Here is a 114,739-nt window from a genome sequence, read left to right on the forward strand (position 1 = left end):
CCGAAGTTCCACAAGGAAAGGGCAGTTTATTATTCCTGCTATATCCTCTAAGGTCCTAACCAGGAACTCTCAGCACGGCATTTGGGAGTGTACATCTCTCTCAGTGGCCCAGCCAAATCTTTGCTAACTCATAAAAAGTATTTTTGCTGAATGTAAATTTGGTCGCAGCAATACCAGGGAAGACAAATGAAGCTGATCGGGCAGTCTGGGCTGGAAGAGCTGTGCCATACTGAGAAGCATGAGCTGTCACGTGAGAGCTGAACTACAGACACACTAAGCAACTTGGCCTCCAACCAGGGCCAGAGCAACTCTTCTCTAACAGCAGTCTCTAACCCTGAGGAAAACCCACAGGCAGCCCCTTAACCCAAGTCATGATTGCTGATGCCTGTTGCTTCCAAGCATTTGATTAGTCCACAGTACCTCTATATTCTGAGTATTTGAAGTGTACCTCTGAGGAACAAACAGGCTCTCAGTGCTGTTAGCCTCATCTTCCTAACTAAAAGAATGCACAGTGATATTACATAAAGATTCCACCATGCCTTTTTGTTCCAGGGCTGTGTTCGCAAGGGCGGCGGACCTCTCTCCGGTTGACAACTATGTGTCCATGAAGAACCCGAAGGACTGCATAGCCTACACACACCTATAATCCCAGCACTCAGATAGCTGAGGCAGGAAGGTTTGAGAACAACATGTACTACATGGAAAAACAAAAGTGAGGCTGCAACAGCCATAGCAGCAGCAGTTGTGAAAATTGAGGGTGAAGTATTGGTATTCTCTTACTGTTTTAGAAGCAAGAAGCAAATCTTGTTTTAAATGCATTCAAGAAACAAATAGAACAATTTTCTCCCACTGTTTTTTTTTCATTTAGGATGACATTTACATAAATATTTACCATCACAGAGCTTTCTCAAAGGAAGAATGTACTGATAATTATTTTATTTTCACGAATCCTCCCTCCCCATTAAAAAGGAGTCTATATTCCAGGAAGAATTCTGCCCACCTGCCCCACACAAAGCCCTCCTGCATTCCATTGCTCACAGGGTGGGGGGGTGACAACATAAGCCTAATTACATGTCAGCTTACTCAGCCATTGTTCCTCTAGCTCTTTTCCCCTCTCTCTTTTTTAAAGCATGGTGGTTTGCGTCAGTCACTACACACAAGCCAGTTTCTAATAAAGCCACCGGTTGTTTTTTTCTAACTGTTTCCTTCTCTTTCTTACAGGGTGCTTTATTTTTTCGCCACTTCCTCATAGGCCTAAGCACCGACATGACAGTCCAGTAACAGGCCTCCAGCCATGATCCTTTCTCCTTTCACTTCCCTCGTGATGGAGAAATGTACAGCACTGATGCAGGTACCATTAGATGACAGCGAGAGCATCACCTGTGTTTTAATAACCAAAGCCAGTGAATTGGCAAAATTATCATTATTTCTCTATGGAGATTTCCATGTTTAGCCTTGTTACAGAGCTAGAGTATGCTAACCCTGAATCTGCCTTAGCTCCCACTGGTGTGGAGTCTCTTGCTTGGCTGGCCTACCAATTTTCAGAAAGCAGCTTTGGGGAAGGGAGACTTCTTGTAAATGTGCCACCTCTGGGTAAACAAGTATCTACCACTCTTATTCATCCAAGACGACGTGAAGGGAGGTGGAGGCTTGATGTCATTACAAAACTTTCCTAAGGGTGAACACAATGGTACCATTCTCACTGCAGGCTCCATTGTTTCAAGTCTCCCACAGTGGGTGGGGAGCAGGAAGACTTAGAATGTAGGGAAGGAAAGGGGCTGCCCTTTGCAGTAAGGCAGGTCTACTGGGCTTTGCTGTGAAGCTGTTATCTCTGCTTCTCGCTGCGCTGTGCTGTGCTGTGCTGCGCTGGGACACATTATCACGCCATCTCGAGGAAGTGGACGCTGCCCTCCTGAACTCTGCTGAAGGGCAACAGATGCCGCAGCTCCAGCCTGACAGCCCAGCAAAGCACACACTCCCAAGTTGCATTGCGGGAAACTACTTTTTTAAACCTCCAGGCAAGCCAGGTGTAGATAATCTTAGCATGAGGGAAGGGAAGGCAGAAAGGTCAGGACTTCAAGGTCATCGTCAGCTGCCTCATGAGTTCCAGGCCAGCCTGGGCTACAGGAGACCCTGCCTGAAACCAAAACCAAAAACACTGTTTAGAGAGACTGAGTCTGAGGCTAGCTTAAGGTTAGCCTGGGCTATATAGGAAAGCCCTATAAAATGTCTCTAGTGAGGAGAAAGTGGGAGAGACAAGTCATTTTCCAGAGATCACTTTCGGGGCCCATAGTATGCTTCTCTGTAGATTACTGGTAGGAATAATATTTTAAGTGCTACAATTAAATTATATGTTTAAAAAGAGAGAGAAAAGATTGAAAATCCATGTAACATGGAATAAATTCAGTACTTAGCCTTACAAAGCTGTTAGTTTTAAATTCTCAAACTAGACTGCTCCAAATCACAAACCTAAACATAGAGATTTAATTTCTCCTGGGTTGAAGAAACTTAAATCTACACAGAATGTCTAGGTGAATATTCTGATGTTTACATAATGACCATTTCAAATATGAAGGTTTCGGCTTGGCTATAGTTTTAGCATCAGACGGCTAGGTACAACCACATAGGTAGGAGATATCATTTTAGCATCTCTTTGAGGATGTTGCTAAGAGAACCTCCACCAAAATGAAAATCGCCTACTATTTATCTATTTTCATCTTTCATTTCTTAAAGATCTATTTACTTCTGCATGTGAGTGATCTATTTGCATGTCTACCTGCATGACAGAACAGGGCATCAGATCCCATAATAGACAGCTGTGGGGGCTGGAGAGATGGCTCAGAGGTTAAGAGCACTGACTGCTCTTCCAGAGGTCCTGGGTTCAATTCCCAGCAACCACGAGGTGGCTCACAGCCATCCATAATGAGATCTGGCGCCCTCTGCTGGTGTGCAGACATACATGAGATGTTGTATTCATAATAAATAAATCTTTAAAAAAAAAAAAGCCCAAGACAGCTGTGAGCCATCATACGGTTGTTGGAAATTGAAGTCAGGATCCCTGAAAGACAGCCAGTGCTCTTAACTGATAAGCCACCTATCTCTCCAGCCCCCTACATTAATAATGCATATACTGTGTAACTGTGTACATGTGCATGCAAGTGCCTGTGGTGTCCAGAAGAGGGCATCAGAACCCCTGGGGCAGACATTGCAGGGGGTCACAAGTGGTCCAAAGTGGGAGGTAGGAGCCCAACACTGACCTTCAGCAAGAACCCTTGAAATCACATTTTATTTTATTTTTTGAGATACAGTCTCACCTGGAACTTGCTATACAGACCAGGCTGGCCTTGAACTCTCAGAGATCTACCTACCTCTGCTAGGATTAGAGCTGCGTGCCACCATGCCCCACAATATCTAACGTTCTTAAAACTGCAGAGGAATGCTTTTACTTCACAGTTGGTTGTAACTGCCCATGAGAAAAGTTATGCCAACAGATACTGAGAGCAGAAGGCAGGGAGGTAGACATGAGGTAACCAAGGGCAATGCAGCTGTACCACCTGAGGATGACATGCCCCCTGCGGCTAATCATCCTTGAAGCTGTAGGTGGATTCTTCCCACTGTAGCATCGAAGCCCTGGCAGACTGCCCTATGGCCATGTATGAACACTGATGAAGGTCTGAGTCCTCCAAGCACCGGGCTTCATTGTAATACTAAACACTGTGATTCTGAGCCTCTTTTGTGAACATTTCACAAGGACCAAGAGGGGAGATACCTGAAAGGGAGATTCCATCTACCATGATTTGGGGGTTGGGTCAAAAATGTCACCTTGCATGAATATGCCACCCACCTCAAGAGTATTTATAAAATCTTTAAAATACATAATGCAGAACTGAACAAGCTGCCATCCCTTCCTCAAGTCACTGTCCAGTCCCGTACCGTGTGTGTGTGTGTGTGTGTGTGTGTGTGTGGTGTATGTAGTGCTTTACTTTGCATTGCTAAATAAACTAGCTGAGCCTCTTAGAATTCTTTCCTTCAAAAGAATAGAAGGGAAACTTTCACCTAACAGTAATAATACTTTGTAGGCTGAAATAGGAAAATGAATGTACTTGAAGGAATTATGAATATTTATATTAAAGTGGCTTACAAGCATTGACTTTGCCAATAAACAGGAGATAGGAGTTAGAGCAATCATAGTCTCCCCGTTTTTAAGCTCTGACACTGGCAACTCATAAAGGTGATGGATGGGTGAGGATTCTTTCCATAAATAAAATGGGTAACGATTAAATAAATCTTTATGATATTAAAAAATGACTGCATATAAATTATCTGCAGGGAATTCTTACACAACTTCCAAGCACAGATAAGGACCTAGGGGTCATTTCTAGGCTAAATTTGCTCACTCCTCTCGGTGGCAAAGAAATTTTCCTGAGTGAAAACATAATGGAAACCCTGTGCTCTGGTGGTCAGCTGGGTTTAAGACAAGATCTGCTATGGATGGATTAAACGACTTTCTCCTTTTCTTTTCCTCCACATACCCAAGCCATGCTGGATTCTGCAGGTCAGGAAACCCTGAGGGTAGCGAATGTGAGCCCATTCCCTAATGATAGAGTTCCATGTCTTAGCCAATAAGCCTCAGAAATGGACGAGGCCGCTCAGGCGCATCACCAGATAGAACAAACAGGATCTTTACCAATTTCGGAACCTGTGCGGGAGCACGTAATTCACTGCAGAAACACCGCTAGCACACCCCAATGTCTTGGGGCTTGGGAGAGGGCAGTAGTTCAGAGCACACACACTTTTGAAGAGAAGCTGAGCTTGGCTCCCTACACCCAAACTCACAGCTGCCTGGAACTCCAGCTCCAGGAGAACCAACACCCCCTCTTACCTCCACAGGCAGTGCACGTTCCTTTGGACAAGCTCACACAGATCTACACACACATATACATAACTAAGCAAAAAAATAAAATCTAAAAAGAAAAAGAAGGAAGGGGGAAGAAGTTGGGGTGGGGCATGGGTGGGGGATGAGGGGGGCAACGGGACGGGGACAGGGGACTGGGACAGGGGACTGGGACAGGGATGGGACTCCCTGTTCGTAGACTACAGCTAGAAGTGCACGGGTAGCTGGACAGTTTGTGCCTGCAGAGAAGCAGCGCCACTTGAACCTGGGAGAGGCTCAAGGCCTGAATTTCTAAGATGCCCATAAATTTAATCCACACGTTAGGAATCCAGCAAAACCCATCTACTTCTAAAGGATGGGATGACACTACTAATTTTGAATACAGAGACCTAACAGCTGAATGAACTCTAAGAGAGTTAAATTCCAAAAAACAGACGGCAGTGGTGGGCCACACCTATAATCCCAGCACTCAGGAGGCAGAGGCTGGTGGATTTCTTGGGGAAAACATCAGGATAAAGGTGGACCAGAGCCAAAAATACAACAGACCACAATGGCCTTTATTTTTCCTCTTGAGCTTTTTAAATTTTGTTTGAAGGATGAAGAACACATAGCATTTGTGTTTTGTCATGCCTTAAATGTATGTAAAGGGCATACTTAAAGAGAATTATAAAGAGGGAGGGAAAGGTTCCTACTATCAAATACATATCTAGACACTGAACATCAGATAAAGAAGGTACACTGAAGAGCATTTATTTCTGAAATTTTGCCAAAACTTTGGGTAAAGACAATGGGAGTTGTGACCTGCTTTCCTGGACGTTTTTTACGTCCTCTCCCACTTCCAACACACAAGATTAGCAAAAGCGAAGTTCTGCCGGTACAGGGCTGGCTGTGCAGACAGACCAGCATCTTTCCTTGCAGACAAGTCTGACTCACTTCCAAAGTGGGAGGAGGAAGCTTGACCTGTCAAAGCGGCACTGTCAGGTTTTGAAGGGGGGGGGAGGGAGGGGGAGCCACGACACGACGGCACTCAAAGCGCTGTGGTCCCAGTGGGGTCTAGAGGTGGATCATACAGAGAGTTACTGGGGTCCTCGTTCTCTGCATTGGCAGAAAGTCTTCATACCTCTCTGCTAGAGAGTCAGAAGAACCTAACACAAGTGAGAGCCAGACCTGAGAGCTGAACACAAGTCCTAACACACACAGATTTATAGACAGGGAATGAAACCCTATGGACTCCGGGATTTTTTTTTCCTACCTAAAACACTGGTTGGTGTCTTTGTTTTCCGTTGCTATCACAGAATACATGAGACTGGATTATTTATAAAGAAATGATATTTAATTTTGCTCATGACACTGGAGGCAGAGAAATTCTCCTGTATGGGCCACACAGCTGAGGCTTCATGTGATATCGTTTCTTTTTCACGGAACGGTAGTGCTTTGCCACGTGAGAAAGAAGAGGGGTCAAAGAGGTTCAGGACATTTTAGAATAATAGCTAATATGAAAACGAATCCATCCCTGAGAACAAAGCTACTTTTGTTAAAAAAAAAAAAGAAAAAAGACATTGATCCTTCTTAAGACAGAGCCTCCTAACACCATTCTCTAATTGGCAACCAAATGTCAAACTGAGTTTTTGCATGGACAAGCTACATGCATATATAGCACCCTCCGTTAAAGCACAGTAGACATGGGGCAAATTGTAGGGAGCCAGACCCAAACAGAAGAATAAAAGAATGGCAGAGACACCAACGACTACACACTAAGTCAGAGTTTAATGAGACGAGGGTTTAATCTCAGACAAGTTGCTAGAAAAAAATGATTTGAGTTTTAAAAATCACCTGAAAATCTAAGAAAATCAAGCATCAGTGAACCATGGGTAAGATAAAAACAAAGCGAATCATCATGTAGATAGGTTACATGTTAGGGGAAATGAGGAGGCGTTGGAAGTCATAGTTCCTGACCATTCACAGCAAGCATGTGTGCAAGGACTCACCTCCCCTCCAGGTCTCTGCCTCTCTGCCCCTCTCTCTCTCTGTCTCTGTTTCTCTCTCTGTCTCTCTCTGTCTGTCTGTCTCTGTCTCTGTCTGTCTCTCTGTCTCTCTCTGTCTCTCTCTGTCTCTCTCTGTCTCTCTCTCTCTCTCTCTCTCTCACACACACACACACACACACACACACACACACACACGACAGATTGCTCTGTTGGAAAGGAGCCAAAGGCAAAGGGTACAAGTATCTTGAGCAGGCAGCAAAGTCAACTTCACTTTTCTCCATGGGCAGTGAGAAGTCCCCAGTCTTACACTTGGATCACTAAGCGTCTAACTGCAGGAATAGTATGGTATCAAAGAAGGGTAAACCCTGTAACCTAGCGTATTTAGCAAGAGCTCCCAGAAAAAAAAATTGGAACCCCTGGGGACTGCCTCTCCAAACACAAAAGCAAGAGAAAATACAAGTGCAGTGGATAAACTTGGCTATATTCTCTTACCAGCACATCAGTGTCCACCTGATTGTTTGCATCAATTAAACATGTATGTTATAATCTCTAGAGTAGACGCCAAATATTAATAAACTTTAAAACTATTCAAAGTGGGTGGAGAGATGGATTAGTATTTAAGAGGACTTGCTGCTCAGGCAGAAGACCTCAGTTTACTTCCCAGCACCCACATGAGGTACCTCAACAACTGTCTGTACTTCCAGCTATTCTTGCCCTCGTCTGGCCTCTAAGGGCACCTGCACTCCTGTGCAATACACCTGCAAACATACAGACACATATACACAAAATCAAAAAACAGAAATAACAAGTGTATTTTACATTGAGTTCTCACCACGATATATGCCTCTCACCACAGGGTAACGGTCAACCAACTGTGCACTGATACCTCCAAAACTCTGAGCCAAACTGCCCTTCTATTATTTTAAGTGGGTTTGGTTTTGTTTTTGAACAACAACAACACAAAGCTGACTAACCTAGACTGTGTGGAAAATCTATCAAACCATGCCTTGTCTAAAAGAAACACGTTGTGGGCTAAACTGCACAGATACGTAAATGAGAACCATATAGAGCCATATAAAATAGTTTTATGATTTTACTAACAAGTAAAGAACCGAATGCTAAAATACACTCAGAAAATGTAACAATTATTAACATCCAACATTCAACAAGAGAGGCACAGAATACACAAAGCAAAGATCTACAAAACTGAAAAGAAGGACTTGAAAGATGGCGAAGAGTGCACACTGCTCTTGCGTGTAACACCACTAATATAAACCCAGAGACAGAAATTGGGGCTCAAACTTCAAGCTGAAGATCAGAGAAACAAAGCAGCTGGCCACTAGTCCTTCTGTCCTCAGGGTGGCTGGAGAATAGATCTGAGGCTGACTACTGAATACTCTGCTCTCATCTTTCATACCTCTCTAGAGGGGGGATATTAAAGGTGTGGGATCCCAAGTTCTGAGATCTCCTTTGTATGAGCTCTGTTTCTCTTTTAGACTAGTTCAGTCCAATGTAACACTGGGTGGCCCTGAGCTCACAGGGATCCATCCGCGCTTGTCTCCTAAATCCTGGGATTAAGGGTCTGTGCCACCACTGCCTGGCTTCTATGGCTAACTAGTATGGCTGCTGGGATTAAAGGTAACACCACTGGGGGCTGGAGAGATGGCTCAGAGGTTAAGAGCACTGACTGCTCTTCCAGAGGTCATGAATTCAATTCCCAGCAACCACATGGTGGCTCACAACCATCCACAATGAGATCTGGTGCCATCTTCTGGTGTGTAGACATACATGGAGGCAGGATGTTGTATTCATAAGTAAATAAATCTTTTTTTTAAAAAAAGGTAACACCACTGCTTGGCTCCTTAGCTGTGGCTAGTTCTGCATGTTGATCTCCAGTGACTTTATTAAATCATAAGTAATATATCATCACACTTGAGAGTTTGGTCCCCAGCATTCAGCTCAGGTGGCTTGCCTGTAACTCCAGTTTCAGGGGATCAGATGCCCTCTTCTGGCCTTTTCAAACACACACACACACACACACACACACACACACACACACACACACCATACACACACATAAATAAAAGTAAAATCTAACAACAGAAAACAACAACAAAAACTTAAAAGACAATTAGAAAAAGAATATGAATCACTCACCCAAAAGGACTTTTGCTTAAATAATGTGAACAACAACAACAACAACAACAACAAAATAGTCACTGTGAATTTCAGGGAGAAATCAGAAGAGCATAACAAGAATCACTCAATCAACATTTAAATCTTTAAGATTTATTGATTTTATGTTATGAATGAGTGTTCTGCCTACATATATGACTGTGCACCATATGCTGGCCGGGTGTCTGTGGGCATCAGCAGAGGATGTTGGATCCCTTGGGACTGGAGTTATAAATGATTGTGAGCCAATATGTGGGTTCTGGAAATTGGATTCGGGTCCTCTGAAAGAACGAGTGCTCTCAGTGGCTGGTCCATCTCTCCAGTCTGTGTATAGACCTTCGGTGTAGCTGATCTAGTCTGCACAGTTTTATACTGACACGGATGTAAAAGCCTGCGCCTGCAGATGGTAGGGCTCCTAACGGGACAATGGCAGTGGAAAAAGGCCCCCTGTCATCTCCTTCCTCCCTTCTCCCTTCAGGGAGTCAGCCGCAAAATGGTTGAGAACATGTTCTGTTTTGCTTTGCTTCAAAATTAGTTATGTTGTTATCATTCTTTTTTATAGGCTAAAATTAGGACATAAGACAACACTTTCTCTCCCTTAACACGACTTATTATCAGTTTTGTTATTCCTGAAACAGAAATTTAATTTCAAACCAATGATTCCTGCATTCTCTTTCCGTTGGCAACTTAGGCCCAAGGCTTACGGAAACATAAGACAGCACCCAAAATGTCACATTCTTAGAAAGTGGACCTAAAAGTACTCCATTTTATCTTTTGCTTTGTTTTTACTTAATTTGTATCGTGTTTTAACTGTACAAAGGTTTCACTGTGATGTTTACATATGGGCATATAACATATGTTGATCATATTCGCCCCATCCAACACCCTTTCTTTTCTACCTGCTTGAGCCCTTCTCCAAAGTACTGATTATACATATGAGAAACCACATCTCTGAGTGGTTTCTTTCAGAAATACCAAGTCTCTCCGAAGCTGGCTTATTTTGCTTCCTGTCATGATTCCTAGTAGCGTCTCTTTTCCTGCCAATGGCGTCACTTTACTCTTCTTTAAAGCCTAATATAATTCTGTCATGTACCTGTGCCACATTTTCTTTATTCACTCACCAACAAGCACCTAATCCAATACTACAACTGCGCCACTGTGGGTAGTGCTGCAATAAACATGGGTTTATAGACGTCTCTATTGTATACTGACTTGAATTTCTTCCAGGAAACACACAGGGATGGTATATGGTATATATTATGGGTCATCTGGTAATTCTATTAAAGTACTCTAGAACCTGGGGACTAATCTTTTCTTTAAAAAAAAAAACAAAACTGAAGCTGGTTATCCAGTGCCAAATGATTAACCCTGAAAACATACATGCAAGTAATATTATATGGACTCAACAGGCTATATTTGGGAATAGATATCATATACATATATGTATGTAATAACAATTGAGAAAAAGGCCATGAATTTGAAGTCAAATGGTGAGGAGTATATGGGAAGGCTTGGAGTGATGAACAGAAAGGGAGAAATGTTGCAACTAAAATATAATCTCAAAAATAAATAAACAAAAACCCTGTTTTTGTTGCTGTGTTACAGCTTTGCAAAAGTTGTACATCTTAAAGAGAAAACTAGTCAGGCATGGTGGTGCACACCTTTGTTTCTGGGATCAAACTTAGGAGGCAGAGACAGGCAGATCTCTGTGAGTCTGAGGCTAGGCTGGTCTGCACAGCTCCATCCAGAACAGCCTGCTCTTTCTGTTCCCAGTCAGAGTGGAGCTAAGACCTCCCTACCCTCATCCCACACTCCTGCCCTGGCTACACTAGGAATATATCTCCTGGAATTCCAAGTTACCCGAAAGCTCCTTGAGCTGTGTGGCCTCTCTGTTTGTGTGGTTTTCCCCTAACAGAGTCAACCTGAAATTTACACCAAGCTCTCCACTCCGCAATGGCATTTCATCAGTGCCTACAAGCCAAGTAACACTTCTCCCTGCACATACATTTGGTACACCAAATTTATGTTCTGTAATGGAGATGTGTGAAGGGATTTCACAGCGCCATCACCTCCTTCCTCCAGTATCACTGCGGGGAGGGAGGGCAGGGGACTTTCTACAGTTTCTTCCTGGCCTTCTTAGAGACTGGAGGGATCCTGGACACCACAATCTGCAAACAGATGGAAACTCTCCAACAATGCTAACCACTCCCTAAATGTTTCATTCACATTCTCGAGAAAACCACCTTGAAGTACTCCCACAATTATTTAGATTTCTAGTTTAAATAAATCTTTATAAATAAAGTTTATCTGTATAAACAGTTTAAATAAATCTAAAGTAATCACACAAATTAGTCTTTAATACTTTTTTAAGATTTATGTATACATGGTGTTCTTGAGTGTGTATCTGTATGGCATGTGTGTAGGAGCCTACAGAGGCTAGAAGAGGGGATTGGATCCCCTGGAGCTTGTGTCCTGCCCAAAGTGGGTACTAGAAACTGAACCCAGGTCCTCTGCAATAGCAGCATGTGCTCATAGCCACTGAGTCATCTCTCCAACCCCCAAAGGTTTTAACAATTATTTAAATGTATTTTGCCTTGTAAACATTGTCGAACAATAACCCAGACTGGTGAGTTAATACTATAAAATCAAAATATGAGATTTTCCACTTAAAATTTAGGACCATCCTATTTTTCTAGTAATTCTTGATTGTATATGTTAAAAATAAATATGGTTATATTCTCTAAAACTGTTGAATGACTTTTGTACCCTAAGGTTCATATTTGTTCATATTTAACTAAGGCCTTTAAAAACTCGAGTTTACTCCTATACTTAAGCTTTTTTTTTTTTTTGGTTTTTGGTTTTTCGAGACAGGGTTTCTCTGTATTGCTTTGGAGTCTGTGCTGGAACCTCCTCTTGTAGACCAGGCTGGCCTCAAACTCACAAGATTTTCCTGTCTCTGCCTCCCGAGTGCTGGGATTAAAGGCTTATGTCACCAACGCCTGGCCTAAACTCAGCTATTTAAATAAAGGAAACTAATACACATAGTCATTGTATAATTCCTATATTGTGTCACCATATGTACTTTTCAAAATAAAAAATTCACGACTTTTCCTAAAACCTTATAAAATTAAAGGGACTAAAATGCAGGAGACTGCCCACTGAGGCTCCCAACTGGGCAGGAGTCAACTGACCCAGAGACTGCCAGCATCCTGGTCCCTCTATCCACCCAGGGGACTTGGAGGCCTAGGCCTATCTCCAGCCCTCCAGTGCTCTGCGGGTAACCAGCTGTGACCTGGGTATCCGACTGGAGTCAGCCCATCCAGAGACTGCCAGCATCCAAGTTCCATTCTCCACCGATGGGACAGGTGAGGGTCCAGCCTACCCAAAGATTGCAAAGGCCCTGGAACTAGGACTGCCTCCATCCACCCAAGAGGAGAGCCACCAGAGTATTGGACCTGCTCACACCCACGGGAAGAGAACCATGGTCACATACTCACCAGGAAAGGAAGAGATTCCTTCTGCACCCACTGGAAGAAATGATGGGAAGGAGACAATAAAAAACACACTCAGCAACAGAAAAACCAATATGAAACCTCCAGAGTCTAGAGACTCTACACCAGCAAGACCTGAACACCACAATGCAGATGAAGCAGAAGAGATAAACCTTAAAAACAACCTCATGAAAATAATAGAGGCCCTTAAACAGGATATGAGAAAAATCACTTAAAGAAATGGAAGAAAAAACAAACCAAATAATGCAAGAAATGGAGGAAAAAGCAATCTAAAAAAATCCAACAAATGCAAGAGAGGAAGGAAAAGACAAAGCAAAAATTGCAAAAAACAATTCAGACAGTGCAAGGGTTGAAAGCTAAAATAGAGACAATAAAAAAAAACACAGTCTGAAGGAAAACTGGAAATAGAAAAGCTGGGCAAATGGTCAGGTACTACGAATGCATGCATAATCAACAGAATACAAGAGATGAAAGACAGAATATCAGGTATTGAAGATACACTAAGAGAAATAGACTTATCAACCAAAGAAAATCTTAAGTCCACCAAATACCTAACACAAAATATCCAGGAAATATGGGACACCATGAAAAGAACAAACCTAAGAATAATAGGTATAGAAGAATATTAAGAAAACCACCTCAAAGGTGCAGAAGATGTATTCAACAAAATGATAGAAGAAAACTTTCCCAACCTTAAGAAAGACGTGCCAATGAAGGTACAAGAAGCTTACAGAACACCAAAGAGAGTGGATCACAAAAAAAGGTCCCCTCACCACATAATAATAAAGACCTGAAATATACAGAATAAAGAAAGAATATTAAGAGCAGCTAAGGAAAAAGGCCAAGTAACATATAAAGGCAGACCTATCAGAATTACACCTGACTTCTCCATGGAAACTCTGAAAGCCAGAAGGTCCTGGATAGATATTCTACCAACACTAAGAGACCACAGACGCCAGCCCAGACTACTGTACCCAGCAAAGCTTTCAATCACTATAGACAGAGAAAACAAGATATTCCATGACAAAACCAGATTTAAACAATATGTATCCACTAATCCAACCCTACAGAAAGTGCTGGAAGGAAAACTCCAAACCAAGGAAGTTAACTACAACCAGAAAAATTTTTTTTTGGTTTTTGGTTTTTCGAGACAGGGTTTCTCTGTATTGTTTTGGAGTCTACGCTGGAACTTGCTCTTGCAGACCAGGCTGGCCTCGAACTCATGAGATCTGCCTGTCTCTGCCTCCTGAGTGCTGGGATTAAATAGATAATTCCACCTTACTAACGGTCAAAAGAAAAAAAGGGGCTAAATCCACACACAATTCCAACAAGAACAAAAACTCCAAAGCAAACAAAAACGAGCAATCAATGGTCATTAATATCCCTCAATATTAGTGGTCTTAATTCACCCATAAAAAGACACTAGCTAACAGAATGGATTAGAAGACAGAATCCATCCTTCTGATGCATACAAGAAACACACCTCAACTTCAAAGACATTACCTCAGAGTTAAGGGTTGGGAAAAGATTTTACAATCAAATGGACCCAAGAAATAGCGGGGGTAACAATCTTAATATCTAACAAATTAAACTTTAAACTAAATTCAATCAAAAGATGAAGGAGGTCATTTCATACTCATCACAGGAGAAATCCACCAAGATGAAGTATCAATTCTGAACATCTACTCCCCAAATACAAAGGCATCCACGTTCGTAAAAGAAATATGACTAAAACTCAAATCATACATAAAACCTCACACACTTATAGTGGGAGACTTCAACACTCCACTCTCACCACTAGACAGGATCACTAGACAGAAACTTAACAAAGAAACAAAGGAACTAATAGAAGTTATGAATCAGTTGGGTTTAACAGACATCTATAGAACATTCCATACAAACACAAAAGAATATAACTTATTCTCAGTGCCACATGGAACCTTCTCAAAAATCAACCACAAACTTAGCAATAAATCAAACCTCAACAGTTACAAAAAAATTGGAATGACTCCATGTATCTTATCAGACCACCATGTTTTAAAGTTAGAATTCAACAATAACACAAATGGCAGAAACCCTACAAACGCATGGAAATTAAATAATGCGCAATTGCACCATTCCTGGGTCAAAGAAGAAATAAAAAAAGAAATTAAAGACTTCCTAGAATTCAATGTGAATGAAGACACAACATACCCAAACTTATGGGACACTTTGAAAGCAGTGCTAAGAGGCAAGTTCATAGCACTAAGTGCCCACCTGAAGAAACTGGAGAATAGTCACACTAGAGAATTAACAGCACAACTGAAAGCCCTAGAACACAAAGAAGCAAACTCATCCCAGAGGAGTAGACACCAGGAAATAAATCAAATTGAGGACTGAAATCAATAAAGTAGAAACTAGGAAAACAATACAAAGAATCAATGTAATGAAGAGTTGGTTCTTTGAGAAAATCAACAAGATAGACAAATCTTTATCCAAACTTACCAAACAGCAGAGAGTGAACATGCAAGTTAACAAAATCAGAAATGAAAAGGGGGACATAATGACCAACACTGAGGAAATCCAGAGAATTATCAGGTAATACTTTGAAAACCTATACTCCACAAAATTTGAAAATTTAAAGGAAACGGACAATTTTCTAGATAGATATCACTTGCCAAAATTAAATCAAGAAAAGATAAGCAATTTAAATAGACCTATAACACCTAAGGAAATAGAAGCAGTCATCAAAAGTCTCCCAACCAAAAAAAAAAAAAAGCCCAGGTTCAGATAGCATCAATTCAGGATTCTACCAGAAATTCAAAGAACAGCTTATACCAATTCTCCTCAAAGTTTTCCACACAATAGAAACAGAAGGGTCTTTGGCAAACTCTTTTTACCAGGCTTCAATACCAAAGCCATACGAACACACAAATAACAAAGAGAACTTCAGACCAATACCCCTCATGAACATTGATGCAAAAATACTGAATAAAATACTGGCAAATAGGATTCAAGAACACATGAGAAAACTCATCCATCATGATCAAGTAGGTTTCAACCAAGAGATGCAGGGATGTGAAATCCATCAGTATAATCCACCGTATAAACAAACTGAAAAAGAAAAATCACATGATCATCTCACTAGATGCTGTAATAGCCTTTGACAAAATCCAACACCCTTTCATGATTAAGGTCTTGGAGAGATCCGGGATAACAGGAATTTACCTTAACATAATAAAAACTATCTATGGCAAACCAACAGCCAACATCAAACTAAATGGACAGAAACTCAACACAATTCCGCTAGAATCAGGAACAAGAAAAGGCTGTCTACTTTCTCCATACCTCTTCAATATTGTCCTTGAAGTTCTAGCTAGAGCAATAAGACAACAAAAGGAGATCAAGGGGATACAAATTGGAAAGGAAGAGGTCAAACGTTCACTATGTGCAGATGATATGATAGTTTACCTAAGTGACCCAAAAAACTCTACCAGGGAACTCCTACAGTTGATAAACACCTTCAGCAAAGTGGCAGGATACAAGATCAACTCAAGAAAATCAGTAGCCCTACTATACATAGACGACAAAAGGGCTGAGAAAAAAATCAGAGAAACATCGCCTTTACAATAGCCACAAACAACATAAAATACCTTGGGGTGACGCTAACTAAACAAGTGAAAGACCTGTATCGCAAAAACTTTGAGTCTTTAAAGAAAGAAATTAAAGAAGACACCAGAAGATGGAAAGATCGCCCATACTCTTGGATAGGTAGGATCAACATAGTAAAAATAGCAATCTTGACAAAAGCAATATATAGATTTAACGCGATCCCCATTAAAATCCCAGCACAATTCTTCACAGACCTTGAAAGAACAATTCTCAACTTTATATGGAAAAACAAAAGACCCAGGATAGCCAAAACAACCCTGTTGAACAAGGCAACATCCGGAGGCATCACCATCCCTGACTTCAAGCCCTATTACAGAGCTATAGTCCTGAAAACAGCTTGTTATTGGCACAAAAATAGACAGGTAAACCAATGAAATTGAATTGAAAACCCTGATATTAACCCATACACATATGAACACCTGATCTTTGACAAAGAAGCTAAAATTATACAATGGAAAAAAGAAAGCATCTTCAACAAATGGTGCTGGCATAACTGGAGGCTGACATGTAGAAGACTGCAGATAGATCCATATCTATTGCCTTGCACAAAACTTAAATCCAAATGGATCAAAGATCTCAACATAAATCCAGCCACACTGAACCCCTTAGAAGAGAAAGTGGGAGGTTCCCTTGAACAAATTGGTACAGGAGACCACTTCCTGAACATAACACCAGTAGCACAGACACTGAGATCAACAATTAATAAATGGGACCTCCTGAAACTGAGAAGCTTCTGTAAGGCAAAAGACACAGTCAGCAAGACAAAAAGGCAACCCACAAATTGGGACAACATACCTCATCTGTCAGAGGGCTGATGTCCAAAATTTACAAAGAACTCAAGAAGCAAGCCTCCAAAACACCAAAGGATCCAATTAAAAAGTGGGGTACAGAACTAAATAGAGAATTCTCAATAGAGGAGTCTAAAATGGCTGAGACATAGTTAAGAAAGCTCAACATCCCTATCCATCTGGGAAATGCAAATCAAAACAACTCTGAGATACCATCTTACTCCCATCAGAATGGCTAAAATCAAAGACACCAATGATAGTTTATGCTGGAGAGGATGTGGAGAAATGGGAACACCCCTCCACTGATGGTGGGAGTGCTGACTCGTACAGCCACTTTGGAAATCAGTATGGAGATTCCTCAGGAAAATGGGAATCAACAATTCTACTCTTAGGCATATACCCAAAAGATGAATATTAATACAACAAAGACGTCTGTTTCACTATGTTCATAGCAGCATTATTTGTAATAACCAGAACCATGAAGCTACCTAGAAGCTCCTCAGCTGAAGAGTGGATACAGAAAATGTGGCACATTTACATAATGGAGTACTATTCAGCGCAAAAAAACAATGGAATCCTGAAATTTGCAGGCAAATGGATGGCACTAGATGAAACCATCCTGAGTGAGGTAACCCAGTCACAAAAAGAGAAACATGGCAAGTACTCTCTCATATATGGATTTTAGACATGGATCAGGGGAGTGCCAACATACAGTCCCACTGCCAGAGAGTCTGGGAAACAGAACCTTCATCCAGTGGCTGATGGAAGTAAAGGCAGACACCCACAGCTAAACACTGAACTGAACTCCTGAAATCCATTGACAGAGGGAGGACTGATGAGCAAAGGGGTCAAGACTGGGCTGGTTTAACCCACAGAAACAGCTGACCTGAACAAGGGGAGCTCTTGGACCCCAGACTGATGGCTGGGAGGTCAGCATGGGACTGATCCAGACCCACTGAATGTGGGTATCAGTGAGGAGGCCTAGGAAATCTATAGGGCCTTGGGTAACATTTATTCCTGGCATACAAATGAACTTTAGGTGCCCATCCCACAATAAGGGGTGGTCTCTCAGCCTGGACTCTTATGGGAGGGCCTAGGTCCTGCCCTGAATGAAATGACAAACTCTGGAGATCCTCCATGGAGGTCCTCACCCTCCCTGGGGATCAGAGTCAGGATTGGATGGGGGTTGGGGGACTGGTGGGGAGGCGGGGGAGGAGGGGAGAGAAAGGGAGCTGGGATTGACATGTGAAGAAAACTTGTTTCTAATTTAAATAAAAAATGAAATGAAGAAAAAAAGACTAAAATGTTATAGAAATATCCTCATTGAGCCAGTCGGCAGTGGCACACACCTTTAGTTCCAGCACTTGGGAGGCAGAAGCAGGTGGATCTCTGTGTGTTTGAGGCCAGCGTGGACTACAAACAAGTTCCAAGACAGCCAAGAGACACAGAGACACAGAGAAACCCTGTCTCAAAAACAAAACAAAACAAACAAAAATTATAGCTAGTCCATATTTCTAGATGTGTGTCTTCCAACCTTCACACCATGACCCAGCCAGGTGACCAGGTGAGGTCATCCAAGACTATCATGTCCTGTCAACTCACCAGAGCCCAGAATCCCGGGACCCATAAATCGTAAGAATGGTTTATTGTTTGACTCAACCAACTTCCATGTGATTTATGGTACATCAAGAAATCCAAGTCACCATGTTCATATGAAACCCTATCACTTGATGTACTGGACACCTGGAAACTAGAAGCACAACTTTTTTGTTTCTTTATTTTGTTTCAAGACAGGGTTTCTCTGTGTAGCCTGGCTGTCCTGGAACTCACTCTGTAGACCAGGCTAGCCTCGAACTCATAGAGATCCACCTACCTCTGCCACCCAAGTGCTAGGATTAAAGGCATTTACCACTACTGCCTGGCCTAAAAGTACAACTTCTAACAGAAACTGATCATAGATCCCTCTTTCTTGATTTAAAAACATAGAAAAAAAAACCTCATTCCAATACCTCAAACTGGGAAAGACTGGAGTTTATCTAGCTCTATCTAATGGCAGAGACAATGTGGGCTCTGAAGAGCAGAGACGCTGCTTCAGGTAGAGTTTAATATGTGTGGTCTTATGCTGGGCAGAGTTATTTTAACCGTACTGCAAGAATATACAAAGTGGCTGAGGGTTGGGTCACTGAAAAGCAAGGACTTAAATGCTACATAGAGACACACAGTTGTATTCGCAGAGTGCAGGAGGCCGAAGCAGGAAGACTGAAGTTCAAGGTCACCCTGGGCTATTTAATGAGACTCTGTCTCAAAAGAAAGAGAGGAGAAGGAGGGCAGGTAGGCAGGCTGAATTCTACTAGAACCAACCAACTTTTTAATCTCCATGTAACATATAAACACCATGCATTTGACACTTAGATAAACATTTTATTATTATTATTATCACCATTATTTTGATTTTTGAGACAATGTCCTGGAGCTTGCTATGTAGATCAGGCTGGCCTCAAACTCACGGATATCCTCCTGCCTCTGCCTTCAGAGTGTGGGGATTAAAGGTACCACCACACCCTACAGTGAGCCATTTTCAAATAACTTAATATGATCATTGTAACCATGTCTATTATAAATTAATAACAGTTAAAACTGCACCATGGGGAGGAGCAGGAGGAAGGAGACACATTTGGCTAGGAAACGACAAGAAGAAGGAGAAGGAGCTCTGTGCCTTTTCTGTGGTGGCAGAACATGAGGGCACAAATTCATTAATAACTACCAAAAACAGAGTCATGCCAAGCAGCGGTGGCGCACGCCCTTAATCCCAGCACTTGGGAGGCAGAAACAGACAGATCTCTGTGAGTTAGAGGCCAGCCTGGTCTACAGACCGAGTTCCAGGACAGCCAGGACTGTCACACAGAGAAAACTTTGTCTCAGGAAAAAAAAACAATAAAGTCATGAAGTAAACTGAGGAAATTGATGACAGTTCAGAATACACCACTGCGCTCCTACCCTCACACAGCTCTCCTCAGACAATCTACTGTCCTGGCCCCAGTAACAGAACAGTTTTGTCTGGTTTTGGATTTCCTGTAAATGAAGACGGGGGCTGGGGAGATGGCTCAGGGGTTTAGAGCACTTTCTTCTTGCAGAGGATTTGGGTTCCACTCCCAGCATCCGCATAGTGGCTCACAACCCTCTGTAACTCCAGCTTCAGGGGCTCTAGGGTCCTCTTCTGGCTCCCATGGGCACATGCATACATACAGGTACAGCACTCATACATATTAAATAAATACATCTGAACAGATTTCTAATGAAATCATATAAAATTGTTCACTTTCTTTGCAATATATTGTTCTATCATATGACTATACTATGACACAAACATTTGTTGTTGTGTGATCACTGATGTGATATAAACAGTGCTATGCTATAAATATTCTCATATAAGTCTTTTGGTCATAACAATTTACCCTACCAGTAACATCTTATGCCTATAATCTCAGCACTCAGGAGTCTGACACAGGAGGATCACTGTGATTCAAGGTTAACCTGGACTACAAAACAAGATCCTGTCTCAAAATGGGGGGGGGGTGGCAGAGAAAAGAGGAAAATCTAGTAATTCTACATCCTCACTGAAACTTTGTATTAGCCGTTTTTTCTATCTTCTGCTCTTCTGAGGACTATAGTATTTTATTGTTGTCTTTATTCTGATTTCCTTGATCAGTAATGTTTCTGCTCTTTTTTTTGTTAGTCATTCAGATGTGGTGTTAGACAGCTTGCCAGCGCTGTGATAAAGTGCCTGACACTCTAGCTTTCAAGCAGGAAAGGGTTATAAAGGAGGTTTTAGCTCATGGTCATTTGGTCCCACAGCCTTTGTGCCTGTGTGAGGCAGACTCAAGGGAGGAGCACAGGGCAAGAGGAAGGTACTCACTGCATGGCAGCCAGGAAACTCCTCCTGTCACGCCCCACTTCTAGAAGTTTCTATCACCTTGCAACAGTACCACAGGCTGGTCCTCTGAGACTTCAGATCCAAATTATAGTAGATGCACTCTTTCATAAAGAGCTTTGTAAAGTCCTGACCAATTTTTGTTAATTTCCTATGGATTCTTCATATAGCTTAGGTAAAAATCCTTATTTTACATGCACACACACACACACTATATATGTATATATATATATACATATATATATATATATATATGATTGTTGAGAGCACCTTACCATGGTTTTGGTTTTTTTATTAAAAAATATCTTTTAATTGTGAAGTCAAGAGGTACCAAATTTTAAAGAAAAACTTAAAGGGCAAGACTTAACAGGAAGTACCAAGGAGCACCAGAGGAAGTTAAAGTGGAACCAGGTGCAAGGCAATTACGATTGTATGCACACAGGAAGGATAAAGAGGGAGATCAGTGGGGATGTGCTGAAGACACCGGGGAGAGGAACTGCTTTTACTTCAATCTCTCACAAGTCATAGGTAAGGAATGATGGGACATGATTTCTAAATTCCACCATGTGCTTAAGACTCAGCCTCTCCTTCCTCAGCCTCTTCTTCATCGTCTGTGATCAGTTCCAGCTCTTCACACCCCTGTCTTCATCATCATCATCATCATCATCCAGCAGGCCACCTGCTCAGCAGTCATCTGCATCCGCCTCAGACTCCATCTTGACGACACTTTCATGTTTCCACACAGAGAGGCTGCTCTGCTCTTCTCTAGACCCTTCATTCTTCGTCTCTGCTGGGGTGGAGATGGGAAACTGTGCATCCTGTCGTGATAGATAATTCCGCTGGAAGTCATAGTCTAAGTCAAATAAGGAACCGTACATCTCTGCTGCAGACCATCTCATACCCGCTCTTCCTCAGCTCACCCTTCGCTCTGCAGCCAGATTAACGAGCATCTAAACCCTGGCCAGCGCTCATTCTGCCACCCCGTGCAGCTACGGCACCCCAGGTACTTCTCTCATTAACACACTCGATGAAGGCAAAGCCCCTGTGCACACAGCAACCCACAATCTGCCATACTATGAAAAGATTGCCTCCACACCAGATGTCTTGACTACAGGGTGCTGAGGCTCCCAATAAACGGATCCAGGCTCTGCATTGTTGGTAACATTGCCAGCCATCTCCTTTGATGATAACGTTTCTCCCAAAGCCAAAAACATAACAGAAGATCAAAAAACTTCACAAGAGGTAGGAGATAAGAGACTGCCTCTTCTACTAAGGTTCTACGACACTAAAGTTACAACAGGTGGGAAGCTCACAGCTGTCTGTTCAACGTCTCTTCCTAGAAATGTCCTTTTCTTGTTTTTCAATTTCAAGGTGTGTTCGTGTCTGCACATGAGACTGTGAACCCAGCAGACTTTTCTGTGATGTTTAGATTTACAATAGAGGAGAGAATTCATTCCCAGATGTGACAATTGAACAAAAAATTTGTCTAAATTTTCCTACTTTCTGTTTGTTGGAACCTGCAATATAAAAATCTCAATTCCTTCCGTGTGTTGGTGGTGCACACCTTTAATCCCAACACTCAGGAGGCAGAGGCATGTGGATCTCTGTGAATTTGAGGCCAGCCTGGTCTATGAAGTGAGTTTCAGAGCAACCACAACATTACACAGAGAAACCCTGTCTCGAAAAATAAACAACAAAAAGAAACTCAATACTTTGAGGATCTAGTATTAAAATCTAAAAGATAATTTTGAGATGAATGAAATTTGTTCCCATGTGCCAGGCAGATGCCAGTTTTAGTATAGAGCCAAGTCTCTGGATGGGCTAATATGACATCACCTCAGAAGTAGAGATTTCCAAATTAGATCATATGATTCCAGCAAGCTGTCTGTGTTTGAGAGGAAAAGCATTCAATATGTGGTTGAAAACATAGCAGATTGGATCAAGATGGAAGACTGGGAACAAATTCTAACTCTCCTCTTTCCTCTTTCCCAAATCTCTACAAATTACAGAAAAATTACCTGGGGACAGAGTGAGGGCCTACAGCATGGTAGGCAAGCACTCTGCTCAGAGCTGAACCCAACCCTGAAGAGCTGAAATTTGAAGATAAGAAAAAGCAACTCCCGGATGTTGCTGAACAGCACTTCCTTATCAGTCAACCCTGAGATTACTTCAGTCAGCTGAGTTTGCCAACCATTATCCAAGACTAACTTGAGAGTGGAAATGCAAATTAAATGTTCACATTTGAGCATAGCTAGCATGACTAGGCAAGGGGACATATCAGCAAACAAAAGAAATAAAACATCTTACCTTACAGAAATTATACTCTAGTAAATACATATAATTATAGTAAGATAAATTTGGTCTTTGAAAAGCTGTGGAACATGTGCTGGAGAGATGGTTCAGTGTAGAAGAATGCTTATATCTGCTCTTCCAGGGTACCAGCATCCGGTTCCCATCATCCACACCTGCTCTATACCAGCATCCTGTTCCCATCATCCACACCTGCTCTATACCATCATCCAGTCCCCATCATCCACACCTGCTCTATACCAGCATCCGGTTCCCATCATCCACACAGAAGGCACACAACCTCCTGTAACTCTAGCTCCGAGGGAATCTTAACCTCTCTTTTGTCCTTCACAGGCACCACACATATGAGGCACACACAGACACACTTACACATAAAGAATAAAAAATAAAAACTAAACCTTTAAAAAAAAAGGTACGGAAATTGCTAATACAACCAGTAAGTATATTAAGGCCAAAAACCACACAAATATATTTATTTATTTCCTAGTTCACCACCTAATCACATAAGAATGTTTGAGAATTTTTTGGCTATGAATTTCAAGGCATTATAAAAATTAAAATCTTCTTGGGAAATATGAGCAATTTCAAGTGTTCCAAATCTTATCTGCCCATGAAATTCACTGGAAGAGAGAGGTATCAGAAGTCAGTTTTAAGAAAGTGGACTAGAATTTAGTCAGATAACTTACTTTATTTCTCCAAACAAACAATTAAAGTAATCCAGATGTTGGAATTGTGACTTCAGGGAGACAACATCTAGCAGGTGGGCTTTGATCATATACAATCCAACTGCTCAATTCAATAGCTATTAGTCACCTGATGTTGCTTAACTTTGAATTAATTATAACCTTAAAATTAAATATTTAGCAGCTCTAGCATACTAGGTGCCCATCACATGTACAATAGCCACGCATGCCTGTGTCAACCAGATTAGTGCAAATACAGAATGCCTGTGTTATTAGACAGCAGAAGGGGCATCCCACTCCTAAGAAAAGCAAACACATTCTAGAGAGTGTTACAAAATCTTGTATTTAAAGTGGTAAAAATGGAATAAGTTTTCTCCTCAGCTCCTTGGCTACTTGCATTTCTGTATCTTGCTTTACTTTCTCCTCAGAATGTGTTTGTAAGTTTTGACTTTCTCTAACTCCTCACGTCCTTCCCCGCCATCTTCCGGGACTGGACCTCTCCTCTCCCTACTCTTTGCAGCAGCAAATAAACAGGTCCCTCTACAGATATGATGCACTTACTAAGGTTTTTCTTTTTAATTTCAATAATAAGATCGAATGGTAGAATGGTTGCCAGGTATGTATGACACTAAAGCCTTGAGTTTGACCTCCAGCATGTTGTGGTGGCCTATATGCCTGCAATTCCAGAAACCCAGGAGGATCAGAAATTCAGGGTCATCCTTGGCCATATCTTGAGTATGAGGGTCAGCCTGGGCCATGTGAAACTAAGACTCAAAAAGAAAGAAAAAGAGAGAGAGAGACAGAGAGAGAGAGAGAGAGAGAGAGAGGGAGGGAGGGAGGGAGGGAGGGAGGGAGGGAGGGAGAGGAGAAAATAAACTCACGTAGTTGCATAAACATTGTTTTTATTGTACTTTTAAAAAATACCACAGTATTATAGTGGAGATATTTTAAATGTTTTAGATTTTATGTATTTGACTGTTCTGCCTGCATGTGTCTATGCACTGTGGGTGTCTGATACCTACTGAGATCAGAAGATGGCACAGACGATGGATTCCCTGGAACTGGAGTTACGGTTGGTTGTAAGACACACTCTGGGTGCTGGGAAGCGAACCCCAGTCCTCTGAAAGAACAAATGTTCTTAGCAGCTGAGCCATCTCTCCAGCCCCCTATCATGGGAGCATTATACCTTTGTCTTTGTTTTAAGGAACACAGTCTCACTCTGTAGCCCAGGCTGGCCTAAAACTGGTGATACTGCTCGAATCTCGGGAATAACGAGCATGATCGGTTTCCAGGCATGTTAAAGAGATGTGACTTCTCACGTGTTTTTCTTTTTGAGATCATGACCCCTTCCACAGAAGGGGCCCCTTACCTTGGGAAAACGGATCGAAGGAGCCATGCAATTCCAGTTCCTGCCTCTGGGTCTTCCATTCAAGGGAGACCTCACTCGACTCCTCCAGGTCCCCATAGGGTATCAACATGACGCCAGCCGCCATCTAGCGGCGGGAAGGCGCAAAGGCGCCTCCGCCGGGGTGGCTCCCAGCAGTTGCCAGGTGACGGGAGCCACGCGCCGCTAAGGAGGAGGGCACAGCGCGAAGGATACGTAGGGTCGCAACAACACGGCCTTCCATTGGCTGAAGATTAGTCAACAACCGCCTGAGCCAATGCGCAGATGGGAGCGGATGACGTCGATGCGACTCCTCCTCTGTGCTCCCAGGACGCTTCTGGAGATCCAGGGTCCTGCGGCACCCACCCCTCTGCAGCCCGGCTGCCCTATGTGCACTCCACAGCTGCACCTGCTGACGGTGCTAGTCCTGATGCTTCCTGACGCCGCCAGACCTCAGACCTCCCCAACCCAGGCTCTGCCAGCCTCCTCGGCTCTGGGGCCAGTGACTCCCGAAGAGGCAACTGCAACTCCGCCGGACTGGTCTGAGGACCCTACTCCCGGGACCCCGTCGATGCCGGAAAATGTGACCACAGACCCCTTCCCAGGTGATGCGGCGGGATACGGGATGGAAATGTTGACTTCTCAGTCCTAAACTTATGTGGACAAAATTGGCGTGCCACAAAGCCGGTAGGGGCTGCTCGCGCGGGAAAACTTTGGGGAGTTTCATCTCGGTTTTTTCTTTCTTTCTTGCACTTACAGCCTTACCGATCTGCGTCTGTGACTTGACTCCTGGTACCTGCGATTTAAACTGCTGCTGTGACAAGGACTGCGATCTTCCCCATCCCAGGACAGTCTTTTCCTTCTGCCTTCCTGGCAGTGTGAGGTGAGCTGCCTGCCATGCGCTTCGGTTCCTGAAGAGTGAGCCTCCTACCCCCACTTCCTCCCCTTGGATGTTCCCTTGGGTTTTCCCGGGAGTGATCTTTCTTCCCGCTTCTGTAGAGCTGAACCATCCAGTCAAACAGAACCCGTGTGTTGTGCCGCATCTGCCCACAGAGCCTCTTAGTGGCATCAGACATCGGTAGGACCCCTTCCCTCACCCACCCTTTGCCGTTCCTCAATAGCTTCATGTTTCCTCACAGATCTTCCAGCTGGGTATGTGTGGACAACTCTCTTATCTTCAGGAGCAACTCCCCATTTCCTTCGAGAGTTTTCACGGATTCCGGGGGAATTACCCAGTTTTGTGTCCGTGTGAACAACTGTGAGTAGAAACTTTGGCTGTTCCCACTTAACGTTTATTAAGGCGTGCCTCTGTCTTTGGACTTCCCCTGGCTGTCTAATTGTTTTGAGTCCCCGCCTCTCCTCCTCTCCTCCCTTTCCCATCACCCTCTTCCTTTCAGTTAGCAGAGGGCATTAGTAATTTCAGAAACCTCCAGTGGCTGTCCATTCCCTTGAAAATACGGCCGGAGGATGGCAGTCACTGTGCTCTCATACCTGAGTTTGTTGAGTGTGATAATGTGTGTTGTACTTCAAAGGTTGTTTCTTATGTCAGATACTTAAAAGGAAATGCTTTTACCTAAGTCTCTCTTCTTTTTAAAACACGTTTTTAGCAAAATTAAACTATTTCCAGAAGCTCCAAACAGTCAATGCAACCAACTTCCAGACCCTGGCTGCAGAGTTTGGAGGCCAGTCCTTTACTTCGGGGACATCTGAAACCCAACCGCCATTACCGTTTTACAGGGTGAGTGAGCCTGGGGGAAGGGGAGGGACAGTCTGGTTTTCCTGACGGAGTACAGTCGGCTGTGTAACTTTGTAGTACCCTTCCACAGTGAGGTTAACCATCATCAACTCTGTTAGAGGACAGCAAACAAGCCAACAAGTTGACTTGTTTCTGCTTCCTTTTTTCTGGGCTGAGTCTCACCTTGCCGTGAATAAAGTTGCCCTGTGTTTTATTCAGGCCGGGCACCCCATCCTGACTTACTACCCCAGCTGGTCTGTAGTGAGTTCCCTGAAGCAGCCCGCAGCAGTGGGAGCCGGGGGACTTTGTGTGGAGAGCAATCCTGCAGGTGGGTCAGGGCAGGAGGCCTCCGGCCTTTGCTCTTTTGGAAATGGGCTCTCTCGCTTACTTCTATCTTTACTCTGTGTTGCAAGGCTTCCTAGAGAGCAAAAGCACGACCTGCACCCGTTTCTTCAGGGACCTTGCCAGTAGCTGCACCTCGGAGCCCGCCCTGGACGCTGCCACTTACTATAACTTCACAGTCTTGAAGGTAGATGTTGCCTTGTCCCCACTCCACAGATTCCCCTCACTCAAGTTCACTGTCAAGTTCACATGTCCCCCACTGTTAGGGTTAGAGAAATATCTACGCTGCAAGCCATAATTCCTAAGATCTGCATAAAAGGTAGAGGGTAGGGAAACTATTGTCGGAAGAAAGATGGAAGCATTAGAGGCAATAAATCCATGGTAAGACCCTGTCACCATCCTGGCTAATGGGTTTACTTGAGAGAGTAATGAGCGGGTGGCAGGTCCCTGTTTCACCAGAGTTCTTGTTTTTGGATCTCTGTCTGCATAGGTAGGCATCGCAGTCCAGCCTGGCATCCGGCTCTGCTCCCTGGCATTTAGTGAAAGGAGAGTCAGATAGAATATGAGAGGCTACTCCAGTATTTCCTCCTCTCCCCCACCAAAGTCTGTCTGGGGTCCCATGGAGTGGAAACTCCTGGTGATTTTATGAAAGGCATAAGTATCTTCATGTCTCCATTCTTTCACTTCCCTAGGTTCCCAGAGGTATGACTGATCTTCAGAATACGAAGGTATGATGCCATTTAACAGGAGGAAGGGGTACCTGGCCTCCATGGAACTGAGGCCAGTTCATTCTAGATTGTAATAATGAAAGAGAATGTAGTCATTTTGTACCACAGTCAAGCAGGGCTCTAGACATAGCTTCACATGAAATAAAGATTGATGAGATGTTGTTAAGTCTAAAGAACACTAAGTTAAATCCAGCTAAAATGCCACATTTGGAGTAGGCATCTCTGAGTATTATTATGTACTAATGGACATTGTCAATGTCTGGAGGTAGAGTATAGAATTCTTGGTATCTGATTGGCTGTGGGGCCCTTGTTTCATGTGTAATAGGACTGTGTCCCAGAAGCTTGTGTTGAGATGTGCTGTTCAGAATGACTTGGATTTAAGCTGTCTGGCACTGAAAGGAGAGACAATTGTCTAGTCTAGGGGAAAGAAAGTATTCATTGTAGCACAATATATGGCTTTGTTTCTTCCTCTTATCAGCTCCGGGTTCCTGTAACACTCGCCTCACAAACCAGTCCTCCTCTGTTGGCTGGAAACACATGTCAGAATGCAGTTTCCCAGGTATGGAGTCTAAATGGCTCTCGTTGGCCAATATCACCAGAGGGACCTCACCTTCCCGTGAGGACTGGACTGACTCAATGAACTGCTGGAGTTGAGCCCATTCCTGTCTTCCCCAACCATGTTTCTATCCTGGCCATCACCACTGTCTGTCACTACTGTCCGTCACTACTGTCTGTCACTGCTCTCTGTCACTGCTCTCTGTCACTACTGTCTGTCACTACTGTCCGTCACTACTGTCTGTCACTACTGTCTATCACTACTGTCCGTCACTTCTGTCCGTCACTACTGTCTGTCACTGCTCTCTGTCACTGTCTGTCACTTCTGTCCGTCACTACTGTCTGTCACTACTGTCTGTCACTACTGTCTGTCACTGCTGTCTGTCACTACTGTCTGTCACTGCTGTCTGTCACCACTGTCTGTCACCGCTCTCTGTCACTACTGTCTGTCACTACTGTCTGTCACTACTGTCTGTCACTACTGTATGTCACCGCTCTCTGTCACTACTGTCTGTCACCACTGTCTGTCACTGCTGTCCGTCACTACTGTCTGTCACTACTGTCTGTCACCTCTGTCCGTCACTACTGTCTGTCACTACTGTCTGTCACTGCTCTCTGTCATTACTGTCGGTCACTACTGTCTGTCACTACTGTCCGTCACTACTGTCCGTCACTACTGTCTGTCACTACTGTCTGTCACTACTGTCTGTCACTGCTCTCTGTCACTACTGTCCGTCACTACTGTCCGTCACTACTGTCTGTCACCACTGTCCGTCACTACTGTCTGTCACTACTCTGTCACTGCTCTCTGTCACCACTGTCTGTCACCACTGTCCGTCACTACTGTCTGTCACTACTGTCTGTCACTACTGTCTGTCACTTCTGTCTGTCACTGCTCTCTGTCATTACTGTCTGTCACCACTGTCCGTCACCACTGTCCGTCACTACTGTCTGTCACTACTGTCTGTCACTACTGTCCGTCACTACTGTCCGTCACTACTGTCCGTCACTTCTGTCCATCACCACTGTCTGTCACTACTGTCCGTCACCACTGTCCGTCACCACTGTCCGTCACTACTGTCCGTCACTTCTGTCCGTCACCACTGTCTGTCACTACTGTCCGTCACTACTGTCTGTCACTACTGTCTGTCACCACTGTCTGTCACCTCTGTCTGTCACTACTGTCTGTCACCACTGTCCGTCACTACTGTCCGTCACTACTGTCCGTCACTACTGTCCGTCACTACTGTCTGTCACTACTGTCTGTCACTGCTGTCCGTCACTGCTGTCCGTCACTGCTCTCTGTCACTACTGTCTGTCACTACTGTCCGTCACTACTGTCTATCACTACTGTCCGTCACTTCTGTCCGTCACTACTGTCTGTCACCACTGTCTGTCACCGCTCTCTGTCACTACTGTCTGTCACCACTGTCTGTCACTGCTGTCCATCACTACTGTCTGTCACTACTGTCTGTCACCGCTCTCTGTCACTGTCTGTCACTTCTGTCTGTCACTACTGTCCGTCACTACTGTCTGTCACTACTGTCTGTCACTACTGTCCGTCACTTCTGTCCGTCACTACTGTCTGTCACTGCTCTCTGTCACTGTCTGTCACTTCTGTCCGTCACTACTGTCTGTCACTACTGTCTGTCACTACTGTCTGTCACTGCTGTCTGTCACTACTGTCTGTCATTACTGTCTGTCACCACTGTCCGTCACCACTGTCCGTCACTACTGTCTGTCACTACTGTCTGTCACTACTGTCCGTCACTACTGTCCGTCACTACTGTCCGTCACTTCTGTCCATCACCACTGTCTGTCACTACTGTCCGTCACCACTGTCCGTCACCACTGTCCGTCACTACTGTCCGTCACTTCTGTCCGTCACCACTGTCTGTCACTACTGTCCGTCACTACTGTCTGTCACTACTGTCTGTCACCACTGTCTGTCACCTCTGTCTGTCACTACTGTCTGTCACCACTGTCCATCACTACTGTCCGTCACTACTGTCCGTCACTACTGTCCGTCACTACTGTCTGTCACTACTGTCTGTCACTGCTGTCCGTCACTGCTGTCCGTCACTGCTCTCTGTCACTACTGTCTGTCACTACTGTCCGTCACTACTGTCTATCACTACTGTCCGTCACTTCTGTCCGTCACTACTGTCTGTCACCACTGTCTGTCACCGCTCTCTGTCACTACTGTCTGTCACCACTGTCTGTCACTGCTGTCCGTCACTACTGTCTGTCACTACTGTCTGTCACCGCTCTCTGTCACTGTCTGTCACTTCTGTCTGTCACTACTGTCCGTCACTACTGTCTGTCACTACTGTCTGTCACTACTGTCCGTCACTACTGTCTGTCACTACTGTCTGTCACTGCTGTCTGTCACTACTGTCTGTCACTGCTGTCTGTCACTACTGTCTGTCACCACTGTCTGTCACCGCTCTCTGTCACTACTGTCTGTCACCACTGTCTGTCACTGCTGTCCGTCACTACTGTCTGTCACTACTGTCTGTCACCGCTCTCTGTCACTACTGTCTGTCACCACTGTCTGTCACTGCTGTCCGTCACTACTGTCTGTCACTACTGTCTGTCACCACTGTCTGTCACCTCTGTCCGTCACTACTGTCTGTCACTACTGTCCGTCACTACTGTCTGTCATTACTGTCTGTCACTACTGTCTGTCACTACTGTCCGTCACTATCACCACTGTCCGTCACCACTGTCCGTCACCTCTGTCCGTCACCACTGTCCGTCACCACTGTCCGTCACCACTGTCCGTCACTACTGTCCGTCACTACTGTCTGTCACTACTGTCTGTCACTACTGTCTGTCACTGCTGTCCGTCACTGCTGTCCGTCACTGCTCTCTGTCACTGCTCTCTGTCACTACTGTCTGTCACTACTGTCTGTCACCACTGTCCGTCACCACTGTCCGTCACTACTGTCCGTCACTATCACCACTGTCCGTCACCTCTGTCCGTCACCACTGTCCGTCACCACTGTCCGTCACCTCTGTCCGTCACCACTGTCCGTCACCACTGTCCGTCACCACTGTCCGTCACCACTGTCCGTCACTACTGTCCGTCACTACTGTCCGTCACTTCTGTCCGTCACTACTGTCCGTCACTTCTGTCTGTCACTACTGTCTGTCACTACTGTCCGTCACTTCTGTCTGTCACCACTGTCTGTCACCACTGTCTGTCACTACTGTCTGTCACTGCTCTCTGTCACTACTGTCCGTCACTACTGTCTGTCACTACTGTCTGTCACTACTGTCCGTCACTACTGTCCGTCACTACTGTCCGTCACTTCTGTCCGTCACTACTGTCCGTCACTTCTGTCCGTCACTACTGTCCGTCACTACTGTCCGTCACTTCTGTCTGTCACTGCTGTCCGTCACTGCTGTCCGTCACTGCTGTCCATCACTGCTGTCCGTCACTGCTCTCTGTCACTACTGTCCGTCACTACTGTCTGTCACTTCTGTCCGTCACTACTGTCTGTCACTTCTGTCTGTCACTACTGTCCGTCACTTCTGTCTGTCACTACTGTCTGTCACCACTGTCTGTCACCACTGTCCGTCACTACTGTCTGTCACTACTCTGTCACTGCTCTCTGTCACCACTGTCTGTTACCACTGTCCGTCACTGCTGTCTGTCACTACTGTCTGTCACTGCTCTCTGTCATTACTGTCTGTCACTTCTGTCTGTCACTACTGTCTGTCACTACTGTCCGTCACTACTGTCTGTCACTGCTCTCTGTCATTACTGTCTGTCACTACTGTCCGTCACTGCTCTCTGTCACTACTGTCTGTCACTTCTGTCCGTCACTACTGTCTGTCACTACTCTCTGTCACTACTGTCCGTCACTACTGTCTGTCACTACTGTCACTACTGGCCATCACTGCTGTCCTCCAATGTTTTAGGTTCAGACTCTTTCTTTATACCCAGTCTTGTGCTGGCTCTTAGTGACTTCACATTTCCATCTGCTGACACAGTGTCATCTCAAAGTCCGAGATAAGTCAGCTTTAGTTCTCTCTTATAGTCAATAAAGTGTGTAAAGGAGTAAACATTATCTTAAAGTAACATTTTTAAGGACTGTGCTCCCTTCTGTCCCCAGCTACTAGTTTTAGTTCTCTTCAGACACTGGGAAGCTTTAGTAACCCAGATTTCCATTCTGTCTCCCCTTTGCCCAATACCACACCTGCCCATCTTTGCCCACACTCGAAACTCTTGTCTTTTTTTTTTAAGACTTATTTATTATGTATACAGTGTTCTGCCTGTATGCTTGCCTACAGGCCAGAAGAGAGCACCAGATCTCATTATAGGTGGTTGTGAGCCACCATGTGGTTGTTAGGAATTGAACTCAGGACCCCTGGAAGAGCAGCCAGTGCTCTTAGCCTCCGAGCCATCTCTCCAACCCCAAAGCTCTTGTCTTAAGCACACATCTTCTGTGAACTTTTCCTAAGAGCCCTATTTGGTCTCTTTTTTTCACATGCAAAGTCAAGCCATCTTCATCTTTTCATGCTGCTATTTCTGGTGTGTTACTGATTACTGTTTAAGTCTCTTACACATAGTTAAAACAGAGTCTTCTGTGTTGAACATGGTAACCCCACAACTGTTTATTAACTGGCTCTTCTTTTGCTTTTCAGGTCATCTATGAAATAGAGACTAATGGGACCTCTGGAATCCAGAAAGTCTCTGTCAGCTTTAGACAGACCAACCTGACAGTCAAGCCAGGTGTTTCCTTACAGCAAGACTTCATCATTCACTTTAAGGTCAGTGGCCTTCTCTCAGGGAGGGTATAGGGGATGAGTCCTAGAAATAGCACTTAGCAGAGCCAGAATCCATACTGAGTGTGTGTGTGTATGTCTTTCTAAGCACCTTTTTTTTTCTCCTATTAAAATATCTTTAATAAAATCTCCCACTCTACTTCATAGCTAAGAAATAATAGCACTCTGTTTCTGTAATGCATGCAAAATAGAATCAGAATATTAAGGCCTGCTTTGGTCCTATTTGAGGTCTCAACATTTACTGTTCCTTAATTGGGCTAGAGTGACAGGTGTCAAATACATGTGTGTTGTTAATATTTTCAATGATGCTGTTTGGGCCCAACCAAAGTGGTACTCAAACCAGAACTTGTTAAAGATGCTCACAGTGGAGTCTTAAGTGCAGCAGCACACAGAAATTCTTCTCTTCTTTCTCTGTTTTGCACATTGATAATTTTATTTCTCGCTGAATCTTTGGTTTGCGGCCTTCACTACTCTCTTTTATCTGTCTCTCTTCTATCTCTTTCCTCCTTTTGAATCAAGCAGAGTTCTTTCCACGTCTGTGATCAGCCAAGATCTGTGTCCCTCACAACCCTGTTACTGATTGAAATTAAATTTGCATTTAAATTCCTCTGGATTCAGCCAGGCCACACATTGCCCGAAATCAACATGTGAGAAATGGTGTCAAGGGATCCTTAGATCCTTGGCTTTACTCCTCGGCAGAATTAACACGTAGTGAATTTCAGTCCAGATTGCTGGGGATCACAGGGACAGCACTTGCGTAGCATACACAGGACCCTGAGTTCAATCCCCAGTACTCCCCAGAACAAAACAACAAACAGATCACTGCAGATTTGTTTGAGAAAGGGAAGAAAGGGAACAGTGGAGATAATGCTGCAGTGTGGCATAGAGAAGATTGCTCAGCGCAGCTCATAGATTACCTGTTCTGCAGGAAGGCGCAAGTCTGGCGGGAAAGTGTGTTTGCACACTAATCGTCTTCTTCCTTCTGCAGGCTTTTGGGCAGCGCATGGATGCTTTTCCTACTGGTCCTAGAAGTGGGAATCCTGGCTACCTCATCGGGAAGCCACTTTTGGTGCTAACTGGTGACTTCCGTCACTCGGTATCTTTTTTGTAGCTGGGTGGACTGTCGTGGCCTGACAAGAATACTACTGACATATCAATTTTCCAGTTCTCGAGGTTCCCTTGGGCTTGGGTACTCAGCCCTTTCTTTACCAAAGTATATTATGTTCTCACATGTTGCTGCCACCAAAGGCTTTACAACTCAGCCTAGCTGAAAGTGAGGATTGTGCTGACTTTTATTTATTTTAATGAGATACTCATATGCATATATATAGACATATATATATACATATATATATATGGATAATCATTTTAGGAAAAATAATCATGACTGAACTCACAGTATATTAATAAAATGCAGCTAATGTGTAGGGAACACTGAAAGCATCAATTTCCCAGCCCTGCCCACTTCCTATTGATGTTATAGTTGCCTTGACCATCACTTTTACACCTCAGATGACCCTATTGCAGAGCCAGGGTAATGGAATGTGCTCTGTTAAGAGACATGAAATACAGTTTGGAGTGAACACAGTATCTGGCTGCAAGTTAAGGTTTGTTTCTGTTTATAGGGACTATGTTGATATAGTAACTGTGTCACACTTTAAATAACACTGTGGAAAATGACAGTCTATATCTATTACTGTACTGCTAAGTGTTTTCTGATGGTGTGGAGTACCTCCTAAAGTTGTTTCCTCCGATCTATCGTAATGTTAATTTTGTTGTTTGAATGCTAATATGGCCTGCTACCATGCTAGTTTTGGACTCCAGCTTTCATGGCATTTACTTACAGACCCAAAGAGGCAAACTGCAGCCATTTGCAGAAGGAGATTTACCAGGCTCTTCATGGACATCCCAGACCGGAGCATGTTGCCATCTTTGGCAATGCTGACCCAGCCCAGAGAGGAGGGTGGAGCAGGATCCTCAGCAGGAACTGCAGTGTTTCAGTAAGGAAGGAAGCCACTGCTGATGGCAGCTGCTTCCCACCTGTGAAATTATGGATAGCAAGGCAAAAGCCATCCCTCCTTCTATCTGTATTTATCATATAAAGAGGAATGTAAGAAATTATGACTGTTTGAGGCCACTATTGCAGGTTACATATGCATCTAATCTATTTTCTTTACTTTAAAAGAACTGGAAGATAATCTAGAGCAGTGGTTCTCAATATGTGGCTTGCAACCACCCCTTTGGGGCTGAACACCCTTAAACAGGGGTCACCTAAGACCATCCTGCATATCAGATATTTACATTACGATTCATAACAGTAGCAAAATTAGAGTTATGAAGTTGCAACAAATAATTTTGTGGTTAGGGTCACCACAATGTGAGGAACTGTATTAAAGCGTCACAGCATTAGGAAGGTTGAGAACCATGATGGTTGCTTATGGTTCAAAGCCATGCCATATATTTCAAATAGTCTTTTATATTCTTTTTTCATTGCATTTGTCATGTGTGTGCACATATAAGGAAGTCAGGACAGCTTGGAGAGGCGATCCTCTCCTACCATGTGGGTCAAACTCAAGTTGCCAGGTTTGGCAGCAAGCAAGCTTGAGACCTGATGGAACATGTTTCCAGCTACACTTGCAGTCTTAAATATTTGGTCAGGACAGGTTTGTTTATGAGGCCGGCAACAGGCTCATTTTCTTGTGGTTGCAACAGGTTGGGTTTTTAGGACAGAGTGTGTGGCTCAATGTAGAACTCTTGCCACATTATTGAATTGGGTTCAGTTTTCAGTGCCACCAAATAAAGATCACACCCTCTACATTTACCTAAAGTGTATTAATGGTTTAAAAGATGAAATCAAATAAGATGTATCTTCCTACACCTTGCATTTATTTCTCTTAGGGACTGCTTTAAATATGCCATGTTTCTGTTCTAAAGATTTACATGAGTCTCCAATACCTTCAAAACAGACTATTTGGATGGCTTCAGAATCTAACCCTAACATGTCTTATTTAACTTGTCATTGCTTCTGTGCGCAAGTCCTTTTCTTTATCCCAGTTGTCTGCTGAAGGTCACGGCCTTTAATATCCTTGATCTATAGGAAACACTTTGTAGCTGTCACTTAGTGAATGTTTCTCCTTGTAACATGCTGTTAGTTACTAGTTTGGGAAGTTTTATTCTTAATTATATAAATGTGGACTATCTGTGAAACCTCAGTACATTCATACAACATTTAGTATCATTTTCACCTCCTTATTGTTACCTTCAGGGTCAGTTAGCTCCTCTTTTTCAAGCCATCTTTTCTTTCAGTGCTGGGAATTAAACCTTCAAATTCTGCATAAAGTACACAATCAGTTACTTAAAACTGTAGTTGCCCTGCTGTGCTGCGAGCGGTTGGTTATTTGAAACCGTAGTTGCCCTACTGTGTTGAGCACTAGAGATTTTTCTTCCTGTTTAACTGTAGTGTGGTGCTGATTACGCCAGCTTCCTCTCCGTGCACCACACCCCACCTTTACCTAGTCCCAGTAGTCGCTGTAGAATTCTACTCTTCTGTGCTAAGATCAACATTTCCAGTTCGCATTGTGCATGACAGTGTGTCCATGTGTCACTTCATAGAATGTAGTGTTCTCCGTGTCCTCCCATTTTACTGCACATGACAAGGTTTCATTCTTTCTTTTATGAATGAACGAATCATATTCCAGTATATGAATACCACATTTTATTCATGCTCTCGTCCATTGATGGGAGCCTCAGTTGAGAGCCTATCTTGGTTGTTGTGAATAGTGCTGCAGTAAACTATCTCTTTGACATGCTGGTTTCATTTTCGTTGAATGTATACACCCAACAGTTGAATAGCCAGACCATATGTTAGGTGCATCGTTAGTCTTCGGAAGAATAGTCTTCAGCCTGTTGATAACTTTTAACTACAACTTGTTTTTAAGATTAAGAACATTTATATGGCCTGGTTTTGTGCTTCCTCTAAGCCATATAGGCCTTCTGTATTGCTGCATGATACTTTAAAGACAATAACTGCTTGAGAGATGCTGAGAGATGGCTCAGCAGTTAAGAGCACTCACTGATAGCTCACAATTGCCTATAACTCTGTCTACAGGGGATCTGACACCCTCTGTAGCCTCCATGCACATCTGCATGCATGTGCAAAGAGAGGGATACACACTCACATACACACATTAAAAAAAATAAATCTTTTGGTGCTGGTGAGATGGCTCAGTGGTTAAGAGCACTGGCTACTCTTCCCAAGAACCTGGGAGCAATTCCCAGCACCCACATGGCATCTCACAACTGTCTGTACTTCCAGTTCCACAGGATCTGACACCCTCACACAGATATAACATGCAGGCAGAACTCCAATGTACATAAAATAAAAATTAAATAAAAAAATAAATCTTTTCAAAAAACAAAATGGTGGCAACTGAGTGCATTACTCTTTGCTGTCTGCAGGCCGTTAACTGCACATCCTGCTGTTTCATACCGGTTTCCCTGGAGATCCAGGTGTTGTGGGCCTATATAGGACTCCAGTCTAACCCACAAGCTCACGTGGCAGGAGCCCAGTTCCTGTACCAGTGCAGGTCTGTACGGGTAAGTCATGCTCCCAGCAGCCATTTGCTGACTAGAGCGTTGTTACACCTCTGAGAGGCGGTATAGGTTACCAGTCAGTGTTTGTTTAGACCGAGTTCTCAAAATGCACTTCAAGTCCATCTTTCCATCGTGGTTATGAAAATTACTATTTGTCACAGTGACTACAACCATATCCATTCCCTGCCCCGATTTCAGCAGTAAAGGTTAATTTCTTTTAAATCATCCTACTGTTAACTACTGATCTGACCACAAAAAGCATTTTTCCATGCCTGTGTGTTCACTGTGACAATCAATAGTGTTTGGAAATGTTGATTGTGATTAAAGTTATTGGTGTAGTTATTAATTCTTGCTTCTATAGGCTCCATTAAATAAATGCCTCTGTCTGTAGTAAGCATGTATCTGCTGTTTACAATGTGCTATTGGTACACTTAGCATCTGCCTTGGTTTTCGAGTGTAATCTTTAGTTGTACATGTTCAAAAGTATATAAACTTTTAAACCTAGAAATAAAGGATGAAATGATATGTGTGTGGTGAACAGGTATGATATTATTTTTAATGAAAATTAAAACATTATACTTTCTGTTTGTTGCAGTATGTTTACTTTCCAGAAAAGAAACTGGGGGCCTCATTTAGGTTAGGTTACTTTCCTGAGCAGCAGGGTTGGACACCTTGGTTGTCTGCCTATCAGTGGTGTTATCACTCAGGTTATCGGAGAGTGTCACTGAGAGCTTCCTGTCCTTTGTCTAGATGGACATGTTTCTGTGAGACTCGTGTGGTCTGTTACAGAGCCTGCACTGAATCCACGGATAGTCTTCCCAACTGTAACCTGAGTCCTGTTGTCACAGGACTGTTTTTGTACTTGTTCTTTTCCAAAGGCGGTAACTCTCATGGGCATTACAGCCACCCAGAGCCATTTTACCCCGTGTCTTTTTCTGGTAGTTTGCAGTTAGCTTTTCAAGTTAGTTTGCATTGCCTACAGTACTAGCGGGCCATTGAGTCCACCTGACGGAAGCGGATAATAGTTAGAATTTCAGCTGTGTTTTGATCTGAACCATTAACTGGTCCAGTGATAAGACAGAAGAGGAATCACAGAGGAACTGAGACAAGGGACCTTCTGACTCTTCGTTTTGGCTTTGACTGGATAACACACAGTCATCAGTCAGAACCCTGACCTAAACACTAATGCAAATCTATTTTATTGTTTATAAATTATACATCAGATAAAGCATTAAAACCCAACAAAAAGACTTTTAAGAAAAAAATGAGTGAAAGGAAAACCAGGCCAGAGGAAAATACTCATGTATATGTTCCTCATGGTGTACTTTCACATTCTATTCTTCGGTATATTCTGACTGAAGATGTCTGTTCTAGTTCATGACCATGAGTGTTGCTGCAAAACACAATGGAAGCTTCCCAGCTTTTTAATAATTGTTTTCATTTGTAATGATTGGATGGAGAACAGGGTGGTTTAAAAATTGACAAAGATGCAATATAATACATAAGGTGTACATCCTGTTACAAAAGCCACACCTAATCCAAACTCTTCAGGTTGCTGGCTAGTGAATCTTTTATCTTTAAGAAAGGATTTTGCTGCCTTGTAGATTGAAGTAAAGCAAATAAGCCTCAAACCTCAGGAAGTGTTGGCGATGATTCCTAAAGTAAACCTCATAGAACATTATCACTTAAAGTAGAAGTGAAGCCAGCCACACATAACAGAACTGGAGCCGCAGTAAAAAGAAATGTGCTGCTGTGGCTGTGTCATTGTTCGTCTCAACAAAAGAAATGAGGCGAGCAGAGTTTGAGGGAATTGTTTTAGTGACTCACACAATGAACATTTTTTGTCTGTACATAATCTTAAAATGCAAAGACAGAAATTTTAGACTTCAGAATCCCAACTTAATACACTGAGCATAACTGAAAACCTTGTTCTCTGGTGGTAATAAAACCCCACTCTCAAGTGGGTCAGCCAAATTTGGTGTCACTCAGTGACCCGAATGAGTACAATCCCATCCCTTTTTTTTGTTTTGTTTTGTTTTTGAGACAGGGTTTCTCTGTATTGTTTTGGAGGCTGTCCTGGAACTCACTATGTAGACCAGGCTGGCCTCGAACTCGGAGATTCGCTTGCCTCTGCCTCACGAGTGCTGTGCTACCAATGCCCGGCTCAATTCTAACTGGGCAGTCTTCTGGACTGCATTTCCTCTAAATCTGCATACAGTCTAAAGACTTTCTTGGTTTTAATTGGAGTATAATAATTGTACGTGTTTCTGGAATACAGAATGGGATTTTGATACACGGTGTAATGATCAAATAAGAATAATGAACATTTCTAAATCCTCATACAGGCCTATCATTTCCTTTATAAACCCTGTCTCCACCCACATTTTTCTTAGATTATCATCTATAGTTCAGGGAAAGGGGGGAAGTTCTGTACCTGTTTCGTGAATGCACTGTTTTAAAGACATCTTGAAAGTCTGGTCAAGTAGCAGCTCAGATGAGTGTGTGTCCTGTATGAGCTCAAAGGAAGTCGGTTCAGACAGCTTATTGTGTGCAGCTGCTTAGCCATCAGAGTACCTCTGGGCACTCAAAACTATACTAAGTAGATGCAGGTATCACAATTGCCTTCTTGGTTTATGGGTGTCTGGGAAGTGTATGCTCACTTCAGGTCCCTGAGTTGAAGCCTTTTTCTCTGCCTTGGAAACCAATGTAAAGGAGGTAGACATGGGGTTTGAATGGAAAGGTGGTCAATATGCCAGCTTCCCTGATCTGATCATTTCCTGTTGTATTTTATGTCTTAAAATAGTACACTGCCCCCTCGACTTGTGTGTGTAATGATTGATGTGTTTGTTAAAATTTTAAGATAAAAATTATAAAAGGGAGTCAGACAAGTAGACATTAAAATATCAGTCTTGGGCCCAGGAAGTGGTTCAGCCAATTAAAGGCACCTGCCACAAAGCCTGATGTCGTGAGTTTGATTTCATGGTGGAAGGAAGGAAGTAACTCCAACAAGTTGTTCTCTACACGCGTGCTCGAGCACACACACACACACACACATACACACACATCATAGAGATGAAAAGCCAGTTTCGTTACTAACACTCTGCAGTTAGATGTGGATGGGTGTCTCCATCTGAGGTCACCACCCCATTTCTAACCCCAGCTGTGTGCAGTGTCCTCCCAGGACATCTAGTAATTGAGTGTGTCTTCCTCCTGACGGCCCTGAAGTGAGTCAGCACGTTAGCCAAATGTTAATGCGCTAAATACTGTTAGCTATAGTTCTGTTATATATAATTTTACTATGTTAAAGTTAAAACTCTTTCTTTTTATTGAGACAGAAAAGAGGAGATGATGAGAACATTCTTCTGTATGTGTTTCTCTTATTGGTTAATGAATAAAACACTGTTGGGCCAATGGCCAATGAGTCAGGAAGATAGGCAGGACTAGGAGAGGAGGAGAAGTCTGGGAAAGGAAGGCAGGAGAGCCCACTTATATCTCACACAAAGAGAACTATACAGGACCATTCAAGATGTTTATTGCTTAGAGCATGTTTGTTTTCAGGCCAAAGAAAATAATTCTGGGGGCTGGAGAGATGGCTCAGAGGTTAAGAGCACTGGCTGCTGTTCCAAAGGACCTGAGTTCAATCCCCAGCAACCACGTGATGGCTCACAACCATCTATAATGAGATCTGGTGCCCTCTTCTGGTGTGCAGGTGTACATGCAGGCAGAACACTGTATTCATAATAAGTAAATCTTTAATGTGCCAGAGCCAACCTATCCTTGCCTCTCTTCCTATAGGAGAACCAGAGTGGAACAGAAGTTTCTTTGACAACTCTTGTGAGCTTTGTGGACATCACTCAGAAGCCAGAGCCGCCAAGGGATCAACCTAGAACAGACTGGAAACTACCATTTGATTTCTTCTTTCCTTTCAAAGTGGCATTAAGCAGAGGTACCAGTGTTCAGAAGGGCCCAGCCGCTCCTGCGCTCATCCTGTGTGTCTTCCTACTTGGACTTCTCAACTCACAGACTATGTGAAGAAAGAACAATTAGGGCTCATTTTCCCTATGGGAAATTCCAAGACAGCCTGCTTCTCTTGGCTAAAGAGGTCTACTTACTCATGATTACAGGGGGCCGTTTAGGGAAACAGAACCTAAGTAAAGGAAAATTTTCCCCATTTTCTCACTGTGTAGCTTTGGCTGGCCTGGAACTTCTAATGTAGACCAGGCTGGGCTCAGACTCACAGAGATCCCCTTGCCACTGCCTCCCAAGTGCTGGGATTAAAGGCATGCGCCGCCATGCCCAACCAGGAATCTTTATAAATTGAAGATTTTATTGTATTTTTAGAATATTAATTATATTCTAAAAATGCAATTGAAAATATGCCATCATCATGGCTCTGTGCCTAGGGCTCCCCCAGACCTCCAGGGGCACACTGGGTTCTCTGCTTCTAAAGCTGGGCAGGCCAGAACCTCCATCTCTCCACGTTGCATTTTGTCTCTCTAAATGTTTGCATCTGTCCAGCTGCTCACAGGCACATGTGCCTGCTGTCACCCAGAGTGAACTCAGAAGGGCTGGACCCTGAACTAGTGCTGACAGTTTAAGCCAGGAAACTGCTGGCTCTATATTTTGTCTGGCTCTTTTGCCAAAGTGTGGCCACACCCCTTGCCCAGACAGACCTGTGTTAGGAAAGTAGTTCTTTCTACTCAGTTTCCAAAGTGAGTGGAATCCCATCTCCTCTCGCTAGCAAGTGACCCCACCAGTCCTTTCTGTACTTCCCTGTTTCATTTGTGGAGAAATAAAAGTGATTGAAAACTCTGTTGTGCTAAACCCAGCCTGCGTAGTGGCAGAAGGTGACACCCTGTGATACATCTGAATATTTTTATGTGTATGACATTTAAAGGGGAGTTGGGACTCTATAAATTGTACAGCAGTATTAAAATCAGGAGACTTGTTCTTTCCTGGGGAAATCCTCTCCTTCACTCCGATTTTCTGCCCATGACATGTATTTGCAGTCTTTTTGTTTAAGGTTAAGGCTTTGGTAGTTTACACAGAGCCCGACTCCGGCCTGGCCAATTCACAGCTAGTAACATGCACAGAGACTTCTTTCTTCTTCTTCTTCTTCTTCTTCTTCTTCTTCTTCTTCTTCTTCTTTTTATGAATTTATTTTTTACATTCCAATCCCAGTTCCCCCTCCCTCCTCTCCTTTGGCTCCCCCACTCCCCTCATCCTCCCATCTACTCCACAGAGAGGGTAAGGCCTCCCCTAGGAAGTCTACTAAGTCTGCCCCACATCTAGTTGAGACAGGACCAAGGCACCTCTCCACCCCCACACCCCTGTGTCTAGGCTGGACAAGGTATCTCTCCATATAGAACGGGATCCACTAAGTCAGTTTGTGACATGCACAGAGACTTCTTGAGGACATGGCTTCCTATTCTTGAGTGAAGACAAAACGGTTGAGAATTTTAGTAGAAAATTTGAAACTTAAAGACTCATACTGTCCTTTTAATTAAGGAGAGTTTTTTAGGGAATAAATACCACTATATCTAATTATTTTAAACAGTAAGCCTTAAACATTAAAGATTCACATAACAAGTTAACATATAAAGGAATAACTCCGGTGAAACATGGAGTCACCATCCCACTCTGATATGTGCCACTGGAGACACATTTGTTAGGAGACAGTCAATGTGGCTTACATTCTTGAGGGATGAGCTTTGACCACTTAATAAGGTTGGCACTAACATCAAAATCTATGGGCCTGGTAGAGGGGCAGTGACAGGACCTGGGACAACCTGAGAGGAGGCCCCGGCATTTCTAGGAACTGAACTCTTCGTAGGAAAAATCCTGAAACAGAGATGGAAGTTCCATGTGTAGGAACTTGAAAGCCAGGCTGAGAGGACTGGCAGTTTTCTATTCTATAATATTAATGTTCTGAAACCCAAATTGTCTTTTAATAAAACACTTGTTATAACCCTGCTTCAGGAGCAGAAAATGCTGACTGTGTACACCATCTGCTGCTGCTTTACCATTTTGCTCCCTTCCAGAGTCCTTAGCAAATAGCCAGTTTCTCTGAAAAGGGCCAGGTCCTCGCAGCAGTTGCTACCAAGGGCAATCAGGAGCTGTGAGGCTGGCAGCATGGCTCTCAGGAGTCCATTACACAGATGCTTCTTATCTAGCTAGCTAAGCAGGCTTGACTCCCAGTCAGTCACTCTGACCACTAGGTATTAGAGTACTTGGGGTCCTCAAGTTTGGTCTTAAAGGTTGATAACCCTGGAGTCAACTACAAGTTCTTTCCAGTCAGTCCCTTTCCCTTTGTCCTCCTTTGTGCAGATGTTTATCCCACACCTGGGATGAAACTACTCTGTCTTTAACATTTCTATCTAATTAAAACAGCGGAGCCTTCTACAATTTTCTTTTAGATTTATTTTATGTGTTTGAGTTTTTTTGCTTGCATGCATGTCTCTGTAGAATATGCATGCCTGAGTGCGATGGTTGTGAACCACTATGTAGGAGCTGGGAACTGAACCCAGGTTGTCTGTAAGAACAAGTGCTCGTTACCATTGAGCCATCTTTCCAGCCCTGAAAGACAGCCTTTTAAAGAGCACAGTTCAACACGGGGCAAATGGTTCTGGTGGTAGAGTGTTTGCCATGCAAGTGTGAGGGCTAGTATTTAGATTCCGTGAAATCAGTTTTAAAAAATCAGCCTGGTGGACATGGCAGCCTGCCTAGAATCCTCATGTGAGCGGCAGAGACAGGGAATCCCTAGAATAAACAGGCTAGTCATACTAGTCAAAACAGAGCTCTATGCTCAACTGAGACTTGCCTCAATGAATAGAGTGAGTGATTGAAGAGACCCAATGTTGGCTGCAGGTTTACTCTCTCTCTCTCTCTCTCTCATATACTCATGTGCGTTACTAAATGCACATACACTGAATACATACCCCAAAAAAGTGTATAAGTCAATGTAAATGACAGCAGCACTCACCACTACCACCAGTTTTTTCCTTGTCCTAGAAAGAAAATCTCATTCGCAGCCTCTTCCTATTCCCCCTCTCCTGGTAGGTATAGTTGATTTTTTTTTTTTTTTTTTTTTTTTACTCTTTGGGGACCTGCCACCCAGCTCTGAAATTAATACATGGAGACTTATTATTGCTCATGAATGCCAAGCCTTAGCTTAGGTTGTTTCTAGCCAGCTTTTCTAGCTTAAATTATCCCATTTCTCTTGAATGACCATTTTGCCTCTGACCTTTTTTCCTCGCTTTATTCTATATATCGTTCTTTCCTTCTTACTCCCTGGCTGACTGTGTGGCTGTGTGGCTGGCCCCAGGACATTCTCCTATCCTCCTTTTCTTGCTTCTTGCTCCTTTTTTTTTTTCTAGATTTCTCCTATTTATTTTCTCTGCCGGGCAGACCCACCTGTCTCTCCTGCCTAGCTATTGACCGTTTAGCTCTTTATTAGACCGATCAGGTGTTCTAGGTGGGCAAAGTAACACAGCTTCACAGAGTTAAGTAAATGTAACATAAAAGAATGCAACACATCTCTGCAGCATTAAGCAGACATTCCACAGCATAAATGAATGTAGCACAGCTTAGACTAGTGGTGCACAACAGGTAGGCCCTGGTAATCACTAACACCTTGTTTTCTCTCTAGAATGCCTGTTTTGGATATGCGTCATGTGTTGCTTTTGTATTGCTTCTTTTCACTTAGTGTGTTTTCAAAGTTCATCTGATTTGTTGTTTGTATCAATAAATTGCCCCTTTATGGCTAAACAATAGTCCATTTAAGGATATACCACATTTGATCGTTTTTAAATCATGTTTTAAAATAATGTTTTTATTTTATGTGCATTGGTGTTTTGCCTGCACGTATGTCTGTACAATGATGTCAGATCTTGGGGTTACAGACTGTTGTTGGCTGCCATGGGGGTGCTGGGAATTGAACCCAGGTCCTCTGGAAGATCAGTCAGTGCTCTTAGCTGCTGAGCCATCTCTCCAGCCCCCACATTTGATCAATATCAGACAATAAATTGTTCTCACTTTCTGGCAGTTACGAATATTTGTATAAATTTCAGTGTGGTCATTTCTTTTTCATTTTTCATAGGTACATACATCAGAGTGAAATTAGATCATATGGTAATTCTGTGGACCTTCCAGGGCACTTTCCTTCTTGTAGTAGAACTTAACAATGATCGTCGTTTTTATTGGAACGGTCAACCCTGACTCTCCTCTGCATGCAAACCAATGCGGCCCTTAGCTCAGCTGTTAATGGGGAAGCCATGTAACTCACTGCATAAAGATCCTTGATGCAAATATATTAGATGAAATTGGAATCCCTGGCAGCCTGCTGCAGTTTGGAGAAATATGTGCTCAACCCTCAAATACATCCAATGGGAATGTAGGTGGATAGTAATATCACTAAGGTATAGTAGGTATTTAGTTACATATCTCGCAGGCCTTAGGAAATGTTTACAAGATAGATGGGGTAGTTTGTGTCTCTAATCCCAGCACTTAGGAAGTTAAAGCAGGAGACTAGCAACTTTGATGACAGTCTGGGCTGCATAGTAATTTCCAAGCCATTCTCAGCAATACAGAATGAACCTGTTTAAACTGGTTATAGTGGTATATGCCTATAATACCAGCACTCAGGAGGCTCAGGAGTTCAAGGCAAGCCTAGTCCTATGTGAGACCTTGCTTTTCCCCTCCAAAAAAAAAAAGGAAGAAAGAAAGAGAAGGAAGGAAGAAAAAAACCCTGCTTATAAATTTGACCCAATAATTCCAATTATTAGGCAAAAAATATTCAACAGTATGGAACCAGTTAAATTATGGTACATGTATAGGTTGGAAACTTGTCTAACTACTAAAAATTATGTAGATTTGCCTTTATTGCAGTAGAGTGTATCACCTACATAAATATTTTAGTGTATATTTCTGTGTCTGAGTGTGTACATGCACACATGAGTGCAGGTACCAACAGAGGCCAGAATAGGGTGTTTGATTCCCGGGAGCTGGCATTAGGGGAGGTTGTGAGCATCTAACATGGGTGCAGGAAGATCAGTCAGTGCTCTTATTCACTGAGCCATCTCTCCAGCCCCCTCATGACCTATTTTTAAGTGATCAAAGTACACCACAAAATATCACATACTCTATGGCCCTGTTTTTGTAAAACAAAAATGTTCATATATGTGTGAATGGAAAACAAAAACTTAAATGACTACTTGTCAAAACGAGGTTTTAAAAACGATATCTGGTTTGGTAACCAGAAAATACAATATCTTGAAGAAACTTGACAGTTACTCTCTAAAAAAGAACCTCAGTTTATTATGTGCAGAAATATTGTGCTCAATGAGTAAATTCTCTTTTCTGATGATGTATTTGTTGATATATTTGTTTGTTCAACATTCCAGACCTGTCTAGAATCGTTTCCACGTATCTGTCACTTTGTGATCTGTAGGGGTTCTTTAAGATAAAACCCTGGCTGAGCCCTGTGTCTGGTGTTGTTGGTTTTTAGCCTTTTACTCTGTTCTTTTGGGGGGGCACCACCCAGTTCCCAAATACATACACACATGGAGTCTTATTCTTTCTTATAAATGCTTGACCTTAGTTTGTCTTGTTTCTAGCCAGCTTTTCTTAAACTATCCCATCTATCTTTTGCCTCTGGATTTTTATCTTTCTCTATTTTTGTATGCCTTTCTTCACTTCTTTCTCTGTGGCTTGCTGTGTAGCTGGGTGGCTGGCCCTCATGTCCTCCTCTTGTTCTAGCTTGCTCCTTTTTTTCCTTTCAGATTTCTTTTTCTATTTATTCTCTCTGCCTGCCAGCCCTACATATGCTTTCTCCTGCCTCGCTGTTGGCTTTCAGCGATTAATTCCATCCTCAGGTGTTTGAGGCAGGCAAAGCATCACAGCTTCAGAGTTAAACAAATGCAACATAAGAAATGCAGCACATCTTTGTATCATTAAACAAATGTACCCTAGCATAAACAAATGTAACACATCTTAACCTATTATTTCACAATAGCCCAGAGACTCTGGTTCACCTGTGGAAAAGGATTGGGAAGCAGGGACTTCAAGACTCACTTCTAATAAATTAGCAATTAAGAAAAAGAAAGTCCTGTTGTAGTTGGGCTTGGCAGTACACACCTGTAATCCAAGAAATAGAGAGACAGGAGGATTGCAAGATTCTCGTGTTTGTTTGTTTGTTTGTTTGTTTTTGGTTATACTTTTACTGGTGTGCTCTCTGCATGTGAAACTATAAAGCACACAGTGTGGCCGCAGTGCTTGTCTGTCATTGCTGACTCCTGACTACGCCCGCTCCTGCATACCCATCTCCACTGTGCTAAGGTGTGGGCAGAGCCTCTGTTCACATGACACATAGGCCTCCGGCCCCTACCTCAGCTGACTGGTTCTAGCATGGAGTCCTGGAATCACACAGTAGGCTAGGAAAATTTTCTTTCCCAGGAATTTGGAAGTGAATGAAGTCTGTTGGCCAGAAATGACACTAACTACAAGGCTATTTTAGGTCTGGGAAGACCATTTTCCATCGTGTATTTAAACAAAACTTCTAATGTCATACAGTAGGAAGATTTGTTAATTCAATGCTTACATCTGAGGAATGGCAGGAGGAAAATTGTTTTCACAACTAAATCAATCTCCTCTATAATAGCAGAAAACTTTGATCGCACAGTGAAAACACTGCAGTTTATAACACCGTTTCAAAATGCGGTATTCTTACCACCGCCTTTGCGGAAAACACTTGGGCTGTCATTTCCGGATAACTGGGTGCTAATTTATTATATCGTGGTGACAATTTTTCCAATAGCCAGTTTTTGTTTGTTTGTTTGTTTTTGAGGAGGGGCGAGGGTCTTCATTGATCCAGACTATTGCTAAGGTGAGCCTGACATACAGATGATCACTGTCAAACACGCCTTATGAGCTCCATCAACAACTGGGAGGCAGCCCCCTTCTCCACCTTGCTGGGAAACTGTCTGCGGCGGCTGCTGTTTGGGTGCCGGGAGCCCCGCCCCTATACTCTAAGGGCGCGCTTGGGGGTGGGAGGGGGCCGCCACGTGGAGCGTGGGCGCGATTCTCAGAAGCGCCTGCGCCGTTGCCGCGGCGCAGCTCGGGTCGGACCCGTCGCCCAACGTCAGCGGCGCTGGCGCCGCGGCCGGGGTTCACTCTAACGCGGCTGACGCAACGCCGGAGAGCAGAGACGTAGACGGAAGGAAAAGAGGAGGATAGGGCTGCGGGTGCGGAGAGTGGGCCGGGACCCGGGTCGGCGGCTAGCAGGTAGGCGACCGGGCGGCACTGGGCGACGGTGCACGCGGAGCACCGATGACACGCGTGGCGCAGCCGCGGGGGAGGGCGCGGGAGCGGGCCACGGGCGGTGGCGGCGCGGAGCGACTAGGTGCTCCGAGATGCTGGTGCACAGCTCCCTGTGCCGGGCATAGGAGGCCCCGGGGTATCTGGCGATTTCTTGGTTACTCGACCTGAAGACCCTGCAACCCCCTTTTCTCACGCAGATCCGGAACCGGTTTCCAGTGCCCCAGCGCAGTGATACACCTGATGGGTATCAAACCGCCGGCACACCCCCGGGGCCTGTGTCTGCAGTTGTGGCTCACGCCCTGACATATGGAGCCTGTGCATGGTTGATACTCCCTGAAGCCAGGGTTACCCCCAGAGCCTCCGCGCGTGTGATAATTATCTCTTGGCACAATCAGGGTGCACTCGGAATTTTCACTCCCCGCGCCTTATCTCAGCATTATTCCCCCACCCTCTGAAGCAGGGACATTTATCTTTGGGCTTTTGTCATTTTGTTAAGTAGTGAACCCCGAACTCAGCATGTGTCTTCTGGGTGATTTGTTGGGACTGAAGTTCACTTCTTTAAGTGAGATAAGAGCTTTCAGTGTGTGTGTGTGTGTGTGTGTGTGTGTGTGTGTATATATATATATATATATATATATATATATATATATATGATAGGTACTTGAGAGATGTTCTGAGTTAAAATACAAGAACTTCTCTCTTGATCACAAAGCCTCGACACACATACCCTTTGGGCTTTTGCATTGCTTGTCTGGTTTTTTGCTGGCACAGTCAACTGCCAGGTTGAACAGTCCATTGCCATGAAGGGATGGGCTACCTTCTGGGGACAAGGGTACAAGGGAAAACTTGGGTGGCTGAATGGGACTCAGTCATTCAGAGCTTTCTGTACTTAGGCAAAAGAGAAGTAAACAATCTAGAAATATGTATATGATCAAATCAGAATCTGTTCTGAGGCAGGGTCGTGTGGAGCTCAGGCTGGCCTAGAACTGGCTGTATGCTGAGAATGACCTTGAGTTTCTGCTCCTTTTGTCCCTCTCTCCCCAACTGCTGGGATTACAAGAGCATGCCACCATGCTCAGCTGTCCATCCGTGGCTCTTTTGGCCTTTTTGTGTCTGTGAAGGAAATAAGAAGTGGAAAGGTCAAGACATGCCAGTGCCTTTTAAAGGGCAGAGGAGGGAGACAGACATGAGCCTTACCTGGTACCCAGGCGCTTTCCATACGGTGCCTCCCCGTCTAACTCCGGCGGTATTAACCGTTATTATCCCTCACTTACAGATGAGGACACTGAGGCTCAGAAAGTGCAAGTAAACCTCCAAGAGGCGTAGTCCCAGCAAGAACAGAGCTCACACCCAAATCTGCCCAGCTCGAAAGTTGTGTTCCCCAGCCCGTGTACCGTGCCCCAAAGGGAAGTTGGTAGCCCATTTGTGGGGAGCAACAGCACCCGAGCCAGCTCACCCGGAGGACTGTGGCGGCTCTGAAGCTGGAGTTTCTGGGAGGGATGGCACAGAGGGGGCACAGTTAGAAGTAAGGCGCTCCTGGCTCTTTTTAGATAGTTTGCAGAATGTGTGAAATCATTGCTTAGCAGCCATTATGGGAGGGATTTATTTAAGTGTTGAGCGTACCCTGGGCCCACAACATACTCGAGTGTTATGTAGAAACTGAAATCAGCAAAGCCATCACTTAACCACCTTCAGTTATCTCCTTGCTGTCATATGTTTTACTGCAGAGCCGTCCTGTCCATCTCTTCCCTCCATTTCTGCGCGTTTGTGCAGAGTAACTATAGAATGGCACATCCCGTGTCTTGCTTTTCTTTGCTATGAAGCTAAATGCTAACTTTCCGAGGCACACTGAAGAAGGGATTTGGGGGCCTGAGGAAACGGTTCGGTGGGTAAACTACTTGCTGTGTTGAGCTCAGATCTCCGGCACCCACGTGAAATCTGGATGTGATGGTATACTTGTTATGGGAATTCCGTCAGCCCATAGCTTTTGGGGTACCGACACTTAGGGCGTGGTCTGAGATGCTACGTGTGGGCTGAGAAGTGGAGAGGAGAAGCATGCTCTCTCTCTTGTGTGGTAGTTGGAGATCTGATCACAGCTTCTGGTGCCCCTGAGTAGAAGACCACAGTGGCTCTCTACCTTACTGGCATTGTGACTGTTCCCCAAATTAATATCTGATGTCCCCAATATCCCCTTATTTCGGGCTTTCAGGGATCCGGTTACCTAATGCCCATATATACCTCAGTAACCCCAGAGCTAGGGGAAGGAGACAAGCAGGCACAGACTTACTGACCAACCAGTCCATCCAAAACAGCAAACTCCAGGTTCAGTGAGAGACTTGATCTCAAAAACAAAAAACCAAGGTGGACAGAGATAAATTAAGACACCTGAATTCACTTCCACATTTGCGGGTACCCCTGAACACCAACACACACATAAATGCAGATTTGGACTGTATCTACCAGTCTATGGAGCACACGTTAAAGGGAGGAAATACAGTTATTTTTCTTATCTTATGAAACAGAAATGACCTTATAGCATGAGAGCTCAATAACGAATGACCTGTCCATGTACTTACAGGAATGAGTCCCCTACTGTGTTTTTGCTGCATGTATATATGTATACATGTGTGATATTCTTTGTCTAAAACCTTAGGTTTGAGAAAATTTTCATAAACACCATGTCCTCACTGTTGAGATCTCACACACATGTCCATGAGCGTGCACACACACACACATACACACACACACACACACACACACACACACACATTACCTCCCTGACCTCCAGGGATGCAGGGGTTACCTTGGATTCCCACCGTCACCTTTCCTCTTGTGCTGGCAAGAACCAAGCTGACATTTCAGTTTTGTGAGCCTCCACGTTCAGCTGGGAGACAGCGGCAGGCTGCTTTGGAGGTTGGGTTTGTTAATATGTTAGAGAGTCCTTCACAGGACAGGTAATATAACAAAAGTTTAATACCAACATACATTGTTATCTTAAAGACATTCTATCATTCAAACTATTCATTGTATCTAATTATTGTTTTGTATAGAAAGTAAACCAGTCCTTAAAAAAAGGAGTGAAGGAAGCCCTTTGTTCTTTTTCTTATCTATTCCTGTAACACTGAGGAGGTGGTAGTTTCTCTAAAATAGCAAAGTTTAAACCAAGAGGGCCACAGTTTTACTCTAAGAGAAGGAGAACTGGAGGGGAATGTAATGTGTTGTCAAGTGCTTTTTCATGATCTCCCTTTTAAAACATTCTTCCCACAGGTGTTTGGCTCTGTGACCGCATCTCAACATGCTGAGATACATGCACCGCTCTGGGTTCCAGCCCTTCAGCCAGCGCCTTCTGCCTAGGGTCCAGTCCGTCGCTGTGCCCAGATCTCGTATGTAACACTGATGAGTATGTGGGAACTGTGGGGGTCAGAGTGTATTGCAGGCCAGGATTTAGAGGGAAAAAGACGTAGTTTGGGAGACGTATACAGGAGGCCAGGATTTAGAGGGAAAAAAGACGTAGTTTGGGAGACGTATACAGGAGGCCAGGATTTAGAGGGAAAAAAGACGTAGTTTGGGAGACGTATACAGGAGGCTGCCTGCTGGTGGATGCTCCAAATATTTGGTTTTTGTCAGTAATGTGGTTTTTCTTTTCTGTAGTCATTCCTCCCAAAAATATGTACAAGTTAGTTTGACTCTTTTTCCCCCTGTAATTAAGTATTTAATTTCGAGATCATCACTCTAATAATACTGAGAGATCCCTTATATCGTTTGCCCAGTTCCAGAGTGTTTCCAGCAGGATGCTAGCATTAGCGCAGAGAAGATGGGCCATCGGACATTTGTGTTCATGTTTCTTTTTTCTCACTACTCCTCTCCCTTAACCTTAACCCGGTCACCACTAATCTCTTCTGTGCTTATTTTTTCCATTTGAAGAATGCTGTTTTTACAAATCGTCTGGTGCATGACTTGAATTTTCTGGGTTGCTTTTCTCTGTTGTTTTTTTTGGGGGGGGTGGTTTTGTTTGTTTGTTTGTTGCTTGTTTGTTTTTTTTTAAATTCTACATGATTCACCAGAGCCCGATCTGAGTAGTAGTTAATAGTGAAGGGGAACCATTGTACAACGGTACACATGTATCATAGCTGGAATAACCACTTTCAATAAGGACATCTGGGCTTCTATGCGGAGAGGGTATGCATACAGCCACATTGAACATTCATATACAGGAGTTTTATATGAACATAGTTTTCATTTCTCTGAGATTAATGCAGTTGTGCCCTCTAAGTGAGGGACATGGTCTGCAGGCATGTTCTTATAGTTTATTGATGTGTTGTTCCGTTCTGTCAACAGAGTCTTTCATAGAGGAAAGCTTTGCATTTTGACAAGGTCCTACGTTACTGTTTTTTCTTTCTAAGAATTTTACTTTAGGGCCATGTCCAAAAACTCTCAGTAGATAGCCCTAGATCCTAAACATTTTCTCCTGTGAACCCCCACTCCCCCAAAGTTAAAGTTTTATGTTTAAGTTCATAAACTAGTTTGAGTTCCATTTTTGCACAGGGTATGAGGGTTGGTCAAAGTTGTTCTTTTAGCATGTGGGCAGATACCAGGTACTCAAGTTATATCAAATCTAAATCCTACCAGCTTCTTTGGAAGATGGCTTGCTTACCATGTCAGAGAATCCCTGTTCTTTCAGATACAGAAGAGTGTTAAGTGTGGAAAATGAGATCTGGAACCAGCTCCCTGAGTGTGAAATCTAGCTCTGCTACTCACAAATTAAATAACTTAGTAATTAAAACCAACAACTGTCCATCGGGGTTGCTGTTTTGTGGATTGGCTTTTGGACCTGGACTTAGCTCTCAGTGGTCGTGTGTCTGCTTGTACACTGGCCCAGGGATTCCTGTGCTCAGAGCTTCCTGCTGGGATGTTAGCTCATCTGTGTTCCAGGTGGTCTCTCACTGTCTAGTAGACTATCCACCTGTTGATGGGAGAAGATGCAAAGTACTGTAGTCATTTTTTTTGCAATCTCGTAATGTTGGTAAATTACTGTTTTTCCTGGCCTAAGTTTCTTTATTTGTAAAATAGGGACAATAACTAAAGTATAATTCATCAGCTATAACTTATAAGAAACAGTTAAGATCTTGATCATGATGTCTATGGTGCATGTGACTAGTGTGCACAGTTTCACTAAATATTTATTTATTGACAGAAAGAATCTCACTGGGTAGCCCAGGCTGGTCTCAAGCTTTCTGTGTAGCCTGGGCTGGTCTTGAACTCACAATCCTCTTTCCTCAACCCTTTGAGGTCTATGACTGCAGGCATGTATCACCTGGTCCAGTTATTTGATGTTTTTATATTCGGTGTTATTCATTCACACTGATATTCGAGGCACTTCTGACTTTTCTCATTTTTGTGTCCAGATTTATTTTGGGTCCCAGAGCCCTGGGTTAACTGGGCATGGAGAGCCAAAGTGCAGACAAGGAGTAAGAAAGGCAGAGTGACGAGGTGTGTGCCTTTGCTGTGATACAATGCCAGGACCAAAAGCATCTTTTAGGAGAAAAGGGTTTATTTTGGCTTATGTTTCCAGAAGGCTCTAGTCTATAACGGCAGGGAAGGCATGGCTTGCTGGCGACAGCAGGAGGCTGACTGATATATTTTATCCGCATACAGGAAGCAGAGAGTGAAGACAGGAAGTGGGGCAAGGCTCGAAACCCTCAAAAGTCCACCTCCAGTGACATACTTCCAGTGTAGCTGCACCTGCTAAGTGTTCCATAGACTCCCCCAAACCACATGGAAACCAGCTATTCAAATACAGTAGCCTATAGGGGACATTTTTCATTCAAACCACCACACAAGGTTTTCAGAGAAAAACAGAAGGAAGTGAAAGGCCAGGAAGAGAAAGACAATATCAAGATCCCTTCTTGAAGCCTGTAAACCTTAAAAAGTAAAATAAATTATAGAATACGAGAAAAAATACCCCCAAGAAGCCAGGTATAGCGGTACACTCTTACGTTCCCAGCACTCAACATGTAGAAGCAGGGAGATTAGGAATTCAGTGCCAGCTCTGGTGGCCTGGTAAATTTTAGGCTAGCTTGGGCTACATGTAGTTCAAAAAAAAAAAGGAGAGAGAGAGAGAGGAAAGAGTTTGTTATTCAAGTCATTCAAGGTGAGGAGGATAAAATGGTTTTGTTCGACCGGAAACTGCCAAGCCTGACTCCCTTGAAATTTCCCTCCAATGCCCCATTGACCTCGACTAAGTTCTTATCTGCCTGAAGCCTTGCTGATAATTATGACCCCTCTTGAATCTTGTCAGCCCTAATCTGTTATACCCCAGTTGCCTGCAAGCAGAACGACCCTTGACTGCCTGGCTCTGGGTCAGACCATGTTCCTCTGCTGATAGAGACTGTGTGGATCACAAGCCTTCTTTATGCTAGCTCAGCTGCTGGGTTCCGACTGGTTTCTGCCGTTTCACCACCTGGACTGGCAGACTGTTTCTTTCTGTGCCCCTGAGGCACTCTTTATCAGGCTGCCATACCCACACGCCCAAGACAAGGATAGATAGGAGAGACAAACAGCCTGCAGGTCTGGACCTGCCAGCTACCAACGGCACAAATGATACTTGGTGGAGCTCAGGGTCCTGTAAAAACCATCAATGATCCAGGTCTGAACCCCAAGGGTATAAGTCTGTCTGGCCTTCTCTCTGTCAGGCCACAGACACTAAATCATCAGGTGTACAACGTTTACATTAGATGTAGATACACGTGTTATTTAGAATAACACCCTAAAGACTGAGGTAGGGCAGCTGTATTGGTTAATCTGGAGAAGGCAGGCACATCCAGCAACAAACATGCCAGTGTTTTGATCCCTGCAATGTCCCCAGGAGGAAAAAACAGTATACCTATGGTTCCAGTAAGGATGCCACAGTTCCCCGTCCCAGACGGTGCCTCAGTGAGCATCTCTGTGTCAGTGCCAGACTGCAAGCCCATTGTAAAAATCCAGACTGTCTTCTTTGCATTTTCGTAACCTGAAACGTAGTTACTTGAAAGAACAGCTATATAACGAAGGAAAGGACTCTAGTGTTGTTATGTAAGACGGTCTTTCCAAGATTTTTGTGTGCCAGGCATGGTGGCACATGCCTGTAATTCTAACTTTGGGAGGCTGAGGCAGGAGGATTGTGAGTTTGAGATACATATGGAGACCCTGACTCAAAACAACAGAGGAGTTGTGTTTAAGAGCTAGAGCTAGAATGCGGTAGCCTGGTGGCCAACCTGGTTAATGTTATGTGCGCATCTTTTTACTGAAAATTATATTGTATCTCTGTCTCTTTTCCTTGCCTGTGACTTTGGGATGCCCAGATGGAGTCCAGCCTTCAGCTGTCAGACATGTTCGCTCTTGGAGCAACATCCCTTTCATCACAGTACCACTCAGTCGTGCCCATGGCAAGCCCTTTGCCCACCGGAGTGAGCTGAAGCATGCCAAGAGAATTGTAGTTAAACTCGGCAGTGCCGTGGTGACCAGAGGAGACGAGTGTGGCCTGGCACTAGGGCGCCTGGCGTCTATTGTTGAACAGGTAATTGCCAAAGTGGAAGAGTCCGCTAAACTAAACAGGGTCTCCGAGCTGACGCCAGTGTGTCAACCTGTTGAGGATTCTGTGTGTCAAGAGCAGATGGACCAGGGAGGAGGCGAGCTGGAGAGCAGTGATGGGACCATCAGGGAAGCTGGGAAGCAAAGTGAGCATCGCAGCCGTGAGGTTCTAGACCCTCGTCTAGATCAGGGCTTCAGCCTCGGGAGATGGAAGATTCCGATCAGAGGAGAGACTTGATGAAATGACTGGGAGAACCTGGCAGAGACGTTTTCCAGTCGCCCATGTCCCCTTTTCCTGCCGTGGACCTGATACAAAGGCTCTAGCTATCAGGTCAGGGCCTTATACACTGTCTTATCCACGGTATCCGGTCATTTTAGGTGGATTCAGAAGGCAGCATCAAGTGGCATCCGATGGCCATAGAATGAAAAGTCTGAATATGAGTAAAGCAACTACTAGGGTGCAGTAAGATGTTTAAATCTGTGAGTTATAATAACAGTTCAGACACTCATTGCTGGGCTTGGCCCTGGGTTCGATTGCCAGACATCTGAGTAGAATATCATCAGCATATTAAAAACCCTAATGGAAGAGCGAATCTCAGTGGTGATTAGCAGTTGCTGCCAACATCATGGAGAGGAAGAGAACCAGGCAGTAAGCTCACAACCTGAAGAAAGTCCTTGGCACACACACCCCAACCAAAGCCTCCATACTTGATCTGAACAGAGTCGGGAAAATGAGGGCTGGGAAGTCATGAAGGGAGAGGAGCTCAGCTGAGCAGAAAAATGTGAATGGAAAGTGGTGGAAAGGAAACCGGTGGAGTAAAAAACTAGAGGTATTTTAACTGCTTGTGATGTGTGGCTTAACTTGCCTTGCAGTCCGAGCAAGCTAAAACCAAACCGGGCTGGAATGTGAGCCCTGGCTATTTGATCTGGGGGAAGCCATTGGCATGCTTTGGGTGATAGCGGTCTTGCATAGCTGCATATTCCCTGGTATTAATGATTGCTGCTGAGGTGTCCACATCATGCACAAGGACTGGGATTTAAGTTAATGGTGGTGGAGGTAGAGGGGCTTCACTGGAGAGGAAAGCTGGCTACTGGAGGAGGTAATAAAACTGGGTATGATTTATAACATCATTCTCACCGCCTTGATTAAATAGTGATCTTTAAACAAAACATGCCAACCAGGTAGTGGTGACACATACCTTTAAGCCCAGCATTTGGGGGGCAGAATTGGTTGCGTTTGAGACCCAGAGTGATCTACAAAGCCAGATCTAAGACAGCCAGGACTTTTTGTTTTGTTTTGTTTTTCAAGTCAGAATTTCTCTGTATTGTTTTGGAGGCTGTCCTGGAACTCGCTCGGTAGACTAGACTGGTCTCGAACTCACAGAGATCCACCTGCCTCTGCCTCCCGAGTGCTGGGTGCCACCAACGGCCAGCCTGACAGCCAGGACTTTTACACAGAGAAACCCTGTCTCCAAAAACCAACAAAAAAAAAAAAAAGAAAAGAAAAAAAACAAGAAAGGAAAGGAAGAAAAAACAAATGAGCAACGCATCTTTAAAAAAAAAGATTTATGTAGTTGTATGCGTATGTATATGTGTGGGGGTATGTGCACATACTTGCAGGTGCCCTTAGAGGCCAGAGGCATTGGATCATCTGGAGCCAGATTTGCAGGTGGTTGTGAGACACCCAGCGTGGGTACTGGGAACTAAACTCTATTCTGCTGCAAGAGCAGAATGTACCCATAACCATTGGGCAATCTATCCAGCCCAGTACTGAAATTTTTTAATTTATATTTGTTTCACGTGCATTGTTTTGCCTGCATGTGTGTCCAGATGAGGGTGTTGGATCCCCTGGAAGTGAAATTACAGACAGTTGTGACTGGCCATGTGGGTGCTGGGAATTGAACCCAGATTCTCTGGGAGAGCAGCCGGTGCTCTTAACCACTGAGCCATCTCCCTAGACCCCAGATATTGAAATTTTCTAAGATAAGAATTGACTATTTAAGCAGTGCAGTGGTGGCCCACACCTTTAACCCAGCATTCAGGAGGCTGGGGCAGGTCTCTCTGTGTTAGGGGCCAGCCTGGTCTACAGAATTGACTGTTGTAGATGACAGTTTTTAGCAGCCACTGTTGAGTTCCTGTTGGTCACAAGGTTCACTCATTAGGGGAATGGACAGTTAGGAGCACTGACTCTGTTGCATTGTGAGTCTTTGGGTTTTTTTCCGTGTGGATCTGTCTGAGATGTCTATCACAAGTGGCCACAGCTGGTCCTGGGCAGAGTAGAGTAGGGTCAGCATCTGCCCCTGGTGAGGTTGACCCACAGGGATCAAGAGTCTCCCCAGGTTATTTCTGCATTATAGGCTGAAGATATCACCAAGTTCTACAGATTGCAACACTGTTAGAATCACCTTCTAAAACATCTCGTTTCTGCCTGCCACCTGTTAAACAGACGTTTGAGGCAGTGTAAGAATGTTTCTACCAAACAACCCGAGCAGTTCTTCCAGAGCCAGCTGAGCACTGTCCCTAATGCAGACTTGTAATCCACTCGTGTCTGCCCTGCCTGGGTCTCCTGTGAGGAGAGCAGAGGGTGGCACCATGACTTGTGCATTTCCCGTTTTCCATGCTAGGTCTCAGTGCTGCAGAATCAGGGCCGGGAGATGATGCTGGTCACCAGCGGGGCCGTTGCCTTCGGCAAGCAGCGCCTGCGCCATGAGATCCTCCTGTCTCAGAGTGTGCGGCAGGCCCTGCACTCAGGGCAGAACCAGCTGAAGGAGATGGTGAGCGCTGCTTCCCCAACCCTCATGTGGAATTCAGGTCTTCCCTCCTTCCCGTCCACACTGTGTCTGATTGATATATTGCAGGCAGTTCCCGTCTTGGAGGCCCGAGCCTGCGCAGCTGCTGGACAGAGTGGGCTGATGGCCTTGTACGAGGCCATGTTTACGCAGTACAGCATCTGTGCTGCCCAGGTGAGAGACGGGGCCTCCCCGGGGGTGGGGGCGGGACCTGTAGAGTAAGAAGCAAGACCCTGCAGCCAGGTGTCAGCATGTAATCTTTAAGTGTCTGCCTGGGTCTCCTTGTCTGAAACATAAGATAATATCAGTGCTTACTTCACTTACTTCAGAGGGTTTAAGGAGAAGCTCAAAGAGAAAATACATGGAAAGTGTTAAGATAGCATCTGGAACATCATATACCTCAAGCGCAGGAGTTACTGCAGTAGTAACTCTGTAGCAGTGTCCTCAACCTTTCTAACCCTGAGATCCTTTACTACAGTGTCCTATGTTGTGTGACTCCCAGTTATAAAATTATCCTGTTGCTACTTCATCTGTGACTTTGCTGCTGTTGTGAATGATAATGTAAATATCTGATACCAGGGTATCCGGTATATGATACACACGGTATCCGGTATGTGCCCCCGCCATGGCATCCCCCCATTGCTCTAGTGCAAATGTTTCTGAACCAGACAAGTTAGACTGCAGTTTCATTGCCTTCTCTGACTTCGGGTAGCTTGCTTCTCTGTGCACCTGGTGCTGATGGAAGGAAGGCGTGCTGCCGAATGGCTTGTTGCCCATTTATCCGGTGAATGCTCACTGGTCACTTGTGATGTGCAGAGAAGGCTGCCTGGCATTGGGGCTCTGTGGTACAAAAGCCAGGCGAGGTTCCAGGCCTCGTGGGTCTTACCATTGAGTGCTTACCTCTCAATGATGTGAGCCTTTCTATGCATTATTTCATTTTTACCTAAATGTCTTGACTTTTTTTAAATCGTGATTTTTTTTATCACCTGTACAGCCATGAAGTAAATAGTAACTTCTAAAATGCAGCCACATAACTGGTAAAAAGCCTGAAGTTATTATTTGCTAACTCCTCTGGTACCTTTGACCTTGTTAGTTATGTGGCTATTGTTTTAGGTAGATGTTTCCGTTTTGTGTCTTCACTTCCTATTGGTTCTTCTGGTTCTTTGTCATCGATTTGGTTGTCTCCCACGGTCGCGTTCTTATATTGTATAAAAGTGTTCTCAAGTGGGCTGAAGTCGAAGAGCGTGCAATTCTTCCCTTATGGCCTGTGATTGTAATCTGAGATTTAGTTTTCAGTTAGCGCAATCGTTCTCAACCTATGGCTCTCAACCCCTTTGGCAAACCTCTGTCTCCAAAGGTATCCGCATAACGATTCATAACAGTAGCAAAATTATAGTAGCAATGAAGATAATGTTACGGTTGGGGTCAGCGCAGCATGAGGAACTGCATTAAAGGGCGGCAGCCTTAGGAAGGTTGAGAGCCGCTGAGTTTGTGTAAATACAATAGAAATCTCCGTTTCCATCACTCTGCCATCAAATCTCTCTTCTCTAATCCATCAGCAGTGTTACTTGTTCAGTGCCTGGAGCCAGGTGAGCACACTGTGGTCCAGGGATTGCACTTCTGTGTTTTTGCTGCTGCTGCTGCTGCTGTGTTTCCTGGGATTGATGCTTTGGACAGTTTTTGTTTAGCTTTGTCTGCAGTGACAGTTGCATTAGAAGTCACTGCCACTGTTTGCATTGACGTTGAGGTAAAAGCTCTGTCTTCCCAGGAATCTCCAGGTCAGGGCCTCTTCCACCCCGGCCCCTCCCTCAGGCAGGGCTTATCATAGGTGCTCTTTGTACCTTCTGTGGTTCCTTCTTCTCTCCAGGAATACTGTATAGAAGACTTTTATCAGTGGGTTTGAGACCCCACCACTGGGCCTCTGGTTAAAGAATTACCCAAACGCAGCAGCTTGTATTTCCTTCATAGAAACTAATCAGTTTTGTCATCTCAATCAGTTACCTTTGCCCAGGCCCCCTGGAAGGCCCCCTGTCCCTACCTTGCTCCCTGGAGCTGCAGGCCTGTTTGTGAGGCTGCTGTAGCAACAGGTGTTTCCCTGGACCTTTAGACCTCCTGCTCACCCCTCCCGTACCCGTTCTGTACCCATATGCTTATGTTCATCCACAGCCCCACACGGCCATGCCGGGATCAGTGGCTTTGGCTGTGACCCTGTTCAGTGCCTGCAGAACTAAAGCTTTCGCCTGTCCTTACAGCCCTGTGTCACACCGCACCAAACGGTCAGCATGTTTATTCTCCATTGCTGTGGCTCGGATAGGGCTCTGTGTTGAGTGAGGGATTCTTTCCCTCAGCCGCCTCCCACTCTGCCTTCAGTATTTACCTTTATAAGCAGTGAAGCATCTGCCCTGCTGCAGGGGTCTCAGGTCTGCTAGCCAGACCCAAGTGTGGGCCTTAACCGCTGCCTGTGTCAACACCTTCCTCCCAAGTTTCCTGTGTCAAGGATTGCTGGAAAACATTCTTTTTTTCAGAGTTCACTATCATTTAGTTTCTTGCTATTCTCCCCATTCACTTTTCAATCCCGTTACCTTCTGCCTGATACTCTAATTCTTGAACGAAAACAGACCCATTGATGGTTTCCATGGCAGCTCTCCACCCATGAGTCCCTTATTCTGAATCTTTCCCCTGAACTAAGTTCTTCTTGTCCTTCTTTTTGCTCACCATAAAGACCAACTCCAATTCCCACATACTCAGTCATAGTCTCAACTCCAGGAGTGCTCTGCATCCGAGTGAAACCAGGGGACACCTAGCCCTGTGTCTAATGCACTTTTCCAGGCAGGTAAACCATTTACCCACTCACCTAGCATATCGGTACTACTGTGGCTGGCCCCCCGACGACACAGATGCTGGAGTACAAAGATACTTTTTAAAACAAGTCTTGGATCACTCTAATGTTCCTTTAAAGTACGTGCATCAGTTTCCCAATTTTGTACATAGATGCTGTTTTACCATTATTAAATAAGCCTTCCAGACAACTGCAATTCTTTCAGGGACCTCTCAAAACAATTGGCTAAACTTGCTAGCAATGTAGTTCAGTGGAACATCCTGGCTAGATACACCAGACCCCAGGTTTGATCCCTAGCACTGCCAAAAGTTTTTTAATTAAAATAGAAAACTAAAACCAGAAATTGGATCAGTATCAAAAGGTGTGTTTTATTCCGGAAGTCTAACCCTTGGCTCACCATCTTTTTAGGGCATTCTTAGGAAGGTCATCATTTTCCTCTTTAACCTGTTTAACCTCTTTAGATTTTGGTGACCAACTTGGATTTCCACGATGAGCAGAAGCGCCGGAATCTCAACGGCACACTGCATGAGCTGCTTCGGATGAACATCGTGCCCATTGTCAACACAAATGATGCTGTTGTCCCCCCAGCAGAGCCCAACAGTGATCTCCAGGGGGTAAATGTGGGTAACGTAGTCTTAGAGTAGAGCATGCTGGAGACACTAACCCGTGCTGTTGCTGCATGTACTAACCCTGGACGTTTGGCATGCGCGGAAGGAGAAATGGGGAGAGCTGGCATTCCCGAACCATGGCTGCGGAGGCACCTCAGAAATGAGGGAGTTCCATTCAGTGGGTGAGGCGGTGCTGCAGTACTTTAGAGGGTGCTGTGAGCATGGCTTGCAGAGTCTGGCATGCATGTTTGGAAGGAAGCCTTTGTGCTGTGCAGGCAGTGGGGCCCGAGCTCTCACTTGCGTATATTTTGGGTCATTGGTTTTGTCTGCCAGAGCCCATCTGGCGGCTTCTGGGAATCCCTTTTTAAACTGCGCAGCTGTCTCACCAATGTCCCTCCTGCATTGCAGGTTATTAGTGTCAAGGATAACGATAGCCTGGCTGCCCGTCTGGCCGTGGAAATGAAAACTGACCTCTTGATTGTCCTTTCAGATGTAGAAGGTACACAGAAATCAATGCCTTTTCCTTTTGTTCACACATGTGAGCACATGGTCTTCCTTCTGGTCGGTTTTTCACTGTGAAGAGTTTCTGTGACTCGGGTGGGCGTTTCTGTAAAATGCAGCTTGAATGCAGAAGTTACGGTTTTAGGTGCTTTCATTTTTTTTTGTTTGTTTGTTTTAAAAGCAGCTTCAAGGAAATCGTCATGCACCACATAATTAACCCATTTAAAGTTTTCAGTTCAGTGATCTTTGGACTCATTCACACACTTGTACAACCATCTCCATTAACAATTATGTTATTTTATTCACCCTGGCAAGAAACCTCACACCTGTTGTCAATCACTGCCTATTTACATCCAATTCCCCAGCCATAGACAACCTCCAGTCTACTTTTTGACTCTGTGGATTTACCTATTAGAGATTTTATATGAATGGAATCATGTACTATGTGGTCCTTTGTAACTGGCTCCTTTCACTTAGTGTGTCCAGTGTCCAAGGCTCACCTACTTTATAGTTTGTAACAGTGCTCTGTTTCTTTATATTGCCAAGTAGTATTCCAGTCTGGACATACTGCCTTTTATTCAGTCATCAGTTGGTGGTGTCTCTGCTATTACTAATAATGCTGCTATAAGCCTACTTTTGTGTGGGTATTTTCTTTCCACCTAAGAGTATAATCATTGTCAGGTGGTGATGGTGTATGCCTTTAATCCCAACATTAGGGAGGCAGAGGCAGGCGGATCTCTGTGAGTTTGAGGTCAGCCTGGTCTACAGAGTGAGTTCCAGGACAGCCAGGGCTACACAAAGCAACCCCATCTTGAAAAACAAAGCAAAACAAAAAAAGAGTATAATTGTTGGGCTCCGTGGTAGAATGCTTACCTAGCAAGAACAAGATCCTAGAGCCAATCCCCAACCCTGTAATTAAGAGAAAGAGGTGGGGCAGGGGACAGGAGAGAGAGACTTGTTGATTAACTTGGTATTGAAAACCACCTGAGTGTTTTCACAGCCTCTGTGCTATTTGATGTTGCCACCCACAGAGTACCAGGGTTCTCATTTGTCTGACAAGACCTGTTAGTCACTGTGTGGTTTTCTGTGTTATAATCACAGAATGTCCCAAGCAGAAACTTTGATTCCTTTCCTTAAAAACAATTGTTATGTTTATTTATTTGGGTACGGGGGCATATGCTGAGGTCAGGGGGCAAGTTGTGAGAGTTGATTCGCTGTTCCATCATGTGAGTCCTGGGGATCCAGCTCAGGCTGAGTGATGCACCTTTGCCATCAAGCGTTAATTCTTAGAACAGTATCATAAGTTAAAGCACCCGAGCGTGGGGCTGAAGGACTGGGGAAAGAGGAGTAGGCAGAAGGTGTGGAGCGCTGAGAGGCCTCTGGAAAATGTCTCCCAGCGGGACCGCCTTTCCCATAGTTGCCTGAAACTGAGCAGCCCCTCAGTTCGTGCTCATCACCTTCTGGGAAGAACCCTGCCAAGAATCATGAAGCTGTGGGGCTGCCTGAGCCTTGCCGGCAGGCCAGGCACTTACTGCTGCTCAGGTTTTAACATTGCCTCGTCCTAGGTGGCACCCTGATTCCCCCAGTCCCAGAGAGGTTTCACACAGAACAGGATTGTCCTAAAGATCTGGAATGATGTGGGCATCCTGTGCAGGGAAAGCTGCGATTTAAAACCAAAAATGGCTGGGGAGGTCGCTCAGTGGGCAAAGCACCTGCCTTGCAGGCATGAGGACCTTCTGCCTTCCACACGCACATGCATGTGTACATACACCTATACACTCATGTGTACCTGCACACACCTGTACACATAAACAAAACCAAAACTCATCACCACCCAAAATGTCCTGTAGCGGGTTCCCAGCCACTGGCAGTGTCTCCCTGATATGTGTCTCCCTTTGGTCTTGGTTTGACACCATTTCCTCAGACCGCCTTGATCCTCCTTTACCCGTCCAGTGTTTATGCACGTTTAAGGTAAAACTGAGAGAATTTTTTTTAACCTCATGTTGTCTGCTTGTAACATTTCACTTCACTGTGGTGTTACCCAGCTCAGGCGCATGCGGGTTATACGTTCCTTAGTAATGAATCCAGCCTGAATGCTGAGAGTCATGACTCCCCTGCTGGCTTCACCCACCCTTCAAGACACTCACTCGTAAGCCAGGCGGTGCCCGTCAAAGGGTACGGTGAGAGTTACTGAGCACCCGCTTCACGTCTCATCATGCCTAAATGGTGGACGGCCCTGTACTGCTCCTGCACTTGTCCCTCTTGCTTAGGTCCTCGAGGTGCAGCATGATAAGCCGTGAGAGCAGAGGGAGGGACTCTGCTAGTGCTGTAGGCACCGTGCCAAGGATATGGCCTCACTTAGAGGTCAGGAGACATTTGTTTAAGGCACAAAGGTGCGTTGCTTAGTGTGGGTCGGCGCCACTGATCCCTTAATTCCAGGTGAGGCCGGCGTTTTGGTTTGTTTTGTCTTTGTATAATAGCAAGTGCCTGGGGAGGCCTGTGAGGACGCACAAGTTGGGCCAGTGCAGTGTTACTGACTCCGATCCACTCTTTAGGCCTCTTTGACAGCCCCCCAGGGTCAGATGACGCAAAGCTCATTGATATATTCTATCCTGGAGATCAACAGTCAGTGACGTTTGGAACCAAATCTAGAGTGGGATTAGGAGGCATGGAAGCCAAGGTAAGCTAATAACTGAGCTATTCCAGTCTTCAAGCCCAAATGGTATGCTATTGTTTTCTACTGCTAACCTTGTCTGGGAGCTTATGTTTCAGATACCACACACATACACTTAAACATGCACGTATTTAAGTATGTTTCATGACTGTTGTACATCTATGTTTAGTCATGCCTTTAGACGAATTTTTATTAACATAGCCAGTGCATTTTGCCCTGTGTTCATTACTTTTTGTTGCTATGACAGAAAAGCCTACAGAAGCTATTCTGGCTCACAGTTAGAAAGTGCAGTCCTTTGAGACAGGGAAGTCATGGCAGCCACTGACATGGCACTGGTCACACTGTATCCATGATGAGGAAATAGAGACTAATGCCCGGCTCGCTCGCTCCTTCTTACTTAGTCTGCAACCCAGGCTCACATTGAGTTCTCCTCCACTTAAACCTCTCATAGACATTCCTAAGCGTATTTCCACGATACATAAAAATTTAGTCAAGTAGACGATGAAAATTAACTGTCACGGCCCGTAGAGGACAGGGCCCATGTAATTTTTACTCAATAAATCTGTTATCAACTAAGATATTTCTGGAAGCTTTTCAGAACTCCTTCCCTTCCCATTAATTGTTCTCAGAAGCTGTAGACCCTTAATTCAGGGCATCATATAGCAACGTTAGGAGAGAAAAGCTAAGTTCAGGCATGACAAATCAAAATGCTCTGGCATAACAAATAAAAACGCTCAGGCATAACAAATCAAAATGTGCACGTTTTGAGTCCAGTTTGGCAGGTCTCAGAGAAAACAGGGCATTGCTTCCTCAGTACGTGCTGAGGCTGGACCGGAAAGTGATGGCAGAGTGCTTGTGTTTTCCCGGATCCGAGCTGTTAGACACGTCCCTCTGTTTATTTGGATCCGAGCTGTTAGGCGCGTCCCTCTGTTTATTTGGATCCGAGCTGTTAGGCGCGTCCCTCTGTTTATTTGGCTTGCTAGATATCAGGTTGTATCTGTGTCATCGTGCAAGGTCAGAGTGTGTGTATCTAGGTCTGAACCTCATCTTTGGATCTAACCTGACCCCTCAGGTGAAAGCAGCCCTCTGGGCTTTGCAAGGCGGTACTTCTGTTGTCATTGCCAACGGAACCCACCCAAAGGTGTCTGGGCACGTCATCACAGACATAGTGGAAGGCAAAAAAGTCGGCACCTTCTTTTCAGAAGTAAAGCCTGCTGGTGAGTAGTTCTCCCGCAAGCCCCAGGGCCTGTGAGTGGTAGATAGCCAATGCCACCCCAGCCTAGAAGGAACCGAATGAAGCCTGAGCTCTCATCCCTCCAATCCAGATTAGGAAAATCAGTGTGGTCACATCATAAATTCTGGTGTCTCAAACAGTTTACAGAACTGGATTTTGTCAGTGTCTTACCTACCCTGCCTAGTTAGTCCTAGTCTCCAGAGTCAGGAAACCCGTGCTAGGCCTCCCTGGATGCTAAGAACTAATGAGCAGCAGAGATGCAGATATACTGAAGACACGTGTGAGCTCCGCAGCACACACAAGATGTGTTCATTATCGGCGACCACACATGAGAGATGTGCTCGCCAAGATGAAATTGAACAGAAGGCACCGAGACTCTTGTCTACACCAGACAAGCGAAGTTTCTGTTTATCCCTGAATTACGTTGGCTTGGATTTGTTTATTTGTGGTTGGTGGTTGCGGGGGGGGGGCAGGTGTTGCCATTCTGTTGGCTCCAGTGATCTCTGGGTGTCAATCAAGCACACCAAGGTACCAGGCATTGCTTCTACGTTCAGGGAAGCGCGTGATGGGAAAGTGAGAGTGTGAAGCTGACTGTGGTCTGATGCTTGCACATGCTCTTGCAGGCCCTACAGTGGAGCAGCAGGGAGAGATGGCTAGATCTGGAGGGAGGATGCTGGCCACGTTAGAGCCCGAACAGGTGAGGACATTCACTGACACTTCGGTGGGTTTTCAGAGCAAAGCATGCTATACGTTTTGGTTTAATGGTCAAGTCTGCTGTCCCCGTTTATTCCTAGTGTTAGCAGAATTACCTTAATTAATTTTATGCTCCCCATGGTGTGGTCAAAGACAACATTAGGAAAGTGTGGGTCTGATGCATGGCAGACATGGACACATAGGGGAGTTACTTCCTCCTGAATCACCTGCAACACCTGACGGAGGGAAGCTTGAGAGCCTGCTCTGTTCACAGTGACTTCGATAGAGCCAGAGATGGCAAGGCCAGATGAGAGGGCTGGCTGTCCGGGGTGTGCTGCTACGCTGGAGTGGTACAGGTTTCTTCTGTGGAGCCCTTTGGTCTGAGAAGGGAGGAGAGAGTGACTACAGATGAGGAGAGTGAAGGCAAAGAAGGAGGAGCCTGACTCCTCCCTCAGGCCACTCTGCTCTACCTCAGTGATCATTTCCCAAAGTGATGGCCAAGGACTAGTCTCCCCAAAAGAAAAGCCAAAGGCCTGGAGAAAGAGCGCAGCAGTTAAGAGTACTGATCGCTCATTCAGAGGATCTGGGTTTGATTCCAGCACTCAGCATGGTAGCTTGGAACTGTTCAAGGTGTTCTGGCGCCCTCCTCTGGACTCCCTAGACACTGCGTGTTTACAGTACATAACATGCAGGCAGAACTCACACACACACATAAAATAAGAATAAATCTAAAAAAAAATTCTAAAGAAAAGCCCAATGCAAAAACTTACCTGGGAAGTAAATGTCTGGTGGTACAAAATCTATAGAGTTGTATCACGTGTCGTTCCTAATTCTACATACCAGCTTGTCTCATGGACAGATTATATAACTCATCATCTCACCAGTGCTGAGCCATGGATCCTAATGCAATAATTAGGAGTGAAAAAGAAAGAAGAAATGAGGGCAGGCTGGAAACACATAAAGAGATGGACAATGCCAGGGACTTCAGTCTGTGACAACTTCGGCTCCAGGGACAAGCCTGGCACTCTGAGGGTAGGCGAAGGAGCATGTGCATTCTTGGGCCTACCTGGTGTCTTCATGATTTGCTTTTGCAGAGAGCAGAAATTATCCATCATCTGGCTGACCTGCTGACGGACCAGCGGGAAGAGATCCTGCTAGCCAACAAAAAAGACTTGGAGGAGGCAGAGGGTAGGGAGCTGTTATTCATGCGTTTGTCATTGCGTCCTTCTTTTATTGGTAATTATTATGTCTGTCTAAAGGCAAGATTGCTACAAGAAATTATATTTATTATGAGTAGTTTTTATCAAGGCGGGGGGTTGGGGGGTGACTTGTGCTAACTAAGGCCTTTCTAACTGTTTGTGGTAGTTACCCCTGCCCCGTTTCCAGATATTTTAGTCCAACACTAAGGAGCTTTCCCTGTTCCCAAGAGTCCTATGAGCCCTGGCTGCTGTGGCAGTTTTAGAACCAGAAAAAGAGACCGAGAATGTCACTGCTGTGGATGCTCAGCTAATGATGGCTGAGACCATCATATTAGCAGACACCAATAGGAAAGAAAGCCTTCAAACTGCACAGCCTAGTGTGATTGAGCGAGCTGCTGTTTATTAGTCCGCTCAGCAGAGCTGTCATTCACCCGAAGTCATATGACCAGCTGTGGACTCAGGATTCCAGTTCAGATGAACTGCTCATATAAAAGAGCCGCAGAAATGGTTTGTGTTGCCTTAGTGAAAGATGAGATCTCTTGGGCCATTAAGCATGGTTGGCATCAGGTGTTGTCCAGAGAGGTCTGTGTGGCACTCATGGTAGAGTAGGTGATACGGCTAACGTCACACCAAGATGGCCAGTTACAGACAGCTGGGCCCAGGTGTCTTAGTTCCCTCTCTCTCCTCTGCTTTGCCAGTTCAGGACAGTGGAGGCTAGCTGGGCATGGTTGCCACATGGTAAGACCCTGTCTCAAATAATAGTAAAATAATAATAATAACAGAAAGGAAAAGCAGAGAAATCGCCTTTGTTCTTGATGCCATTGGGACATCAACCTGTATGCATGTACATCAGCCACGTTTGATGAGCAGACCTGATGCTTCACAGTTAGCATTTTTTACTCGCTGTGCTCCAGGTAGCCTGGCCTGTCAGTAGCTGTGGTGGATTATGTGTAACAACTACATCACAGCTTCCTCTCTAAACTGTCAGGTAGAACCCAGGCGTCCCTGTTCTGAAGTGCTCTGTCTTACTTGCTGCATGCGGAAAGTGATGGTTTGGGGGACATGAGAGACAGTTGTCAGGGAGTCCCTCCCCGCCCCCGCCCCCACCCCCGGGAGAGCTATGCAAAGCTGCCTGTCACTGCATCACCCCGACCCTCAGTTCTGTGTCTGTCCCTGCTACAGTAAAGCTGGTGGCCAAAGCTTGCCCACACTCCCGCTCTGTCATACTGTCCTCCTGCCTTTTCAGGAAGACTTGCGACCCCTCTCCTGAAGCGCCTGAGTCTCTCCACGTCTAAACTGAACAGCCTGGCCATCGGGCTGCGGCAAATTGCAGCCTCCTCCCAGGACAGTGTGGGCCGTGTTCTGCGCCGGACTCGGATTGCCAAAAACCTGGAACTAGAGCAAGTGACTGTCCCAATAGGTGTTTTACTGGTGATCTTTGAGTCTCGCCCTGACTGCCTACCCCAGGTATGCGTGACCATGGCCCTGCCATTGGGAATGGGTATATCACCAGAACTAGAGATAAGTCACCATAAGGTAGGTAGGTAGATAGGTGTGTGTGTGTGTGTGTGTGTGTGTGTATGAAAATATGCATATGAAAGAGAGAAAAATATCTTTTTCTTCAACCCAAAGATACCTCTTTCCATGGTGTTGTCAATTTGTTATTAAGGTGAGTTATGTCCTGCATCTTTCCAGCCACCCCAGAGCAGAGATGTAAGTGAGCATTGTAACCTTAATGTCCCTTGTCACACTTGTAAGTGTAGAGCTGTCACCCAGGCCCAAATAGACTCCCTAACCCCCTGCAGGATGGGGACAGCACATTCTGAGCTCTCCTGGCTGTCAGTGCACTTTGTTCTGAGAAGGCACATCCCTGCTAACCCCCTGCAGTTACTCACCTGACACCTGTCTACCCCCACGTGGAAAGACTCCATTATCAGTGTCGCTGAGTGCTTCCTGTGGGCACATCCATTAGAAAAAGCACTTTCGGAAGTTAACGGAAGATGGCATGCAGCCCTCTATAAGGAATGTGGTTAGCACATGTCCGAGCACCCGTGCCAGGAAACATGAGCTACAGTAGAAGTCAACTTCACTTTGTTGCCCTACACTCTCAGAAATTGATAATCGTTTCCCCCACTAAGCTGTGAGGGGGCATTTACATGTTTCTTTGTATTGGCTCCGAGGTCTCAAAGGGAAATTCTGTTTTAAAATGAAAAGCTAGCCCCTCTGTATGTAAAGCACATGGGACTGTGGAGCCTGCAACACTCTTTGGAGGGTACTCCCTGACAAGACCTCACAGTAGCTTGTTCCTCCAGGGACCCCCTTCCCATGGCTGTCTGTCCTCAGCCAGACTCAGTGCCCCTCTGGCCATAAGCCCATCCTGTAGAAGAGACTGGTGGTGTCTGCAGAACTCGTTTGTGCTAACAGAAATGGGTCCTGATTCTGTGTGGCTCTCTCCATGAAAGGCCACCTCCCATACCCAAATCTTCACAAGGAATAGTCTTTCCCCTGTGGCCGAGGCTCCTCACCTGAAGTGTAAGCCCTGGACAGCAACATAGTGTGTGGAACACGGTGTGTCTCCATTTAGCTGAAGAAAGTTTGCATAACCTTCCTAAGGGGCTCAAGAGCAACTCAAGCAAATAGAAAGGATTAAGAACCCCTAATCTGGAGATTTAAATGGCCTGGCAAAGAGTTTTGATAGCCTTTTCCCATCCCGTACCAAACCTGGGTGATTTTCATTCATCTGGAAAGGATTCAGAAAATCAAGCTTCAGGCTTAGGATGACTGAGCTGGTGTCTCATCCTTCCCCTGCCCTGAGCAGTGAATACGCCTCCTAGCAGGCTGCTGTCACCATCCAGGACTGGCTTGAGTTCTTGTCCTCCAGGTTCTTAGCACCGGGCAGTTAGAGCGCCCAGGTCAATCCCAGGACCACAGTAGGGTGTGGCCACAGGTGCCTCCCAGCCTCTGCTGACTCAGTGGAGCAGGTCCTTCACTATGGAGGCAACTGGGCATCCCATTCCCCACTGGGACCACAGGGCGGAGGGAGTGCCGTGGGACCCTGGCCACTGAACTCAGGTCGCATTGCTGGTGCTTCTGTCTTCTGTGCGAGCCATATAGCTTAGTTCCCCAGAGCCAGACATCTCGGAGGTTTTGTTGTTGTTACGGTTATTTTTGTTTGTTGTTGGTTTTCTGGTTTTTTTTTGCCAGTCCTTCATTTATAAGCTGTGTAACCTGGGGGGGCGGTCACCGCCCTTCCTGGGGTTCAGTATGAAATGGGATAAAATGAGTTTGTAATTTACGTGGCTGCTGGTAAAAATGAGACAGTCACTGTAATAAAGCACAGAGCAATACCAGCATTACTGTCGCTCTGCTTGTCTTCCCTCTGATCTGCAGGTGGCAGCGTTGGCTATTGCAAGTGGCAATGGCTTGCTGCTCAAAGGGGGGAAGGAGGCCGCACACAGCAACCGCATTCTTCACCGCCTGACCCAGGAGGCCCTGTCCATCCATGGAGTCAAGGACGCCATTCAGCTGGTAGGTCGTGGGGCCAGCTGAGGTCTGTGGCAAGTATTGGGTTGTGTAAAGCCAAGATGCTTCCACGGGCAGGCTTGATTAGGAGGCCACAGCTTCCGTGAGCCCGTGAACACGGCCATTCTGCAGAGCCAAGTGGGTTTTCATGGGCCTGGAAGAGCTGCCACCATACAGATGTATCCTGTCATTTCTGGTAACTCAGCACCAACCAGATCTTCACTTTTTTTAAGAGCTTGATTTTCTTTATTACTGTTGTAGCATGTGAGTGAGTGAGTGTGTGTGTGTGTGTGTGTGTGTGTGTGTGTGTGTGTGTGTGAGAGAGAGAGAGAGAGAGAGAGAGAGAGAGAGAGAGAGAGAGGAGAGCGAGCTGTGGAATCACTTCTCCCCTTCTATCTCTCCGTGGGTCCCAGGAATCGGGCTGAGGTCTCCAGGCTTGTGTGGCAAGCATCTTTACCCACTGAGCCCTACATACACTGGCCCACAGACCTCATTCATTAGGTTACAGGAGTGACACACCCCACTGTAGGGCTGGGCTCCTCTCCTTGATGGAGTTATTTAGGGTAATTGATTCAGGGGTAAGGAATTGGTAGAGTTTAGATTTGTCTTAAGTCACTTGAAGAAAAAGTTTGTCATCAGCCCTGGTGTGGTATGGAAGGACGAGACCATGTTGCTGCCACTGTTACTGTGGTCACTAGCGTGGCCTGAGCTGCCAGATGAGCCCCATGGGAACAGCTGCAAGTCATGTGAGGCGCCTTCCTTAGCTCATCTAACTCTCACTATAACCCGGGGAGGAAATGCTGTTCATTCGTAGGCCCATGTTCTGGGTTGGGAAAAAGCAGAGTAGGGTACAGGATTTCACCAGTCTGTGTATGGTTTAGACTTGATTTAAGCCGTTTCTAAATCTTTCTTTTCCCATGGAAGGCTCCATGGGAACTTTTCTGTTCCGTGACTTCTGTTCATCACGCTGTGGTTTCTGTAGTTTCGCATCCAACAGTTCTTTCTCTTTTTCATCACCGTGTAGTAGTCCATTTGTAGCCGCGTACTGCAGGCCATCTTTTTGTGTTGTTGTTCTCTTCCTGTTCTTTTTATTTAAGTTAGAAACAAGCTGGTTTCACATGTCAATCCCAGCTCCCTCTCCCTCCCTCCTCCCCTGCCCTCCCCACCGGGCCACCCAGCCCCCCACCCAATCTCCATTCCAGGGAGGGTGAGGCCCTCCATGGTGGATCTCCAGAGACTGTCATTTCATCCAGGGCAAGGCCTAGACCCTCCCCCAAGAGGCTGAGAGAGCATCCCTCACTGTGGGATGGGCACTCAAAGTCTATTTGTACGCCAGGGATATGGGAGCTCTTGGACCCTAGATTGATGGCTGGGTGGACAGCATGGGACTGACCCAGACCCCCTGAATGTGGTGTCAGTGAGGAGGCCTAGGTAATCTATGGGGCCTTGGGAGTATTATACCAGGTCATCTTTTTTGTCGGTAGATATTTGGTCTGGCCCAGGTTTTGGTTTCACGAAATCAAGTAGCTATGAATATTCTGGTACTTGTACATTTATATGTCTGTTTTAACATGACCAGATGGAAGACAATGACAAATTCAGAAAAGGACTGGCACCACTGTGTCCCAACACAGGCCCTTGTGACAATAAAGCTTGCATCCCAGCATAGAAGTAGTCAGTGGACGTCTTGGGGAAATGTGACCCCCCTCACAAGACCCAGCATGCCCTCAAGTGGCCACCTCTTTTGGGGATCCTGTAGCCTGGCAGCATCTGTACCTCCTGGTCATCCACCCACAGCACTGCCCCCTGCCCCGCCCAGCAAGCTCTGCCCTGTGCCGCGGGTGGTTAGCTGTCCTGCAGTGCTCCTGTCCATGAGGGAGCTCTCTGAAATGCAGAGCGTGGCTCCCAGTGAGGCCTCCAGTCCTGTTGCCGCAGTTTGGTCAGTGTGTGCGGGACAGTGGGCGAGTGTTTCAGTTTCTCCAGTCAGGCCCTTGTTTTCAGAATAAGTCTTCCGGGTGCTGGAGTTAGTGACCAGGGAGCACAGACTTTGGTCTGTAAAGAGGAAGCTGCTGCTTCTATATTTTGTGTGGTCAGAAGATGCCACCTTCATCTCTGGTTCTCTCCCCCTTCAGGTGAACACCAGGGAAGAAGTTGAGGATCTCTGCCGCCTCGACAAAATAATAGATCTGATCATTCCTCGAGGCTCCTCCCAGCTGGTCAGAGACATCCAGAAAGCTGCCAAGGGCATCCCTGTGATGGGCCACAGCGAGGGGATCTGCCACATGTATGTGGATTCTGAGGCCAGTGTGGACAAAGTCACCAGACTCGGTGAGCTGTCCCAGGGCTCCTGGGGAGTGAGTGGAAACTCTTGGTGATTTCTCAGTGCCTGTGGACCGTGTACGCAGGACTCACTCTTCACTCTCCCTTGTCTTCAGTCAGGGACTCCAAGTGTGAGTATCCGGCTGCCTGTAACGCTCTGGAGACTTTGCTCATCCACCGGGATCTGCTGAGAACACCCGTGTTTGACCAGATCATCGATATGCTGCGGGTGGAGCAGGTACGGTAGACATGCAGGAAAGGTTAGAGCAGGAGCAGCTTCCGGGCCGCTTAGGGCACAGTATGTCACACTTGCTCTGCAGTGCTGTGCTGAGTACACAGGTGAGCCAGACTGCCCTCTGTCGTCCACCGCCTAGATGGAGTGATGCGCAGATGGCTGCATGTATCACGGGGTGCATGTATCACGGGGTGCAGCATGTTCCCTGCTGCAAGGGACCAAACAGCACTGTACAGAGTGGAATGTTTACAGCAATGCTTTATATGGGTAGTAAAGTTACGTTTTCCAGCCAGACATTCCTTTTTATGTAACTTTTTTTTTAATTGCACAGAAGTCGTTTGGGTTTTGTTTTGAGAAGTTTGCATGTATGTGTGTTTGGGAGGGGTGTTTTTAAGATTTATTTCATGTGTATGAGTGTTTATGCATGTGTATCTGTACAACGTGTGCCCGGTGCCTCCAAAGGCCAGAAGAGGGCATCAGATCCTCTGGAACTGGAGTTAACAGACAGTTAGTTAGGTGCTGCCATGTGGGTGCTGGGAATTGAACCCACGTCCTCTGGAAGAGCAGCCAGTGCTCTTAACAGCTGGGCCATCCCTCCAGCCTCAGAAGTGTTTTCAAGAATCAAATTAATATGCATTTCATTCTCTCCTTCCAAAAATGTCCTCAGTTGCCAAGATAATTAAACTTACACAAATAAATTCAGTAAGTTTGAAGTACAGACAGATTTATGCTGTCCTAAATTCACAACTTCAAGTTACTGGAAGGTCCCGTGGCCGGATGGACAATCTGTCAAAGGTCCTGCATGGCTGCGTTTCCAGCTTTGGTAGCAGGAGTGAGGGCACCCTTACATAAGCAAGTGCAGAGCAGGGAAGCAGCCTGCTGGCCCTTCTTGCCCTGCCCCCGCCGTGGCATCCTTTTGCTATAGAAGGGGAGGATGCTTATCAGTGCGGTGTGGCTCTAGTGAAGATCTGTGTTAGGGTTCTGTGTCACCCCAGCCAAAAGGGCACTCAAGAAAAGCAGTGGAAAGAAAGAGTGCTGTAAAATAAACATGACTACATGGGGGACCACACAGATCCACAAAAGAGCCGGGTGTGGTGGTGCACACCTTTGATCTCAGCACTCAGGAGGCAGAGGCAGGAGGGCCTCACAGAGAAACCCTGTCTGGAAAAAACAAACAAACAAATAAGAGCCGCATTCATGTTGCAGACACACACACACACACACACTCTCTCTCTCTCTCTCTCTCTCTCTCTCCCTCTCTCCCTCCCTCTCTCCCTCTCTCTCTCTCTCTCTCTCTCTCTTTCTCTAAAATTAAAAATTTATACAGATCCACAAGAGAAAAGCAGATGCCTAGAATCTGTGTCTGAGTACAGCTCTGTATATCACTCTAGCCAAAAAATCAAAATAGAGACTGTATGGGAGTCCTTTGTGGGACCCAGCATTTTCTTCAGCTGCAATTAGAAAACCTGAGAACTGACAAAGCAGCTGCTTCCTTTAGTTACCCTTAGCATGGTACCATCTGAAACGGTAACTTGGCTCACATTAGGTTCATTCCATCAGGGTGGGGGAGCAGCTCACTTCCTGGTAGCCAGGAAGGCGAAACAGAGAAAGGAGGAATACAGCCTTCAGGGACTTGTCTTCTTCTTCAAGAAGGCTCATCTTCTGCGCTCCACCCGTCCCCCCCCGTCCCCCAGTAATGCCGTCCTACTATAGCTTCATCGGGGACTAAATCCATTCATTAGGCAGAGCCCTCAAGGTCTCGGTGTCTCTGGAAACCCCATCGCAGACATAGGCAGATGTGTGCTTCACTAATCCCCAATCAGGTTAACAGCCACCCAGCCCCTCAAGTCATGGTTTTGAGAGTGAATGTGCATACCCCGCAGAGTGAAAGGGAATCGGAACACAGGACTGCTTGTGTTCAAGTCTGTCCACTAGTGGCCCATTTGACTGGCCACCTGTAGATGCCGAGTATCAGTCACCTGCCCTGCACTGGAGGAAGCTGTCCTTGCCTGGAACTGAACCCCTCACCCCACTGCGATCGAACCCTCGGCATCCTGGGTGTCAGGGTGAGGATTGCCTTCAGAGACTCCAAACCACAAGGAGGCAGTGTGCGTCCTGCACGCAGCACCTTTGCGTGTAGGAACTAAATCCTTGGAGTGACCTGATCACAGATGGGGTTTCCTAGTCCTGAGAAAGTACAGATACAGCTTATCATGACTGGAGCCCAAACCTGAAGGAGTGAAGTCGTGAACTAGTCGTGTGCAGTCTCCGAGAACAAGGCCTGTGCGCGATCCAACTGATGAAGTCCCGCAGGCTAGCCCAGGATCCTTACGTCCCTGTAACAGAAACAAGATCAGTTTGAGAGCCTGGAGCTGGGTATGACAGGCCAGAATCAGACAGGTCTGAGGTACTCAGCCTGGAATACCAAGCCAGGGCTTCCCTGGGGTGTAGGGAATAAAGATTCATATCTATGGTGCCTTTTCCTTATGAATCCAGCGCAGATTCTACTTTATAAATAATGGGAGTTTATGGTTGAGGTTCCTTTAGTAAAAAGACAGAAGTCAAGGGCCTGTGTGTCTCATAACTTCAGCATTCAAAGGCTTTCCCATTGAATCCCTGTCCCAGCTTACTCACGAGCCTGTTGCTGGGAGGTTGGCCAGCAAGCCCTGGCCTAGCACAGGGCAGAGTAGGCTGGTGTGAGGAGGGCTAAGTCACCCTCCAGGCCCACCAGCCACTTGACTGACACTTGCCAGGGCCTTGCTGCATTACCCAGGCTCTGGTTCACACGGGCTCATCGTACAGGCCCAGCTGTCGGTTCTTACTGCTGCCGCATTCTCTTGTTTTTATTTTCTCTCTGACAGGTAAAAATCCACGCTGGCCCCAAGTTCGCCTCCTACCTGACCTTCAGCCCCTCGGAAGTGAAGTCACTCCGAATAGAGTATGGTGACCTGGAAGTGTGCATTGAAGTGGTGGACAGTGTCCAGGAAGCCATTGATCACATCCATAAATACGGCAGCTCCCACACAGATGTCATCGTCACAGAGAATGGTCAGTTTCCAGAACTTCAGGCATGTGGGGCCAGGTTTCTTTGTTCTGACCTGCAGTAAGTGCTGTTGCTTTCAGCCCCTCTGGTCCTGCAGGATGCACCCTCCAGACTCACTAGTGACAGTCCTAGCATTGGAGACAGCTGGTAGCTTGCAGAGTACTCTCTGATCTACCTGTTGGTCCAGCCAGTGGCCCCTCTGGGCAGGGCAGAGATGATGGGCACCACTTTAAAGATGGCAGAGCATGCTACAGAGGCATCTTCTTAATCCATGCAGCTGCCTTACCAGATAGTTCAAAGCCAGACACTGTGACTCAACACCTATAATCTCAGAACTCAGGAATCTAAGGCAGGAGGATTGCCACAAGTTGGAGGCCTGCCTGGACTACATAGCAAGACCTTGAGTCCAAAAAGGAAAGCAAAAAACTGTACAGCTGAGGGAACTAGCATCTGCAGGCTAAGAGCAGGAAAAACTGCATATCCATTTAACACCCAAAAGGCATGGCCATGGGCATGTCAGGGTGTCTGGTGGTAAAGGAAGCCGTGTGGCCCCTGAGGAACTCACAGCCAATCTACTGGAACTGTCACCATAGCACCGAGCACCAGCAATCATTAATTGCCGACTTACCATGAGGCACTGGGGTGAGGGTTCCCAGGGACCAACTGGCTTCATCCTCCATACCCTGAGAACCAGGTCATGTCCTTCCCTTCTCATGCATGCAAAGAAATCTTCATACACTTGCTCAAGGCCACACAGCTAACGTGTATGGATGAAAGAAATCTTCATACACCTGCTCAAGGCCACACAGCTAACGTGTATGGACTTGGAGCTCAGACCTATACAGGCTGTTCCAGCATGGAGGCATAACTGCCTGGAGGTCCGATTCCAAAAGTCCCTTACCAGCCCTGACCATGGGATCTGGTTCGCCATCTTCCCCTTCAGAGCCCACCTAAGCCTATATGTTTAACATATGAGGAGAACATGTGCAGTCAGATCTGTCACCAGGGAGTGACCAAAAGTGGACGTGTGCTCCATGGGTCATCTTTTTTTGGTTTCTTTTTCTTTCCCTTGTAGAGAAAACAGCGGAGTTCTTCCTCCAGCATGTGGATAGCGCCTGTGTGTTCTGGAATGCTAGTACTCGCTTCTCTGATGGCTACCGCTTTGGACTGGGTAAGAAAGTGTGACAGGGAAATAGAGTCCCCAGTGGCTCTCCCACCACAGGCTCTAAAAATTATGGTGAAGTAGAGGCGCCTCCCCCGAGTCACGTGAGTGATCTACATATAGAACAGACAGAATCGTCAAGAATAATCCCATTTACCCAACTGTGTCGGTAGACATTCCATCTGTGAAGAAGGTGGCTGCTCCTGATTCTGCTTGCATAAATGGGGAAACCAAGAGACAAGTCAAGTAACTTGCCCAGAGTCACACAGCCAGTGTCAGACCTAATATGTATAAGCCCGGTGCCCCCATTGCAGTGCAGGCAGGCACAGCTTATCATAGTTCACAAGCTGCTATGGTCTCCCGAGAGCATGCCATTGCAGATTTGAGTGACAGCCAGGTTGCCTCTCAGATAGGAATCACACACACATAGGATGGAAGATAATGGTATTGGTAACTACACTGCCTGAGCACCAAGATCAGGAACCAGCAAAAAAGTGGGAGGGGGGATTCAGTCTAAAACATGTACTTGGAATGCCTAGGGCTCTGGGTTCACCCCTGGTACCAGCACAAACAAAAGTGATCACTAGGAATTGGCACGTGGTCCTTTCATTACTTACAAAACTTTCAGCTCCCCATAGTTGTTTGAGCAGTCTGGTTTTCCAGTGGACCATTACACAAGCATCCCAATAAGACATTTATGGCACATTTCGTGAATATTTGAGGTGTAAGGGTGTGTGTGTGTGTGTCTGTCTGTGTGTGTGTGTGTGTGTGTGTGTGTGTGTGTGTGATGGTGTTTTTTTGGTTTTTGTTTTTGAGACAGGGTCTTTCTACATAGCACCGGCTATCCCAGAACTTGCTAAGTAGACCAGCCTGATCTCAAACTCAAAGATTTACATACTTTAGCCTCCCAAGTGTGGGGATTAAATACTTGTGCCACTATGTCCAGCCAGCATTTGAGAATTTTAATCCCCTTAAGCTTTTTGTTGTTGTTGGTTTGTTGGTGGTGTTGGATTTTCCTATTTGGTGCTAGAGATCAAACCCAGGGCCTCCAACATGCTGAGCAACTGCTCTGCAACTGAGCTACCCCTAGCCTCCTTTCCCCAAAGCCTTTTGGAATATGTGATCACCTGGAGAAATCACCCTCCCTGATCATGGAAGGCTGTAAGGGAGTTTACCAGTCTTTCTTTCTTTCTTTCTTTCTTTCTTTCTTTCTTTCTTTCTTTCTTTCTTTCTTTCTTTCTTTCTGTTTCTCTCTCCCTTCCTCCCTCCCTCTCCCCCCCTCTCTCTTTCTTTCTTTCTTTCTTTCTTTCTTTCTTTCTTTCTTTCTTTCTTTCTTTCTTTCTTTCAAGACAGGGTTTCTCTGTATTGTCTTGGAAGCTGTCCTAGAACTCACTTTGTAGACCAGGCTGGCCTCGAACTCACAGAGATCCGCCTGCCTCTGCCTCCTGAGTGCTGGGATTAAAGGTGTGCGCCACCAATGCCTGGCTGAGTTTACCAGTTTTCGTAGTCATTGACTTGGAGTTGCCATTTCTGTCGAACTGGAATTCTGATTTAACTTTCACAGCCCTCAAGCTCCAACACTGTAGAGAATAACTGGCCCGTCCTTTGGCTCCCTTGCCCAGTGAATTTCTACTTCACAGTAACAGGCCCTTGTTCCTTTCTGCCTCATCCCTATGCCTGGCGCACTGTACACACTCAGTGAAGTTGTGATGCATGAGGGATCCCAACCCCCACTGAATACAATGCAACACTGAGCCAGACCAAGGAAAACCCCTGGTCTCAGGAGCAAGAGGGGAGAGCAATGAGCAGTAGCTGGCAATACCTGGCGGGTGCCTTTGTGCTAATCCCGGGGGCATACTAAGAACTATGCTTTCTAGAATATAAAGACTATTTGGAGGGCCCTGAGGTTAAAAGCACACACTGCTTTTGCAGAAGACTAGGATCCTTTTCCCAGCACCCACATCAGGTGACTTACAACTGTAACTCCAATTCTGGGAGGTCTGACGTTCTCTTCTGGCCTGCATGGGCACTGGCATGCATGTGGTACACATCCATACATGCATGTTTACACATATAAAATAAAAATAAATGAATCTTTTAAAAACAAATAAATACGATTTGGGCACAATGACTCATAGCCAAAGTCCTACCACTCAGCAGACTGAGACAGGAAGATAAAAAAGTCAAAGCCAGCCTGGACTATACAGTAAGACTATATCAAAACTAAGGGCTGTTTAGGGACATGGAGTCTATACTAGATGTTGTTGTACACTTCAAAACATGCCCAGACATTAAAATGTAGTACACACTTGAGATGCTTTAACTGATTCAGATAGATTTTCTAAAACTGTCAAAATCTGCTTGGATGCAGGACAGTGGGAGAAGGGGCATCGCGGTCTGTAGTGACAGAGAACACACCCACATGGACGAGGAATACCAACCAGCCAAGGAGGATGGGTCAGGGTTTGCAAAGAGAGAAGATAGTCATTGTGGGCTCCTGGGTGATCAGACAGCAATGGCTGGGAAAGCCACTCCTTTCTCCGTGATTGTTTTGTCTTTGAACAGGAGCTGAAGTAGGAATCAGTACCTCACGAATCCACGCGCGGGGACCAGTAGGACTGGAAGGATTGCTAACGACTAAGTGGCTGCTTCGAGGACAAGACCATGTGGTCTCAGACTTCTCGGAGCACGGCAGCTTAAAGTATCTTCACGAGAACCTCCCTGTTCCCCAGAGAAACTTCAGCTGAGGGGAGCCAGGTGGTCAGGACTGACCTGTGCAGTCTGGCACAGCTGGGCGACTCAGGGATCTCCAGAGAGCTGATCTCGGCCCCACCTCTTAGATGGGTCTGCCTGCTGGACAGATCACCTGTGCTTCTGGCTCAACTCAGCATTTCCAGTCTTAGCTAATGTTCATATCCATTCCAGCTTCTTGTGCCTGTCTGTCTATGTTACCAAGGTTGAAACTAGGGCCTCGAACATGCTGGCAAGGGCTCTACAGCTAGTCTGTCTCCCTAGTCCCACAGTCCAGTCTTTTAGGAAGAGAATCATCGTTGCAGGTGGAGGCTTGGCTTTTCACAGTCCCATTCCCCCTCAGAAAGTAAGGGGCTGTCATTAACCATCTCACATCATTGACAATGGAAAATCCTGGCTGCTTGTATCACCTCAGTGAGGTAAAGTCTCCAGGCATTCAGCCAGGACCAGCCTCACCACCCTCAGACTCTGCACATGTAATTTTCTTTCTTTTGTACATGCTCATCTTCAGAAGGGGATATTGGGAATTTTTAAGGAGGGATGACTCCTTAAAAATCTTGAACATTTTCACCGGAAACGGTGCCTAAAAAGAACTAACTTACATCCCTGGAAAGGTTGGCCTTCATGAAGTTATGGGTGTGCAACCCAGACAGCTGCAATCTGTCCCTGGCCAGGGGACACACACAGTACCTTTGATGTAGTTGGAATCTGAGCATCACACTGGAGGTATGAATTTCAAGATGTTCCTACAAGTGGGAGGAAGATCTACAATTATGCCTGACCTTTTTATATAAATTATTTTGTCATCCTATTCTTGACCTCCAGAACAAAGATTAGAGGATTATTTTAATACTTTGGATTCTTTCCCTTTTTTTGAGAAATAAAATTCTTATAAAAGCCTGTGTGCACAGTTAAAGTTTTCTCCCTTATTTGTCCTCAACCTCGTCTTCCCTCTCCCTCCCTGGTGACCCCTCCTCCCTGCCTGCTCTCGCTGTCACCATACTGTTCTCTGGAAGTTGGCTGACTGGGGAGTGGGGGAAGGAGATGACAGTTTCGATGGAGTGATGCCAGGGAACCTTCCAGAGAGGGACTCCAGCCTCAAGAGGAAAGGAAAACAGGACAGTGGCATGAAGAGCTTGGAGGCTAGTCACATGATGATCTGATGTCTGGGCTGTGTACCACAAGAACGTGTTTGCCTGTCATGTCCCCTTCCACCATGCACAGCCCACGGCCCTGGGTCACTGTGGCTATAACTGAAGTTCACGAGATCCTGGCCTGTGAAGTCTCTGAACTGTTCTCATCCCCTCACTCCCTTCCCTGTAGCCCTGCTCTTAGTCCCCGTTCTCTACAGTCTGCATTTCAAAGGGCCTTCAAAAGAAGCCAGTATTCACTGGCACGCTGCTTCTGACCCTCAGAGTAGTTTTATGGGCATAAGAATCAGTGTCGCGTGGATCATGTTCCCAGGCTGGCTCCAGACTCTACCTCTCGTCCAGACCCTTACATGGTCTGGCAAATCACCCAGCCTGCCCTGCCCCATGAAGGGGGAGTTCTGACATAGCTTGCCTGAAAAGGCAATAGGCAAGGTCCAGCTGAAAAGACAACCAGCTCCCTCCCACCAGACAACAGATGCCCCAGGAGTCTGAACTAGCAGCTCAAAAGAGCTGAGCCACGGGGGGGGGAGGTGCTCATTGGTAACACGGGCTGGGATGTGGGCTCTGGGAAAGATGGGTTCTGGGAGTGACCAGTGACGGGGTTTGCAGGCAGCAGCTTGGTGCAATCAGGGTCCTGGGTGAGGGTGAAGCCAGCGAGTCTGGAGAGCAGTGACTGCTGATTTGGGGCGGGTTATAGAATTTAAGAAACATGCCCTAGCAGTGATGCTGATCTCTCTCCTGGAGACTCCATTTTCACAGCATGGGACAGGGATGGGGTATGGCCTAGAAAAGGCAGGTAAAACCTAGTTAACAGGTAAAACTTAGTTAACAAGGTCATTTACCCTAAGTATGTCAATTTCCTCAGAGACTGGGCTACCAGCACCCTCTATCCAAAGTGAAGAAAGCTAAAGGGGACTAGGAGGCAGCCATAGCCTTGAAAGAGGCCCTACATGGGTGGCTCAGTGTTTGCGGGGTTGTCCTCTGGGAAGGGACCTCTTATTCTGAGGCTACTCCTGAGGGCTTGCCTCCTACCACCAACTCCTAACCACACATGCCACAAAACCAGACAACCCCGAGCCTTCCATTTCCCACTAGGAGCAAAAGAAAAAAGTCCCCCTGGCATACATAAGTTCATGCTCTTACTCAAACTGCAGTTCTCCTCGGTGGTAGATTTTCTGTGACTATCCCATGGCAACAGGCTAAAGAGATGGTTTAGTAGCTAGGCAACAAGGACTGCATGGAGAGAGTTGTGTCTGACCTTGCTTTCGAACCTGTCAACTGGTGTGGTTCAAAGCAGGACGCTGCTTCCCCTATTCCACAGTTGGTGTCCACATGATTCAGGCCTCATTAATCCAAGCACTCTGCTGGGCATGTGGTTTAAATTTGACCAAATAGCATGGTTGGTGGAATTTTTATGCAGTTATTAGGAAAAGCAAACTCTAGTCTCCTGGGGCCATAAAGTTTGTTTCAAGGAGATTAAAACTGATTGTGCCCAATCTGCCTACTGTATAGGGAGAGGATGTGTGAAAGTCATTCAACAAAAAATGAGGAGCCAGAGGCTGTGTAGTTAGCCCAGCTCCTTCCACATGTGTCTGAAATGCACTCCTAGACTCAACTCAGTGATTCAGTTTTTTGCTTAAACTAGTTTGAGCTTTGTGAAGGGACCAGTCCTATGGAACAATAACTACAGGATCTCCATGATTCAAGGTGGCCTCAGGATATCCCAGAGGAGTTCTGGTTAAGATCCAATGGTAATGGTATACCAGAGACCAAAGACCTTGAACCAGACCAGTAACTCATTGCAATGAACCCTAGCTAGTAAAGCTGATTGGACAAAAGGGTAAACTATGTGTCACACTGGTCCCTACCCCACCAGGACAAATGAAGAGGTGTTGGAGAGGTAGGAAAGAATTGAAGAGGATTTTTTAATTTGTTTCTTTGCTTGCTCTGTTTTGGTTATATTTGATTTTTTTAAATTTTCTTTTGTGAAGGTGAGGCAAGGTTATGGGGGGACCAGAAGATGAGTGGAATTAGGTACATGATGTGAAATTCCCCCAAAATTAATGAAGAATTATATCTAATTTTTAAAAAACCTAATTTGAGCTGGCTTCTTATTTCCTTCATATTGGAAGACTGGATGATGTACTGGATTCAAGTCTCTGCTCTGCCACTTAGAAGCTGAGCAGCCCGGGCAAGGGGTTTAGCTTCTTCTTAGAACTATCACTATCCCTGCTACATGGGTGACAAGGTAGATAGCACCGTGAGGAGGGAGAGATAACCACTTGCTGTGATTCCTTGTGTGTTCAGTACTATTTACAAAGTCCAGAAGTTTCTTGTTACTGATGGGACTATATTCAAGAGTCAGATTTCCCTATCCTTACTGCTTCTGCTCCCCAGAAGGCCAGACTTGTCCTCCCTGTGAACAGCGAGGTGCAGAGCCCAGAGTCTGACCGGACATTTAAGCACCTGGATGACGTGGGCAGCTGTCATCCAGAAGGGCATGAAGCAACAGATTTTATTTTGAACCCAAGAGGTGTCCAGGAGAATGTTGCCTGTTGGCTATAGAGGGGAGGTGACCCTGAGATGGCTGAAGGGGACAGGGTGGGAACAAAGTGAGAAGCAAGGTTTCCAGATAGGGTGAGCACTGCAAAGTAGGAAAAATGCAGAGAGAGGCGACTCAGGATACGAGTGCTTGTCACACATGCCTGGCAACCGAGCTTAGTCCCCATAACCCACAGTGGAAGGAAAAGACCAGATTCCTACCAGCTATCCTCTAACTTTCACACATGTGCATGCAAATGTCCTCCCCCCAAAAAATAATAAAAATAAAAGATATGCAGAATTTGCATCTCTGAGCAAACACAAACTTTCTGTATATTTTTGGTCATCTGGGAATCTTAACTGGCTCAGACTTTCTGTTAATCACATCCCCTTTTTATACCTATGAGATATTATTTGTGTTGTTACTACTCTCAAGGCCCTAAGTTTGTGGGCAGGATATTTTTATGCCAACTTGCAACAAAATAGAGTCATCAGAGAGGAGGGAGCCTCAGTTGAGAAGGCTCCATAAGATTGGGCTGTAGGCAGACCCATAGGGCATTTTCTTAATTAGTGATCGATGGGGAGGACCCCGCCCATCATAGGTGGTGCCATCCCTGGGCTGCTGGTCCTGAGTTCTATAAGAAAGCAGGCTGAGCAAGCCATGAGGAAGGATCAAGCCGGTAAGCAGCACTCCTCTGAGACCTCGGCATTAGCTCCTGTCTCCAGGTCCTGTCCCTGTTTGAGTTCCCGCCCTGACTTCCTTCCGTGATGCACTGAGAGCCAAATAAACCCTTTCCGTCCCAGCTTGCTTTTGGCCACAGTGTTTCATCGAAGCAATAGCTACCCTGACTAGGATGGATATTGTTTGATATTGGGGTAGGATTTTGTGTTCTGTTGTGAAAAAGTCCTCTTGCGTCTGGGAGTGTTTCCATGTACAAGTAATAGGAAGTGCAATTCAAACTAGTATAAAGAAAAACAGGTGTACTTGTTTACATAACTGAAGAAGTCCAGAGGTGTAATTCAGACATGATTTGGTTAGGACTTCAGTCCCAGTTCTCTGGAAATTGGGGCTCCTCAAACTTTGGGATCTTTTTTTTTTTTTTTTTTTTTTGAGACAGGGTTTCTCTGTATTGTTTTGGAGGCTGTCCTGGAATCGGCTCTGTAGACCAGGCTGGCCTCGAACTCAGAGATCCAAAACTTTGGAATCTTAAAATATAGTCTGCAGAAGTTTTAAAAACAGATCCTGATTCAATAAATCTGTCAACACAAGCAGATAATTTTCCCACTTAGGTATGGGGATAGTTGCAATTCTTCCTATGTGATGTCCATTGCTACCCGGAATTGTGGGGAGTTGGGGAACATTTGAAAGCTAAGTACAACCACTTTGATATTACACACACACACCTTTAGTCACCACTGAATTCATGGACCTTGGATACCTCAAACTTCCCCAAAGATCATTAAAATACAGAAGGACCATCTAAAACCGCAGAAACACAAGACTGTCTCTTGTGAGCCAGGAAGCAAGCCCTCACCAAGAGCTGAATCCTGGACCTTATACTTCCCAAGCTCCAACCTATCAGAAATAAATTGCTGCTTGTCCAACCACCTGATCTCCAGTATTGTGTTATAGCAGTCTCAACAGTCTTGGAGGCCTGGGGTTTTAGAAAGGACTCCTATGGGGTCTGTGGGTAAGAACATTCACTGTGCAAGCTTGAAGGTCTGAGTTCGGACCACCAGACTCACCTTTAAAACCTGGATGCAGCCAGGTATGCCTGTATTCCTGGAACCATGAGGGCAGAGATAGGAGACTCACTGGGGCTTGCTGTGGGGAAGAGGCTGCACCTGACCTCAGAAAAGATTTAACTCCCTCTGAGTCACCTGGTCTCCGGACTTCCCTAACACTAGAGGGCAGTCTAGCCCCATAGACCTGGGCAACTCTGCCCTCCCCCCCCAGTGTTTTAACCAGCTCTCTCCAATTCATTCCCATTCTGCTCACCTAGGACAGAAGCTGGCTCACTTACATAGTAAGGACATGGGCTTCACGCACGCATGCACGCATGCAGGCACCCACGCACGGGCGGGCCCCTTGCTGTTTAACCTAGGGAAAGTATCTAACACCTCTGAACTCTTGTAATACTTCCCCATAGTGAGTTTTTAAAGATCCTATATGAGGCCCTGGACATCATGTTCAGTGCATGGTACACTGGCTAATGTTACAATGTATATACTTCTATAGAATAGATTTTCCTTAGCCCAAGCTTCTTTCTCAGAAATGAGGTAATGCCATTCTTTGGGTATGGCTACTATGTTTCAGTAGGGCCCTTATATTACAGTACCACAGTAATCTGAGACAATTGCTATCTTTGTTTTATACATATGGAAACTGAGGGTTGGAAAGGTTGGGTAAGCATCTCAAGGTCACATGAGAAATAGTAGTGGAACCAGGATTTAAACAAGGGACAGTGAACTTCGCATCACAAGTCTAAGCCTCCACTAGAGTTTCCCAGAAGTGTCTTGTGCCTTAGCTTCAAGGCAACTGCTATGGCTGAAGGAGGTCACCATGGCTACTAACTAGACCCCCTTCCAAGTAACTGGATCTTCGCTTCTGCTCCAGCTTTGCAAGAGGAGCTGCTGCCCTGGAAACTCTTCCACACCTGCCCTGGGAGGGAGCCAGCTGCACCTTCATTATTTAGGAGTCTCTAGACACTTGATATAATGAGCAGGTGTGGATGCTTCGTTGACTTTCTGCAACATGCCTTTACTTACCCCTGTCCCCTCCCCCTAGATGCCTGAGGATAAAGGGAGTGACATTCTTCTCCAACCTGTGCTGTGCCTACCTCCTCCTTCATTCTCTACCCCCAAATCCACTTTGGAAGACAAGGACTAGTTTCCTTGCAAACTTCAAGTTGCACCTGCTGATATAGATAGGACCCAAAGTAGCAAAGGGATGACTCATCTTTTTTTTTTTCTGTTAACACACTTTTCCTTTCCCTGAACCTAAACTTACATGTCAATCCCAGAAATTTAATTTACATGAGTCAAAAAACAATCTAGATTTTCATAATGTGGATTTCAACTATGTGAATGTAGGGAGGGTGTCCTATGCCCACAAAATTGATTGAAGGGAAATATGAATAGAAAGGTAGCAAATGGCCCATAGTTCTTAGGTCCATACACCCGATGCTTAGCTGCAATGACGAGGGTCATGGGTGGCCCTCTTCTGGACACTCATGGACACCCCAGACCTTAACTGCTAAGTTCCTTTTCCTCACTTCCTTTTCAGGGGCTGTTATTGTGGGGGGGGGTGGAGCGGTAATTGTGCTGTTTGAAGTTGACCTGGCAGGAAGAGCCGTTTTCAGGTTTGCTCTTGATCCTTGCAATCTGCCTGTGACTTAATTGCTACCAGCATCTTTCCTCGATCCCAACTGTGTTTTAAAGCGAAACCAAATAATTCCATTGAGTTCTAATCACAGACCTCCTTACAACGCAACAGCTAATCATTAAAAATCTTGTTTTGGAAGAATATAATGCTGCTTAGTTTTTGTCACAAACTAGAGTCACTTGGGAAAAGGGAACCACAGTTGAGGAATTGCCTCCACCAGATGAGTCTGTGGGACACTTTCTTGATTTCTTGTTGATGTGGGAGGGTCCAGCCCATTGTGGGCAATGCCATCCCTAGTTAAATGGAGGTAGCTGGGCAAACCAGTAAGCAGCATCCCTCCATGGCCTCTGGCTCAGTTCCTGCCCTGACTTTCCTTAGTGATGGATTGAGTTCTGGAAGTTATAAGATGAAATAAATCCTTTCCTTCCCAAATTGGCTTTGGTCGTGGTGTTTTATTACAGCAACAGAAAGCAAACTACAATGAGTATTTATTGGCACTGGAAAGACGCTTATTATGAGATGTCAATAGGGAAACTAGCCTATAAATAATACTTCTCAGGTCAGCAAGATGGCTCAACAGGTACAGGCACTTGCCAGTCAACCAAGCCTGACAATCTGAGTTTGATCCCCAGATCCCACATGATGGAAGGAGAGAAGTGACTCACACACATTATCCTCTGACTTCTTCATCCATGATGCAACAGGAGCCCCACCTCCCCACACAAATAAAAGTTTAAAAAATTATAGTATTTCTCAGTTGCGGTACATAGAGTTGTCTAGAAAAGTTGAAAGAAAATATAACAAAATGTTCCTGAGAAAATTCTATTTTGTTTTGTTTTGTTTTTCGAAACGGATTTCTTTGTTTTTTGGAGACTGTCCTGGAACTCGCTTGGTAGAACAGGCCGGCCTCGAACTCACAGAGATCCACCTGTGTCTGCCTCCCGAGTGCTGGGATTAAAGGCGTGTGCCACCAACGCCCGTCGTCCTGAGAAGATTCTGATAAGCAATGTGATAGATAGTATCAATTGTTGACAGGAACTAGAGTCACCAGGAGACAGAGCTCTGGGCATGTCTGAGAGGGAGTTTCTGGACTCTGAGTCTTGGATGGAACCATCCATGGGTAAGTGTTGTGAACCGAGTAAAAAGAAAAAAGCAAACTGTCACCAGTTTTTGTTCCTCTCTGCTTCCTGACTGTAGATGACATGTGACCAGTTTTTGTTCCTCTCTGCTTCCTGACTGTAGATGACATGTGACCAGCTGCTTCAAACTCCCGCCATCATTGCTTCCCACTGCCACAGACTGTGCTGTCCACCTGTAAGCCAAAACAAACCCTTCCTCCCTTAAGCTGCTTTGTCATTTTGTCATAGCAATGAGAAAAGTAACTAATAAAAGCTAATAGGTTTTTCTGTACCCCAATAATAGGTTTCTCTGCCGATGCAGTAAGCCAGATCAAGCCAAATTGAAAAAGTAGAAGAACAAGTTGATTTTGAGCAAATCAACTCCTTCCTGGGTGAATCCTCCAGGCAGGAGAGGGGGCAGGAGAAATCACATGACCTAACTAAAGCAGGGCGTTTATGTACCCTGTAGGCGAGGGGTGATGGCGTGTCTGCCACAAGCTGGGTTTGTGCCCAGGTATGGTATGTTTTAGGCAGGGTCTTGGGGAGGAGCTACCGTGACTGCCAAGAATGTGGAACCGGGAGTTTTGGCACCTTCCCTTTGTTGGAGATTCTCTGAGAAGGCAGGATTTGGAGAGACAGAAATGGCGCTTTCGTAGGAGCGAGCTGGAAGTTCCAGCAGAACACAAGCAGAGAGAGTACAGTGAATTATATTTGTAGTGCTATTTTTCTGTTTTCTACTTTAAGACATTTTTCTTGTCTTCACAGCTACTAATACTTTTCCTATGAATGACAAAACAATTAGTCATAGCAGTCTTTTTTCAATCAAAAGAGAGGCTTATTTTCTCTCCCATCCCTTTTGCATCCTGTTTGTTGAAGATGAAGAAACCAGGGCTTAGAGGCATCTAGAGACATAGTTAAGGGTCAAGTTCAGACTGTGACCACTGTGACCCAAAACAGTGCTGAAGAAGTTGCTGGGCCTCAGAAACTAGAACAGAGCTCCGAGGTTCCTTCCAGCCCAGACTCTGTCGCTGTACTGTGCTGGTTCCAGCACTTCTAAGTCTCCGAAGGTCATTGGATGCAGGGGCAGGTGTCCTGCGTCTACTCCAACTGTATCTTAGGGCTGTTATTGTGGTGACAAAACACCATGACCAAAAGCAACTTGGGGCATGAAGGGTTCATTTGGCTCATACTTGCACATCATAGTCCATCCCTGAAGAAAGCCAGGGCAGGAACTCAAGTAGGGCAGGAACCTGGAGTCAGTAGATGATGCAGTGGACTTGAGAGATGCCGCTTACTGGCTTGATCCTCATGGCTTGCTCAGCCTGCTTTCTTATAGAATTCAGGACCACCAGCCCAGGGGTGATATTGCTCACAATGGGCTGGGCCCTCCCACTTCAATCACTAATTAAGAAAATGCCCAGCCGGGCGGTGGCGGCGCACACCTTTAATCCCAGCACTCGGGAAGCAGAGGCAGGCAGATTTCTGTGAGTTCGAGGCCAGGCTGGTCTACAAGAGCAAGTTCCAGGACAGCCCCCAAAGCCACAGAGAAACCCTGTCTCGAAAAACCGAAAAAAAAAAAGAAAGAAAGAAAATGCCCAACAGGCTTGCCTATAGCCTGCTCCTAAAGAGGCATTTTCTCAATGAGGCTCCCTCCTCTCAGATGACTCTAACCTGTGTCAAGTTGACATAAAACTACCCAGCACAAATGGCTTCACTCAACTTCAACTTTCCCTCTCTGTCCCACTCATGGGGCCACATCTTGGATTCTGTTTGAAGATTCTATTTCACTGTAGACAATTAGATGGTAAATAATTGAAGAGAACGGAAACTGGCAAAGTGGTGTGTGATGTCCAAATAGCTCTCTTGTTTACTCTCTGGTGTAAACTCAAGGCTCATCTGCAAGCCAGGAGGCCCGAGTGTAGGTGAAATGTACAAACACAGGAATCTCCTGTCTTCTTTTCCATCTTTGGATGCCACTTGGGGAACTCACTTTCCTGGTTTGGTTAAAGTCAGAAACTGCCTGGCTTAGGCAGATATCCGGGTGACATCTTAGACATAGCTGAAGCTCCTCCCACTTGGGGTTGTGTGACCCAAATCCAGAAGCTCCAGTTTCTCCTTCTTGGAGGACTCATTATCTAATAAAGCCAAGGCATTCATCTCCATCCATGCTCTCTCTTCCTCTGTGTTGAGGGAGGTACCTTTCCACAGGCCCTGCTAGACGTGTCTGTCACTATAGCAGCAGTCTTAGTTAAGACTCTGAGTTACAGGTAACACAAACCACCTCCACATAGCTTAAGAAGAAAAGGATATGGGCACGGGGTGGGCCGGGATGGGGGGGGTTGGGGAGGCGCTATCCTCAGAGGCCACTGGTAGAGATGGATTGAGATGGTCTGGCCTCTCAAACGCCTGGAGTCAGTTCAGGCGTAAAAGAGCAATGTGTAGCTCAAATCATCAAATTACAGGAAAAACAATTGACAAGAATCAGGGCCTCCAAACCCCCCCTGCCCCCTGGATATGACTGTGCTTCTCTCTGGAGTGAGGCTTTGTTTCTCTGGCTCTTGGCTGACTTCTTCCAGACTTTTTTCACAACTTTGAAACACTTCCTAACCACTGCAAAAATAAGAAGATTCTTTTTTTCCTTCTCTCCCTATTTCAGTTTAAAAAGATCCTAACTTGTCTATTTGGGTCATTGGTCCTCACTGAAGTGGGGTATGAGAAGACATTATGGTATGATCCAGGCTGACAGCCATATTTATGTGGCCTTACCATGGTGAAATATTAAAATAATCTCATCTTCTGCACACAAGGTGTATACTGCTAAAATGTCTAGTATAATCTAGGTATGGCACAAAACTAAAAATCTTATTTTTAAGGATATATAGAGCTCTGGCATCTGTGAGGCCTAGTAGACTAAAATTCTGAGATAAATGAGCCCTTTCTGAATGAACTGGTCATATCTGACAATTTTGTCCTCTTGTTTTGTTTCTTCCAAACCCAGGTGCCAGTCGAGTCTACAGAATGTTCCCAGTGTGAGGTCATTTCTGGGATAAAGAGAATATAGTCCAGTTTGATGCTTCATGTAACCAGGGGGGCAGTAACAGAGACCACAGGAGGTCTGAACACAAGGACAGTTTGCCCCATGGAGCTTCTACCTCGGTGAGTCTGATGGAGCAGTAGAGGCTGGACTCTAATGGCAGGGTACATTTCCCGTGGGCTTACAGAATTCGAGAAACCAAGTACTAATGGAAGGAGGAGGCCTGCATCAAATATAGGATGTTTGCCAAACTTGGGAGTCAGCCACCAAAATGCTTGCTTAGCTGGAGCTCCTAAGAGCAACTGCGTCTTCCACAGGCTTCCAGAAGTAAGAAGACAAGAGACTTGCCAGGCAGTCAGCCCAAAGCTGAAAGGGGTTTCATCGAGCCATCAGAAGAACCTAGAGACATTCCAGGATCAAGAGGATTGTAAATTGGTCCAACCCAATTGCCTGTGTAACCACACCGACATGACCAGCCTCTCACCACGTCTGCTAGCAGAAGAAAAGGAGTACCTGCTGCCTTGGTCTCTTCTGTAATAAGAGCTCGTTAAAAAAAGCAGGAGCATTACTTAGTAGTCAAGAAACAAAGCCGGCATAGAAGCAGACCCACAAGTGCTTCTAAGATTTGACTTAGCAGACAAGGATTTTATAACAGAGCAAAGACAATAAAGGAAACACATTAGGGTAAAAGAGCATTTCAACAGACAATTGGAATCCAGGAAATAGAATCAAATAAGCATCAACAACTGGAAAATATAATATCTAAAATTAAAAACTCATTAAATGAAAATTTGCATGCCAGTGTATCTGTTCACCCAAGCCTCCTGAGTTCCTTACATTCTGGTCCATGGGACATCTCCATGGCCAACAACTAGAGAGTTGACAAGCAGGGCTTCTTGAAGCCCACCCTCTCACTGCAGATGGGTCTCTCCTGATTGGTCTATATATGCACTTCCCCAACTGATGTCACCTTTTGGAAGTCCCCACCAGATCCAAATATTGAATCCATATAGAAGGCATTTCCTAAAAAGGCACAATCTCAGAAGAGGAAGACCATTTTCATATGGAAAGGGATATATGTTCATTGGTGATTCCCACACAGAAAGCCAGAAATCTAGGAGAGGAACCTGCTGATTATTGAGCTAATTATTTCTCTGTCTCATTTCCACCCTGATTAAGAGACTTGAGTGCACCACGGAGAAAGAGATCAAATGGGATGTTGGATAGCTAGACAATTGTGCTATGTTGTTTAGCCTCCTGAGTCTGGCTGAGTGTGGTCCCCATGATAGTACTTCCCATGAAACTCATGACAGCCTTACAGACATGAGTTCCTCACAGGCAAAACCTCAAGAGAGGACTCCTATATCATCTGCCATGCTTTGAAAGATGGTAAAGAATCAATCTACCTTTTTTTGAGACAGGGTCTCCTATAGCTCAGGTTGGCCTTGAACTGGCTATGTAGCCAAAGATGACTTTGAATTTTTGATCCTCCTGCCTCTACTTGTGGTTATGTGGTACTAGAGATAAAGCCCAGACAAAACTCTACTATATGAGCTACATCCCCAGCTCTCAATCCATTAATTAGATATGGTAAGTGCAAAAAAGGAGCAATAGTTATTCTTTCCTTTCCTAGCTGTGTGTAAGATAAGCAGGGAGTTAATGAAGGTTTGCTTTTCCTTATAGATATATTCTAGCTAAGAAATAAAGTTACCATAACAGCAATTAGTTGCTCTTAATGAGATAATGTATTCAAACAATGATTCCACCATTTTTATAGAAATACAGAAATCTACCTATGAGGCATTTTGTTTGTTTGTCTGTTTTGTTGTTGTTGTTGTTGTTTTGAGATGGGGTTTCTTCGTGTAACAGCTTTGACTGTGTGGTCCAAGCTGGCCTCGAACTCACAGAAATCCACCTGCCTCTGCCTCCTGTGTGCTGGGATTAAAGGTGTGCACCACTACCACCAGCTTCAATTGCTGAGAATTTGAACCCGGACCACATCCAACTTTTGACCTTGCTACCAATTTGTAGGGAATTTGTCTCTTCAATAAGCAAATCAAAATCGTTGAGAATAGAGTAGAGGACACGAGACTAATCAAATCAGTATATATATCACATGATAGTGAAATTTAGATCTTAATTTAAGAAAAGTATTTTAAAAACCACTTTATGGCAAATCAGGGAGCTCTGAACACTTGAGTTCATGCTGAGTTAATTTAAGAGTGCATCATAGATTTTTAGATGTGATAATGATATTACAATTGTATAGTGTCTACTAAGTATTTATCTGTTAAGATGATACCTTGAAGCTGGGCACAGTGGCACATACTTATAATCCCAGCATTCTAGAGGTTAAGACAGTAGGATTATGAGTTCAAGACCAGCTTGAGCTATATAGCATAACCCTGTGTCAAAAACTAACAAAACAACAGCAATAAAATGAGGGCACATTGAAATATCTGTAGGTGACATTATAGGATTTTCCGAACTTGCCTCAAAATAATTTGCAGGGAGGTTTAGGGTCAGTGTGTGGAAGTACAGGAAAGCGAGGGTGGCCTTTGGGGAAGGTTGTTCAGACTGGGTGATGAGTATAGGAAAATCCATTGTATGTTCTTTTTACCTCTGTGTGTTTGAACCCCAGCAAGCACATCATTCACCCTGTGTGCTAAGGAGGTACATGCTGGGGATTAAGTAGTCTGGGATGATGCAGGAACCACCAGACCAGCTCTAGAGGGACTTCAGTCTGTTCCTAACTAAACATAAGGAGAAAAATCTCTTGACGGGGTTTCACTGTGTAATCTAGGCTGGCCGTGAACTTGAAATCCTCTCAAGCCACCCTTCTGAGTGCTGATGTTACAGGTGTGCTAGTCTTCTCTTTCACACTTATTGAATTTGCTTCACTGGGTTTTTTTCTTCTTACATTCCATACCCAATGGATCACTGGATAAGTGCCTTTGGTTTGTGATGATTTATAAGTATTCTATCTCGGGGATTGGAGAGATGGCTCTGAAGTTAAGAGCACTGGTTGCTCTCCCTGAGGACCCAGGTTTGATTCCCAGCACCCCACGTGGTTTCTCATAATCATCCGTAGCTCCAGTTCCAGAGGAACCTGACGCCCTCTTCTGTCCTCCATGGGTACTGCATGCATGTGGAGCACAGACATACATGCAGATAAAACACTCATGCACATACGATAACAACAGCAATAATAGTTGTTGTGGAATACTTAACTATGTAAAGATGCATTACATTTGTTTATGTGGTGGAATACTACCTTAATTGTGTAAAGGTGTGCTACATTTGTTTCTCCTGCGTTTGTTTAATTATGAAAATATGTGTTGCTGTTTCACCTTGCCGGCCTAAGGCACTGACTGAGCTAATAAAAAGCTGAACAGCTGAATGGCTAATAGTTAGGCAGGGGAGGGATAGACAGGGATGGCAGGCAGAGAGTAAACAGGAGGAGAAATCTAGGCTGGAGAGAATGAGAAGAAGAGAGGAGAACAAGGGAAAAGGATAGGGAGATACCCAGGGCTAGAAATTAGGCAGCTGTCAGCCACAAGACACAGAACAGGACATACAGAAGAAAAGGCAAAAAGCCCCCAGGCAAAAAGTAGACAAAGAGAAACAGATTAATTTAAGTTAAAGAAAAAAAAAGCTAGTCAGAAATGAGCTTAAACTAGGCAGCACCATTCGTAACTAGTAAGAAGTCTGTGCCATGATTTGGGAGCTGGTTGGTGGCCCAAAAGAAAAAGCCTGCTACAAATAATAATAAACATTAACAGTGTGGATAGTCCAGACATCTAGTCTTTATGGAGCTGCTATGATAGAGACGCCAGCTCCACACTGTTTTCTGAGACGCTTTGTTCACTCACCACCTTCTGAGGCTACTCCAAAGCTGTCTCACACATTGCTGGCGAGTCTAAATTTCCCGTTTAAGACAGGTTGCAGAACCTGTGCCCTCCTCTCTTCAGTTTAGAGTGTGACTGAGGAAGGAAGACATGCACAGTCATTTCTAGGTTGCATGGGGCAGGCTGACCAATTACCCGCTAATTGTGGCCACTGCAAAACAAGAGCAAGCATGTGACAGAGGCAGACAAGCAATCAGGGGAGGTGGATTGGAGTGTCTCTGCAGAGCCTGCGCAGGGGAGGTCTGGTCCCTTGCTTGGCACTACTGGGGGCTGGAAAGACTTTCAGAGGGGAGGCCTGATGAAAGGTTGTCTTGTGTGTCCGTCATGCCTCTATCAATGGGGGTCATCCTGTTTCTCTTTCATTCCCACCACGAGGGGAGTGGTTTTGCTATTCTGTGTGCTCTGTATATGCTTCCCTCTTACCAGACGCTTGTGGTGGTGGCGCACGCCTTTAGTTCCAGCACTCAGGAGGCAGAGGCAGGCGGACCTCTGTGAGCTCCAGGCCACAGTCAGAGCTACTCATAAAGGAACCCTACAAAAACAAACAAACAAAAAAGAATCTGCCTGTGCAGCAAGGATGGAAACCTCCCAAACTGACCTGAAATGTCCTTTTTGCCTCTCTAAAGTTGATTGTCTCAGGTGTTCGATACAGTAGCACAAAGCCAAGGAACTTGACCTTAGAGTCTTTCTCTTCACCCACTTTGCATCAGGCACAGGTTGGTTTGTTGGGAAATGACCATGTGTGTTCAGTACTAGCTCTGGAATCTTATCAGTTTTGTTGGAGTCCTCCCCATCAATGTTTTACCCGCAGTGTCTTCTTCCAACAGTGCTTCCTGTCAGAACAGTAGAAGCAGGCCTGAGCTCCTCTCCAGCCTCCCGACAAGCTGTCAATACAGAGCAAACAGTCCACCTAGGATGCCGAGAGTCCCACGTGCAAAACTGAAATCTTTATATCTAAAAAAATTTTTTTACATTTGTTTTATTTTATGGGTATGAATATTTTGCCTACATGCAAGAATGTTTACCTCAAGTGTGCCTGGTGCCCACAGAAGTCAGAAGAGATCTCTGGATCCCCTGGCACTGGAGCTATAGGTGATTGTGAGCCACCATGAGGGTGCTAGGAGTCAAACCCAGGTTTTCCGCAATAGCAGCGAGCACTGAAACCACTGCTCCATCTCTCTAGTCCAGGACTGGGCTCTTTAAAAGCCCCGTTAGCTGCTCTAGAGAGCGAGTTCCAGGACAGCCAGAGCTGTTACACAGAAAAACTCGGTCTCAAAAACAAAACAAAATAAAAACAGAAACAAACAAACAAAAAGCCCCTTTAGATAGTTCTGTGATCAGGTCTTGCCTTTGTTGGGAATGACTGGGTTTCCTTCCAGAATTTTCTTCAAGGGGGAAAAAACAAGTTCTGATTTGCCCACAGTAGAACAAGAACCGGCTTTCACAGAGCGGATTGGAACGAACAAGGAGTAACAGTCATCTCCAGAAAAGCTTCCATGGGAAAGGTGGATGGAATTTCAGCTATTTCAGCTTTAGTCAAAATGCTTCTGAAAATTACACGATCTACAGCCTGGCTTTACTGTTACTATACCCAGGGGTCCAGTAGAGCTACACTGCAATGCCTCCATTTAAAAACCAAGTGTGAGGGTTTTGTGTACCATGCCAGTCTCTTGGGACAGGACGCTCCTCCATCCCCAGCTTGCCTGCCTGGCCTCTTTCTTCTTACACTTCCCAGCCAACCTGCTAGGGAGGTACTCTGTTTTCCTCGTCTTCACTGCTCTAGGGCTGTCTAGAAACGCAAAGCTAGTAAACTCAACTATGAATCATTGTAACTAAAAAGATACATAGAAGAGAGCTCCCTCCAGTGTTAAAGACTGCTTAGCCCAAAACCTAGTCGAGGGTACAGTGTGGGGAGCCACAGTTAATGTAAACGATAGGAGGAATCTTGGTCACAGTGGAGAGCATGACAGATAGCTCCTTTTGTATTGGAGATCTAATGTGAGGGGAGCGAAGCTCCAAGGAGGGTGTGGAGGAGACCAGCTCTTCTAACTCACCTTTGTTCTCATGGCTGACGCTCTCCTTCCCCTGCCGCCTTTTCCCTGTTAGTCTGTGGAGGCAGAAAGTAGATGCAAAATAGCCGCAGCTTAAGATGGTGAAGCTGAAAGAGTTGGCACTCACTGAGCTCACTGTTTCCTTTCTACTGTCTGGAGCCAGGGTAGGAGGCAGGATAGACAACAGCACGTCTACCTGGTCCAACTTTCCATACTTTTTTTTTTTTTTTTGGTTTTTTGAGACAAGGTTTCTCTGTGGCTTTGGAGGCTGTCCTGGAACTCTCTCTGTAGACCAGGCTGGCCTCAAACTCACAGAGATCCGCCTGCCTCTGCCTCCCGAGTGCTGGGATTAAAGGCGTGCGCCACCAACGCCCGGCTCCAACTTTCCATACTTTTAAAGATGACCAGCAAAACAATAACCAAGGCAGATGGAGCAGAAAGAGGAGCAAATGAGAAAGGGAGAATGCATAATGTTGCTGCATGGAGGAGGAGGACGGATCCTAAGGGCAGAAGTCTGGATGAGAAAATGGGAAGAAACATTGCCAGGGAGCTTTATCATGACCGAAGAAATGTGGAGGTGTCCGAGCTGGGTGCTTAGAAATACATCAGACACTCTGCTAAGTGGTTTACATCCATTGTCTGAACTTAACCATTCTGGTGACTCTGAAATGTGGGCGCTCTGGTTTTTCTCAGCACAGACAGAGAAACTGAGGTTCAGAGAAATAAGCATTCCACCCACGATCAGTCCTCAGTGATGTGCGGGATTAGGGTTTAAACCTGGGGGTGCTGACTCCAGATGGAGCTCTGGCTGCTAAGTAATCTTCAGTCACTCTTCCAGAAGCTTCTCTGCTTCTCCCCCGTTTACCTTCTAAGACTGGATAGATACAGGGTGGTGTGTTATGGGTTGTATGGATCAGTAAAAAGAACCTTGTCAGACTAGTGGGCTTCTAGATGCTGGTGAGCCTGAAATCCATGCCAAATGAGGAAGCTTTGGAGAAGATGCCTAGATTAGCTTGTGTGAGAGAAATGTGGGACACTGAGAATGGGAGGGGCTGACAGAGAGAAGCAGTTATTGCAGGAGTCTTTTCAGGGAGACCGGTTGGTACAAATGACAGAGAAGTGGATTAAATCTAAGTCTTGAGGCAGACTTCTAGCTAAGGCTTTCCAAAACTGGAGGGTGGGGGTGGGGGTGGGGGTGTGGGAGTATGTGGGGGTGGAAGGGATGTGGGTGGGGAGTACCCTCATGGTATAGAATCTCCCCATTACTGAAGGTGTATGATCAAGACTCCATCATTAACTTATTCATTCTCATTACTTATATGGAGAATCCATACCTATTCTAGAGAATGTAGTCCGAAAAATAATAAAAGACAGGTATCTAATTTTAGTGTGTGTCTGTTGGGGGAAGGCCTGAAAACAAATAAAAACAGAGACAGATTGTTACATTAGTTACTTAAAAGTCAGAATATATAGCTTCAAGGAAATGAAAAAGGGCCTGAGGGAGGACACAAGGGAAAAGTCTGGAATGTTCCGCTGAGGTTCTCCTGGGTTTCCTTTGTATTTCTAGTGTATTAGTCTGGTGTATCAGTCCCTGGCTTCTCTGTGTTTGCAGTTCTTAGCACCTTCAACTTTGCTCCAGTGACAGCCCTGAGCCACTGAGCTATCTGCCTATCAGCAATGGAAAGTTCCCCTAAAGCCTCCTTAGCCCATGACATTGCCAGTTCAGTCAGATGCCTACCCTTGGTTCTGGGGAAAAATAAAAAACAAGGTTCTGGATATAATTTGCAACTCCCAACATGCCAAAGGAATCTGGTCCAGGCTGGGACTATATTGGGCTTCCAGGCTTCCTCCTTGCCTACTGTCTCCTTCCCTATGCTGTCTTTTCCTAGGCCCTTATGAATCCTTATGTTGATATGCATCTTGGAACTCAGTCCATGACAGCAGGGGCCAGACTTACATTTATAAAATGCACTCTGGTCCCTGGGGGAGAACAGCCTGTACCTGTGTGCAGGCTAGTGGCTTAGACCAGTGATGAAGGAGGATTTCTTTAGGAGGACACCAATGGTGAGAGCAGAAAAGGGGACCTGAACTCCGTTCTTACTTTAAAAAAAAAATGGTTTTGCCGGGCGGTGGTGGCGCTCGCCTTTAATCCCAGCTAGGGAGGCAGAGGCAGTCAGATCTCTGTGAGTTCGAGGCCGGGCTGGACTGACAGTCTCCAAAACAATACAGAGAAACCCTGTCTTGTAAAACCAAAAAAAGAAAAAACCGGTTTCATATTTCTTTTATTTTATGCTTATGAATGTTTCACCTGCATGTATGTATATATATGTACCCCATGAGTGCCTGGTACCCATGTAGGTCAGAAGAAGATGTTGGATCCAAACTATGGATCATTGTGAAGCACCATGTGGGTTCTGGAAACTGAACCAGGTCCTCTCTGCACGAGCAACACGTGCTCATAACTGCTGAGTCATCTCTCCAGTTCATAAAGTCTGTTTTGAAGATAGAATGAACAAAGCTTGCGTATGTGGCAGGGAATGAAAGGAAGAGATCTGGAGTAGCTTCTGGATTGGGTGATGATGTTGCCAGATATTGATGTTTAAAGATATTCAGAGGTTTAGAGGGGACTGAAATCTCCTCACCGGGCAAGGAGGAGAGCCTCAAAGGCCGTGTAGCCATTTGAAGAGGCATACATAAATCCAGGCTCAGCCACTGAGCAAAAGACAGGATTACACAGGAAAGACAGTGGTTACACAGGAAAACAAACTCAAACAAAGAGTACACATCCAGATTGACAGGTAGCTGCAAAAGTCACTGACGCTGCCCAAATGCCTTTCAAGTTATCTAATGGGCTGTTTCTATTTCCTGCTTCTACCGTTCTCCACCCATATGATCCAGGTCATGTCAATCATTATGCAATGCTCAGGGCCTGTAGGTAAAAGTGCACTTGTGTAAGACTCATGCTTTCTCAGCCTGTCTAACTTACACCTTTGGTTTCAGGTCATCTTGCATTTGAAAAGAGCAAGATGTCTTATTTCTTTCATCATCATTATTGCTAATATTTACTGAGTATTCACTAAGTGGTAGGTACTTTGCTTAGCACTTTCCAATATAATCTCATTTAATCTTTGCACTGACTCTGTGAGATAGTGCTCTGGTCTTCCTCTCTTGGGGTTTAAGCCATTATGGTGGCTTAGCCATTCCTCTAAAGGGGGAAAAACAGTAACTGAGTTGGGGATTTGTACCAGATCCCAAGTCTTCAATGGGTATGATTAAACCCACTGGGGATAGGGGTGGGGAAGATGTACTGTCCAGGTATCCAGAACATTTCTTGCACTCCAGGCAGTAAGGTAAAATACAAGGTTCTGAATTCCCCCACTCTCCAGTTTCTCTCAGAGACACACCCACTACCCTCAGCCTCCACCTAGATGGTTAAGACAGACTATCAAGCCTCTGGACTTGTCTGTAGTGGATCATCTTGATTTCATCAGCTAAGATGGGAAGTGGGTGGTTCCATTCCTTATGGTATGCAACTGGATTACATAGAAAGGAGTGTCTAAGTTTCATTTCCTGTTGGTGTGATAAATATTCTAATATAAGCAACTTGAAAAAAAGCATTTATTTTTGCTCCCAATTCTAGATTATAATCTAGTTGTGGTGGAATGAGCTTTGGAGAACTGGTCACCTTATCTCCACACTCAGAAGAAGAAAGTAATAGATGCATGCATATTGTGTTCAGCTTGCTTTCTCCACTCCTAGACAATTGGAGATCCCCTGCCTAGGGAATGGCACCACCCATGGTGGTGGTCTTCCCATCTCAATTAATGTGATCAAGGTAATCATGCTGGGCATAACCACAGGCCAACCTGATCTAGATGATCTCTGAGTGAGACTCCCTTCCCAAGTGACTCTAGAGTGTGTGAAGTTGACAATTAATAACCACAAGGAGAAAGACCAAGATGGCTTAGCAGGTAAAAGTAACCTCTTTTACCTGTACAAGTATGACAAGGTGAGTTTGATTCTTGGGACTCATGGTGGATGGAGAGTATTCACTCCTTAATAGTTTCCTCCAATCTTCATTTGTGTGCTGTGATACTCACCTGCTCACATTAGTACACATATACTACTATACAGGTACATACTTGATAATAATAAATATAGTTTAAAATTTTTATGTAAAAGAAAGTGTGAAAGAGCCAAATGTGGTAGTGTAGGTCTTTATCCCAACACTTGAGAAGCAGGTAGTTAAGTGTTTGAGGCCAACCCGGTCTACATAAGTGAGTTTCAGGTTAGCCAAGGCTACAGAGTGAGACCCTGTCTGAAATGGGGAATGGGGACACTAGCTGAGTCTCAATATTTATCACTAGCTACTTTCTAACTGAATACAATATGGCCTAAGCCCTCCACATCCTCAAACTCTGAGCCAAAATAAACACCTTCTCCTTTAAGTTGCTCTTGTAAGAATTTTATCACAGTAACAGGAAAAATATTTAAGACACCACCTCGGCATCCCAGTTCTTCCTGGCACCCTTTGGCTCTGCTCTGCACAGTAGGGCCCCTCCCTGCAGGGTCACTTTCTCCTTGTTACGTTTGTGTGCATATAGTGTATGTATGTGTGCATGTGTTTGTGTATGAGGGGGCTCATGTGTACTTGTGCCAGCATGCTTGTGGAGGTCAGAGATCAAAGTCAGGTGTATTCCTCTATCTCTACCTTACCTTTTAGTTTTGAAACAAGGTCTCTCCCTAATGGCTGGCCAGTTGAGTACCAGGGATCCTGATAGGAAATGTCTTCTGTAAATATGTTTATCTTGTTGGTTGATGAATAAAATGCTGTTGGCCAAGATAGGTGGGACTAGGAGAGAGAAGGATTCTGGGAAACGCAGGCAGAGTCAGTCACCATGTAGGACGCTGAAGGAGTAACAGGTCTGGACTCTTTCTCTGGTAAGATAAGACCACGTGGAAATACTTAGGTTAATAGAAATGGGCTAGTAATTAAGACAGAGCTAGCCAATAAGAAGCCCTACTCATCAGCCAACAATATTATAATTAACATAAGTCTTGTGTGTTTATTTGGGGGCTCTGAGGTGGTTGTGGAACTTGGTGGGAAACACCACAACAGGATCCTCCTGTCTCTGCGCTACCTTTACATTTAATGCTGGGAGTACAGCCACACCCTGGCTTTTTAAGTGGGTGCCTGCAGATCTTACAGTAATAGCTCTCTCTTTTGCTCCTTCCTGAAAGAGCTGTACTTGCACCATAGAGGTTCAGGAATTTCCTTAGAGACGCCCCAAAGTAACTTGTTTTGAGCATGCCAGATCTTCTCAACCTATGTTCATCAAGTGCCTGCTGGGTGCTAGACAGTGTTTGTCACTGAGACAAGAAGTGATAAACCTTGGCTTTGACTGCAGGGCACCCAGAAGGAAGGCCAGTCGTGTTGTCTAGGCGATCAGATCAGAACTCTGTTCCCTATAGCCTTGCATTCTCAGTTGCCTGGAGACTTCAAGGGCCTTTTCTAGTTTAAGAGGAGACTCAAAGCCAGGAAGAATTCTTGTTCTGCAGTGAAACATTGGTTAAATCACCAATGCACTATTATAAATCACTGAATGTGTTACTACAAACCTCAAAACATTCTTACATACATTGAGACAAATAAGGAGGCGGGGAGATGGCTCAGCTAAGAGCAGTTGGTGCGCAGGCCAGAGAATCTAAGGCAGAATATCCAGTATTCACCAAAAGCCGAACATGGCCGTGCATATGCCTTGTTCAGTGAAAGACCCTGACTCCCAAAACACGTAGACGAAAACAGCAACAGCAGAAAGGAAAGTGATAAACAAAGACATCTCAGATCCTCCTCTGGTCTCTGCATGTATGTGTACCTACACACATATGTGCAAAGAACACACACCACACCACCACTGCCACCACTAATAACAGTCTGAAAACACATGGATTTTACACTACGTTGTGAAATGGGGATAAAGAGAACACAGTATTGACACCATGAGCCCACTGAGGGGAAAAGGCTCAGCTGTTTTAATGATAGTGATTATCTCAAAATAATGAGTTCTGATGGTTGCTTTAATTATAATTGGCTTTGTGTTCATTTTTAATTTTAAAATAATTTATTAGCCTACCCATTGCTCCTCACAGATTCCATCATGAGAAAGCCTGCTGCCTGTATAGTGCCAGGGACAAAAAGGACCGAGTGCAGAAGAAAAGAGAGCCCACATAATGGAATTTTCTTTTTTTCTTTTTCTTTTTTTTTTTTTGAGACTTTTGTATGTCAATGAAAAGACCTGTATATCCAGTTCTCTAGATCATTCCAAAGCATCACCTGACTTTTTAAAATTATAGACAGGTGTGAGGTAGTATATCATTGTAGTTTTGTTTTCTAGTCCCTTGATGATTGGGGCTATTGAACAGATTTTCCAGTGTCTCTTGGCTTATGTATTTTCCTTGGGGGAACTATTTATTCAGATACATAGCCTAGATCTTATCTCTTAAATATGATTCTGCATTTTTCTTTCCTGCTAGGGAGCAACAGGCATATTCAGCAGTCAGCACTTAAAACAAACAACTTAGTTAGGCAATTAGGAACCTTGTGCAGGACATGTTCGTCAGGATTCCATCATTACAACCAAATAGCAGAGAGGATTAATGTATGAAAGGAGAGATTTATTTAAGCCACACTCTTGGAGCATCTATTCTGGTTGTCATAAGCATCATATCATGGTAAAGTGCACCACACAGCATAACCAGTCACATCGTGAATCAGGGAGCAAAAGGAACAGGCTTTGGGCTCCACAGTCCCTTTGGAGGGCACACCCCCAGGAACCTAACTTCCTCCCACTGTGCCCCACTTATGGAAGAGTCTATCACCTCCCTGCAGTTCTACCCTAAAAAACAAGTCCTTAACACACGCTCCCCCGGGAGACATTTAGGATCTAAACTACAGCTCAGGGTTCTTACAGTTTTTCTGCATTTTCTTGTCTGATTTTTGTTGTTGCTCTTCTTGCTCTTTTGGTTTCCCCCCCAAATAAAATATGTTGCATGGTGCTTAAAATGTTATTTAGGGTGCTGGGGAGATAGCTTGCTGTTTAAAGCTTTTGCCTTGTGATTGTGAAGACTGGATCCCTAGAATGCAAATGCAGGGTGGTGTGGCTGCTCACATGTCACTCCAGTCTGGGAAAGCAAAGGCAGGGCAATTTGCAGACCAAGATGACCAGGTGGTCTAGGCATATCATTAAGCTCTGGGTTTGACTGAGAGACCCTGCCTCAGCAGATAAAGTGGAAGCATAATCAGTGATGTTTCCCAGCCAAGCAGGGGGTGGTGCACACCTTTAATCCCAGCACTGGGGAGGCAGAGGCAGATGGATCTCTGTGAGTTCAATGCCAGCCTGGTCAACAGAGAGAGTTCCAGGACAACCAGAGCTACACAGAGAAACTCTGTCTCAAAAAAAGACAAAATAAAAAGAAAAGAGACAAGGGTTAACTCTTGAATCCCAGGCTGATGCCTGGGAATCCAGCATGGGACTGATCAAGACCCCCTGAATGGGTGTGTCAGTGAGGAGGCCTAGGTAATCTATTGAGCCTTGGGCAGTAGATCAGTATACATCCCGAGTATACACATGGACTTTGGACTCCCATCCAACACTGTGAGATGCACTCTCACCCTGAGCTCTTGGGGGAGGGTCTGGGCCCTGCCCTGGATGAAATGACAGACTGTGGACACCCCTATGGAGGGCCTCACCCTCCCTGGGGAAATGAGGGGATATTGGGGGGGTTGGGAGGAGGGTACGGGAGGAGGGGATGGAAATGGAGAGGGACCTGGAACTGACTTGTGAAGCAACCTTGTTTCTAATCTAAATTTAAACTTAAAATAAATAATAAAAAAATTAAAAAAAAGAAAAAGAAAAAGGAAAAAGAGGAAGGAAGGAAAGGAAGGAAGGAAGGAAGGAAGGAAGGAAGGAAGGAAAAAAGATGCTTCCCAGTATCATTTTGGGCTTCCAAAAGCACATACATGTGCATGTGCACCCCCACGTGTGCCCACACATATGCAAGAATGCATACCTGCACATGCACATCACACACACACACACACACACACACACACACACACACACACACACACAAATGGAAGAAGGAAACTTCATTTAGAAGCATATCTGAAAGGTCCCCTGCAAGATTCCAACTGTGGGGCATTCTGGCAATGACGAAACTGCCGAGTGGGGAGACAGGCACCAGGGCACCAGGGCTGCAGGGGAGAAGGCTGTGATAGACTCAGGGTGATCCTCCTGTCTCAGTTTCCCAGATGCTAGGATTACAGGAATGCAGGATAGCAGGAACCCTATTTTAGGATATCTTAAAGAGACATAATAAAGAAAATTCTAACTCTTTCTTTCTCACCCAGGGAAAATTCTTTTTGTTAATTTTCTAGCCATTTAATATCTATTATTGCTTTTATTATCTCCCCCCACCAATAAATGATATTGAAGTAACTGTCTCTGGAAATTACCTTTTAAAATTAGGTTTAACAGTTATTTGTTGTACATGATCCTCTTACTCATTTTATGTGCTATATAGGCTTCTATTGTATGAATATAAACAGAAAATTCTTAAAAATAACTTATTTAACCTTTATTTTAGGTGTATTAGGGTGAAGGTATCAGATCCCCTGGAACTAGTTATAAGCTACCATGTGGGTGCCAGGAATTGAACCTGAGTCCTTTGGAAGAACAGTCAGTGCTCTTGACCACTGAGCAATCTCTTCAGCCCCAAACAGAAGTTTTAAAATACTATTTTAGCACTATTTTCATGACATGAGAATATTAATGTTAGTTTATATTGTGGGATTATGGATATCTTCTATGTTTTCTAAGATTGACCTGTGAATAAACGTCAATTTTACGATGTTTAAAAATTTAATCAACAGAAACAGTACTACTGAAACAGGAGCGGGAGTTTCTGAAACCATCACATCCTCTCTGGCCTCCATCGGTAGCACCCCTGATAATCTTCAAACAGTCCCATCCTGTTTCTGCCCAGCCATCTTGCAAGGACAGCTGATTGGCCCCTGTCCCAATAGCTATCAGGCTGATTTTTGAGGCCCAATCCCCACAACAGGATTGGGTATAATTATTCCTGCTGTGATATTATGGGATTGATATAAATATACTTGCTGCACGTGAACAGGGTTTATTTCGGTCCATAGTTTACCATCTGGCTGTGGTATACCCTCTCCCAGCAGAGTGAAGAGAAAAAACTCTATTCACGCCAGGGGAAGAACGGGAGCTGGATGGGAGATCTCAATCAGCTTCTCGATAATCATCTCAGCTTATGCGGTGCTGGTGGGACTGTGGTGTCAGGAATCACAGGACAGAGGCACAGCATTGCACATAACTATTTGCACCTGATGCTGAGGCCTGGGCAGGCTGGCTCAGATCTTTCCATGTCACAGTGGCTTTGCAGCCTCTTCTCACAAAGGTCTCTGTGTGTCCACCTTCTGTCTCCAGCTCCCTCCCTGACGCAGCTCCCTCATTCCTTTCTGGTCTCCGGCTAGATTCCCTCTGTCGACTCTGATCTACCATAAAACTGAATTCATGTTGTGCACCGCCAGTTGCGGAAACTAAGACTTCTTGTTTCTCTTAGTGGCAAATGCGGTGGTCCTGGCTATCTAGGGGTCTTTGCTTGCTTTTCGCTCATCCCCTTGCATCTCAGCAGAAGGCAAGTCTTGCGACACTTTCCTGTGTCTCACACAGTTCCTGCTTCTCAGAGATGAGCAGCGGAATAACTATTCCTTAACTGAATGAATGAGCCGAAGCATGAAATTCTTCTTGATTGCCATTGCCCTGGCCACCGCCCTGGCCTCAGTCCTTATTACTTCACACCTGGGCTCTTCCAGTCACCTCCCAACTGGGTACTCTGTCTCACTTCTTTCATGGCACCAGTTCGTGCTATTGCTGCCACCAGACAGGCTGCCCATGTGTGTCACTTCCATCACCCCGTTTCCCACTTAAACACTCTTGCTGATCCTTCATTGGCTAAAACAAAAGTTCGAAGCCTGGAGTTCAGCTTTCAAGGCCACCTGTGCTCTATCTACAACTCTAACTTACTTACATTCCTAAAACCTCCTTTTATCTGTTTGGTCTCACCCGCAGCCCGTGACAGGGTCTTGCTATGGAGCCCAGGCTGGCCTCAAATTCACAGCAATCCTCCTGCCTCAGCCTGCTGAGTGCTGGGACAGCCATGTGCCACCACACACAGCTGCTCTTACCTCTTCTTCTGTTCTCCAGCCTGCTCTTGATAGTTTCTGTGTGTTCTCCACGCCTTACCATCTCTTTGTTCCAACTCACATTTATTCTCTTACATCAAGTTCCCTTGGCTCATTTTGGCCTGGCCTAAAATGTATTGCTTGTGGCATTGCAGGATAACCAGTTATGTTCTGAGTTGAGACATATTTTATTTTGTTGCAATGAACCTATTGGTTTTTTTCCTTTCTTTTCTATGCTTGGCTTAGCAAAGTATATCATACACTCCTGTAAGGGAGACAACTCTGTTTCAGAATTTTTCTTTTTGCTTAAATGTTTTTGTGTTTCATTTCTATTCTTCTGTGTATTCCCATTTTGGCATGTGACATAGGCCAGCCACCTCTTGTCACACTATTTCAGGGATGACTTATCATGGTTCATGATCCCAACTAGTTTAACCACCATCTCCTAAGGCATTTGTCATAGTGGAACTATTGGGGCATTTCACCTGGGTTCTGAGACTTGGAAGGTGTGAATCCAGAAACATCAGGTTATTTGTTAGGTGGGAAAAGGTGGTCCAGTCTGCAGTAGGAGAGGTTGCAGCCAAGACTTGCAGCAAAGCAGAGGTGTGAAGCGATCCAGTGACAGCTCTGGTGTCCCTGGACTAAACCAGGCCTGAGCCAGATTTGCCCTTGACATTTTAACTACTAGTCGAACACATTTCCTCCTTTTCCTTTGGACTAGCTTGAATTTTCTGTTGTTTTAGCTGGCAGAGGCTAGTACCCCCTGATGAATGACATGAATGGGTTTCTCTTGTTACTTTCACACATGCCATTTTGTTGTTTTACCCATTTTTATTTTTATAAGTTTGAGGAAAAATATTTTACTAATCATTTTAGGTTATTTTGAAAATGCAGAAAAGTTAAAAGGTAAAAATAAATACCACCACGTACCCAGCACCTGAAGCCACACTATACTCATTTGGTTTCCTTTATCCTTTCCTTTTGCTTTTATATTCTTTAAAGGATTGTGTATGTGGTGTGTGTGAGTGTGTTCCTGTGTGTTTGTGTATGTGTGTGTGTCTCTGTCTCTGTGTGTGTGTGTGCACAATGCGTGTGCCAGCAGTTGAAGCCAGGTGTCTTTCCTAGATTGGTCTCCATTTTTATTTGAAAGAGGGTCTCTTGTTGACCTGAAGCTCATCAAATTTTAGGAATCCACCAATCTCTCTCTGTCCCTTCCTCTAACCATGTGATTACAAGAATATATGTTCATGCTTAGGTTCTGGGAATCCAAACTCGAGTCTTCAAGTTAGTGTGGCAGGAGCTTTCCTAACTAAGGCATCTCCCCACCCCTCTATTCTTATTAAAATTAAAATCATTATGCTGTGTGTATTACATGTTCAGAAGGGAGAGAGAGGGGGAGGGGGAGAAGAGAGATATTAGAATATAAGAGAGAAAGAGGCGAGAGATGACACTTGTTTGCTTTAAGTCTACATTTTATCCTTCTTGGGACTGTGGCCTTAGACAGCTCTCCAGGCTTTCCATGTCAATGGCAGCTTGGGTTGTTGTGAGCCCATGGGTGAGGAAGAGCTGCTTCTGCAGGCTGCAATTCAAGACGGCCAATTTGCAATCCTAGCAAAATCAATCTATTGGAAACTAATGAGGCACAAATAGTTCATGCTCTTTGAGGCTGATCTGGCATATGAGATAAACAGGGTTCAATCAGCACGGAAAATCAATGATGCAAAAATGCATTTCAATCTAGCCTCGTTTCCCTCTGGGATGCCCACGACATCACATTCTATTGTTCTGATGCGTCTGTGGCAATTCTGGTCTAAGCCTCTGAAAGCCAGGCCAGGGCTTCACACCCACAGAGGCTGGCAAACGCCAAGGTCTGGTGCTAAGACTGAGACGCTTGGGCAGCCGGTATGTGCAAGAGGTGAGGACTTTCTGCTTTGTAATCAGCCACGAGCTTCTGTTTCTAAACCACCCTGGGCATCAGGGACACAAGGAGCAAGTGATACGATTTTATGAACTATGTAGGAGAGCAAATCACAAGAGTATTACATCGTTAATTTATCATTAATTTACATTTATAAAACAAAATGTAGGGAGATGTTTAAGTCTTATATTATTTTGTGACACTAACCTTATTTTTCCTTAAATATACAACTAAGATGTATTATTATGAAAAATTTAGAAACTGCTGATAAGAAAGAAGAAAAAACTTAAGTAATCTCTATTAAATTATATCTGTCAGTTTACCTCCACACATAATTATTTTAAAAAATAAGGGAAACATGGAGAGATGGCTCAGCAGTTAAAAGAATTGCCAGCATCTACATGGGGGTGGTTTACAGCACCTGTAACTCCAGTTCCAGGGACATCCAACACCTCTGACCTCTTCAGACACCTGCATTCATGTGCACATAGCCCCCACTATACGTAATTAAACAATAAAAGTTTAAATATGACAATCTGATAAATGCTAGTCAATAGCCTATTTAGAAGTCATAATATATTGGCACAGATGTCACAAGCAGGGCTTTCTTCTGTCATGTATTGGGTGTATAAAATACTCTGTGTATTTGGAGCCTCCTAGGTCCGCAGGAGGCCTGACTGGAGTCAGCCTTTGGCTCAGGGAAGTGTGTGTGGTACTAGAAAGCACCAAGCCTCATCCTAGATAGAGTGTCTTACAGGAACCAGAACCCAGCAAGGATCTGAGTGCCACAGGGCTGCTCAGCTGGCTCCAAGGCAACCAGTGGCAATAAACAGCCACTCAAATTCCCCCATGGGGTCACTAGGTTAATCCAAGTGTGGTTAGAAAGTAGAAGGCACAGGTGGGATCCAAGACCTATACTAACCCAGAAGATTCGAGGTCAGGCAAGCTGGGGCTCCACAGAAGCAATGGTTAGTCTGAAATGGTTGCCTCTCTCCTCGGGAGTAAGGACACGATCCGTCTGTGCCAGCACAGAGTGGGGAAGGATCGAATTTGTTAAGTATTGTCAAATAAAAGAATGCTGGCTCCACTGCTTCCTAGACATTAGCTACAGAGTAAGGCCTCTGTAGCAAGCACCCTATCCTCTCTACCCTCCCCATCTTAAATGGTATTCTCCTCTGCCACTCATGCAATCCAATTTAATAAGACAAAATCTTTAAACAGATATTTCTACAGAGAAGACACACAGAGGGCCAGAAAGGACACAGTACTCGATATTGTTAGCCAAAACTACTCGTTAGTATGGCTGTCTTAACAACCACAGACAATAACATGTACTTGTGAAGATAGAGATTGTGGCCCTCCCCTGTTCTGTGAATGTCTATTAGCACAGCTGCTTTGGGAACAACCTGTCAGATTTGTTTTTGTTTTTGTTTTTTCATTTTTCTGAGACAGGGTCTCTCTGTGTAGCTTTGGCTGTCCTGGAACTCACCCTGTAGACCAGGCTGTCCTGGAATTCACCCTGTAGATCAGGCTGTCTTGGAACTCACCCTGTAGATCAGGCTGGCCTCAAACTCACAGAGACTCATCGGTGTGTGCCACCACTGCCCGGCTACCCGGCAGTTCTTTATAAAGTAAAACACAGTGTGTGACCCAGCGATTCTATTTATATGCCCAAGAGAACTGAAAATATGTTCATGCAGAAAGTTGGTCATTAAGGTTCATAGCAGCATTATTTATAACAGTCAAACAGTAGAAACAATGCAGAAGTCTGTCAAATGACGAGTGGATAAAATAATGTAGCATACTTATATAATGGAATATTTTTCAGCCATGGAAAGAAGCAAAGTACTGACACATGCTACAAAGATGAACCTTATAAGTGAATGGAGCCAGGCAAAGGGGCCACGTGTTGTATGGTTGCATTTGTCTGAGGTGTTCAGAACAGGCATTCTATAGAGACAAAAAGTACAGTAGTGACTTTGGGGGCTGAGAGGACAGGGGATGTGGGAGGTAACTGCTGGTGGGAATAGGGTTTCTTCTTGCTATGATGAAAATGTTCTGGAGTCAGAGAGCTGTGATGGCCACACAACCTTACAAACTTGTTAACTACAGTATCTACCACAGTCTTGCAGCTGACTATGAATTTACCATTTTTCCCTACCTGACTGAGCCTGAGAGGTAGGCTTTGTCCCCATTTTCTGGTCCTCCTTCTCTGAGAAAGGACCTGGAAAAGGGCAGGCAGCCATGTAATGTTTGTAAATTGAATGGCTACAGAGTTCCCTTCCCAGGACTGCAGCTTGTCTGGCTGTGTCCTCAGCCTTCGTGACCTCTGTCTGTTAGAAGCTCCAGGCTAGACCCAGCAAGCTATGGAGTCAGAGTGGGACCCTGGCCCAGCATCCGCCCAGCAGTCATGTCCAGGGTCTAAGCAAAGGAGCTGCCTCTGGCTCCCCTGGGGCCCTGGCTTTCATCCATGGAGAGCTCACTGGGACTACCCCTTCCTCTGGGCTGTAGCTGGCTGTGGACACCTGTTCTAGATCGATTTCTTCCTCTATCTCAACTGCAAGGTCACACAGGGTTCTTGGCCCTGTTGGCCTAAGAGATCGGCATCTCTATCCAGTCCTCTCTTCACTCTGATTAGACAGGGATTACTTTCTCCTTCCTTCCTTCCTTCCTTCCTTCCTTCCTTCCTTCCTTCCTTCCTTCCTTCCTTCTTTCCTTCCTTCCTCCTCCCCTCCCTTCCTCCCCCCCCCCTTTCTCCCTTCTTTATTACTCTGGTGCTGGGAATTGAACTTAGGAACTTACAGGCATGCTAGGCAAGCACTCTATCACTGAGCTTATATTCCCAGCCT

At 45.1% G+C, this 114,739-nt stretch overlaps 2 protein-coding genes and 2 long non-coding RNA genes across 6 annotated transcripts; 2 read left to right on the plus strand and 2 right to left on the minus strand.

The window, feature by feature from the left end:
* Positions 1-21,213: 21,213 nt before the first annotated feature.
* LOC110339773 lies at positions 21,214-25,521 on the minus strand. Its single transcript, XR_002381766.2, has 2 exons — positions 25,299-25,521; positions 21,214-21,754 (listed from the first exon to the last, which is right to left on the minus strand). It is a non-coding gene; the product is annotated as an uncharacterized LOC110339773 (long non-coding RNA).
* An 83-nt stretch (positions 25,522-25,604) lies between these two features.
* On the plus strand, positions 25,605-42,872 carry Tctn3 (tectonic family member 3). 2 transcript variants are annotated; one of them, XM_021224288.2, is made up of 14 exons: positions 25,605-25,918; positions 26,073-26,196; positions 26,453-26,571; positions 26,921-27,051; positions 27,268-27,376; positions 27,462-27,577; positions 28,083-28,118; positions 28,597-28,677; positions 33,327-33,452; positions 34,456-34,563; positions 34,980-35,074; positions 35,314-35,467; positions 37,926-38,053; positions 41,856-42,036. In XM_021224288.2, exons 1-14 carry the CDS (start codon positions 25,609-25,611, stop codon positions 41,884-41,886), a joined length of 1,668 nt encoding a protein of 555 aa, XP_021079947.2. In that variant the 5' UTR covers positions 25,605-25,608; the 3' UTR covers positions 41,887-42,036. The 2 variants fall into 2 exon arrangements, with proteins under 2 accessions (XP_021079947.2, XP_005063668.2); XM_005063611.4 differs by having other exon boundaries at positions 25,606-25,918; positions 37,926-38,063; positions 41,856-42,872.
* Positions 42,873-49,161: 6,289 nt separating this feature from the next.
* Aldh18a1 (aldehyde dehydrogenase 18 family member A1) lies at positions 49,162-83,414 on the plus strand. 2 transcript variants are annotated; one of them, XM_013116258.3, is made up of 18 exons: positions 49,162-49,340; positions 52,644-52,759; positions 56,717-56,931; positions 59,570-59,719; positions 59,804-59,908; positions 63,035-63,193; positions 63,590-63,680; positions 66,238-66,362; positions 67,429-67,573; positions 68,214-68,287; positions 69,378-69,471; positions 70,729-70,949; positions 72,873-73,010; positions 75,137-75,332; positions 75,440-75,561; positions 78,420-78,606; positions 79,677-79,772; positions 82,329-83,414. In XM_013116258.3, exons 2-18 carry the CDS (start codon positions 52,672-52,674, stop codon positions 82,508-82,510), a joined length of 2,388 nt encoding a protein of 795 aa, XP_012971712.1. In that variant the 5' UTR covers positions 49,162-49,340; positions 52,644-52,671; the 3' UTR covers positions 82,511-83,414. The 2 variants fall into 2 exon arrangements, with proteins under 2 accessions (XP_012971712.1, XP_012971716.1); XM_013116262.3 differs by having other exon boundaries at positions 63,035-63,187.
* Positions 83,415-93,797: 10,383 nt separating this feature from the next.
* On the minus strand, positions 93,798-104,570 carry LOC110341642. The gene is made up of 4 exons (XR_002383613.1): positions 104,419-104,570; positions 99,706-99,758; positions 98,250-98,535; positions 93,798-94,142 (listed from the first exon to the last, which is right to left on the minus strand). It is a non-coding gene; the product is annotated as an uncharacterized LOC110341642 (long non-coding RNA).
* Between the last annotated feature and the right edge of the window lie 10,169 nt (positions 104,571-114,739).

The sequence above is a fragment of the Mesocricetus auratus genome, unplaced genomic scaffold, assembly GCF_017639785.1.
Source record: "Mesocricetus auratus isolate SY011 unplaced genomic scaffold, BCM_Maur_2.0 Super-Scaffold_4256, whole genome shotgun sequence".
Taxonomy (NCBI): domain Eukaryota; kingdom Metazoa; phylum Chordata; class Mammalia; order Rodentia; family Cricetidae; genus Mesocricetus; species Mesocricetus auratus.

What these genes read in the sequence shown, in the direction of transcription:
- Tctn3 (XM_005063611.4), top strand. Translation starts at nt 25,609, where the DNA reads ATGACGTCGATGCGACTCCTCCTCTGTGCTCCCAGGACGCTTCTGGAG. An exon ending in ATAACTTCACAGTCTTGAAG is followed by an intron (nt 27,578 to 28,082) that starts GTAGATGTTGCC and finishes TCACTTCCCTAG; the next exon opens with GTTCCCAGAGGTATGACTGA. An exon ending in ACCAGTGCAGGTCTGTACGG is followed by an intron (nt 38,064 to 41,855) that starts GTAAGTCATGCT and finishes CTCTTCCTATAG; the next exon opens with GAGAACCAGAGTGGAACAGA.
- Aldh18a1 (XM_013116258.3), top strand. Translation starts at nt 52,672, where the DNA reads ATGCTGAGATACATGCACCGCTCTGGGTTCCAGCCCTTCAGCCAGCGC. An exon ending in GCCCTGACTGCCTACCCCAG is followed by an intron (nt 70,950 to 72,872) that starts GTATGCGTGACC and finishes TCTGATCTGCAG; the next exon opens with GTGGCAGCGTTGGCTATTGC. An exon ending in TCAAGGACGCCATTCAGCTG is followed by an intron (nt 73,011 to 75,136) that starts GTAGGTCGTGGG and finishes CTCCCCCTTCAG; the next exon opens with GTGAACACCAGGGAAGAAGT.